Source organism: Indicator indicator, chromosome 9 (genome assembly GCF_027791375.1).
Source record: "Indicator indicator isolate 239-I01 chromosome 9, UM_Iind_1.1, whole genome shotgun sequence".
Taxonomy (NCBI): Eukaryota; Metazoa; Chordata; class Aves; order Piciformes; family Indicatoridae; genus Indicator; species Indicator indicator.
The window spans coordinates 29564190-29689354 of NC_072018.1; the positions used below are offsets into that span (position 1 = coordinate 29564190).

Genomic DNA, 125165 nt, shown 5'->3' on the forward strand with positions numbered 1-125165 from the left:
AATGTCTCCCTGGGGCTGAGCATTTATTCACACATGGAATCCTTTAGGCTGCAAAAGACTTTTAAGATCCCCAAGTCCAGTCATTAACCCAGCACTGCCAGGTCACCACTAAACCATGTCCCACATGCTACACAGCTTTTAAGCCCCTCCAGGGATGGGGATTCCACCACTGCCCTAGAAAGCCTGTCCCAGGGCTTGGCAACCCTTCCAAGAAAGAAATTGTTCCTCGTGTCCAACCTAAACCTTCCCTGGCATAACTTAAGGAAGTTTCCTTGTGTCCTGTTGCTTGTTCCTTGGGAAGAGACTGACCCCCACCTCACTCCAACATCCTTTCAGGGAGTTGTAGAGAGTGAGGTCTCCCCTGGGCAACTCCTCTGAACAACCCCAGTTCCCTGAGCCTCTCCTCACAAGACTTGTGCTCTAGACCCTTCACTAGCTTTGTTGCTCTTCTTTGGACATGCTCCAGCCCCTCAAAGTCCTTCTCGTAGTGAGGGGCCCAAAACTGAAACCAAGATTCAGTGAAGTACAAAGCTAAGGAGAGCTCTGATAAGGGACAGGTGGGGTTTGTGTGGGAGCCTCTTTAGCAACCAAAGCATCCTTCCCTGACCCTTCGAACCCACCTGGGATGTGGTGGGTACAGCTGGCAGGACCTTCTCCAAGCTGGAGAGGAGAAGACTGAGAGGGGATCTAATCAATGTCTGAGGGCTGGGTGTCAGGAAGGAAGGGACAGGGACAGCCTCTGCTCACTTGCACCCTGTGATAGGACAAGGGGCAATGGATGGAAACTACAGCACAGGAGGTTCCACCTCAACATGAGGAGGAACTTCTTTACTGTGAGGGTCACAGAGCACTGGAACAGGCTGCCCAGAGAGGTTGTGGGGTCTCCTTCTCTGGAGACTTCCCAGCTCTGTCTGGATGTGTTCCTGTGTGACCTGTGCTGCATTCTATGGTCCTGCTCTGGCAGGGGGGTTGGACTTGAAAATCTCAACAGCTCCCTTCCAATCCCTAACATCCTGTGGTCCTTGCAGCTATTGGAAGAATATTAATATTAGTGTAGTATTAGTATTATTAGTATATCATCATCATTATTGCTTTTTTTTGTATTATTATCTCTTTTTGTATCATTATGTCACTATTCATTTTCTTCCAGCATCGTTCCTGGCTGCTCCTGCCGAGGTTGGGAGTGCTGGATGGGGAAGGGGGTGTGGATGGAACCGAGCTGAATGCAATGAAGTCCCCCACCCCATCAGGCTATACTGAGCCCACCCTTACCTCACCATCCCCACCTCTCCCCGCCACCGCCCCCCTCCTCCACCCCCCACCCCCCCAACACAATTTAAAGGGACAGACGATCTTTCCGAGCCGCAGGCGGCTTTCCCATTGGCTCGCTGCCCGACGATGATGTCATTTCTGCCCAATCCGTGGGAAGACATCAGCTTTTCCCCACCCCCTTCCCTCCCAACCCCTCCCCTCGGGTACCAGTCGGCGCTGGGTTTGTAGCATTCCAGAGGGATGGGATAGGGGAGGGGCAAATCGGGACACCACCACCCCCCGCCCAACAAAGGAGGTTTCCTAGGCTGTGCCCAGCTCCCGGAGGCAGAGTCCTGGTGATGGATCCTGCACCTGGGTCCTCAGCGCTGGGGCAGGTGGGCTGGGGTCTAAACCTGTGCCCTGGATGGCTGGGATTTGCTGGCTGCTCCTCTGGCTCTTCCCAAGGCCAGAAATCCCCTGGGACACAGAGGATCCAAACCTAAGGGTCTTCTTGCTGGAGCATCTGTGAATATTGAACCTTTTGGAGGAGAGGTTGGAGATGTCCTAGGAGAGGAAACGAGGGAGGGGGAACACAGAACTCCTGCCCATCCCTGCAACCCTCTGTAGCAAGGCTGGAGGATGGGAAAGGGCTCTGGGGGAAACTCTGGGTATGGTCATCCCAGCTCTGTGGGTTCCTTTGGATGGCTGCTCTCAGCTGAGGGCATCCTGGGACCAATGAACCTTCCCACATAGTCTCTGTTGTGATCCAGCTCAGAAGCAGCAGCAAACCCTTTGCTCAGCACTTCTGTGGCCTCCTCTCACTGCTGGGTTCTTTCCCCCTGGCTCCACATCCAACCTCCTCTCTAGCCACCTGTGCTAGAGAAGATCCCTTTTCTTCTACCAAGTACAAGTGATAAGGACAGGGCCTCAGATTGTGCTGGGGGAACTTGGAGTTGGACATGAAGAACAAATTCTTCTCCAAAAGGGTTGTCAAGGCTGGAACAGGCTGCCCAGGGCAATGGTGGATTCCCCATTCCTGGAGGGGTTTGAAAGCTGTGTAGATGTGGTGCTGAGTGACATGGTTTAGTGGTGGCTTGCCAGTGCTGTGTTACTGGTTGGACTTCATGATCTTCAAGGTCTCTCCCATCAAAATGATTCTGTGATTTTAGAGGCTGTGATTCTGCACTGGAGCCAGGAGACTTTGTGGAGTGGAGGGTGACAACCCTTAGGGATGGTGACCACCAAGTTTCTCCAAATCTATAGCCTCATAGATGACCTTCAGGAGCTGAATCATAGAATCATAGATGTCAGTTAGAAAGGGCCTTTAAGATTATCCAGTCAACCCCCATGCAGTGATCAGGGACCCCTTCAACTACAGCAGGTTGCTCAAAGTCCCATCCAGCTTGGTCCTGAATACTTCCAGGGATGGGGCATCCAAAACTTCTCTGGAAACAAGATCCATCCCCTTGAATGCTGTGGAGCTAGGGGACAAGGAGGTGCTTGTGGATGTGACCTTCCCCAGGGCTCCCTGCACCTCCCCAGTTCCAACAACCACAGGCAGCCATGCAGCTGAACTGTGACCATCAAGACAGGTGGCAGGGAGGGGGTTGTGCCCTGAGCCTGGGTCACGAGGAGCTGGAAGCAGCATTTGAGCAGAGTATCCAGACCTCTCAGCCCTGTGGGGTGTCACCCATCCCAGTGCCAGCCACAGCCTGGCCTGGCCCACCTCCCACAGCCACGTGGGGCCCCACAATAGCTGTTTGTCCCCCATGTGGCTGTTACATCTTGACTCTTTCCTCCCCTCTGCCTCAGGGCCATGCTCCATTCCTTCTGCAGCTCCTCACACCTCCCACTGGCACCCTACCCACAGCAGCCACAACTGTGTGGGCACCCACACCCTGCCAAGACAAGGTGGAGGTGCTCCAGCATGGAGCTTGCTCCTCACCTGATCCTTAGGAGATCCTTTTGGAGGGAAGCGATTCACTGCTGAGCTCCAGCATGACATTACAGATGCCCCACCATGAGCTAAATGCTTGAGCTACAGTGTCACCCAAGGGGTGTTACCCCCCATTTCCAGCTGACTCACCCTGTCCTTCTCCATGTCCTTCACCCTACATTTGTCTTCCAGGAGGAAGCACTTTCCCAGAACCACCTTGATGCTCATTGCATAACAGAAGAGAACTAACACGGCTCCCTAGAGGTCTTGGGCTTGTCATCGCTATCAGACATGGCCACCAGTGACAAATAGGCCACAGTGAAGCAGATCTAGGGGAAGGAGAGCTGATTTTAGGAAGGGCAGAACCCTGAAGAGGAGGCCTAGCTCTGCCAGGATTCCTCAGGGACCTCCGCTCGGCCCAGCACCTCCAGCAGCATTGCACCAAAATAGTTTCAGGATCTGGGACTCAGCCTCTTTGAGCTCCTATTGCCTGGTTGGAGGAGGAGAACAAGTCCTCATGTGCCTCTGGGGCTGTGAATGGGTCACACTAGGCTTGTGGCACCTTGGGAGGATAGAGAGGACACCTCTTTGCTTCCCAGCACGTGGAAGACACCCCACAGCCTATGCCACTGTGGGGTTTAGGGGATTGGGGGTGGTTTGACTTAACTGCAGATACCACCAGGGTCCCACAAAACCCTCAGTGTCCCCTTATTTGTCACTTGGTGACTCTCCAGCATTATCCAGCTCTAGTAGAGATCCAAACCTTGGTTTCCACCATGTGCTCAGCCCCTTCATTCCATCACTCCACCTCAGAACCACCCAAAATCCCTGTTCTCAGCTCAAATCCATCCCTTCACCCTTACTCACTATCATCTCCATCCCTCCTCCCCAAAATTTGCTTTTATCATTCCCCCCCTTATTTTAATGTTGGTTTTAATTTCCCACTCCTTTGGGTTTTTTTGCCCTAGGCCTCCCTCCAAACCTCTTCTTCAGCCAGACCCAGCCCTTCACCCCCACCCTTTTTTCCCTCCCTCCTCCCTTTTATCATTTTTCCTTCTTTTAATTTTTTTCTTTTCAGTCTCACCCTTTATTTTTTTCCCAGAACCTACCCAAACCCCCTTTTCCAGCCCAAATCCATTCCCTCCCCCCGTGCTACCCTCTCACCCCTTTTACCGTTTTCTCCCTTTTTTAATGCGAATTTTTGTGGTATTTTTTTCCTTCCCTTTATTTTTTTTTTTTTCCCAGGCCCAGCCCAAAAATAGCTTCTGGGTGTGATGTCACCGGGCTGGTACCCGGTTCGTACAGCCCCTGGCCCAATAGGAGGCGGCGGTAGGGATGAGCCAATGGTTGGCCGGGGAGATGATGTCATGGGGGGGGTCTGGGGGCCCCCCGGGTGGGATGCTCCGCACAGACCCCCGCGGTCGCGTTAAATGAGCCCGGCGAGCGCGGAGCAGCAGCTCAAGCACCGGCGGTGGGGTGAGTGCCTTGGGAGGTGGGGTGGGGGTGGGGGGGGTGGTTTAAATGCGGGGGAGGGGGGTGGGGAGGGCGAGGAGGCTGTTTTTGGGGAGGCGAAGGGTTGAAAAGTTTTTTGGGGAGGGGTTGAGAAGGGTGAGGGGGATTTTCCAGGGGGTACCTGGATGTCCTTTTCTGGCTGTGACACCCCTCTTTGCCCCACTTCCCATCCCTCCAGCATCCTCCTTGCTGAGCTGGGGCACCCCCTAAACCACCTTAAGGCCTCCGGATACTTTTTGGGGTGGTGCCCCCCTAGCCCCCCTCCTACCTTACCACCCACTCGGGCAGGGGTGGACCCTCCCCAGTGCGGGGGATGCAAGAACGAAGCTCAGTATACTCCTCCTCACCCCAACACCCTCAGCATCCTCGGGACCCCCAAGGGGGGTGCAAACCTCGCCTGGACCTCCCCCTCCTCCACCAAAATGTTGGTGCAGGGGTGCAGACCCCGACCCCCCCCACACCCCTCCTGAGTGCAGGACCAGCCTGAATTATTGCTGGTGGAAGGATGCTGGAGGAGGTGATCCACTGAAAGATTCCTTCCAGGGAGGGAAGGAAAAACGAGGGGGAGGAAGGGAGAAGAGGAAAAAGGGAGGGAGGGAGGGGGTGGCTGCCATCCTGCCTCCACCACAGAAACTGGGGGAGGAAAGCCCCCATCCCTTCTCAAGCTTCAAAGGAGGGAGCAGACAGCCCCCAGCATTCCTCCATCCTCTTCCTCCATCACTGGGTGCTTCCTCCAGCAAAGCAGATAGGAGATGTGGGGAGTCTCCATCAGGAAAAGGGATGAGAGACAGGGTGGTCTTCATCAGGAAAGGGGATGGTAGGTGGGAGGGATCCCCGTGGGGTCTCCACCAGGGGAGGGATGGGAGATGGAAGGATCCCCATCAGGGAAGGGAGTGGGAGATGGGGAGGTTCCTACCAGCTCAGAGGCTCTATGGCAGAGATCAGGGTGTGAAACTGGGTTGCAGTTCCTTGGGGTGGGCTCAGCCCCTGCTCCCTGCCACGTGTGCTTTGACAGAAGCAGGATCCTTCCCACAGCTCTCTCCAAACTAGGGATGTGAGTGAGGTTTCAGCCTGGGGGTGACAGATTTTGGCTTGGGGGTGACAGCAGCAGCAGGATTCCGACCACATGCCACTCCCCTGGGGCTGGGTGTGCTGGCTGGGAGGCAGGAGGACAGGGAAGCAGAGAGGGAAGGGAGAGGATTCGCTCTTAGAGGGACCTCTAAGCAGCATCTTCATCCAGCAAGAAGGAGTGGGGCTGGCAGCCCACCACCCATCTTCCCTCGCATCCACAAGGATGAACCTCATCATCCTCCCCATTTTGGGGCATGAATGCCAGGCAGAAAGGCTTCCATAACAGGAAATGCATCCAGGTCCCTCTCAAAATCCCAAGGAAAGTGAGGATTTGGAGTGCTATGCCATGGAGACAGCTTCCAGCCAGGCTGCGGGAGCTCAAGGCACAGCCTCGTGTCAGCACATGAGCCATTGAAGCATCCCCACCTCACCTTGGCAAGAGCTGCCCAGGGCCAGACCCTTCAGCCAGGTGGGGTGGACAGCCCTTAGTGGGGGTACACCCCTGGGGAACCCCCAGATCCAACCAGCTCCCCTCTACTAACAGCTGTGAGCAGATTATCCAAGTGATCCCTGTGTTAGATCCCAGCAGGATGGGGGGGAACAAGGAGCTGGGGCAGGTTATCTGGGTGATCCCTGTGTTAGATCCCAGCAGGATGGGGGGGAACAAGGAGCTGGGGCAGGTTATCTGGGTGATCCCTGTGTCAGATCCCAGCAGGATGGGGGGGAACAAGGAGCTGGGGCAGGTTATCTGGGTGATCCCTGTGTCAGATCCCAGCAGGATGGGGGGAACAAGGAGCTGGGGGAGGTTATCTGGGTGATCCCTGTGTCAGATCCCAGCAGGATGGGGGGGAACAAGGAGCTGGGGCAGGTTATCTGGGTGATCCCTGTGTCAGCTCCCAGCAGGATGGGGGGGAACAAGGAGCTGGGGCAGGTTATCTGGGTGATCCCTGTGTCAGATCCCAGCAGGATGGGGGGGAACAAGGAGCTGGGGCAGGTTATCTGGGTGATCCCTGTGTTAGATCCTAGCAGGATAGGGGGGAACAAGGAGCTGGGGCAGGTTATCTGGGTGATCCCTGTGTTAGATCCTAGCAGGATAGGGGGGAACAAGGAGCTGGGGCAGGTTATCTAGGTGATCCCTGTGTCAGATCCCAGCAGAATGAGGAGGATGAGGGGATAAAGCAGGTTATTTGGGTTATTCCCGTGTCAGAGCCTAGCAGGTTTGGGTGGAAGAAGGGTTGGAAATTCTGGGGACCTCTTGAGGTTGAGCTGGGTCAGGGTATGCTGTGGCTGTGCTGGTATGCAGTGCCCTGGCAGCTCCAGGATGCCCCTATAGGGGTTGCCCCTTCCCTGGGAAGCTGCAAGGAGTTAAGAGGCTCTATTTTGAGGGGGATTTTTTGCCCTTAGAAACAAAAGCTCCCTTAGAAACAAACTCAGCTCCTGCTTTGGGGAGGGGCATTTCCACTGGGAAATCCCTTGGATGGCACCAGCACCCTGCCTGTGTCCTCCAGAAACCCTGGGAAAGGGGAATCCACCTGGCTTATCCCGGTTTTCCTGAGGCTCTGGATGTTGCCACCCCATGACAGGTCCTGCAATTCATCCCAGGGCTGGGTGGGCATTCCCAGGGATGCCCTTGACAGCTATGGAGACCCCCTGAGAGGACCTCAGTGAGATGTGGGAGCAGGTCCCCAGTGCGTGTGGTGTGGGCAGGGCTGAGCTGAGGACTGGGGCTCTGTAGGCAGGAGTGGGGGTGGCAGCAGGAGTGGGCTGGCTGGAAGGTGTGGAGTATGCCTGTGGCTCCTGGCATGTGTGTGGACACGTGTGGGTTGTGTAGACGTTGGGCAGCCCAGAACACAGGGAAGAGCTCGGAGCACTCCGCTGCCTGATGCCATCATTTCGGTGGGTTCCCATCACACCACACCAGAGGGTGCCCACCACACCACACCACACCACACCAGTGGGTGCCCACCACACCACACCACACCACACCAGAGGGTGCCCACCACACCACACCAGAGGGTGCCCATCACACCACACCACACCAGTGTGTGCCCATCACACCACACCACACCAGTGTGTGCCCATCACATCACACCACACCAGTGTGCCCATCACACCACACCACACCAGTGTGTGCCCACCACACCACACCAGTGTGTGCCCATCACACCACACCACACCAGTGTGTGCCCACCACACCACACCACCCACACCACACCACACCAGTGTTGCCCATCACACCACACCACACCAGAGGGTGCCCATCACACCACACCACACCAGAGGGTGCCCACCACACCACACCAGAGGGTGCCCATCACACCACACCACACCAGTGTGTGCCCATCACACCACACCACACCAGAGGGTGCCCATCACACCACACCACACCAGAGGGTGCCCACCACACCACACCAGTGTGTGCCCATCACACCACACCACACCAGTGTGTGCCCATCACACCACACCACACCAGTGTGTGCCCATCACACCACACCACACCAGAGGGTGCCCATCACACCACACCACACCACACCAGTGGGTGCCCATCACACCACACCACACCACACCAGTGTGTGCCCACCACACCACACCACACCAATGTGTGCCCATCACACCACACCACACCACACCAGTGGGTGCCCATCACACCACACCACACCACACCAGTGGGTGCCCATCACACCACACCACACCAATGGGTGCCCATCACACCACACCAGTGTGTGCCCACCACACCACACCACACCACACCAGTGGGTGCCCATCACACCACACCACACCAGTGTGTGCCCACCACACCACACCACACCAGTGTGTGCCCATCACACCACACCACACCACACCAGTGTGTGCCCATCACACCACACCACACCACACCAGTGGGTGCCCATCACACCACACCACACCACACCAGTGTGTGCCCGTCACACCACACCACACCAGTGTGTGCCCATCACACCACACCACACCAGAGGGTGCCCATCCACACCACACCACACCACACCAGTGTGTGCCCCACACCACACCACACCACACCAGTGGGTGCCCACACACACCACACCAGTGTGTGCCCATCCACACCACACCATTCCCACACACCACACCAGTGTGTGCCCACCACACCACACCAGTGTGTGCCCATCACACCACACCACACCAGTGGGTGCCCACCACACCACACCACACCAATGGGTGCCCACCACACCACACCACACCAGTGTGTGCCCATCACACCACACCACACCAGTGTGTGCCCATCACACCACACCATACCAGTGTATGCCCACCACACACCCTGTGTAGGGGACACCAGGGGCTGTGTGATATCCCCAGCCCCTGGGACACCTCACAGTGACCATGACTCTTTCCTCCCCCAGGAACGTTCTTGCTGAAGACACCCAAAGATCTCCACACCATGACTCTGGCTGGTAAGGCACAGTCACGGGGCCACAGGTGGGGATGTGGGACAGCATGGGTATCCCAGACCCATATACCCAACCTCGATACCTTCCCTATGCTGAAACACCCCTAACCTGAGCAGGGTCTTGTCCAAACCACCCTGGGGATGGCTCTGCCTTGCTCTGGGATGTTTAGGGCATCCCACTGGTGACAGGCATGTGGTTAGAGACCAGGATAGACATCACCCATGTGGCCACCAGTAAAGCCACCTCTGCATGCCTCAGTTTCCTCTTTGCCCACCTTGCTCCCCATCCAGCTTATCATGGGCAAACCTTTATGCTGTCCCCATTCTGGCCCTTCCCTGCCACATGGTAGCCCCTTCCACAACTATCTGGCACCCCACACCCTCCTGACCCCATTCCCACCATCTCTTCCCAGCATACAAGGAGAAGATGAAGGAGCTGCCTCTCGTCTCCCTCTTTTGCTCCTGTTTCCTCTCGGACCCCCTGAACAAGCCAGCGTACACATATGAAGGTAGGAGCCTTCTGGCCAGCCGTGGTCTAGGGCTGCAGGAGTGGTGGGTGGGGGCTGTGGAGAGCTGCAGAGCCCCCTTGGGCATGAGCAAGGTCACCTTAAAACCTTCAGAGTCACCTTCAAACTTTCAGGGCAACCTTTATAAAGAGACAGTGCCGCAGTTTGCTGCCCCTGGCTGGAAGCAGGGGGTTGGGTTGGGATCTGAGGGGGCTTAGGCATCCTCCTCCAGCACGACTCTGCTTCATGAAGAGCTGGGTGTGGGCTCAGTATTTTTAGACAGACAGCACAGAGTGATTCAGACTGATTCATAGCAACAGGTCCAGAGGAGACAGTGATGATGGAAGGAGATGGAGCTTGTGGGGGTTCTTCTTGGCTTGTTGTGGGGGGATCTGCAGCTGGAAAAAGGGCTTCATGGTCCTATTCCCAGCCTCTGAATATCATCCCTCAGCTTGTCCAAATATTCCCAGCTCAGTCTCTTTGATGGGTGTCTTGGAGTCCCTACCCCAACTCATAACATTGGAACTGAACTACAGAGATTTGGGTGAAACCCATTGTGGTGGGTTGAAAATTACACACACACACACCCCAACATTACATTTCTAGGCCAGCTCAGTTGGAAGCAAATTAAAGTTGTATTTACAAACAAAACTACAACCTACAATGGAATGCAATGAATATGTGCAAAACAGACAATATTTACAAGATTGACAGAGATTTACAATTAATGAACAGCACCAGGACCCCCCCTGGCCAAAGACCAGGGGAAGCTGCCACAGCTCCTCCCTTCCCTGCCTCCTCCCCTACTCCCCCGTAGAAAAGGGACAAGAGACAGCAGCAGAGGAGTTCACACCAATCATAACAATGCAGCCAAGGTCAAGCAGAAGCAAGTTAGTACCTCACAGCCTGAGGAAAGTGAGAAGAGAGAGAGAGATTGGGGAACCAAATCTTGTCATAGAATCATAGAATCAACCAGGTTGGAAAAGACCTCCAGGATCATCCAGTCCAACCTATCACCCAGCCCTATCCAATCAACCAGATCATGGCACTAAATGCCTCATCCAGTCTTTCCTTGAACATCTCCAGGGACAGCAACTCCACCACCTCCTGGCAGCCCATCCCAATGGGCAATCTCTCTCTCTGTGAAGAACTTCCTCCTACTATCCAGTCTATAATATGGTAGCCTATAATATGGTACCCATCTTATGGTAGATATCTCTCCAATGGGACAGTTTAGAACTATCATGATTTTCCTTTTTTACACCCAATAGTGATTTATTTACAATTTTACCACTTTTCTGTTCAAGATCTGTGAAAAGCTGTAAAGGCATAGCCTAAAACTACCACCCCCGTGGAGATCAGGGAAGGAGGTGACCCATGGCAGGGGCTGCAAGTGTGGGACCATTGGGATGGTTTGTGCCCAGGGGAGGGATGCGCCCGTGCCAGTGGTCAGCTCGTGTCCTTCTGCCAGCAGACACGGTAGACCTGACCTGGTGTGTCATCTCTGACATGGAAGTCATCGAGCTCAACAAGCGTGCCTCAGGGCAGTCATTCGAGGTCATCCTCAAGCCCCCATCGTTCGATGGCATCCCCGAGTTCAACGCCTCCCTGCCCCGGCGGCGGGACCCGTCCCTGGAGGAGATACAGAAGAAGCTGGAGGCAGCAGAGGAGAGGAGGAAGGTAGGTCTGGTGGCTTGTGCAGCATGGGGACTCGCAGCCTTGCGCAGCGAGCTACGCCCACGTTTGGGGACGTCCCCGAGTTTGGAGGGGGTGGGTTTGGGACCCATGGCCATCGTGTGCCCTCTGCTTCTGCAGTACCAAGAGGCTGAGCTGCTGAAGCACCTGGCAGAGAAGCGGGAACATGAGCGGGAGGTCATCCAGAAGGCCATCGAGGAGAACAACAACTTCATTAAAATGGCCAAAGAGAAGCTGGCACAGAAGATGGAGTCCAACAAGGAGAACCGCGAGGCCCACTTAGCAGCCATGCTGGAGCGCTTGCAGGAGAAGGTGAGAGCCTGCTGAGGAGGCAGGGGGGACATGCTGGGACATTAGTCCAGAAAGGTGTCACAGGACACTTGAGCACCCTGCACGGCTCTTGGGGTGGCCTTAGCCCCTTGGGACACCACCAGAGTGGGGGCCTTCCCTTCCCTTCCCTTCCCCCTCCCTCCTCCCTCCTCCCTTCCCTCCTTCCCTCCCTCCCTTCCCTCCCTCCCTTCCCTTCCCTCCTCCCTTCCCTTCCCTTCCCTTCCCTTCCCTTCCCTTCCCTTCCTCCTTCCCTTCCTCCCTTCCCTCCCTTCCCTTCCCTTCCCTTCCCTTCCCTTCCCCTTCCCTTCCCTTCCCTCCTTCCCTTCCCTTCCTTCCTCCCTTCCTTCCACCATGCAGCAATACCCCAAAGCAACATCCAGCCTGGGGCGTGGGCTCCCTCCCGGGGACCAACCAAGCCCAATGTGTCCATAGACGTGGTTGGTGGGTGGAGAGCTGGGACCTGTATCTTGTCCACAGCCAGGCAAAGCCTTTGCCTTCCCCATATCCCACCACAATGGCCTTAACCACCACTTGCCATTTTTGCACCTCCTGGGTGGCAGATCTTCCCTTGGTCCCTTCCCCAGAGGCCATGGAGCCATTAGCTCCGTGGCGGAGCTGGAGGGATCTGTGCTGCCATGCTTAAGAAATGCTTCCACCCTGCCAGCCTGTGCAGACCTCTTCTCTCTCCCTGAAGCAGGTCTGTTCCCAACCTCAGCATGGAAGGTCCCACCCTCACCACCTCCAGCTCCCTCCAAAACATCCCTTCTGCAAGGAGCTCGCCCAGTGCCCTTCACCAAACGCCTCAGCTAGCCTTGGGTCAGAGGCAGAGAGCACCAGATAATGAAGGACAATCCGAGCTAAGCCCAGCTCCTTGGGGCTCCCGCTCCATCCCGTCTGCTTGACGTCTACCTCCTAGCTAGAGGGCAAGGACAATCTGTCCCTGAGTGCCTCCACAGTCCTTAAAAACACCCCAGGGAGGAGAGGACGCTGTTGACCCATCGGTGGTGTCCCTCGAGGGGATGAACCTCGCGAACGCCCTGGTGCCTTCGAACCCCTCCGAAGCCGCTCGCCAGCCCGTGGGGACCCCGAAGCCTGCCGAGCTAACACATGTCCCCCCTCCCTCCCTTCCCCTCCTTCCCTCCCACCCCCTCCTCTCACAGGACAAACACGCGGAAGAAGTGAGGAAAAACAAGGAGCTGAAGGAAGAAGCCTCCAGATAAAGAGGAGATGGTTGGACTGACAGCTCCGGGGAGGTGGCGGAGGCTGCCGCAGCGCGAGGTCCGATGGTGTGGAAGGGTGGAAGTTCCTCTGCTTTCTTTGTTCGTGAATGTAAAGAGTTGACCAGTGAAGCCATCCTATTTGTTTGGGGGAGGGGTGGGGAGGGAGGAGAAAGGAGGGAGGGAGGGTGGGCGGGAGGGTGCCAGCTTCGGGATGTCCACCTCCTTGGTGGGTCTCAGTGCACCGCTGCCCGTCAACCAGGTCTGGAGGAGACAGCCAAGGGCTGGTGAAGCAGAGAAGGTGACCCCCCCTGGCAGGCAAAAGCTGGAGGGGGGGCATATGGAGCAGGTGGGGAGGGAAAAAGGGGGAAGGGGGGGGAGAAATGTGCATTGTGTGTGACTTTAATTTGGTGCTGGGCAGGCAGGGTGGGCAGGTGGGCAGGCAGGGTAGGAAGGTGGGCATCCCTTTGATTTCTTTCTTCTCCTCCATCCCACCCCATCAATGGGCAACAGCATCTCTTGGTGTCCTTCCATCCCTTTGTCCTGCCTGGATTCAGGGCCTCTTGCCCTGAGTGGGTGTTATTTGGCCATAGACCTTAGAGAACCATATTGGGGAAGGGGGGGAAGAGATCCCCTTTCATTGGAGGTGATCATAGAGTGATGCTTGCTTGCTTCAAAGACTTATCCGGCTGATCTTTTTTCAAGGGTGAAATTAAAAACTGACTTCCCCAAAAGCTGCCTTTTTTTTTTTTTTTTTCCCTGGGGTGAGGACTTCCTGAGAGTCATCTTTGTGGTAACTCTTGGATGAAATCCCCTTTTCTGCTGTAGAGCAGCTGGGAAGCCATCAACTTTTAGAGGTGGTGGTTTGAAAGGGGAGATCACCCCCATGGAGAGTGAGAGCAGGAGAGAAAAACAGAGCAGGGCTGTCGTAACCATGATGGAAGGCACAAGGCAAAACAAGAGGGAAGGAGGAGATGGGAGAACAGAGGTTGGAGAGCCAGAGGTGGGGATGAAGAAGCCTCTCTGGAGAGCAGGAGAAGACAATGGCCATAGGGAGCCCCTGGGGACAACAATGGCACCTATTGGTGACACCAGGGCAGGAGGAAGGTCACTTTGGTACCCCACCAACAGCTTATGACCAGCCCAGGAAGTGCCCTGGGAGAGCTGCTGCACAGTCCCCTGGGTGATCTTTGCCACCAGGGAGGATGAGTGAAGCAGAGAGATCTGGGGGGTGGCTATGTCCCCTCCTCTCCCAGCTGCCAGCAGACAGTGCTACAGTGCCCTGGCACCTCATCACCCTCCAGCTCTGATGCTAACAGAGGGTTTGGTCTCCACTATGGCCAGATAAGGCTTTCCAAGCTCTGACTGAACGTCTGGAGGGAGCCATGTCCCTTTCTTTGTGCCATGAGGTGCCCGCTGGGCTCCCAGGGGAGGGGAGCAGGGGAGCGGGCAGTGGGTGAAGGAGCTGGAGGGGGCTGGTCTAGCTGTGGCACCAGCTGGCCTTCTTTTGTACACAACCCTTGTAAATAAACTGCCTTGGCATTTCTTTTGTTTTCTCATCATCTCTGAAGTGTCTTGTGTGTGGGGGGGTGGGGTTTTAGGGAGAGGGAATCCCAGTGTAGCTTACACTGGGAAGGGGAAAAGAACTGGGAGGTGGGATGGTGGAAATTAGGGTAGGAGGCAGCATGTGCATCAAGAGGGTGGGTCTCATTCACTCCAGTGTCCCAAACAACAACATCCTGGTAGAACTGCAGCAGATTTGGGCTCCTTTGGTCCACCAGCACCCAGTTGTGCACCCCAGGCTTACCCCATGCACCCCCCAGGGCACACAGCAGTTATGTTCCCCCCACCTTGGACCTGGAGTAGGGAGCTGGAGCCAAATTTCTCCCTATACTGGGAGATGAGGAGCTGCCCACCATGGTGAGGAAGCATGGAGGCAGGACATGAGTCAGGGTCTACACCTAGGCCAGCTGATCCATCTATCCATGCACCAGGCAACAGCAAAGTGTCTGGTCCTCAGGGTCAGGAGAAGAACCAGGGGATGTTTGCTCCAGCCCTAAGAAGGAAGCAGCATCAATTCCTCACTCACTTTCCTTGATCTGAGATAGTTGATAGCATCAAAATTTAGGATCAGCCTCCCAGGGCAGCCAAATGTCCATTACTTGTGGGCCAAGGACATGATCCAATCCAATCTGGGCCAAGGACATCCTCTCTGACCTGATCTTCTCCGATTTGGGTTAAGGAGGCTCCCTCTGATCCTGTGAAGCCTTTGATCCTCTGAAGCCTTGGAAGCTGAGTGTACAGCCAAGGAACTGGTGGTCTCAGAAGTGTGGGATTTGGTGCCAACATTAAGACAAATCCCAGGAAGGGATCCAGACCTCCCTGTGGACACAGCAGCTGTGCACAGGCATTCCCATCCTGCCCAGGTGTAACAGTAAAGGCGCCATAGCAAAACTGACCGTGCAAAAAAGGGACATGGAACCAAAGTTGAGGTGTCCACCAGGGTCATAAGAATCACAGAATAACAGAACTACTGAGGCTGGAAAAGACCTCTGAGATCATCAAGTCCAGCCTATGACCTAACAACCAGTGGGACATGAGTTAACAAAGCTCAAAAGCCACATGGGAGAGGACCTGAGGAGGGTACATGAGTTTCTTACACCAAAGAAGGGAGGAGAAGCTGCAGAAGGTAAGATGACACAAGCTGAGGGAGCCAGGGTTGTTCAGTCTGGAGAAGAAAAGGCTCTAGGCAGACTTTATTCCAGCCTTCCAGTACCTGAAGGAGCCTTCAAGAAGTCTGGAGAGGGACTTTTCACAAGGGCACATGGGGAGAGGACAAGGGCTGATGGTTTTACATTGAAAAGGGATTTAGATTAGCTGTAAGGAAGAAAGCCTTCACTGTGAGGTTGCCCAGAGAGGTTGTGGGTGCCCCATTGTTGTGGTTTAACATCTGCTTGGTGGCAGAACATGCAAGACTGAAAAATCCTTGACTCAGGATAAGCATGAAGGAAACAACAGCTCAAAGCATCAGTGTGTCATCGGTGTTCTGCTCCCACTGAATCCAAAACACAGCGCTGTGCCAGCTACTAGGAAGAAAGTTTATTCTAACCCAGACAAAACCAGCACACCCTTCCCTAGAAGTGTTCAAGGCCAGGCTGGACAGGGCTTGGAGCAGTCTGATCTAGTGGAAGATGTTCCTGCCCATGGCAGAGGGATTTGACTGTGTGAACTTTAATATCCCTTCTCACCCAAACCATTCTGCGGTGCTATCATTCTGAATCTACTGTTCCCTCTCTCCAGCAGACCTTTTGCAAACTGTCATCTCACTTCTCTCTCCTTCCTGGAAGGACCTCAGGCAGTCTCCAGCTGGATTTGGGACTGGCAGTGATGAGACTCAGGCTACTCTTAGCTTTTCTGGGATAGCCTTGCAGGGCTGCTCTTAGCCATGCAGTGAGCAGGGACATCTTCAACTAGAGCAGGCTGCTCAGAGTCCCATCCAATCTCACCTGGGGAGGCTACCTACAACCCCTCTGGGCAGCTTGGGCCAGTGTCTCACCACACTCAGTGTAAACAATTTTTTCCTTCTCTCTAGGCTGAATTTCTCCTCTTCTCATTTAAACCCATCAGCCCTTGTCCTGTCACAAAAGGCCCTGCTAAAAAGTCTGTCCCCAGCTTTCCTATCACCTGCCCTAAAGCACTGAAAGGCCACAGTAAGGTCTCCCTGGAGCCTTCTTTGCTCCAGCCTGAACAACCCCAACTCTCAGTTTGTCCTTACAGCACAGAGGTTCCAGCCACTGCATCAATTTTGTGTCCTGGACTCTCCATCAGGGCTATGTCTGTAAGAGGTCCCTTCCAAACCCCATTATGCTGGGATTCTGGGATGGCTGGGTTTAACAGTGTGCAAATTCTGATCAGAGCTTAACAAGGTGATCATTCATTAATTAGAGTGGTGCTTCTTCAAGCAATTTATTAGTCTCTTAGTGGGGCATTGCTTAACCAGGAGAACCATCACAGACTTTCAAATGCCTGCAATCCAAAGAGGGAAGGTCAGGTGGTGAATGAATGGTTTTATATCCAAGATGTGGATGCCATGAGGCCAGAAAGCTCTCTTCCTACCACTTATGGTGCCCAGATGTTGGTGACAAGTGATGATCCAACAACAGCACAGATCAGCCCATGACAACTCCTAAACACCACTGGATTCATCCTGGGAGCACCAAGGCTATCAAGGCAAATCTAGCAGAAAGGAAAAACAAAGAATGGTGGTTTATTATCTTGGGGATGTTAGCTTGCAGGATACTTAGAAGGTAACTTCTCCACTTGGTTTGCTCCTGAAAAAAAAAAACGAAGTTCCAAGCAAAACACAGTTCTGAATAGCGTAAAAGCTACAGAAACCATGAGGGAGCCAGCAGAACACCAAGCAGGAGACAAGCAGTTGGGAGGAGCAGTGCTTTGCCTCTAACCCATCTGCCTTTCCCCTCTGCTGAACCCTCTTTGAACTCATCTGCAGTCATGAAGCAGGCAAAAGATCATTTAATTAAACATCCATCATCAGACACAAGCAGGGCTGAGGCCAGGGTCCAGCCTCCATCTCTCGATGCTGGGAGGAGGCAAAGTCAGGAGAAAAGGAAGGTCTCTCACTGTGGCTACAAATGGCAGATGAAAAGACACCAGCAATGAATCTTCTTTATGTGGAGTAAGGCAGTAAAGACAGAGTTCAAAGCATGGCTGATCCTTCCTGCAGACCACTGCTGCAGACCAGACAATTCATCCAAAGTTCTTTGCCAGAGGCGAGATGGAAAAGTGAGAATGGAATGGAAAATGGGAAACCTTTGGCATTTCTTACTTCAAAATCTTTTCATCTGGAGTATTGTTACTACAGCTACCTAATGTCTTACCTGTGTAAGACAATCCCTGGTAGAGAAGGCAAAGACCACTGCAGACCTTCCTCCCCACCTCCCTGTGACACCAACCTTGGGCAATACGTATTGTCTCTCCTGGCTTTCCTCAGGGCCATCTCAGCACCTTGAAGCCACCCCCAGCACACCTCTCAGGTGATGTGAACAGAGAAACTCTGCCAAGATCTGGGAGATGCTCAGCTTACTGCACAAGAACCAGTCCACCACATCCCCTAGGGAAAACTCAGACAGGATTGCTGGTTCTTGGCTTCCCTCTACAGTACCCTTGGGTTGGTAGCCAGAGCACTCAACATCTCCATTCAGCAGAAGGTTCAGCCTCAGTGCCTGGCTGATTCCCATCATGAGCCACTTGGATTTAGTCTCCAGCCTGGGGGATGACCAAGCCTGCCAAGAGCTGCTGCTACATACTTGTCTTTGCAAAGCTCAGAAATCAGCTCCACTTCTTTAGGAGAGCTTTCACCACCCTAACACTCCTTGAAGGTCTTGACACCTCTGCTCTTGGTTCAGTTATCAGGCAGCAATGTGCATGGTGGCTCAGTGCCTTCAGGACCTCCAGCATCAGTTTGTGCTCAGAGCAAGCTATTGCCAGCCCTCTGTTCCCAGGGTTCAAGGTGAGGTGAAAGGAGGAACATCTCAGGCTCCCTCACGGGGAGAGGTGGGGCTGGAAAGTGCGTGGTCGGATCATCATCACCACCTTCCTCAGGGAGTAGTAGTCTGTGTCCTTCCAGGAGTACCACACAACCCCGTCCGGCCCCAGCAGCTTGCGGCTTTTGATGGAGTACCTGCCACCCTGCCAGGCAGAGAAAGGAGGTGGTCAGGGATGATGACCACAGCATCACAGTATAACAGAGGCTGGAAGGGACCTCCGGAGATCATCCAGTCCAACCCCCCTGACAAGCAGCATCACCCAGGGGAGTCTGCACAGGAATGCATCCAGGTGGGGTTGGAATGTGTCTAGAGAAGAAGACCCTACAACCCCCCTGGGCAGCCTGTTCCAGTGCTCTGTCACCCTCACTCCAAAGAAGTTTCTCCTCATGTTGAGGTGAAATCTTCTATGTTCTAGTTTGAACCCATTGTTCCTTGTCCTACCACTGTGAACCACCCAAAAGAGCCTGGCCCCCTCCTCCTGACACCCACCCCTCAGCTATTGATAGACATTGATCAGATCCCCTCTCAGTCTGCTCAAGACTAAACAGCCCCAGGGCTCTCAGTCTCTCTTCACAGGGGAGATGCTCAAGTCCCCTAAGCATCCTTGTGGCTCTCTGCTGGATTCCCTCCAGCAGGTCTCTGTCTCTCTTGAACTGGGGAGCCCAAAACTGGACACAGTATTCCAGGTGTGGTCTCAGCAGGGCAGAGTAGAGAGGTAGAAGAACTTCCCTAGCCCTGCTGGACACAGCTTTCTTGATGCATCCCAGGATCCCATTGGCTCTCTTGGCCACAAGAGCACATTGTTGTCCCATGGAGAACTTGCTGTCCACCAGCACTCCAAGGTCTTTCTCTGTGGAGCTGCTTTCCAGCAGGGCAGCTCCTAACCTGTACTGGTGTGTGTTGTTATTCCTCCTCAGATGTAGGACCTTGCACTTGTCCTTATTACACTTCATGAGGTTTGCCTGCACCCAGCTCTCCAGCCTGTCCAGGCCATGTTGGATGGCAGCACAGCCTGAGGGGTGTCAGCCAACCCCCCCAGTTTTGTATCATCAGTCAAATTGCTGAGGGTGCTCTCAATGCCCTCAGCCAGGTCGTTGATAAAGATGTTGAACAAAACTGGACCCAGTACTGATCCCCAGGGTACACCACTTGCCACAGGCCTCCAAGTTGACGGAAAACACATGGAAGCATCATCTGGGTGGAAGCACCTGAGAACCACTTGCTCTGCAACACCAGAGCAAAGAGCTTGGAGGTGATGTGAAAATAGCACACAAAGCCCAGCATGTATCAGATGGTCCCAGTGGAGCTGGCATCTATCTGACTCGGGCTGTGTGAGTCCACCATGTGGTCCCACACTTCAGCAGGTACAGGTGTCTCAAACACTCATGTCTGGCCCATGGCACTGAATGCTTTGAACTCCCTTGGTGCCCAGCACTTGTTTTTCTCCCTTCTTGGAGAGCAGAGGCTTGTCAAGCCAGGAAGGATTGTTGTGATGTGAGGACCAACAGCCTCCTCCCAGCCCCAGCCTTGTGCGCTATCATCTGCCTCCTCATCCCTCCACCTTTTCTTGCAGCACAACCCATTGAGGTGGGGGAATCCTAGAATCATGGAATCATTTGGGTTGGAAGAGACATCAAGCCCTTCCTTTGGGCTGGAAGATCTGGGGTAGGAGGCTCCAGAGAGATCTAATAGCAACCTTCCTGTACCTGAAGGGGGCCTACAAGAAGGATGGAGAGAGACTGTTTACAAAGCCTGCAGTGACAGGACAAGGGGCAATGGCTTCAGACTAGAGAAGGGCAGATTTAGATTGGGTGTTAGGAACAAGTTCTTTACTATGAGGGTGGTGGAACACTGGAACAGGTTGCCCAGGGAGGTGGTTGGGGCCCCATCCCTGGGGATATTCAAAGTGAGGCTCGACAGGGCTCTGGGCAACCTGATCTGGTTGAGGATGTCCCTGCTGCCTGCAGGGAGGTTGGATGAAATGACTTTCAGGGGCCCCTTCCAACCCAGCCCATTCTGTGATTCTATGAGTCTATGAGTCTATGATCATCAAGTCCAGCTGCTAAGAAAAAGCACTGGCTGGAGACCAGTGGTTACTGTGGTGCCCTGGCAGTGCTGGGTTAATGGTTGGAACAGATGACCTCAAAGGTCTCTTCCAATCAAAACAATTCTATGAGAAGCAGCACCTTGCATCCTTGTCCCTCCACTTTACCTTGTAGTACACCCCATTGAGGTTGGAGAAAAAGCACTGGTGGTACCACCAGCCTCCATGGGAGATCTCAGCACAGATGTTCCCTGAGTCAGGGGTGCTGAAGCTCCTCTTGTTGTGGTACCAGGCAAAGGAATCCTCCACGGTGCCACTGAAGCCATCCACGTGCAGGCGGTAATAGTTCTCCTCGTCCTCAACGCTGCAAGGAACAAAGGCAGGACTATTTAATGGGGAGTGTTTGTGTCTCCTGCCCAACCTGAATTCCTGGGCTGGACACTTCATAATCATCCAGCCACTCTGGCCAGCCTCCTTACTATGATTCATCCTCTCTAGAAGCCAAAGTTGTCTTTTTCTCTTCTGTGGGATGTGCATGATCTTGTCATGACTCAGAGCACTTGTTAGAGGTCTGAACTGGGCAGGCTGTGACTCTCAAACCACAACAAAGGACTCTAAGGACACAACAAAGGACTGTGGCAGCTTTGTCAAGACAGCCTCTCTAATGATACAGCACCACCTCCTCTCTGTGTAACAAGCACCCAGCACTTCACCTAGAATGAGCTAATTAGTCACTTCCTCTGGGCTAGCAAAGGCTGAAGGTCGTTGCCATTGCATGTGGCCTCTGATGAGAAAAGTTGGAGTGACCGCTCAGAGCACACGTAGATGCTTCAAGACACCTTCAGTTTCAGTAGATCTGAGCTCTACCTGAAGCCCTCCAGCTTCAGGTTTCCATGAGGTGTCCCTTGGACATCCTCCCATGATGGATTACTCCACAGTCACCCAGCAGCATTTCCAGTGGGCACAGGGAAGTGTTTCATCTGGGACAGTCTAGCCAGATTTGGTCACCCCTGATTAAGAAAGGATGTGGCTGGTGTGGTGTGGATAAATAGAACAACAGAGGAGGGGAAGAGCTGTAGACACTGAAGGACATTACAGCAGTTCCAATAAGTAAAAGCCATGAGTAGAGAGGGCAAAAATCAAAGCACATCCCTAAGCCAGATGGGTGCTGGAGCTGCCCAGCAAGACCCTGGTTTTCACACAGAGGTCAATAATTCTGGCACAAAAAAAATATCCCCAAGCAGCTGGGGACTGTCCGTTGTGTCCTACAGCTGCCTTCCCCTGGGGCTGTGGGTGTTGGCCATGGTGAGTGACACTACACATTGGCTGGCTTGCACCCAAGCCTCCACCTGGAGCAAAATTTGATGGTGAAATCCAGGTGAGGAAGAAGGGATAGACAACCTGGGCCCCATCTCTAGGCAGAATCACTCTGCCCTCAGTGGAGTTCCCACACCTGAAGATCTCCAGACATTGGTGCTCTGAGGGCTGGAGCACCTTGTCTGTGAGGGCAGGCTGAGAGAGTTGTAGTTGTTCAGCCTGGAGAAGAGAAGGATCCAGGGAGACCTTCTTGTTGCCTTTCAGTACTTAAAGGGGCCAATAAGAAAGCTGAGGACAAACTTTTCTCAGGGCCTGTTGTGACAGGACAGGGGGTGACAGCTTTAAACTAAAAGAGGGGAGATTCAGAGTAGATAGAAGGAAGAAATTGTTTACATTGAGGGTGATGAGACACTGGGCCAGGTTGTCCAGAGAGGTGGTAGATGCCTCATCCTTGGAAACATTCCAGGTCATGTTGGATGGGGCTCTGAGAAATCTGCTCTAGTTGAGGATATCCCTGCTTACCACACATGGGTGGGACTAGATGACCTTTAAAGGTCCCTTCCAAGCTAAAGCATTCTCTGATTCTATAACCAAACCAGTTGTGTCTGTGAGAACCAGGGAAGGACATCCCACTTTCTACCTGAAGACCTGGTAGAAGGCATGCTTATGCTTGCTGTTCCAGTCCTCCAGGTCGATGCGCAGAGAGTAGTCCCCTTGGCTGGTCAGCTTGTGGATGTTCTCATTGCCCAGCCAGAATTCACCATTAAGGTCTCCAAAGCCCTCCTTGTACTCATTCCAGGTCCGGTTGAAGTCAACTGAGCCATCCTGACGCCTCTGGATGACTGTCCAGCCTCCACCTGCCAGGAGAGGGATAAGCAACAGGAGGTTCCATCTGAACGGGAGTGAAGACTTCTTTACTTTGAGGGTGATGGAGCACAGGTCCAGGGTGTCCAGAGAGGTTGTGGAGTCTCCTTCTCTGGAGATATTCCAAACCTGCCTGGACAGGATCCTGGTAACCTGCTGTGAGTGACCCTGCTTTAGTCAAGGGGTTGGACTAGAGGTCCCTTCCAAACCCCACCATGCTGGGATTTTATGGGGATAAAGTGGGAGTATCCAGGGAACATCCAAGCATCCCAGACAGACCCCTTACTGATGTCACCTCTGAGGATCCATCTGCAGCCCAGCAAGGTGTCTCCTTGTCCTGTGTCCTCTCACCATGCAGCAAAGCACAGTGTCCCTTGCTGCATGGGGATAAAACATGATGCCCATCACAGCCCACAGCAAGAGGCCTCCACCTCTTCCATGCTGGCTCATGATGGTGTTCCCTTGCTGGCTGTCAGATGGTCATTCCAGATCCTGAGGTGATTTAAATTGAGGCAGAGATAGTAGTTTTCAGAAGGCAAAACCTCCTGAAAGTTTGGGACTGGAACAAAGCAGAGATCCTGGAGTCTGGAGAGGATTATGTACTGTTCCTGCAGCACCACAGAGGCACAGGAGCTCTCCCAGGATTGTCTCACTGTCCATCTGCTCTCCCATCTGTCCAAATCCCTCTCTCCTCTCTTTTTTTCATCCTAACACGGTCAGCTTGGGGCTGGGATGGGGGGGGGGAAGTTGGGACACAGGGAAGACGGGACCGGGGCCATTGTTCATTCCGTGTTTGTACAGCCTGTCACCAGGCAGTGTCCAAGGGCTGCTGATGGTCATGCAGATAATAGTCATGACATAACAGAGACCACACTGGCTGAACAGCCTGTTTCCTAACAAACACCTGCACCCCAAGGCTGCCATCACCTGTAGATCCTCCAAGAGGTGAGATGCCAACGTGTGAGGAGATGAACTCCTTCCTCCAGTGTGGGACATGTTGATGTAACACATAGAGTAGATCCATGGGGCAAGGAACTCACAATCCATCACCTCATTTCCCTGATGATTTTTTGTTGTTCTTCCAAAAACTCAAATTCTGGAAGCTAATTTTGTTGATAAGGTTGCACCTTGGGATCACAGGACCACAGGATGTTAGGGGCTGGAAGGGACCTCTGGAGATTATTGAGCCCAACCCCCCTGCCGGAGCAGGACTGTAGAATCCAGCACAGGTTGCACAGGAATGCATCCAGATGGGGCTTGAAAGTCTCCAGAGAAGGAGACCCCACAGCCTCTCTGGGCAGCCTGTTCCAGTGCTCTGTGACCCTCACAGTGAAGAAGTTCCTCCTCATGTTGAAGTGGAACCTCCTGTGCTATAGTTTATATCCATTGCCCCTTGTCCTATCCCATGGTGTAACTGAGCAGTGCCTGTCCCCTGTCTCTTGACCCCCAGCCCTCAGATATTTATAAACATTTATTAAATCCCCTCTCAGTCTTCTCCAGTCTAAACAGCCCCAGGGCTCTCAGCCTCTCCTCACAGGGCAGTGCTCCAGTCCCTTAATCATCCTGGTAGCCCTCCATTGGACTCTCTCCAGTAGATCCCTGTCCCTCTTGAACTGGGGAGCCCAAAACTGGATGCAATATTCCAGGTGAGGTCTCACCAGGGCAGAGTAGAGCGGGAGGAGAACCTCCCTTGACCTGGACACACTCCTCTTAATGCACCCCAGTATCCCATTGGCCCTCTTGGCCACCAGGGCACATTGCTGTCCCATGGATGATTTGTTATCCACCAGGACTCCCAGGTCCTTCTCCACAGGGTTGCTCTTTAGCAGATGTCCTCCTCACCTGTACTGGTGCCCTTTATTGTTCCTTCCCAGATGCAGTTTATTATTCCTTCCCAGGATGACAGCAGTGTGCTCCCAATGGATGTTTAGACACTAAGGGAGTGGGAGGCCACCTGCTCATTCATTTACACTTCAAAACATCCATGGGATAGGATCTACCTCCCCCCTCCTTAATCCAGCGCAGCCACCAACTACTGGTCCAGAACAGCTTCTCTTTCCCTAAGCCCTGTGTCATATCCACTAGAGTGTGGCATGAAGACATCTCAAAGAGCACTGAATACCTGTATTTAGGCTACTGAAGTCTTCACCCAAAACATTCCTTTAGTCAGCAGAGAGGACAAGGCCTCTCTGTTCCTGAAGAAGTACCCTTATGGAGATGCTACTCTCATTGACTCTAGCTTAGAAATAGCTCAGATACAAAATACAGCTCTCAGGTGAGACAAATCCCTCCCAAAGCTCTGCTGGAAGGTGCTGTAGGTGGCTTCTTCATGGTACCTTCAGTGTCCATCTCACACAGGACCTCAATAGGCATCCCTCCAACCGAAGGCATGATGCTGTAGATGCCAGAGCGCCGGAGCCCGTTGTAGTAAACAGAAGCACAGTCAATGGGGCAGTTCCTGCCATGCTTCACCTCTGAGAGACAAAGCAGAGAAACCTGGGGTTTGGTGCATGGCCTGGAGAAAGGGACACACAACCAAAGGTGGCAATCGTAACGTGGAGGTGGACATTTGTCCACCTGGAGTCAGACCTTCTTCTGAAGCTGAAGGACAACAAAGGTGGTGAAGTGTCTAGAGCACAAGTCTTGTGGGAAGCAGCTGAGGGAACTGGGGTTGTTCAGCCTGGAGAAAAGGAGGTTCAGGGGAGACCTTCTCACTGTCTACAACTCCCTGAAAGGAGGTTGGAGCCAGGTGGGGGCCAGTCTCTTCTCCCAAGGAGAGGGAAACAGCCTCAAGTTGTGCCAGAAGAAGTTTAATTTGGACACGAGGAACAACTTCTTCCCTGAAAGGATTATCAAGCCCTAGAACAGGCTGCCCAGGGCAGTGGTGGAGTCCCCATCCCTGGAGGGATTGAAAAGCTGTGGAGATGTGGTGCTGAGGGATATGGTTTAGTGGTGACCTGGCAGTGCTGGGTTAATAGTTGGGCTTGATGGCCTTAAAGGTCTCTTCCAACCCAAATGATTCATTGAGTCTATGATTCTAAGCATTGCTTCATCCTTCTCCAATGCTACTCCTGGACATCTCTTGTGGGAACCAAGATTTGGGGCACAGGGACCAGTTGTCTTCTCAAGGGCAACCATCCCCTTGTTATAGACCCAGAGACTCCAACAAGTTGCAAAAGCTCCTCAGCTGTCTTTCCAGCACCTTAAGGCTGAGCTTTATGGATCCTGGCTGTGGTAGAGCCTGGTAAAACTGTGTGCACAGCAGTGGGTTCTTTGGCAGAAAATTGGGGGCGGAAAATTGGGGGTTGTTAGTAGAACTGAACCTCAAATTAAAGAATTCAAGCACTGAAAATTTTCATGTTTGCTAAAATCCAAAGAAAATAGTCCAGGGATTAAGAAGGAAAACAACCAAAATCCTGGGGAAAAAAAAAAAGAAAGAACTAAATGAGTTTATTAAAAATAGAGCATGTGAGAACTAAGAGCATATGGTTGGTTCTCGAAGCTGTAGACTTTCACCAAAGCCCATGCTGTGAAATTTGAAAGAAAAAAAAAATAACCACCTAATTGGTGGTGTTTTGTAAGCTTTTTGTGGTGGGAAACCAGCCCCTGGATCTGGGAGGAAGGCTGGCACAGCTGACTGCTAAGAGCAGTGCCAACCCGGTTGGCAGAGTCTCAGTTGGGCCCTGCCATCATCTCACACCATCCATGAAGTGAAAGAGGAAGCAATGAGGGACAGGATCATTCTCCTAGACAGACTGGGAGCCATCCCAGAGGTGTCCATTCTCTGAGGAGCCCTCTTGGCTGCCTTGGAAAGGCAGGTTGGGGGAGATCATCCTCCTGGCCAATGCAAAGGGCTTTTAAAGCACTTTTCCTGCAGCATTTTCTTTCAACCTCCCCTTGAAAAAAGGCTGTCTAGAGAAATTGTGAAAAACCCTAGATGTGTTCAAGATCAGGTTGGATGGGACTTGGAGCAAACTGGTCTAGTTGAAGATGTCCCTTCCCGTGGCAGGGGTTTGGAACTAGATGATGTTCAAGGTCCCTTCCAACCTAAACCATTCTAGGAATCTAGGAATCTCTGTCCCTTCCCATGGCAAGGGTTTGGAACTAAATGATCTTCAAGGTCCCTTGTAACCTAAACCATTCTAGGAATCTCTGTCCCTTCCCATGGCAGGGGTTTGGAACTAGATGACCTTCAAGGTCCCTTCCAACCTAAACCATTCTAGGAATCTCTATTCCTGCCCATGGCAGGGGTTTGGAACTAGATGACCTTCAAGGTCCCTTCTAACCTAAACCATTCTAGGAATCTCTGTCCCTTCCCATGGCAGGGGTTTGGAACTAGATGACCTTCAAGGTCCCTTCTAACCTAAACCATTCTAGGAATCTCTGTCCCTTCCTATGGCAGGGGTTTGGAACTAGATGACCTTCAAGGTCCCTTCTAACCTAAACCATTCTAGGAATCTCTGTCCCTTCCCATGGCAGGGGTTTGGAACTAGATGACCTTCAAGGTCCCTTGTAACCTAAACCATTCTAGGAATCTCTGTCCCTTCCCATGGCAGGGGTTTGGAACTAGATGACCTTCAAGGTCCCTTCCAACCTAAACCATTCTAGGAATCTCTGTCCCTTCCCATGGCAGGGGTTTGGAACTAGATGACCTTCAAGGTCCCTTCTAACCTAAACCATTCTAGGAATCTCTGTCCCTTCCCATGGCAGGGGTTTGGAACTAGATGACCTTCAAGGTCCCTTCCAACCTAAACCATTCTAGGAATCTCTGTCCCTTCCCATGGCAGGGGTTTGGAACTAGATGACCTTCAAGGTCCCTTGTAACCTAAACCATTCTAGGAATCTCTGTCCCTTCCCATGGCAGGGGTTTGGAACTAGATGACCTTCAAGGTCCCTTCCAACCTAAACCATTCTAGGAATCTCTGTCCCTTCCCATGGCAGGGGTTTGGAACTAGATGACCTTCAAGGTCCCTTCCAACCTAAACCATTCTAGGAATCTCTGTCCCTTCCCATGGCAGGGGTTTGGAACTAGATGACCTTCAAGGTCCCTTCTAACCTAAACCATTCTAGGAATCTCTGTCCCTGCCCATGGCAGGGGGTTGGACGGGATGATTTTTGAGGTCCTTCTAACCCAAAGCACTCTATGCAAGGCTGCAGCATCCCCTCCCAGCCCGCCCCAGCAGCTGCCCATCACCTGGGTGGTGCATCTCCTCTTGCAGCCTCATCTCGGCGGGGCCGAGGCAGGCGGGGTTGCGCCAGGCCCAGTCGGCGAGGACGGAGATGTTGTTGATCTGTGCCTGCATGTCGTAGAGCAGCGTGGCCTGGATGTGCTGCAGGGTGCTGGCCTCGCTGTACCGGTGCTCCAGGTCCTGCACCCGCTGGGCCAAGCTGTGGTTCCGGCCGGCTGCCTCCTCGTGCTGCAGGCAGGGAGGGAGGTGGGCTGAGGGGGGGATGCCTGGGCACCAGCACGGCCCCAAGGACCACCCCCCAGGGACAGGGGAAGCAGGCAGGGAGCAAGAGGGCAGAGGAGCACATGGTGGGTGCAGCAATAGAGACCAAGAAGATCTCCCGCCCTGGAGATATTCAAAACCCACCTAGATGCATGCCTCTGTGATCTGCTCTAGGTGATCCTGCTCTGGCAGGGGGGTTGGACTGCGTGATCCTTCAAGGTCCCTTCCAAGCCCTAACATTCTGTGATTCTGTGAACTCCAAGCATGGTGCCCCAACCTTCACCCTCCCCCTGCAGCCCCATACCATGGGAGCCACAGATAGCAAGGCCTGGACAAGCTAGAGGCTGTTCTGGGTTCTGTACCCAGGGAGGAGTAACCTCCTGCAGCAGTACAGGTTAGGGATTGACCTGCTGGAAAGCAGCTCCACGGAGAAGAACTGGGAGTGCTGGTGGAGAGTAAGTTCCCCATGAGCCAGCAAGGTGCTCTCATGGCCAAGAAGGTCTCATGTCTTCATGGTCGCCTGGGGTGCATTAATAAGAGTGTGACCAGCAGGTTAAAGTCCTTCTGTCCCTCTTACTTTGCCCTAATGAGGTCACATCTGGAGTACTTGGTCCAATTTTGGGTTTCCAGACTCAAGAGACAAGGAACTACTGGAGAGAGTCCAGTGGGGGCTACAAAGATGCAGAGGGGAGTGGAGCATCTCTCTGATGAGGAGGAAAAGCTGAGAGACCTGGAGCTGTTTAACCTGGAGAAGACTGAGAGGAGCTTCTTAATGTTAAAGGGAGGGTGTCAAGAGGATGGGGCCAGACTCATTTCAGTGGTGCCCAGCAACAGGATGAGGGGCAATGGGCACAAACTGGAACCCACGAGGTTCCATCTGAACATGAGGAAAACTTTTTTCCTGTGAGGGTGCCAGAGCTGGGGACCAGGCTGTCCAGAAAGGTTGTGGAGGTTCCTCTGGAGAGATTCCAAACTCATCCTAGGCAACCTGCTCTGAGTGCCCCTGCTTTAGCAGAGGGGTTGGACTAGGTGATCTGCAGAACTCCCTTTCAACCCCCACCATGCTGGGATTCTGTTATTCTGTGATTATTCCCAGGCTTTGGTGCAGGTAGGCAAGGATTCCTCTCCAAACACCCCTCAGTCTGCACCCTGTTGAAAGGTGGATGTGACCTCTATGTATTTGGCAATGCCACTACAGTTGGGTTTTCCTTCCAAAAACACATTCAGTCTCTCTTTGAGCCATATCATGGTTCAGAACATTATAAGGAGCTCCATAGCTTGTCAACATGCAGCACGATGAGCCATCTCCAGCTCGCTGGTCAGCAGCTGGTGTCCTCTAAACTGCAAGGACCACAACCGTGCTAGGCAAGGAGCAAGCATAATACAGGGCCGCAGAGCCCCTTTCCTGACCCTTTTGCTGTTTGTTTTTAGGACAAGCTTTGCACAAGAAAGACAGGGACCTCATGTAATGGGTCCAGAAGGGGCGACACAAATGATGAGAGGACTGGAATGCCTTTGCTGTGAGGACAGGCTGAGAGAGTTTGGGTTGTTCAGCCTGGAGAAGAGAAGGGCCCAGGGAGACCTTCTTGTGGCCTTTCATTACTCCAGGGTGTTGATAAAAAAGATGAGGACAGACTTTTTGGCAGGGTCTCTTGTGACAGGGGTGATGGATTTAAACCAAAAGAGGAGATTTAGACTAGACGGAAAGAAGTAATTGTTTACGCTGAGGGTGGTGAGACACTGTCCCAGGCTATCCAGAGAGCTGGTAGATGTCCCATCCCTGGAAACACTCCAGGTGAGGCTGGACAGGGCTCTGAGCAACCTGGTCTAGCTGAAGATGTCCCTACTCACTGCAGGGGAGTTGAACTGGATGACTTCTGAATGCCCCTTTCAACCCAAACCATTCTGTGGTTCAATGATTCTACGACAACCAGGCTCTGATCCTGTGTAATACTTACACAGGAGCTGGCTGGAGGTGCCCACAGCTGGTATGAGGAGATGGGCACCCTTGGCTCTGGCTGTTCACTGCTCCCTGTCCATTAGATGGCAGAGCAGGCCTTGAGCAGCACTTCCAAACCCTCACATCATCCTGGGAACCCCTACCTCCCTCCTTGGGGCACTGTAACATCTCCACTCCGTGGTCCCCAGTCCCTCCCGAGGATTCGGCAATCCCGAGCCCCTGCCTGTGGTGGAGGGATGCTGGTCTTCCACCAGCACTGCCCTTCCCTGCCCATCTCCTCCACATCATTGTCACTAGCAACACTGAAAGCCTCAAAATAAATGAGTTGCTGTTCTCACCCCCCTGTCTCCAGCATCAGGAGCAAACCTGGATTGTTTAGGTGGGGACAGAGATCTTGACCCATCACTACCTGCAGAACTGCTGCTGAGAGCCATGATTTTCTTCAGCTGGCAGGGGTCTGATGCCCAGAGTATGTTTTCTCCCCTTCCAGCTGCTCCCAGGACCCAGCTCACACCATGGTCCCCATCCCTGCCAGGACAGTTCTCAGGTTACTGTTCCCAGGAGATGCTATCACCACTGCTGGGTTTTGGCAGCTCTATATTCTTCCCAGTGCTGCCTGAGCATTGCATGGCTCTGCTAGAAGCCCACCAAGGCTGCCCATATCCCAAAATCCACATCAGCTGGATAGGCAGAGGGCCAACCAAGTGGAAATTATGGATGCCATGACATGGTGCTTTCCTCCTCAGGACTGCAATGTCTCCATCCCTACTATAAATCAACCTGCTCTGTGAGCTGTGACTGATACAGACTTCTTCCAGCTGCCTTCACCCACGCAGCAGCTCTCCAAGTAAACCCCATGATGCTTCCTCCCAGACAGTCCCCTCCTCCACAGCTGATATTTCCTGCTGCTGATTGAAACCAGCACAGCCTGGCCACCATGAGAGTGCCCTGATGCTGCTCTCTTCACAGAATCCCAGAATCCCAGCATGGTGGGGCTTGAAAGGGACCTCTGGAGATCATCTAGTCCAACCCCCCTGCTAAAGAAGGGTCACTCACAGCAGGTTGCCCAGGATTGTGTCTAGGTGGGTTTGGAATCTCTCCAGAGAAGAAGACTCCACAACTTCTCTGGGCAGATCCTGCATCCCTCTGCATCAGTGGGACCAGGACTGTGTTTTTGGGGTGTCTTGTTCAATGCACACCCAGCTGTGCAAATGTGATAGGGCTGGAAATGCACAGCACAGGCTGGGTGAGGAGATTCCTTTTGGCCTGTACGTTGCACTGGGAGGAGGGAAGCATGGCAGGGATGGGGTCAACCCACCTGATTCAATGAGAGTGCCCAGGCACTGGAACAGATTGCTCAGAGAGGTTGTGGATAGAATCACAGAATCATTTTGGTTGGAAGAGACCTTTAAGATCATTGAGTCCAAACATTAACCCAGCACTGCCAGGTCTCCACTAAACCATGTCCCTCAGCACCACATCTCCACAGTTTTTCAATTCCTCCAGGGATGGGGACTCCACACTGCCCTGGGCAGCCTGTTCCAGGCCTTGACAACAATTTCAGGGAAGAAATTGTTCCTCGTGTCCAACCTAAACCTCCCCTGGTGCATTGAGGCCATTTCCTTACTATGAATGCTCAGGTGGGCATCACTTTTGCTAACAACCACTGAACTCAACCTTCCCAGTTAGCCAAGACTGCTGGCAAATGATTGAAAGTGTGTTGGTGAACACTTCTGCCAGCTCCCTCAGTACCCTTGGGTAGATCCCATGCCCCATCCCTGAAAAAATTCCAGGTCATGTTGGATGGGGCTCTGAACAACCTGATCTAGTGGAAGATGTCCCTGCTCACTGCAGGTGAGCTGCAACTAGATGACTTTTAAAGGTATCTTCCAACCCAAACCATTCTGTGATTCTGTTCTGTGCATTTGGCTGTCCCCAGTAGCTGAAGAAGAGCTGTGACCTGGAAGAGCCTGTTGCTCTCACTCAGCTCAGAGACACATCTCTGCTAGGATAGACAAGCCCACGCTGAGCTCCTGAAGAAATACTGATGGCATAGCCCAGGGAGATCAACCAGCACCAGCAAGAGGCTGATTTGTGAAGATGGATTAAGGGAGCTATACCTCCTTGGTGGGAGGAACAGAGGTGGAGAAGTCCTAACCAGGTTTCTTCCTTCTTCTGGACCTCTCATCTTTTTGTTTTTTATTTTTGGGGGTTTTGTTTGTTTGTTTTTTAGGTTCATGGAAAAAAAAAATTTAAAAGCTGGAAGAAATGGCTGAAGGACTCCAACCCACTCCTCTGCACAAAGCAGGGCTGGATCCAAGCTGGATCCTGTTGCTCAGGGTCTTTCTCAGCCAAAGCCTGAAACTCTACAAATGATGCCAAAATATGTCAGAGGATGTCCCTATTCTGAGTGTGGCAGGATCCTGGTGGCACTGATGTTGCTGGCACTGTTTCTTAGATATAGACCACCTGGAGACACCTAGATAGGACCTGTGACCTGTCTGCTCCAGGACACCTGGATGCATCCTGTGTCCCTCTGCTTTCCTTGTAGGATGAGGAGCCCTGCAGCACCTCAGGGCAGACACATCTGAGCTGCTTGACTGGGCTCCCACTCTCAACTCATCCAATCCAAGAGGTTTTAGCAGTATCTATGTCTGCATTCACTGACCAGTGATCAGCTGGATCCCACAAAGATCCTTGACACTGGCGTCAAGTAGGAGGAATTCCACCCTCTCTTGCTGTTCCAGAAGCATCTCTGTGCAACAGCTTCTCCCTAGAAGCCAGTCATGGGTTGGAGTATGCCAGAGTATGATGTGAAAGCATTCACTCTCTGTCCAAGGATGATTCAGGACAAAGAAATAACAAATAGCAAGGAAAGGGATCATAAACTAAGCAAAAGACACAGAAGGTACCAAGGAAGACAATAAGATGGGCCAGGACATGGCCTGCTGGACATGGCCTTAAAGAGGAACCTAGGAGTCTCTGTCTCTTTCCATGACAGGGGGTTGGAACTAAATGATCCTCAAGGTCCCTTGTAACCTAAACCATTCTAGGAATCTAGTAGTATTGTGTGAAACTAGTTATGGGAGGTTCAGCCTTGAACAGGCTGCCCATGAAAGTGGTGGGGTCCCCATCCCTGGAGGGGTTTACAGGATGTGGAGCTGTGGTGCTGAGGGCCATGGTTTGGTGGTGATCTGGCCACCCAGGCACACAGAGGCTCGTCTGCAGGCAGCTGTCAACCACTATGCCCAGGTCCTTTTCTTCTAGACGGTTTTCGTCCACCATTCCCCAAGCCTGGAGCTTTCATGGGGATGTTCTGACACAACTGCAGGACATCTGCCTGCGCATGTGTGAGGGGTCTAAACACTCCTGGTTGGAAAGACCTGGGAGTGCTTGCATTTCCCCACTGAATTCAGCAGTGTGTACAACTCCCTAACAAACTTGGAGCTGGACCAGCTGGTGAGCAAGAGGAAATCAGCAAGGTAAGAAGGTGCAAGATCTGGACATGGATATTGGACATATGTGTGGCTCATGCTACACATACAATTCCCTTGTCTGAACACCAAGCATCCTCCCTGAGGCCATCAGCTCAGCTCCCTCTACAGCCACCACCAGGCAACCAGCATCTCACAGAATCACTGAATCCCAGCATGGTGGGGCTTGGAAGGGATCCCTGGAGGTCATCTAGTCCAATTCTCCTGCTAAAGCAGGGTCACCTAGACCAGGTTGCCCAGGATCACAGCCAGACAGGTTTGGAATCTCTGCAGAGAAGGAGACTCCACAACCTCTCTTCTCCTCACAGGAAATGAAATTTTCATCATGTTCAGGTGGAACCTGCTATGCTCCAGTTTGTGCCTGTTGCCCCTCAGGCCTGAAGTTGTAGGACACAACACAGACAAAACCCTGAGGGGTTTGGGGCTCTTGTTAAGAAAGATCAGCCCTGGAAGGCTCCTGAGCCATCCCAGTGGGAGCAGCTGGTGTTTAATGGTTATCCCAGCCTATCACCATATGCTTCACTGGGTGTCCTCCCCCTAGAAGCTGCAGGGAGCTGGAAGGGACCACGTGGAAGGCACGGTGGCACCCGCACGGAGGGGCCCTGCAGAGGGCAGCCCTTTACCTGGAGCTCGAGGACTTTGATGCGGTGCCGGTGGTTCCTCAGCTCCTCCTGCAGCTCCGAAATGAGCTCCCGCAGCTCCAGGATCTGCTGCTTCCTCTCCTCGTTCTCGTGGAGCCAGTAGGACACCTCGTCGGTGCAGCGAAACATGTCCGGGCACCTCCGCTCGTCCCCCTGCGGCAGCGTGGCCACGATCTTACAGCGGCCGTTGGGCAGCACCTGGTTGCTGTACTCCCCGCACTGGATCAAGCCTGTGCTCTCCTGGGCACCTTCCTGGGCTCTGTAGGCTGCAGGCAGGGATTTCTGCAGTGAGAGGCTGCTCAGCGTGGCCAGGAGGACGAGGGGCAGCAAACCCACCTCAGCAGAGCCAGTGCTGGGACAAGCCTTCATCAGGCAGGTGAGGATGGGCCCTACGGATGATGCCACCTGTCTCATCATCAGCGGTGGGGAGAAAGGTGGCAAACCCCAGGGCATAACACCAGGTCTCCTCCTGAGAGCTAATGGGTGAGGTTGCAGCTATACAGGGAGAGAGCATCAGTAAGGATCCCAGAGCTCCCACCAAGGGGGTCACTGAAGGCAAGGGACACACCTGTCCCCATAGAGCATCCTCCTTGGTAGCCACCAAGCTGGGAGCAGGTCCAGCAGGAGCTCCTCCGCTCTCCTGGCCAGGCTCCACGATCTTCGTGGACTGTGTTTCACCTCCTGGTTAGCTTGGAGAGAGTTGAGGTCTGATTGGAGATGATCAAGCCCTCAGGCAGGGCGACCATGCAGGGGAAGGAGCTGGCTCATGTAGAGAGGACATCCTGCCACACTGTCACTCCTTGAAATAGGAACCAGAGGAAGAAGACAGATGATGGAGAGGAAGATAAGCAATCAACCCTCCACAACATGCTGTCCACCCACAGCAAACTGAGAGGTCCTCCCACCTTCCCTGTCCTCTTCCAGCCATCCCCATGGCCCAGGCACACAGGGCAAAGGATCTGGGGCTCTCTCCACATCCCCTAGTAGGACATTTTCTTGGTAGATGTGACTACAGATGGAGTTACAGAGCGAATGGTGGCCATCTACATGGGGAGCCCAGACAACCAATCCCCCCTTGCACGGTGTTACACCATGAATCCACCCCTGGGGTAGCCTGAATGGACCCGGACCATAGGCTGATTGCCCCACACGGGTGCAGATCCATGAGGGGATGGAGGGATGGTGTGACAAATCACCATCTCCCCAGCCAGGTGAGACAAATATGTGACTTGGGCCCAGAGAAACTGGGCTCCTCCTGTAGCCAGAGCTATGGTCTGATCCTTGCCCAGCACCAAGGCATCACACTCTGGGTCTGCTCCTACAGTTTCTTCTGCCCAAAAGTCATCCTCATCCCACTCCAGTGAGGATGAAGCACTGGGAGGAATGCCATGGACCCCCATCAGCACCCCAGCTCCTAGCAAGCTGCACCCCAGTTCCTCACATACCTTCAAGAGTCCTGGCCAGGCTCTCCAGCAGCAAGAGCTGAGAGTGGTGAGCAGCAAGTGGCCATGGGGAGCAGGGGATGTGATAGGGGACACGAAATGCTTATTCCCCCTGATCCTATCACTGCACTATAAATAGGGCCGGGAGCAATGCTGGTCTCAGACGACACCGGAGGGAGGAGCATGGGTCCTGGCATGACCTTATCAGTGTACAGGGAATTAAGTTGGTGCCTTGGCAGGAGGGCATGGCTCCTCTTCACCTAGAAACACCCCCACCCCACTGCAGGGATGCTGGCTGGAGAGAGGGCAGGTGGATATGGTGTGACCTGGCATCTACCACCTCTCTGCCCAACCTGGGCCAGTGTCTCACCACCCTCAGCAGAAACAATTTCTTCCTTATCTCTAATCTGAATCTCCCCTCTTTTAGTTTAAAACCACCACCCCTCATCCTGTCACAACAGCCCCTGCTAAAAAGTCTCTCTTCAACTTTCTGACAGGGTCCTTTGAGTACTGAAAGGCCACAATAAGGTCTCTCTGCAGCCTTCTCTTCTTCAGGCTGGCCTCACAGCAAAGGGGTTCCTGATCATTTTTGTGGCCTCCTCTGGATCCTCTCCAGTAGGTCCATGTCTCTCCTGTGCTGAGGATCCCAGGTGTACACAGACATGCAGGTGAGATCTCACCAGAGCAAAGGGGCAGAATCCCCTCCTTGACCTGCTGGCCACGCTGCTTTGTGTGCAGCCCAGGATGCAGTTGGCTTCCAGGCTGTGAGTGCACACTGCCTGCCCCTGTCAACCTAACTTCCACATAGGACAAAGTTATTGGCTGCTGGTTTAACTTCTCTTAATGTAAAGAGTTTCCAGATGATGTTCCCAGGCTGATTACCACAAGGAGATACTCAGAACAGCTCTGGTGTCCTCCAGAAACAGAGGGACTGCCCAGAGAAGGGAAGCTTTGCTAATTAACATCTCCTCATGTGGTTTGATAGACTTTGAACTTCAGCAGTCCTCCAGCTGCTCTCCAAGATGGCCACGTGGAAGTCCTTTGGATGACCTGTCCCCTCCTGCATCTCTGTCCATATCTACCACCCTCTGCCATGAGGTAAAGAAAGAGAATTGCTGTGCAAAGGGACACCATGGACAAGGACAGGAGAATGGACCTTGGGGAAGGGGGGAGCCAGACAAAGAATGATTGCAGAGGAGGAGGGAGGAGTGGTGGTCCATCTGGATGTGATTGCCATGAAGATCTTTCCGTACAGCCACATCTCTTTGGGCTGGATCCCACTGCTGCCCAACCAAATCCCACTCCATCACCACAGAGTTGTTCCCCTGGCCCGATGTAGACACTTAACCCTCCAAACTTGTCCTGAGACACCCCATGGCCAGTGGAGAGAAGAAGGATGCGGTGGTAGACACCAGAATTATGACAAGATGAATTGCGGCCCAGAGACAGCTTTTGATGGGGTGCTACAGGGGGGGCCGGGGGGGTATCAGGACAGGGAACCAAAGGAAACATCTCAGCTTTGAATAGCAGCCAAGAGCTCCTCCAGTGCGATTAGCTAAAGACCAACTTTCTTTTATCGCACAGGAGTGGACAGACATTTAGCGTGCTCGTCTATAATGAAATCCATTATCCTCACCATTCACCACGCTCCTCCAGCTCCGGTTCCCCCTTTTCATGGCCGGAGGTGATGGGGGAAGGGGAGGTGGAGGGAGGGATGGAGCCAGGTACAGCCAGACCCTTTGTGCGGCCACTCAGGAGGCACTCTCCCCATAAATGTTTGGGCTTCTAAATGGATCTGACCTCTCTTCTTCTTCCAGCCCTTTATTTTTTTTTTTTCCCTTTCATTTTCTTTTCCTCATTATTCTTGGGGGAAAAAAAAAAGAAAAATAAAAAGAAAAAAAGAAAAGGAAAAGAAGAAGAGGGGGAAAAAATAAAGGAAAAAAAAAAAGCCCCGACCCCAGCACCCTCGTCCAGATCATTAGCGTCAGAGGCGGAGACGGGCGCCCAAGTGGCGCCGGGAAGAGGCGACCGACCGAACATTGCGTTCAATGCCCCTCGAGTGGTGTTTTGCTCAAGGCTGCTCCCTCACAAAGGCAGACGTGAAAATGGTTCCTGCTGGGGCTCCAGGCAAAGCTGCCTCTTCAGGGAGACAAAGAGCAGACATTGCTGCTGCCTCCCATTGATGGCTGAGTCGTTTGGGGAGCATTTAGTGAGGAAGGGAAGAGAGAAGAAGTGGGGGGGTTGGGGGGGTGGGAGGGTGGAATTCAATGTGAGGAGAGCCTGGGTGATGCTAATAGGGATAACAGCTCTCAATGACTCAAGGTTGAGTGTTCAGCCTTTGGTCTGCTCATCTTGGGCATCATTCCCCAATCAGTTCCATCCTTGTTATGCCCCCCAGAAGCTGCAACCCCATTCAGTGGTCCAGCATTAACTGAAGTGTCCCACATCATCCTCCCGGAGAAAATGGCTGCCCATGGTGTGGATGGGTGGTGGACACTTTGCTGGATAAAAACTCTCTGAATGCTTGGGCCCAAAGAGTGGTGGCGAATGGAGTTAAATCCAGTTGGCAGCTGGTCACAAATTGTGCTCCCCAGAGCTCATTAGGGGGGGTCAGTTCTCTTTTTAACATCTTCATCAATGATTTGGGTGAGGGGATCAAGTGTACCCCCAGTCATTTTCAAGATGACATCAATTTGCATGGGAGTCTTCATCTGCTAGAAGGTAGGTAGGGTCTATAGGGATCTGGACAGGCTAGAATGATGGATAGAGGCCAGAGGGATGAGGTTTAACAAGGACTCCTCACAAGACTTGTGCTTTAGATCCTTCACCAGCTTCAATGCCTTTCTTTGGACATGCTCCAGCACCTCAATGTTGTTCTTGAAGTACAGGGCCCCAAAATGAACCCAGGATTCAAGGTGTGACCTCACCAGTGCTGAGTTCAGGGGGACAATCCCTGCCCTAGTCCTGCTGGCCAGACTATTACTGATCCAAGCCAGGATGCTGTTGGCTTCTTGGCCACCTGAGAACACTGCAGGTTGATAGTGAGCCAGCTGTCAATAAGCACCCCCAGGTCCTTTCCTGCCAGGCAGCTTTACAGCTACTCATCCCCTCAAGGATCACCTAGTTCTTACCCGCCCTGCCATGGGCAGGGACACCTCACACTAGATCAGGTTGCCCAGAGCCACATCCAGCCTGGCCTTAAAACCCTCCAGAGATGAGGCTTCTACCACCTCCCTGGGCAACCTGTGCCAGTGTCTCACCACCCTCATGGTAGAAGGAGGTGAGGTAGGAGGAGATCATGTTGGTCAAGCAGGACCTGCCCTTCATGCATCCATGCTGGCTGGGCCTGATCACCTGTTTGCCCTCCATGTGCTGTGTTAATGGCACTCACGATGATCTGCTGTTTCCATGGGCATGCAGCTCCATCCTTAATTCCACTCATCTGCTCCCCACTGTAGCTCCTGAAGGAGGCAAGGTTCCCACCACCACTGTCCAGATGCTGCAGTGAGCCTGTGGCTAGCTCTTCAAGGGAGAAATGTCAAAAGCCATGGTCCTGTTCCATTTTTTCTTCCTGCCAAAAGGAGTGACAAGACCTCCAGATACCTACAGATAACTCTCTATGGCAGACCCTGCTAAGCCAACTCTACCCACCCCATCTCCTTAGGATTACAATGACCTGAATCAGCTACCAACACCAGCAATCAGTGATTTGCTACAAAATAATCAGCAGCAAGAGGCAAGAATCCCCAAATCAAAATAAACTTCAGTGCTGCTCCACTGTCCTTGGTCATGCTGTATAAAAATCAGGAGCCATGAGCTTCTGGGGCTGATGCTCTCCACCAGCCCCAAGCCCTAGGTGTAAAACTGTCCCAGGATGCCCTGCCCTGGGTAACCCTTGCCCATGGAGGGAAAAACAGGGGCTGGATGCATTGGATGGAAATTTAGGAGCCAGCTGAAGCTGTGGAGCTTCTTGTGCTCAGGAAGGAAATGCAGGTCTTTGGGACACTTTGGGATCTGGCTCTGCCCGGGGGCTTTGCTAAGCTCCTTTGCTCTTAATCCTCCCTGAGAGGTCCAGCCCCAGGAAGAGACATCTTGAAGGGATGAGCAAGGTTGTTTGCACCCCTTGGAGCTGCTCCTCTCTTGGCTTCCTGCAGCCTCACAAATTCCCCTCCCATCCTCTCTCCCCTCCTGCAGTTTCAGTGGGGGATTTAAAGAGAGGTGAAGATGCAGAAAGGAAGACAAGAGACAGCTGAAAGTCATTATACAGACAATATAAAAATAAGAAAGCTGGGGACAGACTTTTTATCAGGGGCTGTTGTGACAGGACAAGGGGTGGTGGTTTGAAACCAAAAGACAGGGGATTTAGACTAGGTAGAAGGAAGGAGTATTTTACTATGAGAGTGGTGAGACACCACCCAGGTTGCCCAGAGAAGTGGTAGATGCCCCATCTGGAACCATTCCAGGTCAGGTTGGATGGGGCTCTGAGTAGCCTGCTCTAGTTGAAGATGTCCCTGCTCAGTGCAGGGGTGTTGGACTCCATGAACTTTAACAATCCCTTCCCATCCAAACCTTTCTGTGAGTCTATGATTCCCTGGAGCTGGGGAAGGAGTTGGAGTTTAGTTCTCCTCCCACGGGACCCTGAAACACAGTGTGAGCTCTGACTTGCAGGAATGAAGTACCTGCTGAGCTCCTAAACCCCACTGAAAGCCAGCTCCCACCCTAAGAAGCTGTAATCCCTCTTATGGGCACAGGCAGTAATCAGGGATTTGGCTCTGGGAGTGCAAAGAGGCCTGTGAGCAGCATCTGCCTGGAGGCAACTGTCTCAAAAATGGGAAACTCAGCGTGAATGAGGAAAGAAAATGGTAAATTGGACTATGTGGGGTTCCTGATCCCACCCAGGGATGGCCATGCCCTGCCATAAATCCCAGAGCTGGTGCACGCTCATGCTGGGCAGGAGGTGATCTTGTCCTGATCCTGGTGGGAGGACAGGATTTATCCCTGGCACTTCTAGCCAGCTGAAAGTCAGGCAGCTCTTCCCAGCCCATGGGGAACCTCCCTGGGTGGCCTGCTGTGTTCTCAGATGGGTGGCAGGGACACAAAGAGCTGCTCCTTATCCCTCTGCAGGGACAGGACAGGCTCTTAGAGGGTCAGAGTTGTGTTCCTGCCCTGGCCAGGAATCTGCAGGACGATTTCCAAACCCAGGAGCTGAAATGAGATTAATTCAGTCCAAAAGCAAGGGACAGTATTTACTTACAGGGGTTTGCTTGTTACCTGCAGCTGGAACTGAGCAAGAAGTGCACCTCAGGGAGGCTATCCCATGTTGTCCCACCTCCAGCATCCACTTGCATCCCTTTTCCTACCCTCCCCGGCTGCTCTGTGTGATTTCAAAGCAGTCCACAGCGGAGAGCTGAACCTTCACTGACAAAATGAACTTTAGATCTCTGTGCTTGCAGGAATGCTGAATGGGGGATTGAAGTGGGTTGTGAGTCTTGGTGATGCCTTGGTGATGCCTCAGTGATTGCTGGTGGTGCTAGGTGATGTCTGGTGGTGCCTTAGTGATGCCTTGATGATTCCTGATGATGCCTGGTGATGCCCTGATGTTACCTGCCTGGAACTGCACTGTTACAGGCCCTGATAAAAAGTGTGTCCCCAGCTTTCTTCTAGGCCCCCTGCATGTACTGAAAGGCCACAATAAGTTCTCCCTGGAGCCTCCTCCTTTCCAGGCTGAATAACTCCCCCTCTCTCAGGCTATCTTCACAGCAGAGGGATTCCAGCCCTCACATCATGTTTGTGTTGGTTGACTCTCTGGTGCAAAACCAGCTCCCAGCCAAGGGACATTGTAGGTGCTGAAAGTCCATTGGCTTGAAGGGAATGAGAAAGAGAGCCATGAAGGGCTACTAAACACTGTGACCCACAGATAGCTCTGAGCAGCCTCTCCTCCTAACCAGCACAAGTGGCTGCTGTGAATCATAGAATCATAGAATGGTCCAGGCCAGAAGGGACCTCCAAAGGTCATCAGACACTGGAGTGTTCTGCCCAGGGCACTGTGGAGTCACCATCCCGGGAGGTGTTTAAGCAGGGTGTGGACCTGGAGCTTAGGGACATGGTTTAGTGCTGACCCTTCAGTGCTGGGCTGAGGGTTGGACTGGATGATCTCTTCCAGCTGGATGTTTTCTGTGATTCTGTGATTTTCATCTGCCACACAGCCATTAAGAGCATCCATTTTAGGTCTTGCCTTTATTAAAGGCAGGAGGAAAATCACTTGACCCCAGTAGAATGGAAAAAGGCTACCCTGGCCACCCAGGGTAGACTACTCTGGTTACCCAGAGAAGTGGTAGATGCCCCATGCCTGGAAACATTCCTGGTCAGGTCAGATGGGGTTCTAAACAGCCTGATCAAGTTGAAGATGTCCCTGCTCACTGCAAGGGGGTTGGACTAGATGATCCCTTTAAAGATCCCTTCCCACCAAAACCATTCTATTATTAGATGATTCTGTGATTCAGAGCTGCTCTTGCTCCTACAGTGAAGCTACAACAGAGCAAGCATCAGCGTTTTCCTCCAAGAACAAGGTGCACACCTTGTAATTCACCACCCACCACAGACTCAGGGCAAGTACAAGGGAAGGGATCACAGATGGAAACCACAGCTCTAGGTGTGCACATATGTGATCATCTCTGTCTATGCACCCAAAAAGGCCTTAACCCTATGGGTGATCTGCCAGCTGCTGGCTCTCAGGCTCAAATTTGCCATCTCTAAGTGCCCTCTGGCTCCAAAGCCTTCAAACAATGGAGACAGGTAGCTTTGTGGTGGTGATCCAGCCATCTACTCACCTGGATGTCTCTTGAGTCCCTGCTTGTCACACCCTGCACATTTGACCAGGCACGAGATGAAGGTGGTCTGGATGGAGCAGGATCCTCAGCACTACTCCCCACTCCACCAGCTGCACCTGGGCAGGAGTAGAAGTGGGTAATGAGCACAGAGACCTGCTCAGAGGACAAGTCAACTGTCTGCAAAGCACTGCCAGAAACCTGCCCTGAGATAAAAGGGAAGAGGATTGTCTTGGCAGTAGTCCCACCATGACCTCTGCGGCCATCACAAGGCTTTTGCAAGCCCCAGGGTACTTCTCACCCCTGTTTACAGCCCAGTGGGCTGTCTGCCCCCATCCCATAGGATTTGAGCACAGCTGTGACATTCACACCTGGCCCTGGAGCTCATTCACACCAAAGTGTGACCTTGTTCTCCAAATTAAAACAGAAAGGCCAGAAATTATGTGGCTAAGGAGCTCAATCAGCCATGGACATCTCACCCCTACACCCATCCCTGCCAGGAAAGAGCTGCATGTCCTGAGCTGTGCCTTATGGGGACAAGGTCATGACAAAGCCACCAGATACGATAGGACAAGAGAAAACTGCCTCAAGTTATACCAGAACAGGTTCTGGTAGGACATAAAGAAAAATTTCTTCTCCAAGAGGGTTGCCAAGCCCTGGAACAGGCTGCCCAGGGAGTCCCCATCCCTGGAAGGACTGAAAAGTCCTGTAGATAGATGTGGTGCTGAGGGACACAGCTCAGCTGTGACCTGCCACTGCTGGGTTAATGGTTTGGTTTGATAATCTTGAAGATATTTCCAACCAAAATGGTTCTGACCCTGTCTCATTCAAGTTATCCCTAAAGGGGGGTCTCCAGAGCTGGGCAGCTTGCTGAAGCAGAGCCCGGGGCCATGCCTTGCTGATGGCTATGCTCAGAGCAGGGGGGGGATGATGCCCCTCTTCCAGTGTGATTGCATGGTCCTGGATGGTCTTCAGAAGTCCCCAGCTCAGGGAGAAGGAAGAATCAGCTGCACCCACCAATCATTTATGCACTGCACTCTCTTTGGAGTGAAAAAAAAAGATAAATGAGCTCTGTAATGAAATCTACTGAGTGTCCTGCTCATATACTGGGAGCAGCTCTGCATGGGGAGCAGGACCCAGCCATTGCATAGAATCACAGAATTCTTTTGGTTGGAAGACACCTTTAAGATCATCAAGTCCAGACATTAACCCAGCACTGCCAGGTCACCACTAAACCATCTCCCTTGGCACCACATTTACACAGCTCTTCAACCCTCCCCAGAGATGGGGAATTCACCACTGCCCTGGGCAGCCTGTCCCAGGGCTTGACAGCCCTTTCAGAGAAGAAAGTGTTCCTCTGGTCCTCCAACCTAAACTTCCCCTGGGGCAACTTGAGGCCAGTTCCTCTTCTACAATTGTTTATTCCTTGGGGGAAGTCACCAACCCCCACTTCACTCCAACCTCCTTTCAGGGAGTTGTAGAGAGAGGTCTCCCCTGAGCCTCCTTTTCTCTAGGCTGACCAACATGCAGTTCCCTCAGCCACTGCTCACAAGACTTGCTCTCTAGAGCCTTCATCAGCTTCACTGTCCTTCTCTGGACACACACCAGCACCTCAATGGAGCAAGGGGCCCCAAACTGAACCTAGTATCCAAAGCAGCCTCACCAGTACCAAACTGGGGGGTAATCACTGCCCTGCTCTTGCTGGCCACACTCAAGCATGCTATAGAGATGCCAAGGCACTAACATCTCCAAGAGATGCCATGCTCTCTGATACCAGGAGTGGGGAGCTGAGCTCCAGCTGCAGTTGTCTCCAGGAGGGAGGTCTGAAAGCATCATTTGTGAGGCTGGCAAGCAACACAGAGACCCAGCACAGGCTGCCAAAGCCATGGCAGAAGATGCTTCATCTCAGCCCCTCACCTGCAGCCGCTCAACTCAATGAGCTTTCCTAAATAGATTTCACATCTTCCTTATAAACATGAATGGCTCAGATTGGCCTAATGAAGATGAAAGAGCCTTTAAAGTGGGAATCATAGCTCCAGTTTGGGCCATAAAGTGCCTCAGAATAGCTCTTTGTCACAGGAAAATATTGCAGAGAGGGGGATCTGTCAGCAAGGATGGAGGCAGCTGACGCAGTTGTGGGCACTGCAGAGAGGTGTGTATGGTTCAGAGGTGGATTTGGGGAGGGTGAGGGTCCAGAGAAGGTGTGAAGCAAACTGAAGTGCTGCAGAGGCTGTTCCTTGAATTTCTGGTGCTTTGCCCCTTTAGTTACCTTCAGTGGAGGGTTTCCTCCAGTCCTGGGGTGCTCAGGTGAAGTTGTTGCTCCCCACTATCCTTTGGCAAGGAACAACCCACCTAATTTTTGTTCATTCTCAGCCTCTCCTCTGGCTGTTGGAAAGAGGAGACGATCTCCAGAGGAGACCTCTCCAGGATGGAACACCTCCACCCTGAGGCAGATGTCTGGATGAAAATGCTCCACCACACTCCCGGGTCCCTCTAACCCCAGTGTCCTGCTTATGGGTTGTTTTCCCCCCAGGAGGTTGCCTTTGGGGTAGTTTCCTTCACTACAGAGGACCATGTCGAGTAGAATAGGAACAAATCCTTCACCCACCCAAGAGGAGACCACATCTGCTGGCAAGATTGCAGGTGAACCTCCACGTGTGTCTTCTCATAAAAGCTAAAATCAACAACTGAGCTTCACATGGGCTAGTGGGATGGATACTCACAGCCCATATCTAGCTCTTGCATGAGCCCAGACCCAACAAAAATCACTCTTAGGTGTTATGGGTGAGGATGGTACTTCAAGGGCCACCTTGCCATTACATCCTAGAGACAGAAAATCCCCATGCAGATGTGTTTCTTTGCCTGAATAAGCCCAGAACTAGAAAAAAGACCTAAAAAACATCCTCTGATCCTGATGGACAGCTGAGGACTGGTACCATCACCCTGGAATGCTTGTGGAGAGCAGTCAGGCGATGAGCAAGGTCAGAGGCAAATCTACCTCAAGCACAGGAGACAGGGTGTAAATGCCCATGCAAAACCTGGTAAACCAGCTCTGAACATCACCCTGTTAAGGCTCCTACATGAGGCCTGATGAGGTTCTGGGACACGGGACAGGGGTGGTTGGTTTGCATGTCACCACCCTCTTTTGGGTGGAAAAAGAATTTGAGTCCTTGAGAAACCAAGACAGCTGCCTGGTAAGGGCTGGAAACTTGGCACCAGATGAGTTTCACCATCTCTCCAACCCTTTTGTTCTTCCCATCACCCCCAGCTCCTTTTCAAGGTGCCATCCTGCACCAAACACACCGTAGAGGACAGAGCATCCCTCATGATTACTGGTGCAAGGCTTGGCCAAGGGGTACAAAGGAGCTTCCTGGAAGCCACCACAGCTTTACCTGTAGAGTAGCCAGGGTCAACCCTATAGAAAATGTGAGTCCTGCTGGGCTTTGGGATTCTCTGCCATAGGCAAAGCATCCACAGCCCAAAGCTAGTCCAGCTAGAGTGGAATCTGTGTGGTTCTATGTGAGTAGGGAAGCTGGGATCTGATGGGTGCAGACAGGAACTGTGAGCCTGGCCAAGCCAGGTGAGCCTGGCCAAGCCCCATAAACCTGTCAGTGCTCTGGAAAATGCTTTCCTGCTGGTTTTGCACCCAAAGCTGGTGGCTATAGGACTCCCTGACACATCAGGCAGAGATGCTTGCTGCCTGCACTCACCCTAACCTGGGCTGAGGAGCCCAAGAGCTTTATTTTTAACCAAATCCCCTTTCATCTCACCAAAATACAACCCCAAATCCTCAGCACCCACCGGAGCACGAAATTCTCCCACGCCTGAGCCCAAGGAGTGACAGATGCTCCTGTCCTGTGCGTCAGTGACAAACAACCCATGCCAAACCCACCACTGGCACCTGATGAAGGACTTTCCATTCCCCCTCTCCCCCCCTCCACCCCGCTTTCCCAGCTCCAAACTCAATTAGCAGCATCGCCCAGAAAACTTTGCCGGCTGTGTTTCACCGAGAGATGCTAATCCCCACCCCACCACCATCCGCCACGGGGTCGGATCTGGAGAGAGCTTGTGGCTTGCTCATCTTTTGTTTCATACCTGGAATGGTCCCTCTTGTCCCCCCTTCCAGCCCCCCCCCCCCCCCCCCCCCTTTCCCTCCAGCAGATGCGACGGCCGCGATGGTGGGGGGGGTATAAAAGCTGCCAGGACCAGCGGCCGAGTGGCAGAAGCTGGCTGGGAGTGCACAGGAGAAGGGGACGGAGGAGCTGCGGTGCCTGGGCTCCAACCCGGCCACAGGTAAGCACCAAACCCCGGCCACTCAAGCCCTGTGGGGCTTCCCTGGGTGTTCTAGAGGGTGTGGGGTGTTGGGGGGGGGGGCGCAAAGAAAGTTGCAAAAATCTGGGTTTGATGGATGTTAGGAACCAGTTGCCACAGGGGAGTGACACACTGTGATGGATGGATGGATGTCAGGCAGGGGATTCCCAGCAAGGGATGGGCAATAAAACATCCTTCCCTCCTTGTCTGCAGTTTATAGCCCTCTCAGCTCTGTTTATTGTGGGGTTTATTTGCTTTATTGGGTGTTAAGGTGTCACAGGGTTGCTGCTGTGCTGGGGGATCCCCAGGTGGTGACACCCTCAAACTGAAGCAAAAGATAGAAAGACCTTTTATGTTTAAATTCGATGTCTTGCTCTTTTAACCCTTTTTCTGAAACATTACTTACTGTCATAACCATCAGGTTCTTTTATTCCACTGCTCAAGAAGGTTCCCCTCCAGGCAGGCTCCCCAGAATCACAGGAGAGGGTCAGCTCTTCCCCCCAGCCACACATCGGGGGCAAAAAATTAGTTTTTCCTACTACAGGGGACAAGGGTTTCCTTCTAAATAGCTCACATAGCGTGGGGGAAGGTGAGGCCATGCTGAGTTCAATACGGCTTCTTGGGAAAGACTTGGAAGTCTGCAGAGGGAATTCAGCCCCTGGACTACAGAGTCAGGTCCCACGGGTGTCCAGGAATCCACTACAGCTTCACCTCGATGACAAAGCAGCAAGGGCTGCTTCCCTCCCCAGGTTTCATCTGAATGCTGCCTTAATTTGGACAGTCCCCGGGGTCACACCACATCCCAGACAGCACCACCACTTCCTATAGCCCTTCCCACAAGCCAAGTAGCCAACTTCAGTACTATCTGAAGTCCCATGAGACTCTGAAAGAGGTTCCTCAGCTAGGCTGTGGATGACCTCATCCCTGGAGACACCCCAGGTGAGGTGGCGCAGGGCTCTGTGCAACCTCATCTGGTTGAAGTCGTCCCTGCTGACTGCGGGAGGGTCTGGCTAGATGACCTTTAAAGGTCCCTTCCCCACCCACAGCCTCCTGTGATGCTCTGATTAATGTAAGATATTCATGGCTTACCCTTCCAATCCTAATTCATCATGATTTACACTCCTGTCTCCCACCACGCAGCAGTTTTGTGGCCACTTGAGGACAGATTAGGAGGGAGCACATCGTTTGATTTTGTTTTTGTGAGGAATCGGCTTGCAAGTCGTGAGTGGTCGACAAAGGCTGAACCCTGATGGAGCTTCCTCACGCTGCCTCCTGGCAGCATCACTCATCTTGATGGGGTTCTTAGGAGGCGGCAGCAATCCCTGCCGACAGCGGCTGTCACCTGCGGTAGCAGTGACAAAGGACCTGAGCTCCAGTGAGATGCCTTTCACTTCAGAAGGAAAAAGGAAGAGCCGGGGGAAGAGGGGGGGAGGGGGGAAGGGGAATGCTGTTCGTTTTTCAGAGCAGAGGGATGAGTGTGCAGACAGGGATGTACCTTTGGGTGTTGTCTTTCCTTTGCCGTGCCTCAGTTTTCCCCCTGGCAAAATCCACTCCATGCTCCTGGGGTCTTGGAGGGAAAAAAAACCCCACATAAGTGGGTTTCTTTTTTTTGTTGTTCTCCATAGTTCCTGCATATTTCCTGGGCTCAGAGCCCCTTGAATCCCTCCTGTGAGCCCAACTTCCTGCCCCTGGCCAGGATGTCAAGCACGCTGTGGAGCATCCTGCCCGTGGTGCTGTGGCTGCTGCTCTGGCACCCCACCAGTGCCAGTGGCCCATGCTGGGAGAGTGGCAAATGCCAGGACCTCACCAACGAGGCGGGTATTCTGGTAAGCCTGGGGATGAGGACTGACCTTCAGTGGCTTTTGTGGCTATGGGCTGGGAGAAGAGATGATGGGGATGCCAACATCGTGGGGGTGATCTGCATCAGTGTAGGGGAACAGGCTCAGAGAGGCTGTGGAACCTCCTTCTCTGGAAAGATTCCCCCACCCACCTGGAGGTGATCTCAGGCAAACTGCTCTGCAGGACTCTGCTAACCTGCTTTAGCGAGGAGCTTGGGCTAGATGATTTCCAGAGGTCACTTTCAACCCCTAAGATTCTGCGACTCTGTGATCTCCAGAGGTCCCTTCCAACCACTACCATGCTGGGACCAAATAACTTCAGGTTTCAGTGGGCTCCTGTCACCTGTCTGATGGCTGATGCTAGAATAAGGTTTTGAGCTTACATGTGGGAAGAATGAGCAATTTGGATGTTGGCTTCACCCTGAGCCCAAGAGTGCTTGCAGAGGGTGGTGGTGACACAATGGCACAGCCACTCACCTTGTGCAGGTGATGAATTTGCTACAGGGACCTCGTAATGGAGCTATGTCCCCATCCAGCACTGTTTCCAGTCACCCAGGGCTGGTTTGGTACCCAGGCATGAGAGAGGTGATTCTGCCCCTCTGTTCTGTTAAGATACCACCTGCAGTGCTGTGTCCATCTCTCGGGTTGTAGGCATTTCAGAGACATGGACCTGTTGGAGTGGGTGCAGAGGAGGCCACAAAAAAGGGTCCAAGGACTGGAACCCTTCTGCTGCGAGGACAGGCTGAGAGTTAGGGTTGCTCAGCCTGAAGAAGGCTTCAGGGAGAATTTATCATGGCCTTTCAGTACTTAAAGGGGTCTGTAAGAGATGAAGACAGACTTTTCATCAGGGCCTGTTGTGACAGGACAAGGGGGGGATGGTTTTAAAGTAATAGAGGGGAGATTCAGACTGGATAGAAGAAATTATTTCTGCTGAGGGTGGTGAGACACTGGCCCAGGTTGCCCAGAGAGGTGGCAGATGTCCCATCCCTGGAATCATTCCAGGTCAGCTTGGATGGGGCTCTGAGAAACCTGATCCAGTTGAAGATGTCCCTGCTCAGTGCTGAGGTGTTGGATTAATCATAGAATCATAGAATGGTCCAGGCTGGAAGGGACCTCCGAAGGTCATCCAGTCTGACCTCCCTGCAGTCAGCAGGGACACCCCCAGCTGGATCAGGCTGCCCAGAGCCTCGTCAAGCCTCACCTTGAGTATCTCCATGGAAGAGACCTCAACTACCTCCCTGGGCAACCTGTTAGACAACTGTTTAAAGCCCACTCCCACTCAAACCATTGCATGATTCAATACATCACCCTGCTGTGCAAGCAGACCCCTGCCAACCCCCCTGGGCCAGGATTGTCCCTCCTGGTGCTGACGCTTAAAAGTCCACCCCCAGCCAAACCATTTTGCTGTGCAAGCAGACCCCTGCCAACCCCCTTGGGCCAGGATTGTCCCTCCTGGTGCTGACGCTTAAAAGTCCACTCCCAGGCAAACCACTTTGCTGTGCAAGCAGCCCCCTGCCAACCCGCCCTGGGCTCGTCCCCCTCTGGTGCTGACGCTGCCCGCACCCCCCGCAGGCGTGTGCCAGCGTGTGCCGGTCGGAGCTGTCGGCCGAGGCTCCTGTGTACCCTGGGAACGGGCACCTGCAGCCCCTCTCCGAGAGCATCCGCAGGTACGTCATGAGCCACTTCCGCTGGAACAAGTTCGGCTGGAGGAACAGCAGCGGCGGGGCGCGCAAACGGGAAGGGCCGGAGGGGGACAGCCCACCCTCCGCAGCGCCGCCTGCTGGCCCACCGGCGCACCGCCAGCAGGAGGAGGGGGCCGGCCCGCAGCGGGAGGAAGGCAAACGTTCCTACTCCATGGAGCACTTCCGCTGGGGCAAGCCGGTGGGGCGCAAGAGGAGACCCATCAAAGTCTACCCCAACGGGGTGGAGGAGGAGTCAGCCGAGAGCTACCCTTTGGAGTTCAGGAGGGAGCTGGTGCTTGGCACTGGGGCACCACCTGAGGAGGAAGAGGAGGAGGAGGAGGAGGAGGAGGAAGGCCAGGAAGAGAAGAAGAAGGCAGCGTTGGGCAGCTCCTACCGCATGGGTCATTTCCGCTGGCACATGCCCTTGAAGGACAAGCGCTACGGGGGCTTCATGACCTCGGAGCACAACCAGACCCCTCTAGTGACTCTCTTCAAAAATGCCATCCTCAAAAGCGCCTACAAGAAGGGGCAGTGATGGGGGGGGAGAGCCTGAGGGGTGTCCCACCCTCGCTACCAACCACCACCACCCCCCCCTCTAGCTTTAGTGTCCCCCTGGCATTGTGTTTCACTTAGAGGTTACTTGTTCTGTTGTTCTGTATTAGTGCTCCAGAGGGATCTGCTCCCAACTTAAGGATGAAGAAAGACATCAACCACTTCCCCACACCCACTGGACATACTCTGGGAGCAGGGATGTCACCACTTTGGAGCACACCGGGTGATTCCCACCTTTTCACTGAGCTGTACAATACTGTAAATGAGAGAGTAAAAGAATTCTAAACAAACAAAAAAATTAATAAAAATAAACCAATATTTATTTCTTTCTTTTTCTTTCTTTCTTTCCTTCCTTCCTTCCTTCCTCCCTCCCTCCCTCCCTTCCTTTCTTTGTTTTTGCAAGCTACCCAGGTATCAGAAGAGTCCCGGGGGGTGGTTGGTGCTTGTCAAGGGAAAGAATAAAGAATTGCAAAGTGAAATGGATCTGCTGGAACATGTCCAGAGAAGGGCCACAAGGATGATCATAGGGCTGGAGCTTCCCCTCTACTCAGCTCTGGTGAGACCCCACCTGGAGTACTGTGTCCAGTTCTGGAGCCCCTATTACAAGAGGGATATGGACATGCTGGAATGTGTCCAGAGAAGGGCCACCAGGATGAGCAGAGGGCTGGAGCTCCTCTCCTATGAGGACAGACTGAAAGAGTTGGGGCTGTTCAGTCTGGAGAAGAGAAGGCTCCGAGGTGACCTTATTGTGGCCTTTCAATATCTGAAGGGGGCTACAAGAAAGCTGGGGAGGGACTTTTTAGGATATCAGGTAGTGATAGGAGTAGGGGGAATGGAATAAAGCTGGAAGTGGGGAGATTCAGGCTGGACGTGAGGAAGAAGTTCTTCACCATGAGAGTGGTGAGAGCCTGGAATGGGTTGTGCAGGGAGGTGGTTGAGGCCCCATCCCTGGAGGTGTTTAAGGCCAGGCTGGATGAGGCTCTGGCCAGCCTGATCTAGTGTGAGGTGTCCCTGCCCATGGCAGGGGGGTTGGAACTGGCTGATCCTTGTGGTCCCTTCCAAGCCTGACTGATTCTATGACTCCATGATCTTATAGGGCTTTTCCAACCACACCTGAGTGAAGGAAGATTGCTCTCACCTGAGACCATCCTCCTCCTCCTCTTCTCCATCCCAGCCTCAACCACCTGTTTTTTTCTCTCCTGGGGTGCCTGGCTGCTGTGAACACACCAAGACAATGCCTCTAAAGTGGCAACATCAACATTTATTGGACACGGGCATTGAGACAGTGCACTGGAGAACATCAGCAGCTTCTCGGCCCCTTTAACCCCCCGCTCCCCTCCCTGCCCTCAGCCAGCCCCGCAGCACAGCCATGGGAACGCAGACATGCACCTAAAGGTCTCTGTTTGATAGAAATAGACTTGGTCACCTCTACCTACACGAGGATCTACACTAGACGTGGTGAGAATTTACAGGTGGAGTTTGGGTCCCAGAACGCAGTGAGAGGTGCTGGGGGTGCAGCAGTGACAGTCTCAGCCCCACTGCTGGGCCCCATGGAGCAGAGCAAGGGACAGGAAGGACAGCAGTGTGTTGGGACAGGAGGGACCAGCAAGCTGCTCTGTGAGGATAATTCCAGTTCAGCTCCCTGGAGCAGAGGCTAGGGGTATTTTCTGCCCCAAAAAAGGGATGATGAGCACTCCAAGATGTGTTCTGTGATGTGTGAGGAAACCTGGTGCTCCTCTTCCTACCTTTATTGTGGTTTTGAAGAGGTTTAGAGGTGGTGTTCCCATGGGGGTTAATGTGGGGAGGGGCTTTTTGTTTTTCCCATGGGGGTTAATTCTGGGAGGTGTTTTTTTTTTGGCTTTCCCATGGGGGTTAACTTGGGAAGGTGTTTTTTGGTTTTCCCATTGGGGTGAAATCGTGTCTCCAGGTGTTTTTAACCTGGACATGCAATTTGGGGGTTAATCACTTTTCCTGCTGCATTTTGTTAAAGATTGTCATTAGAAAAGCCAGGGGAACAAACCCTCCTTCCTTGAGCAGCAGCTTGCTTCCCGTTCCCCCTGCCAACCCCAAAATCCATCCCAAACCCAACGTTCAGCAGGAGCAGGGGAGCAAAAAGCGCTCAGAGACGGGATGCGGGACGCTGAGGAAAGGCAGTAGGAAGGGAAGAGCCTCTGGCAGGGCTGGCACAGGCAGAGCCACACTGCTAGCAGGGCAGTGCCACGATCCAGCCCAGGGACCAAAATAAACCCTTGTTTGTCCTCTTAAAACAGACCATTCCCTAAGCCCCTATTAGAGCACAAACCAGCGGTGATCTCGGGGCAGTCATGAACTGTATCCGCTAGTGAGGATCAAGCACAGCGGTGGGAACTTGTAATTACAGCCTGAAATTACTGCCTGGAGAGCTGCAGCGAGAGGGGGCCCACAAACAGGGAAACAGGGCGTGGCTGAAACAAACCCAGAGCTGGCTGCCTTCACCTCCTGTCCCTCCAACATGTGCAAGGGCTCTCACACCTCCAGCTTTAGGCCCTCCTGTGCCTCTTCAGGTGGCAAAGACCGAAGCAGCAGAGGGGAAGGGGCTCCCCAAGCTCACAGGAGAGACCTCCCAGGCCCCCCCAGGCTGCTCAGAGAAGCTGCACTGTGCCTGTCCGACTGTGAAGAGTGCCCAAGCTCACCTTAGCACACCAATGCTTAAAAGACATTTGGGAGCAAGAGAGACCCCGTGAACACCTGAATACCCTCCAAGAAATCTTTCCTTCCCATTCCTACCATCTTTATGTTGCAGTTTGGGTTTGGTAGGACCCAGAATTTCCTACCATGTATGTCTAAAGCAAAAACCTTGATAGCTTCATCTCCCCCCTGCCCCAGATCCAGTTTTATCCTACTGCACAAGAAGAGGCTCAATCCATGGTCCACCAGATGTAGGGTCTGCAGGTGGAAACATTCCAGGTCAGGATGGAGGAAGCTCTGAGTAAACTGTTCTAGTTGAAGATGTTGTGTGTCCCTGCTCACTGCAGGGGGTTGGACTAGATGACCTTTGAAGGTCTCTTCCATCTCAAAGCATTCTCTGACCCTGTCACAGCCATTTCCTGCAGTACTCGGGGGTTTCTTTGTGGTTATGGCTCAGTTGATTTAAAATTGGACTTTGTCGAAGTGATTCTGCTACAAATAAATAAATAATCAAACAATCCTCTCTTTGAGGCAAGAACCCAGAGAAGGTGACAACCCAGACCCAATATCATGAAAAGAGTGAGTCAATATTGCCCAGCATGGTGGTTGCTCATGCCTCGTGTCACTGCCCCAGATGTCCCACTGCATGCCCAGGTGTACCGTCATGCCAGCTCCTCTCAAGCAGCCTGCCTGTGACCCAGGTGAGATGCACAGCTCATGGGGGGTTTATCCTCCACCAAAAAGGGGCTTTCCCAAAGAAATCTTGTTTTTCAAGTGACCTGGCGCCAGCCAGCCTGCTGTGTGCCCCCACACTGAGATGGGATGATCCATTTCAGCCAGGATCTTCCTTCTAGGGCGCTGGGGCACCGTGAAGCACCCAGAGGAACTGGCCATTAGCCAAAGGAGCTACAGGAAGATGAAAGCCCACAGGCCAGGAGCTGGATGTAGGGAGCTCAAGCACCAGCTTGAGCAGGCTTTGGTTTGTGGCTGCCCCACGCTCCAGCACACTCCAGATCCCCCCTTACAGTTTCAGCCCTGCCCAGTGCCAGGGGCTCTCAAGATGGCCAACAGACAATGCAGGGAAGAGGTTTGCTTTATGCTGGGAAGATGTACATGGCCCAACGTGCTCTGCCCAGAGCTAGAGCATCTCCTCTTCCCAAAAGATGAAACCAGAGAGAGAGGTCCCAGCAAATACCACCTCCCGCACCACCACCCGCTGCAAAACGTGGCTGCAGAGGCAGAAGGTCCCAACAGAAAGCACAGGAGACACGGTTGTGGTGTCAGTGAGTCTTGGGGTGGCCTCTGTGTCCGTGTCCCTGTGAGGATGTGTTCCCCCTAGGGTCAGCAGTCTCTGCCCAAGGGGTCCTCCTTTGGTGTGGGTGGTGGCTCTGTCCTACCAGCACAGCCACCTTCAGTACACGCACAGGTCTGGGAACTTCATCTCATACACTGGGATGGAGTGGTTTTGGGGCTGGCCATAAGCAGCTGTGATGGTACCAGAGGGGCTTGGAGGTGGTCTGAAACACAAGAAGTGGAAGGAGGTGGATTACAGAGAGGTTTGCTGATGAAGCAGTTTGTTAGAGTGAGTCCAGAGGAGGCCACAAAAATAATCCAATGGCTCGGACCCCACCGCTCTGAGGACAGGTTGTTCAGCCTGGAGAAGAGAAGGCTCCAGGGCACCTTCTTGTGGCCTTTCAGTACTTAAAGGGGTGATAAAAAAGAAAGCTGGGGACAGAGTTTTTAGCAGGGCCTGTTGTGACAGGACAAAAGGTGATGGATTTAAACTAAAAGAGGATGGATTCACCCAGAGAGTTGGGGGCTTGTATTAGATGACCTTTAAAAGTCCCTTCCCGTTCAAACCATTCTGTGATCCTGTGAAGTGAAGCCTGGTGCAGAAAATGTGTTCCTGCGCTATTGCAGGTCTCCCCAGTGCCACCACAGCAGAGAACTGGGGCAAACAAACCAGAACCTGAACCTGCTCCCAACAATCTTTGTGTCCGCTCTTGACATTATGAAGACTCCAACCCCAGGCTGGCCCCCATCCCCAGCTTGTGCGAGCCTCCTTGGTGGGAAACATACATTGGCCCCATTGCCCCTAGCACCCCAGACTCCAGCAGCAGGTTTCTGGGGAGTTCAAAAGGCACAGGGTGCTTGGCTGTCCCTCAACTCACCGTATGGTGATCTCAAAGATCTGGTTGAGCTTGCTCTGCAGCAGCGTCGCCTGTAAGAGACACAGAGGCTCTACAGCAGGGCTGTACTCAGGACACACCCCCCAGCCACCACAGCAGTGAGAGGGTGGCCTGGCAAAATTCAGAGCTACATTGTCCCATTGTCATTGGAGCGTTTTGAGTGACACAGGCTCGACTCACCCGGGCTCCACAGTGGGCAGCGATCTCCTCGAAAGGAGCCTTCTGGAACTTCTCCACCACTTGTCGCCTCCGCTCCCGCTCCTGCTCCTCCACAGCCACGCTGTCTACTGGAGCAGAGAGGAGATCACAGCATCACACAGGCACGGAATGGGGGCGGTTGGATGGGACCTCTGGAGACACCTAGTCCAGTCCCTCCGCTAAAGCAGAGTCACCCAGAGCAGGCTGCCCAGGGTCGTCTCCAGGAGGATTTGGAATCTCTCCAGAGAAGGAGACTCCACAACATCTCTGGGCAGCCTCTTCTAGGGCTCCCTCCAGCAGCCTCACAGGAAAGAAGTTTCTCTTCATCTTCAGATGGAACCTCCTGGGTTCCAATTTGTTCTCTTGCTCCTCGTCCTGTACCTGGGCACCCCTGAAAAGAGGCTGGCCCCATCCTCTTGACATCCACCCTTTAGATCTTTATGAGCACTGAGAAGATCCCCTCTTGTACAGGCCAAATAGCCCCAGGTCTCTCAGCCTTTCCTTATCAGAGAGATGCTCCAATCCCTTCAGCCTCCACTGGATTCTCTCCAGTCTCTTGAACTGGGCAGGCCAGAACGTGGACACAGTAATCCAGATGTGGTCTCAGCTCACTCTCTGCCCAGGTGGCTCTCAGCTGCTCCCCACCCTCACAGACCACCACCTCCCTACCTTCCCAGTATGGATTTGGGCACCCCTAGAAGGCTAAGGAGCACATCTCCAGTGGGGCTCTGGGACCAGACCCATCAGAACATGAAATGCTGCCATGGCAATGGGGAACTCGACCATCCATGGTGTGCACACACAGATACGGGGTGACAGCAAGCATCACCACAGTAGCCTCCACCTCTCTGCAAAGGCCATCTCCCTCTCTTACCTATTGCCTTCTTCAGTGTCTCGTACGTGATCTCCTCTGCTGGTGCTCTCTAAAGGAAGGAGAAAAGGAGATGAGGCTCAGCACATAGCACAGGACATTGGTCTTGGATCACAACAACTCAGAACTAGTGTCCCAACCTGCATTCTTGCACCAAAACCTGGTCCTTAAAGACCAGGGATATTGATTCCGTGCACTGAATTGCAGGCTGGTACACGAAGGTCCCATCAGGGGAAGTTTGGGTCTGTTTGACCCTACTTGCTGCAAGACATGGTGGGTCTGAGTTATGGGCCCCTGTGCTTGCAGCCAGAGGAGCAATTACGGGTGAAGCCAAATGGAGAGTGAAGGAGCAGGCTGCTCTGAGGGCACGGTGTAGCAGGGGTGAGGCAGCCCCCATGCCTGTGGTACCTGCTCCCGCTCAGGGCTGTTCCTCGACTCCACCTCGACCTGCAGAGAAATGGTCTCACCGATGCTCTTCCTCTTGGACAAACGATCTTCATCTGGGGAGGAAGAGGAAGGGCTGAAGAGCTAATTGAAGCTATCCTGGGGGCAGCAGGGTGAGCGCAGGCAGCTCCCAGCCTCACATCCTGCTCTCACAGCAGTCCTTCTAAGCCCAAAGCCATCCAAAACAGCAGAAGTGAGGACTGAGCCAAGCCTTTCATGGCCGTCCAGCCACGCATGTGGTAACCCCAGGAAGTTTCCACTTTGTGCCTCAGTATCCCCAAGGCTGCACCTCCAACAGAGAGCAGGAAAACAACCAGCCCATGTAGAGGACAAGAACTGCACACTCTCCTAACTTTGCAGTGCAAGGGCCTAGTTTCCTCTCCTCCCAGTTCCCCAGGAGGCCCTGGAGTGGTACATACCTGTCAGCTGGGGGATGTAGGGTGTGCTGAGGCGGTCTGAGTTGTAGCCACTGCCACCCAGCACCTCGCTGATCTTGCTCTGCCAGAAGAAGACCTCTGGGCCCAGGTGGTCAAGGCTCTTGCTCAACCTACAGAGGTGGAGAAAAATCAATGGAGATGGCAGCATTAATCCTGCTAAGAGAACCACACCAGAATGGTTTCCAGTCCCTTTGAGTCAGAAACAGAACATTCTTGTGGCTTGGGATGCATCACAGTGTTAGTGTGCTCAGGTGGCCATGAAGGCCAACAATATTTTGGCTTCATCAGCAATGGTGTGGCCAGCAGCACGAGGGCAAAGATCATCAGCCCCATGTACTCAGCACTGCTGAGGCTGCACCTTGACTCCTGGGATCAGCTTTGAGCTCCTCACACTAAGAAGGACATTGAGGTGCTGAAGGGTATCCAAAGAAGGGCAACAAAGCTGATGAAGGGTCTAGAGCACCAGCCTTGTGAGAAGCAGATGAGGGAACTGGGGTTGTTTAGTCTGGAGAAGAAGAGGTTCTTGCTCTCTACAACTCCTTGAAAGGAGGTTGGTGTGAGATGGGGGTTGGTCCTATCCAAGTGATAGGACAAGAGGACATGGCCTTCAAGTTGTTCCAGGGGAGGTTCAGGTCAGACATGAAGAACAATTTCTTCCCCAGAAGGGTTGTCAAGGCCTGGAACAGGCTGCCCAGGGCAGTGGTAGAGTTTCTAGCCCTGATGTGGTGTAGATGTAGATGTGGTGCTGAGGGACCTAGTTTAGTGGTGACCTAGCAATGCTGAGTTAACAGTTGAAGTTGATCTTAAAGGTCTCTTTCAAGCAAAGCAACTCTATGATTCTATGATCTCATGAGTGCCAGTCCCTCAAGGAACAGGCAGTGGGGAAGAAGGTATTCTCAGGCTCTTACGTGGGTTTCTCCACAAACACATCTTCAGGGAGCAGATAGGGAGCTTCCTTCTGTCGCTTCTGGATGACCTGTGGAAGACATGCAAGAAGCCAAGCTCAAACCCCATGGGTGGCCAGGAGGGCTGATGTCTGAGCTGCTATGGACAAAAGCTTCAGCCCTGTCCCCAGCCACTCCCTCACACCTCATGGATGTGCTGGCAGAAGGTGGGCACGGTGGTGAGCTGGCTGATGAGGTTCAGGTAAGCTGCACCGAGGGCAAAGAGTGCACAGCGGTTGTATGCCGTCAGGTTGTCCTCATTGATCTGGGCAATCTCCTGCAAGAGAGATACAGCTCCATCAGAAAAGGATGGACAAGGCCCCATCCATCTTCTGGCATCCTCTGCCTTCCAAACATCCTAGCTTTTGGAATCTGGCTTTGCAGTAGTTCCTACAAGGCAGCTAGGATCTCTTCCTAGGCTGTTGGGTTGATCCTACTGTGGTGGGAGAAGCTGAGAGCAGGCAAAGCATGTGATCCCCCTTCCTCCAAAGAGGACCAGCTCCAAAACATTCCCCCTTCCAGACGCTCCTTCCCATCTAAAGAAGACTTTTTTACATTGAGGCTGGTAAGACACTGGCCCAGGTTGCCCAGAGAAGTGGTAGATGCCTCATCCCTGGAGCCATTCCAAGTCAAGTTAGACAGGTCTCTCAGCAATGTGATCTAACTGAAGATCATAGAATCATAGAATCATAGAATCAACCAGGTTGGAAGAGACCTCCAAGATCATCCAGTCCAACCTATCACCCAGCCCTAAGCAATCAACCAGACCATGGCACCAAGTGCCTCATCCAGTCTCCTCTTGAACCTCTCCAGCGATGGCGACTCCACCACCTCCCTGGGCAGCCCATTCCAATGGGCAATCACTCTCTCTGTGAAGAACTTCTTCCTAACATCCAGCCTGTACCTCCCCTGGCACAACTTGAGACTGTGTCCTCTTGTTCTGCTGCTGGTTGCCTGGGAGAAGAGACCAACCCCCACCAGGGTTCAACCCCCCTTCAGGTAGTTGTAGACAGCAATGAGGTCACCCCTGAGCCTTCTCTTCTCCAGGCTAAACACCCCCAGCTCCCTCAGCTGCTCCTCATAGGGTTTGTGTTCCAGGCCCCTCACCAGCTTCGTTGCCCTTCTCTGGACACATTCCAGTACCTCAACATCTCTCTTAAATTGAGGAGCCCAGAACTGGACACAGTACTTAAGATGTCCCTGCTCACTACAGGATGTTTGGACTAGATGATCTTTAAAGGGCCCTTCCACCCCAAAAAGATTGTAAGATTCTATGATTCTTTGATCACATCCCAGTCCACCCACCCCACGGTGTTGAGCTCCAGCAGCCCTCCCAGCTCCCCCACTGCCTACCTGCACTGCCAACACGAGGCGGATGAGGTCCACCACGACCTCCTCATTAGCCAGCTCAATGCTGATGAGCATCAGGAGGCTGAAGAGAGCCTCATAGTGAGCCTGCACATTACTCTCCTCCTTGCATATCAGATAGATGTGTCGGTAGAGCTGCTGGCCATGCTGTTGGGACACAGAGAGATGTCTGTCACTTCCTTAGCATCTGCCATCAACAGAGAAAGAAAAGCAGCAAGGCCCAGCAAAGGTGCCTCCATCTATGTGGGAAAGAGCAGAACCCCAGCAGTCACCAAGCAAATGAAGAAAGCCCCAGGGAGAAGGAGCTGTGACTATCAATATGAATAAATAACATGAGACAACTTTGAAAGCCATTTGATAAAAAGCTTTTGGGGTACCAGCACATCCTGGGGTTCTCATTCCTTGTAGCAAACAGCAGGGAAAGGACAGGGCTCTGAGCAACCTGCTCTAGTTGATGATGGCCCTGCTGACTGCAGAAGGGTTGGACTAGATGACCTTTTATAGGTCCCTTCCAGCCCAAACCATTCTGTGATGTAGGAGTCTAAAAGGCCCATACATAGGAAGCACTGATGCAGACTGAATCCCACCAGCTTTCCCAAAGGACATCTCCAGGTGTAGAGGCATCTAAACTACAAAGGTACTACAAAACTCAGTGTGACCTGGGGACACAGTGGCACAGTCCATACACTGGTCTGCACAAGGACAGTCTGGCCCAGATCCTGACACTACCTTCTTCATGAAGACAGTATCTTGACGTGAGCATTTGTCCACTTTCAGCTTCAGGACCGAGATGTCGCTGATGGTGCTGCAAGGAAAGGCCAAGGAAAGGGAAAACTCAGACATGGGAGGGAGGAAGTGTGATTGCCACATGCCTGCAGAACTCCACTTCAGGAATGAGCCATCTAGGACGAAGCTAAAGGTGGCTTTTAAAACCCACCTGAGCAACTGAGATGTTCAAGAGCACTGAGGGAAACCACTACAGGATCTCAAGGCAGTGTGCTCATGAACACCAAGGCAAGCTGACATAGAAATGTCCAAGCAAGATTGTGTAAATCCAACGGAGATGCTCCCACCTGGGATTACAGTCACCTTCTACCAAAGCAATGCAGCAAGTGCCCAGCAATGCAGTCAATGGAGCCACTTAGGAGGTTACTGCTCCTGTGCATCCCCCTGGGACCACTGCCTAACCACAGTTACATTCAGCAGCGTGATCCCACACCCAAAGAGACCTCCCACCTGTGTGGCTCCTCACAGACCACTCACCTGCAGCATTAAACTACCCCAGAAACTGGTACCAAGTTTAACAACTATTCTTCCAGTGCTTCAAGCCCAGCAGGTCTCCCTCCCAAGCTTCCTCTGCAGCATCTGCAGGTCCCAGCCCTTTTGAGGGGCCCCAGGGACATACCTGATGGTGGAGAACTTCTGTCGGTTCCCGTGGCGATCGATGAAGCTGATGAGGATCTCCAGGACAAAGAGGCGGATCTCAGCATCTTCCATAAGGGCTGATGAGAGCAGCCTGTCCAGGAAGGCACTGGGAAGTGCTGTCAGCATGTTACTGCACTGGAAGCCCACAGAGACCTTCAAGCATCAAAGAAAACAAGAGGCAGCATGACAATGTCAGCAAGAAAGAGAAGGTGCAAGCAAAGAAGACCAAGTACAGCTTCAGTGCTTCCTAAATCACCCCAGGAGAGAGGATCCCCAAGCTCAGCTCTACCATGCCAGCAGCTGGGAACCTCAGAAGGGGTTGGATGTTCCTGTGGGGATGGTGCCACGTTCATACCTGGAGGAGGGACTTCAGGAGCATTATCTGTGTCAGCCGATTACGGTTCTCCCTGCCGTGGAGAGAGGAAACACGTGGTAAAATCCAAGTGGAAACAAGACAGCCTTCCTTCCACACCCAAAGGATGGAAAAGCCTTGGAAAAGGCAGGACCAGTTTCCCCAGAGTAACCACCACAGACAGCCATGGTGTAAAGGTCTCCAGCAAACGAGCTTCATCCTTAACAGCCAGGTAAAAGGCTGCTAAAGGAATGCTTAACAGTGGGATGATGAAGGAATGATGATTATCCAAGCGCATAGCCTGCCACAGGTGCTGGAAACAAGGCAGCATTTGCACCTCCAAGGCAGCTGCAAGCTGAGCTCAGGATGATGAACCAATCTCTGGACATCCCTCTCCCACGGGGACTCTCAAGGGACACCAAGCACTCTTTCTGAACAGGGTCCTCACTTTTTAAGAGCTGATAATTGAAGGGACAAAGCCCAAGCCCACCTGCTCGTGGAGGCACCTCTGCTCCTTGTTCCCATCACACTTCCTGCAGAGCCGCTATGAACCAAACTTCCACTTCAGCAGTGTGGTGAGGTTTAATGCAAAAAAAGAGGGAATCCAGAATTCTCTACTGTCTGAACTCAGTCTTTCCTAGTTTTGGGAGGACACAGGGATTTCCAGGCTTTCCATGACATACTGCTTGTGCTGCCTACCTATGCCCAGAAGAGAAGGCTCTGGGGAGACCTTATTGCTGGAGAAAGCTCATGAGCTCATAAAGGAGCAGTAACAAACAGCCTGGCACAGCCAGTCTAGCACTGAGAAGACATGGACCTGCTGGAGTGGGTCCAGAGAAGGCCACAAAAATGATCATGAGGCTGGAACCTCCCTGCTATGAGGAGAGGTTGAGGGAGCTGGGATTGTTCATCCTTTAGAAGAGAAGGCTCCAGGGAAAATTTCTTGTGGCCTTTCAATACTTAATGGCGGCCGAGGTGAAAGCTGGGGACAGACTTTTTAGCAGGGCCTGTTATGACAGGACAAGGGGTGATGGATTTAAACTAAAAGAGAGGAGATTCAGACTGGATAGAAGGAAGAAATTGTTTCTCCTGAGGGTGGTGAGACACTTGCCCAGGTTGCCCAGAGAGGTGGTAGATGCCCCATCCCTGGAAACATTCCAGGTCATGTTGGACATGGCTCTGAGTCTAGTTGCAGATGTCCCTGCTGCCTGCAGGGTTGGTTGGACTAGAAGACCTTTCTAGGTCCCTTCCCACCCAAACCACTGTGTGATGCTATGCTTCTACGACAGCAGAGACATCCTGGGGCTAGCAGCCCAATTATGCTCCTGCAGTAAGGAAAGCTGCCCTGGCTGAATGGCACCCAGCACACCTCCCACCACATGAACCAGGACTGAGGGCAGGCATCAGGAATCACCCCTGTGTGAGCAAGGAGCAGAGCACCTCCCATCAGCCAGCAAAGCCTCTTCTCCCACCACAGACAAGTGGGAAGAGCCTGACCGTACAGCCAAGGTAAATATAGCATCAAGAGCTGTTTGCTCCTTACCTACACGTTTCAGAGCTGATACCCTCAAATAGCTCTCATGGTCTGTTCCCACACTTCTCAAGCAATTATCTTGTTTGGGTGTTTTCCCTTCCTCCTCTTCCTCCACTGCTGGGTATAAATATCATCTCCTGCTCAGTGTTAATAAAAGCTCAGAGGCAGCTCAGAGTGGGGAGGCAGCAATGTGCAAGCCAGTCCCATGAAGTAATACAAAAGCTTCTCAAAAGCCATGGGCAGCTCTTGCTCACCAGTGGCCACCTCACTGCCCTCAGACAGCTGAAATATGGACACTTGACAGCACAAGAGGAAATGGCCTCAAGTTGCACCGGGAGAGGTTAGACATGAGGAACCATTTCTTCCACAAAAGGGCTGTCAAGGCCTGGAACAGGCTGCCCAGGGCAGTGGTGGAGTCACTATCCCCAGAGGGATTGAAAAGCTGTGGAGATGTGGTGCTGATGGACATGTTTCAGTGGTGACCTGGCAGTGCTTGGTTAATGGTTGGGCTTGATGATCTTAATGGCCTGTTCTAACCAAAACAATTCTACCATTCAAAGTCACACCCTTGAATATTATTTTTAGTTCCTGGCTAATCCTTGGAGGACACCCCAGGACTCAGCTCTTCTCTCAGCAGGTACCTGCAGCACCACTTCCTGTAAACATTTTTGCCCCTTGCTGCTCTGGTGTTCCAATGCTCCTTGTCATCACGTTTGCAGCAGACAGCAAAATACTTTAACCATGAATCAGATGTTGCTCAGCTTCCCCTGCTCTTAAGAAGAAGCTCTCCATGCTCAGCCTTTCTGATAGTGTGCCCATGTCCCACTCTGTCCCCAAATATCACCTTAAACTGGTGGCTTGAGGACCTCCCCAGCACTTCCAGCACTGGCTTCAAAGCCTTACACATGGGATAGCAGGAGGGAGAGCAGGTCAGGGGGAGGATGAGGAGTGAGGAAGGCATCAGGTCTCACCCGGCTTTGCCGTCCTCGATGGAATGCTGTGAGGAGGGCAGCGGCACCTTGTTCATGATGAACACCATCACCTCAGACTGCTGGTAGGTGGGCAGTGTGCTGGCAAAGGACCCTGTGGGGACAAGAGTCAGCTAGCTGTGTGCAGGGCACAACCCAGTGTGATGGGGTCTGCTCATGTGCCCCGTTCCAAGCTGGCAGCAGGACCCTCACAGCAAGACTGGAAAAGGACAAGGCCTGCTAAGATCCAGCACCCACAGGCAGCTTTATCTTCAGGGTGATTCAAGAGGCATCAAAATTCCTCCTGGGTCAGGCACTCCCAGGCCCAGGCAGGGTGAGGCTGAGATGCCAACACCTTCCTCTGCCCTTTCTTTTCTTGGGGCTGGTGCATCATCATCCTCAGCAGCTGCAGCATTCACATTCCCCACTCTCCTTCCTTTCCTCAGGGTCTCCTACCCAGGGAGAAATCTGGGGCAGCTGGTCAACAGCCAGCTGAAGACGAATAAGCCAATGTGTGCCCAGAAGGCCAACAGCATCCTGGCTTGGATCAGCAATAGTGTGGCCAACAATAATGACTATGGCAGGGATTGTCCCCCTGGGGACTGGTGAGACTACGATTTTATACTATGTTCAGTTTGGGGTCCCTCACTCCAAGAACGACATTGAGGGGCTGGAGGACATCCAAAGAAGAACAGCAAAGCTGGTGAAGGGTCTAGAGCACAAGTCTTGTGAGGAGTGGCCAAGGGAATTGGGGTTGTTCAGCCTGCAGAAAAGGAGGCTCACGGGAGATCTTCTCACTCTCCACAAAGCCCTGAAAGGAGGTTGGAGCAAGGTGGGTGTCAGTCTCTTCTCCCAAGGAAAAAGCAATATAACAAGGGGAAATGGCCTTAAGTTGTGCCAGGGGTTGGGCATGAGGAACAACTTCTTCCCTGGAACGGTTTTCAAGGCCTGGAACAGGCTGCTTAGAGCAGCCCCCATCCCTAGAGCAATTTAAAAGCTGTGTAGATGTGGTGTGGAGGGTAATGGTTTAGTGGTGATGTGGCAGTTGCTGGGTTGGACTTGAGGATTTTAAAGGCCTTTTCCAACCAAAACGACTCCACAATTCTATGCCTCTAACGACTCCCTGTGCTCAGCAGCCCTGCTGGGGATGCCTGGGGTTGCAATGCCACCTGCTGATAGCCAGTGGCAGCAGACAGAAATCCCCTCCCATCACCACTGCTAAAATGAGGGTGACTTTGTTTCACCCCAGATAATCCTGCAGATAAACCCACCCACCAACACAAGCTCATGCCCACTCCAGGCACTGCAGGGCACCCCACCTATGGTTTTAATGACAGCCTCCTGGAACATCCTCTCCTCATGCTCCTTGATGATCTTGGTGCTGATGCCGGCGGCAGAGTCATAGCTCCCTGTCAGCGCGTAGTCGATGCTGAGTCGCAGCTGCCTAAGCAGGGTGTTGAACACCTCCAGTACTGTAGGGCCTGGAGTGGTGAGAGGTGAGAGATGGTGGAGCATGGTGAGAAGAGAGCCACAGTTTTCCACATGGAGAGGGAAGCTGTATTTTTGCAAAGGACAGTGTGGTTTATGCATCACACCACTCCATAAAGAGACTGAAAAACTGTTTGGCCAGACAACAGAAGAGCAGCGTCCTTCCAGGAGCATCATGAGGGCTGAAAATGAGCCAGCAGCATGCCCAGGTGGCCAAGAAAGCAAACAGCATCCTGGCTTGGACCACCGACAGTGTGGCCAGCACGACCAGGGTAGTGATCATCCCCCTGTACTCAGCACTGGTGAGGCCACACCTTGAATACTGAGCTCACTTTTGCACCCCCCACTCCAAGAAGGATCAAAACTATTCTATGAAATGGCACAGAACAGATCCCCAGCACCTCTGCATGCTCCAGACTGGATCCTCCATCACCAGCTCACATACCAGAGCCCAGTCCAAACATCCAGCACTGCTCCCACCACAACAAAAGGGTGAAAGGATGGATCGAGAGGATCGGTTTGTCCACTTACCAACAGACCCAGAGGCTGCAATCACAGCTGCCTCTGAGAGGACCTCCACAATGCCTGCTCGCACCGTGGCTGCACTCTTGCTGTTGGCATCCAGGTGCCCCAGGAGCTGCTGGATCACGAGATGGGAGTGCTGTGGCTAGAAGGAGTGCATGAACATCAGAGAATCACAGAATCACAGAATTGCTTAAGCTGGAAAAGACCTTTTTAACTATTGAGTCCAACTGTTGACCCAGCACAGCAAAGACCACCACTAAAGCAGGTCCCACAGCACAGTGGGTGCTGCATGCACAAGGTGGCAGCCCATTTCTATAACCCACATGGCTACCAGGGACAAATCCTGCACTGAGTCCCTGCTCAGCTCTGCTCAGCTGTGGTGCTGAGGGACTTGGAAGTGCTGGGTTAACAGCTGGGCTCATTGGTCTTAAAGGTCTCTTCCAAGTAAAACAGCTCTGTGATTCCAGGAATCACTCCTGAGACTGAGACAGAAGCTGCACGAGCAGCATCCTAAAACATGCAGGGCTGGCACACAGCCAGGCTAACGCCCACCAGCCCACTCCCACCCAGCCAGCCCAGCCCACACTGCCACACACCCACCCCCTGCGTGTCTCCAGCCCATCGTGGTGGCCAAGATCGTTGGGAGCGCTTGGGCTCGGCGCCGCCGGGATGCGGCAATGCAGCGGTGGTGGCTCTGACTCAGCCCAGGCATGGAAGCAGAAGCTGGAGCTTCCAAGCATGCACGTGTGTCCCCAGCCAGTGCCACCAGGCAGAGTCCCACCAGCTCCTCACCTGGATCGAGTACATGATGATCCTGAAGCAGCAAGTGGCAAAGATCTTCGGCTCCCAGAGCGAGTGGTTATCCAGGTGGCTGAGGAGGAAATGCAAACAGAGGGGAAAGTAAACTGTCAGTCCCTTGGATCCTGCAGGACCAGGGACGGCCAGAAGCAGCAGGGAAGAAACCCTGCAGGCAAGGGCAGGGACGCAAGCTGACTTTTCTCCACGACTGCTATCTATCCCATGCCACTGCATCCAAAGACAAGAGCTAAGCCTGAAACCCAGTGCCCATCTCCAGCAGCATGCTGAGGGACCCTTCACCCAGCCCTGCCCCTCACTAGCTGTTTCCCTGTGCCTCAGTTTCCCTTGGGAGGCCTGACTTACATGAGGACAGGCTTGATGGCGTTCTTGATGTTGCCGTAGGCTGCTCGGCCCAGCAGCTCCCGCAGACACCTCTCAGCCAGCTCTGCAGGACTCTCCTTCTCCTTCTCAGCGGCTTGCAGCGGCGAGGGGGAGCGGCTGTGAAAGCAGAGGAGGGCGGTGAGAGTGGTGCTGAGCGTGTGGCAGCGGGAGAGGCACAGAAGCCAGCTGGGGAGGGCTGGAGCAAAACCGTCATGGCACCTGCCTGCACCTCCTAGGTTACCCCTCACAGAGCCCAGAGCCACCCTGCAGCACATTGATGTCACCTTGCCAGACAGACAGGGTAGCTCTGTCCCAGCAGTGCCCAGTGATAAAGCACTGCTGGACTGGAGCCAGCCCAGAAAGCAGCACGTGTGCATGGATGGCAGAGCAGGGAGACGTGCCAGGCTGGCCCTGCTTGTGGTGCCAGGTTGTGCCAGGCAGCAGCGACAGTCCCTGCATCCCTGGGGCTGTGGGAATGATCACAGTGTGCAGTGCTGCAGGAGGAAGGATGTTATGGCGGGGGGAGTGAGGACATAGGACATTACATTCCCCCCGGGGTGGACACAGCTGCCCAGGGGAGAGAAAGTAAAGCAGTCATGACTGGGCACAAATCACCCTGAATATCAACACCCCAGAGGAGATCCATCTTATAGATAGATAGATAGATAGATAAATAGGTTGGACTCGATGATCTCGAAGGCCTTTTCCAACCTGGTTAATTCTGGGATTCTGTGATCTATCCTCTTTTCCTACACTTGGGCTTGTTTGGCATCACATAAACACCATAAATGCTTTTATCACCTTGATGCTTCCGTTTAGAAGAACAAAATGAAAAGTCATCAGGCCAGAAGCCCACTTCCCAAGTCTGAAAGATCCCTCTTAACCTTGAGAACAAAAACCTCAGGAGGAATTCACGCCTGTTTTGCGGCTCTCTGCTTCTCAGTTAAGCACCTCCCCATCAAACACCCAGCTGGTGGCAAGCATGCAGCTGGTGAGAAGCCAGACCAAGAGAATGGAAGGTCAGCAAGTAAAGCCATATTTCAGTTCCTGAGATTCCTTGCCTGGCTTTAAAACAGCTTCTGTAGCATTTAAGCAGGAATCTCTCACAGAACAGGCAGCTCAGAACCTTTTCAAACTGCGAAGGGATGGTGCAGAGAGCTCTCTGGATCACAGGAGCTATGGTGCCCTACTGCAATAACCTTCACTGCACCGGGGGCACAGAGTTCCTGTCACATGCAGCATCCTTCACAGAATCCCAGAATTCCAGCATGGTGGAGGTTGGAAGGGATCTCTGGGGATCATCTAATCTAACCCCTCTGCTAAAAATCAGGGTCACCTAGAGCAGGTTGCCCAGGCAGGTTTGGAATCTCTCCAGAGAAGGAGACTCCACAACCTCTCTGGATAACCTGTTCCAGTGCTTCAGCACCCTCACAGGGAAGAATTTTTTCCTCCTGTTCAGATTGAACGTCCTGCATCCCAGTTTGTGCCCACTGCTTCTTGGCCTGTCCCTGGGCACCACTGAAAGGAGTCTGGCCCCATCCTCTTGACCCTGCTCTTTAGCTATTGATCAGCATTGAGAAGATCCTCTCTGTCTACTCTTCTCCAGGCTAAATAGCCCCAGTTCTCTCAGCCCTTCCTCCTCACAGAGATGCTTCAGTCACCTCAACATCTTTGTAGCCTCTGCTGGACTTTCTCCAGTAATTTTTTTGTCACTCTTGAACTGGAGAGCCCAGAATTGGACCCAAACTGCAGATGTGGCCTCACTATGGGCAGACTAGAGGGGGAGGAGAACCTCCCTCGACCTGCTGGCCACACTCTTCTGAATGCACCCTAGGAGACCATTGGTCTTCCTGGCCACAAGGGCACATTGCTGGCTCATGAGGAACCTGATGTTTACCAACAGTCCCAGGTTCAGTTCTCCACAAAGGTGCTTTCCAGCAGGTCAACCCTAACCTGTATAGGTGCATGAGGTTTTTCCTCCCCAGCTGCAGGACCCCACACTTGCTCTTGTTAAACTTCATGAAGCTCCCCTCCACCCAACTCTCCAGCCGGTACAGGTCTTGCTGAATGACACCACGGCCTGACAGGGTGTCAGCCACTGCTCCCAGCTTTGCATCCTTCAGTGGAGTACTCACAGGGTCTCCCCTCACCACATTTTTCGTGAGCTGCAGACACAAATCATCCTCCTGCAACGCTTCTGCCCTGCAAAACCTTGCCAAAAGCCACTCCAGGACCCCAAAGCTTCTGTCAGAGTAGGCGGCTCATGGCAGCAGCATCCAACTCACCTTTCAGCCTCCTCTACATTCTGCAAGTTGAAGAGCAGTGAGGGCACAATTTTGTCCATGTGCTGTGGGTCCCAGATGTTGGCTTGGAGTTCATCATTCACTGTCTTCCTCACCACTCCTTGCAGGCCTTTAATGCCAGACATCCGGATCCTAGGGAACAAAATGACACCAAAATGCTTCCTATCTCTACAGCAAATGGAATATGTTTACATTCTCATATACCCAGGGATTGAACTGGGCAAGACTTTGGACAGAAGACACTCATTTCTGGGCTGCTGGAGGGGTTCATGCAGGCAATGCTCCAATTCCTATTTCCAGACCACAGGGAAAGCCTCCTGCCCTGAGAGTAAGCTGGAACAAGGTGGGGCTCAATCTCTCCTCCAAAGGACAAGAGGAAATGGCCTCCAGTTGTGCCAAGAGAGGTTTAGGTTGGCTACAATGAACAATTGCTTCAAGAAAGAGTTGTCAAGGCCTAGAATAGGCTTCCCAGGGCAGTGGTGGAGTCACCACCCCTGGAGGACATTACAAGACATGTACATGTAGATGTGGTGCTGAGGGGCATGTTTCAGTGGTGACCTGGCAGTGCTGGGTTAATGGTTGGAGTTGGTGGTATTAAAGGTCTCTTCCAATCTAAACAAATTCTATGATTCCTTGATTCTGTGATTCTATCCCTGAGAGATGTGGCTTCCTACAGCCTGACAGATATGAGTGGAAAAGACTCTGAACCACTAAACCCATCCTAGCAGCAGCAGCTGGCCCCATCCATCATCCTTCCTGGTAGCTGCTCAGGGCAAGCAGCAGCCACACATCTCCACAGCATGCACCACTCAAGATGGAGAGGTGGCACCAGCAAGCCTGGCCTCTCTGAAGGACTGGATTTGCACATGGGAAGTCTCTGTTCTCCAGCATGCTTGCAGGGTGTTCCCATTTCCCCCTCTCCAAGCAGCCACAGAGCTGAGATGCACCCATGGAATGCTGGGTGCCATGGAAACTGAGGTGCTTTTGGACATTTGGGTCCAGAAATCTTTACCCTGCTCTAGTCAATAGGGTCATGAATAAAAATTTCCCTATCCAGCAGGATTCCCAGCTCTGAGACCAACCCCTCAACACACTCTGCTAATGCCTGAGAGAGATGCCACGTGCTTGTCAGCAGAAATGAAGGCATTAAATAACCTGCTCTGAGGGCTCCCAAAGCATTTAGCAGATCTAATCAAGGCAATAATCAGACCGAGCCACAGTTCTTGAGGAAGGAGCTTTGAGCAGGACCAAGGGCTCAGAAAAGCAGCCTGCTCCTCCTTAATTACAGGAGCTGCAAAATTCCTCTCTCCCAGCCTCCAGAGCAAATTGGCCAGCAGCACCCAGTGCCCTGAAGCTGAAATGAAAATAATGAGTCCTCTGCATTATTTCCTTATTAAGGAAAGAAAACTACCCTATGAGTCTGCAGTGTTACAAGGAGGCGAGCTTGGTCTGGGGAGACAAACCTCCCTGAGGTGTAATGAAGGAAGCTAAATGCAGGGGGTCATAAAGTGATACTCCCCAAGGCATACTGCTGGGGCCAGTTCTCTTTAATATCTTTATCAATGATCTAAGGATGAGGGGATCAAAGGAACCCTCAGTAAGTTGGGTGGGAGGGTTGATCTGCTGGAGGTTCAGGAGGCTCTACAGAGGGATCAGACCAGGCTGGATCAATGGGCCAAGGCCAATGGGATGAGGTTCAACAAGACCAAGTGCCAGGTCTTGCACTTGGATCACATCAACACTCCAGGCTTGAGGAAGAGTGGCTGGAACCTGCCTGGTGGAAAAGGACCTGGGGGTGTTTGTCGAGGGCCAGCTCAAGATTAGACAGCAGTGTGCCCAGGTAGCCAAGATGACCAACAGCATCCTGGCTTGGATCAGCAATAGTGTGGCCACTGTCCCCCTGTATTCAGCATTGCTGAGGCTGCACCTGCAATACTGGTTTCAGTTTGGAGCCCCTCACTCCAAGGACATTGAGATGCTGGAGTACGTCCAGAGAAAGGCAACAAAGCTGATGATGGGTCTAGAGTCTTGTGAGGAGTAGCTGAGGGAAGTGGGGTTGTATAGCCCGGAGAAAAGGAGGCTGAGGGCAGACCTTCTTGCTCTCTAGAACTCCCTGAAAGGCAGGGATTGGTCTCTTCTCCAAGGAACAAGTGATAGAACAAGATTAAAAGGCCTTAAACTGTGCAAGGGGAGATTTAGGTTGGACACAAGGAACAGTTTCTTCTCTGAAAGGGTTGCAAATCCTCAGACCAGGATACCCAGGGCAGTGGTGGAGTTCCACCACCGGAACGAGACTGTGACTGTCAATATCAGTTATTAGAATCATTTAAGTGCCACTCACTGTGGCAGTCCCCTGGAGGGACTGAAAAGCTGTGTAGCTGTGGTCCCAAGGGACAAGGATTAGTGGTGACCTGGCAGCACGGGATTAATGGTTGGACTTGATGATCTGAAAGGTCTGTTCCAACCATAACTATTCTTTGAGTGTATGAACCTCAAGGCTTCACCTCCCTGCAAGGTAACCAATCCCTGCTGACAGCTCTGGGAACAGCACCCACACGATGTGCTCAAACACCACCTGACATCTGGGCTCTACTCAAACCTTGTCTCTGGCAGCAGTGGCCTCATGCCCAGGGCTTCACAGTGCCAGCCACAGGTGCCATGCCATCCTCACAGAGCAGCTTCTCTTTAACTCCCACACTGCCTGGCCTGGCCTTGGCAGCAGTAAACAACATGAATTTGGCTGCTTTACACTGTAATTAACCCCCTGGGGTACATTTCCCATCACAGCAAAGTGAGTCCTCAACACAGTCTAGAGAGATGTAACCACCTTTAGAGGTGGAAAATAACAGACCACAAGACTTCAGGAGGCAGTTTTTGAGTCAATATTCACGCTGTCAAGAGTGGAGGACATTTTCCCATCATCATCATTGTTCCCTTTGGGGACAGAATAATGTTTTTAGCTCCTGCTCTGAGCTCCAGATGATAAATGCTTAAAGAGGCACTGAAACAGCCCTGTGATGGGGCAGACTCCAGGCATTACCTGCTCATATTTTGCCCAAAGAAAAGAAGTTGGAAGGCTGAGGGCACATTTGGCCTTTGTCCTGCTAACAGCCATGGTGAGATTGAGCATGGCTGCCCTTCTCTCAGGACAACAAATGCAGATCATCTTTTCTAACACACATGTAACGCTGCAACAGAGGCTGGATATGGACTACACTGTGTTTTCTAGGCTCCCTTTCCATCTGCCCATATAGTCAGTGAGGTTTAATACTTGGAAAATAAGCACTTGGAGATCCCTGTGCACTGAGGTGCTGTAGCATGTCCAAAGTAGGGCAATGAAGCTGCTGGTGAAGGGTTTAGAGAACAAGTCTTGTGAGAATCAGCTGAGGAAACTGGGGTTGTTGAGCCTGGAGAGAAGGAGGCTCTCACTCTTTAGTACTCCCTGAAAGGAGATGGGAGTGAGGTGGGAGTTGGTCTGTTCTCCCAAGGAACAAGCAATAGGACAAGAGGAAACTGCCTCAAGTTACACCAGGGGAGGTTTAGATTGGACATGAGGAACAATCTCTTCCCCAAAAGGGTTGTCAAGGCCTGGAACAGGCTGCCCGGGGCAGTTGTGGAGCCACATCCAGCCTGGCCATAAAAACCTCCAGGGATGAGGCTTCTACCACCTTCAGATAATGGAAGGCCACAACAAGGTCTCCTCAGAGCCTTCAGTTCTCCAGTCTGAACAGCCCCAACTCTCTCAGTCTGTCTCCATAGGAGAGGTGCTCCAGCCCTCTGCTCATCCTCGTGGCCCTTCTCTGGACACATTCCAGCACATCCAGATCCTTCCTGTAATAGGGGCTCCAGAACTGGATGCAGTCAATTCATGCTGCCTGCATGCAACCTGTCCCCAAAAGCAGGCACTTGTGCAGGAAAGGCAGAGGCTGGGGGGCACGGGGAAGCCCCCCCAGGACACATTCACAGAGGCAGCAGGGCCAGGGGTGCCCTGCTGAGAGCACTCACTTTGTCCGGATGTCCAGGTCGTCGTGGCTGGAGTGGCACATCTCGCTGAAGCGGGACACAAAGAAGTCGTAGCTGCGGTGGTAAGAGGGGGTGTCCTCCTCGATGTTGGCAAACTTCACAAACTGGGAGAGAAGAAAGAAGGGCTCAGCCCAGCATGGCAACACAAAGAGTCTTAAAATTCCTCTCCAAAGCGGCAAACATTGAGCAGTGCGACACGAGCTTGGCCTGTGCTCTGGGAGGCTCTCCTCCCCAGCCGCTCTGTCCTGGTGAGGCCTCACCTGGAGTGCTGTGTCCAGCTCCGAGCAATCCAGCTCAAGGAGGACAAAGAACTACTGGAGAGAGTCCAGCACAGGGCCACTAAGATGAGAAGGGGACTGGAACATCTATCACACGAGGAAAGGCTGAGAGAGCTAGGGCTGTTTAGCTTAGAGAAAAGGAGGCTGAGAGGGATCTTATTCATGCTTAGAAATATCTAAGGGGTGGGTGTCAGAAGATGTGGCCAGACTCTTCTCAGTGGTCCCCAGTGACAGAACACGAGATAATGGACATAACCTTGAATATAGGAAGTTCCATCTAAATGTGAGAAGAAACTTCTCTACTTTGAGGGTGGCAGAGCACTGGAACAGGCTGGCCAGAGGTGGTGGAGTCTCCATCTGTGGAGACTTTTAAGGTCTGCCTGGATGTGTTGCTATGTGATCTGCTTTAGGTGATCCTGCTCTGGCAGGGGGGCTGGACTTGACGATCTTCAGAGGTCCCTTTCAACCCCTAGCATTCTGTGATTCTGTGATTCTCTGTGACTGAGCTCCAGCAGTACCCAAGACATGGAGTCATCACACAGGGATGTGCCACCACACAGCCCAGACAAGCTCCAGCAGCACCTAGGACCCAGGATCCAGGTGCTGCAAACCTCATTGCAAGCCCCAGAGTTCCCTGTTAAGGGTATTTAGGAGTGCAATGAGGCTCTGAGAGATCCCTAATACACAACACACACTAGTAAGAGGAGATAAATTTCCCCCAGCTTCTTTTCATCCTCCTGGATGGCACAAACCTTGGTCAAAGTTTCTCATACACTGCTGCAGGGGTAAAACAGCTTTGGAAATGTCTATGGAGAAACCAACTGTGAGCAGGTTCTAAAGCACATCCTAGATCTTGCTTGCAGGATGCCACAGCATGAGATCCCATGAGCTCACCAGAAATGACAGCTTTCATGGAGAGAATTAAGGAGGGAGAAAGGATAAACAACTTCCCAAGCTTTCCTCTGAATGTCAAAACTTATTCATGATGAGATGGGAACAAAGGGTTGGGTAGGAAGGAGGAACCTCCACCTTCATCCAGTCCTGTTGACAGGGGTAGCTTTGGAAAAAAAAGGAAAATAAATGAAACCTCAAAAGCACAACAGCTGCCACAGAATCCAAGGGATCAGCTCCTGGCTGGAACACATGAAGCATTCAGCCTGCACCCCAACAGCATCTGGTGCTGTGAACAGACAAGTTTCATCCTTGGCTTGGGACAAGCATCATCCCTCTGCTTCATCCTCCCACTCAGAGTAAGGACATAAGCAGCTGCTTGCCAATATTCTGGGCAGAGAAATTTGCCAGCTCCTTTTGTGCTCCTGTGCTGCACCCTCTGCAGCACGCTGGGAAAGGTGAGGCTGCTTGCATGGGTATGGGATGAGAGGAGAGGATGGTCCAAGTCCACAAAACCAACCCAGCAACATCACAAGAGCAACACAGCAGTGCTGATAGAGAGGATTCTGCCCTTCTGCTCTGCTCTGGTGAGACCCCACCTGCAGTGCTGGGTCCAGCTCTGTGGTCCTCAGCACAGGAGAGATATGGACCCTTCTGGACCCTCTCAGAATGGGCCACAAAGGTGATGTAAGGACTGGAACCCTGTGCTGAGAAGACAGGCTGAGGGAGTTGGGATTGCTCAGCCTGGAGAAGAGAAGGCTCCAGGGAGACCTTCTTGCAGCCTTACAGTACTCAAAAGAGCCTGTAAGGGAGATGGGGACAGACTTTTTAGCAGGGCCTGTTGTGACTAAAAGAGAAGAGATTTAGACCAGCTAGAGGAAGAAATTCTTTACACTGAGGGTGGTGAGATGGTGGCCCAGGTTACCTACAGGGGTGGCAGGTGCCCCATCTCTGTCAATGTTCCAGGTCAGGTTGGATGGGGCTCTGAGCAACCTGATCCAGTTGAAGATGTTCCCACTCACTGCAGGAGCATTGTATGAGATGACCTTTACAGGTCCTCTGTGATTTTGTGGTGCTGGTGCAGCCTTACTGCTTCCAAGAGTATGGCACAAAGCTCTGTGGTTGCACTGAGCCATCCCACGTCGTGCAGACAAGCTGTTATGTAGCAAGGCACCAGGACTGCTGGCTTCCTCTTCTAGCTGGGAGGACCTAACCTACCTCCAAGGGGTTACCTGTCCATGAGGCATTTCTTAAGGTGCTCAGCAGCCTCTGAAGATGCTATGCTGCACAGCAGCTCCTTCTTTACCCCAACCCTATCCATGGGCTTTGCTCACTTCTTGCTTTCTGCATTTGGTGGAATGTGGCTGTGGAATCTCCTTCTCCGAAGAGATTCCAAACACATCTGCACACAATCCTGGGCAACCTTCTCTGGGTGACCCTGCTTTAGATGACCTCCAGAGGTCCTTTCCAAGCCCCAGCATGCTGGGATTCTGGGATTAATATGAACTCTCTGTGCTGGGCTATTAATACCATCAGCTGCAAAAGCTGGCTCTGAGCTGGCAAAGGAGCTGGCTCAGCCCTGCCCGGAACCATTCCCAGCATACAAGGACCAGCTCCAACTGATAAACTCCTCACCAGAAACGTGCAGGGCTGTTATGTAAGAAACCTCTGTACCAGGCAGTGCACAAAAGTGAGTTTTTTAAGCTCATGGCACCTCCACATGCAACTGGAAGTGAGGGCAGGATGCAGAGTGAGGAGCAGTAACAGGGTTCCCCCAGGCAGCACCAGGAGAAGTTGTCCCAAGTGTCCCCACGGCCAAGAAACATCATGAAATAAATGGTCCTCTGCAGCCAGTATCCGTAGGTATCAACCTCACAGCCATGTGAAGGATGGGAGCTCATTTTGTACCATCAGGTCATCAGCACTCCTTATTCTAAAGCTCTTGAGATGCTGAGGATTCCACCCATCCACCACAACAGCACCCATTCCCGACTCAGCTCCCTGTTCTGAGGGCAGCTTCCCTTGATGGCTCTCCTGGAGAGGTGTGGTGGAGCTCCGAGGGACAGCTGGCACAGGAAGTGTTCCCACCCCATCACTCAGGAGCTGCATTTCAAGGGACATAACCCGGGCTGACCAAAGCCCAAAGGCCTTTCTCTGAAGGGTGCTGGCTGGAGGGGCAGTGGGCAGAGCCCCATCACTGTGACAACACAGGGACACCTCCTGGCAACGGCACCCACCTGCCCAGGACAGTGTAAAAGGGAGCAGCCTCCTGTGCCTGCTGCCACACCTGACCCAGGGGCAGCCCAGAGACATCCCAGAGGAGGTCCTCGAGGAGCTGGTGGGATTAATTGGTGAAGAGCTGAGAGAGGAAGACCAGAGGCTAGACCAGGCTGCTCAAGATGAGAACAACCACCAGTTCCTGGAGGTTTCTGAAGCTCTTTCAGCTGGATGGCCATGGTAAGATCAAGGGAATGTGTTCTTCAGGAGCACTGCAGAGCTCACCAGGTAGTGGCAGCAGCAGCAGCCATAAGAAATAAGAAGCAAAGATGTTGCCAGCACCCACTGGTGTCCTGCCTGGCATGGGAAGGATTCTTGCCCTCAAGGTCTATCAGGCCATGGGTATTTGTCTCCTCTGGGAAGCCACTGAGATAATAGCTCCAGGCTGAGGGAGAACAGGGCTTGGGCATCTCCTGGGAGGCATGGCCAGCCTGTGGGAGGAGGCAGCAGGTCTTGCTCACATGCTCAGGGTCGCCAGCTGGGGTCAAGAAGGAACTTTTCCCCCAGGGCAGATTGGCACTGGCCCCCAGGGTTTTTTGCCTTCCTCTGCAGCATTGAGCCCAGCCCCTTGGCAGGCCTCCTCTGCTCCACCTTGGCTAGGTCACTGCCTGCTGCTCATGCACCACAGAGATGGCCTCTCTGTGCCCTGCAGCTGGGAGGAGGAGGAGGCTTTTTTTTTCCCTAAGGGAGCTAGGAAGTGTCCTCAGGGGTTTTTTGCCTTCCTTGCAGCATTGAGCATGGCCCCCCTGGCAGGCCTCCTTTGGGCCCTTCTAGCCAGGTGCCTGCTGCTCGTGCCTCACAAAGGTGTCCTCTCATGCCCTGTATCCAGGGGAGGAAGCTTTCTAGACTCCCAGGATGGGGAAGCTCCTTGGGTTCCCTGGGAGTGTTTCTTTTCCTCTGTGTCATTGAGCACAGCCTCTTGTCAGGGCTTCTCCAGGCCCTTTTAGCTTGGTTCTTGCTGTTGCTCATGCTCCATGCAGGTGACCTTCATGCCTTGCATCCAGGGGGAGGAAGCTGTCTAGACTCCTAGGACAAGGAAACTCCTTGGGTTCCCCAGGAGCATTTCCTTTCCTCTGTCATTGAGCACAGCCTCTTGTCAGGGCTTCTCTGGGCCCTTGTGGCTCAGTTCTTGCTGCTGCTCTGGCACCTCCAAGAGCTCTGCTCTTGCCTTGCCTGGCCACTGTGTTAGAGTTTCTGTGACCACTGGCTCTCAAAGAGGTTTAAAAAAATAGCATAAAATAAATAGCACAAAATAAATAACGTAAAATAAACAACATAAAATAAAGTCCTGATTCCACTCATACCCTTTGTGTTTGGTGTCCTTCCAAGTGGTTTTGGAGCTGGGAACCCCTTGGCATCTCAGGCCAGGGACAGGCTCGTGGTTCTTGGCCTCATGGTGAGTGCAGAGAACAGAAAAGCTCAGCTCTGCTGTGTGATGCTGAGCTCTGCCCTACCAGCTCTGACACAAGGCTGAGGGCTCCATCCAGGAGAGCAGTTCCCTGCAGAGCAGCTCCCAGCCCCATCCAGCAGATAGGGGCAGGGATGGGCACACCTACAACATGTCTCAGGCAAGGACTGGAGGCCCCAGGCTAGGCTGAGACACATTCCCTGGGCCCCTGGCAGGAGATGGTGGGGGTGGGAGTCCCAGGGAAGGCTGGTCCCAGACATTGAGACCTATGAGTACCCCAGGAGCCTGACAGAAGTAGACTTGGTGGTTGGCCACTTTGGGGACAGAGTGCTGGGCCAGATGGACTTCCTCTGTGATGGAATACTGTTGTTCTCAGGCTCTTGTGCTTCAGTGTGTTTGGCCAAGGGAAGCAGCTCTATCCAACATGGGGGAAGCTTCTGGCAGCTGGATGAGGCCTTGAATCATAGAATCAATAAGGTTGGAAAATACCCTTGAAGTCATCAGGTGCACTCTTTAATCCTACTCTACCAAGTTCACCACTGACCCATCTCCCCAGGCACCACATCTAAACAACCTTTAAACACCTCCAGGGATGGTGACTCCACTACCTCCCTGGGCAGCCTGTGCCAATGCCTGACCACTCTTGCAGTGAAGCATTTTTCCTAATGCCTAGCCCAAACCTCCCCTGGTGCAGCTTGAGGCCACCAGCAGCCTGCTCTAGTGGAAGGTATCCCTGCCCATGGCAGGGGTTGGAACTAGATGATCTTTAAGGTCCCTTCCAACCCAAAACACTCTATGAATCTTCTCACAGAAGGTTCCTTCCAATCAAAATGATTCCATGATGCTATGGTTCTATGACACACGGAAACACCCAGCAAAAGCTGGGCCAGCAAGGCAGGAGCCCTCAGAGAAAACAACTTATCCTCACTAATGGGCATCACATCCCAGCTGAGAAGCTGCTCTGTAGCTTCATACCATATTTCCAGTGGAAAACCAGTCCAAAAAACTGAGCTGAGAAACTGTTTCTGCTGTGGTTTGAAGAGGCATGGGACTGGGCAGCTTGGGGCTCCTGTGGTTGAAGCTGATAAGCTCCACGTGAAACATGGCTGGGCCGAGCAGGGAGCAAGTGCAGGGAAAACGTGAGTGCAGCTGCCTTGGAGAAGCAAAACCAGGGCTGGGAAGGGACAAGGCTGCCACCTATAAATACCTCAGACATAAATGCATCAGGAGAGGAACATCAAGGAGGGGGAAGAGCTGTTTGAATGAGAGATCAATGTCTGTTAGAGGGAAAATAAAAAGGGAATGACACTGAGCTGGAAATTAGATCGTTTCTGCCCAAAGCAGGGAGGGAGGTTGTCCAGCAGCCTCCTAATGAGGATGAGGATCCAAAGTGGATTTAAGCCACAGCTCCATATGTTCACCCAGGGGATTACCAGATGGGGTTGTAGCCATCATGGGACACTGGATTTTCACTGCCACCTCCAGCTCTGTGACCATGGAGCCTAGGTGGGTTGGTCAGAGGGATCAGCCCCTCCACAGTGTGACACCTGGGCTCCATGTGAGACGTGTTCCAGGCGAGACTTCACGCCCCAGAGGATGACTCACTTGGAGCAGGCTTCTATAAACAACCTCCTCACGCCATTGCCATCAGCTGCCTTATTGTGAAGATGGCCTGAGACAGCACCCTCTAATTAAGCACAAGCCTGAGGCATGTTGCTCCTTAGCAGAGAGAGGAAGAAGTGCCTGGTTATCACTCCTCACTTTTCTCTAAAAGCCCACAAGATTTTGGTGTTATTTGCCCTCTGAACGCCACCATGCTTGAGAAGGAAAAAAAAAAAAGTCATCATTAAACCTTCATTCCTGATGTGGACTCCTCATTAAGACACTCATTCCTGATTCCTGACCACAGCACTCACCACTCTGCTCTGGTGAGACCCCACCTGGAATACTGCATCCAGTTCTGGAACCTCTAGAAGGGCCACAAGGATGAGCAAAGGGCTGGAGCACCTCTCCTATGGAGACAGACTGAGAGAGTTGGGGCTGTTCAGTATGGAGAAGAGAAGGCTCCAAGGAGACCTTATTGTGGCTTTCCAGTATCTGAACGGGGCTACAAGAAAGCTGGGGAGGGACTTTTTAGGGTGTCAGGTAGTGATAGGACTGGGCGCAATGGAGCAAAACTAGAAGTGCATAGATTCAGATTGGATGTTAGGAAGAAATTCTTCCCCATGAGGGTGGTGAGAGACTGGAAGAGCTTGCCCAGGGAGGTGGTGGAAGCCTCATCCCTGGAGGTTTTTATGGCCAGGCTGGATGTGGCTCTGAGCAACCTGATCTAGTGTGAGGTGTCCCTGCCCATGGCAGGGGGGTTGGAACTGGATGATCCTTGAGGTCCCTTCCAACCCTAACAATTCTACGATAAGAAAACATCTATCCATGGTTCAGGACCATCTCTCCTCTCCAAAAATGCCTGAAGTTGGGAAGTTTGATTTGCACAGACAGGAAGCATAAGGCAGGGCTCTGTCTTGCCTTGACCAAATGCCTCCTGCTCGAGGATGTGTGTGCCACGGGATTGTGAGCCCCTGCAGTAAGGGCTGTCCCCCTTGCCAGCTCCACGCCAGTAACTCCCATTGAGGCCACAACATGAATGCTGGGGTCAGTTTTGGGCCCCTTGCTCCAAGAAGGGCATTGAGGGGCTGGAGCATGTCTAAAGAAGGGCAATGAAGCTGGTGAAAGGTCTAGAGCACAAGTGTTGTGAAAGGTGGCTAGGGAAACTGGGGTTATTTATCCTGGAGAAAACGAGATTCAGGGGAAACCTTCTCACTGTCTGTAATTCCCTGAAAGGAGATTGGAGCAGAGCGGGGTTCAGTCTGCTCTCTCAAGGAACAAGCGGAAAAGGCCTCAAGTTGTGCCAGGGGAGGTTTAGGTTGGACATGAGGAACAACTTCTTCTTGGAGAGAGCTGCCCAGGGCAGTGGTGCAGCCCCCATCCCTGGAGGGACAGAAACGCTGTGTAAATGTGGTGCTGAGGGACATGGTTTGGTGGTGACTGAGCAGTGCTGGGTTAATGGCTGGACACGATCTCAAAGGTCTCTTCCAACCAAAACAATTTTATGGTTCTGTAATTCTCCAGCCTCCCATGGAGCTTTGGGCAGAGGGAAGTGGGTGATGCCTGGAGACCCTGCTCCCACTGCAGGAAGCTTTTACAGGCAGCTTATGGCAGCACACCACACGAAAATGCCATAGTAAAATGATGTCAGCAGTAGGCTTCAACCAAGAGATCAACCTTCCCAGGGCTGGGGATTGAGAGGTTTGCTGATGGGCAGCTCACATCACTGGGAGCAATTAGCTGCAAAGAAGAACAAGATGTGAAGATCCCTGTTCAGCTGCCCATGCCTCAGTGGAGACATTCACAGCCTTGTGTCTGGGACCTTGCCAGCTCCTGGGGGAGAGAGCATTGCAGGATGAAGAGCTACCCTGTCCAGGAGGTGTCAGGAGAGACACTAACACTGTTCCTCTCCCTGTCCCACACAGCAGAGAATTAAAGCTGAGGGCAGAGCTGCCTGCGCATTGCTCAGGCACTCAAGACATGATCTACCAAGTCCACCCTCCAGTCCAAAAATCATAGAATCACAATATGGTTAGAGTGGGAAGGAACCTTTAAAGGTCATCTAGTCCAACACCCCTGCAGTGAGCAGGGACATCTGCAACTACAGCAGGTTGCCCTGAGCAACACCCAATCTGGCCTGGAATGTTGGCATCAAACACCTCTCAGCAGCCTGGGCCAGGATCTCACCACCCTCAGTGTAAATAATTTCTTCTATCTAGTCTAAATCTCTTCTCTTTTAGTTTAAAACCACCACCCCTTGTCCTGTCACAACAGGCCCTGATACAAAGTCTGCTCCCACCTTTATTATCAGTCCAGGTCTTATTAACAGGTCCATGTCTCTCCTGAGGACCCCAGAGCTGGGCACAGCACTGCAGGACGAGGGTCTCACCAGGTCAGAGCAGAGGAGCAGAATCCCCTCCCTTGACCTGCTGGATGCAATCCAGGATGCAGTTGGCTTCTGTGCTGTGAGTGCACATTGCCAGCTCCTATCCAGCTTTTCACCCACCAGCCCCCAACCAGCAGAAAGGCCATGCACAAGGGGCTGCTCCCAGTAAAACCAGCAGAAAGGCCATGCACAAGGGGCTGCTCCCAGTAAAACCAGCAGAAAGGCCATGCACAAGTGGGCTGCTCCCAGTAAAACCAGCAGAAAGGCCATGCACAAGGGGCTGCTCCCAGTAAAACCAGCAGAAAGGCCATGCACAAGTGGGTTGCTCAGCTGGGATCAGCAGTTTGGGTGCTGGGAGGATGTCATCTGTGTTCATCTGTGCTCCTCATTCTACATCTGTGACTGGCACATCCCTACTCCAGCTAAGCCATTTATTACAGCCAGCAGCTCTGTTTAATCTAACCCTTTTCTGAGTACAAAGACCTCCCAAAATCCATGGGGATCACCTCCTAAGTTGGTCTGTTGTCCAAAATTGCTGACAGCCCCCATGCCCTCGAGATTGTTTGAAGAATTCAACGAGAATAGAGGCATGGAAACAGAGATCAGAGACCAGTGACCGGTCCCAGGCAGCATATGGCAGGACACACAAGAGTGGACCCATAAACCCTCCCTTTCAGCCCCTCCTTGTTCTTTCACAAGAAGATTTCCTGCCCTGGCACCATGCAGAGATGTGGGGGCATCATCAGTGTCAAGGTCAGCAGGGTGCTGTCACCTCCCACTGCACTCCTACTCACCGAGTTGGTCCCCAGGATCTGCAGATTGGGCTTCTCTGACTCCAGCAGCTTTGCAACCATCTTCAGGAAGCTCTCCACGAAGAGGTTGATGCTCTGGCAGTGGCAGGCCATGAGGAGCTGATCCAGGGCCTCCATGGCAATACACACATACCTGGAAGTGAGCAGAGACCAGCATCACTCCCTGACAGCAGCATGGGCTTGTAGCCATCCCTCCTTCTTCCCTCTCCCATACCTCCAGCAAAACACTAACCTCTTGTCCTGGTCAATGAAAGAAGACAACTTTTGATCATCAAGTCCAATCATTAATTCAGCACTGCCAGGTCACCACTAAATCATGTCCCTCTGCAACACATCTCCACAACTTTTAAACCCCTCCAGCAACAGTGATTCCTCCACTGCCCTGGGCAGCCTATTCCAGGCCTTGACAATCCTTTGGGGGAAGAAATTGTTCCTCAAGTCCAAGCTAAACTTCCTCTGGCACAACTTGAAGCTGTTTCCTCTTGTCATATCATTTGTTCCTTGGAAAAAAAGACCACCCCCCACCTTTTTCCAACCTCCTTTCAGGGGAGAGTGAGAAGGTCTCCCCTGAGCCTCCTATTCTCCAGGCTAACCAACCCCAAGACCTCTTGTACAACCTCTGAGGTATCTGGTAGTAGGACACTGGAAATAAACCAAACTTTACATCTCCTTACCACCTCCCTTTGACTCCTGCTCTCCATGCAGCTGTGAATCTTTGTGCCACAGCAGCTCCCATTGAACCCAGACCTCCTGATGTGGTTGAAAGCAGGAGGTGGCAAACCCAGATTTGTTGATATTGAGCACAACTCCTTTAACTTCCATTTTTCAAGGGAGCTTCTACAACAGGTAGATTCATAGCCTGGGTAGAAAGCAGCAGCCAACAGCTGTGCTACAAGAGGGAAACCTGGAAGCACCAGTCTCAACAGTGGTAAGGTGGGCAGGAGCTGATCCCTTCCAACCCAAAATATTCTCTCATTCTATGATCTGCTTGCATCAGTCCCACCTGCACATTAAAGGAGGTGCCCAACAAATACCAGACTTCCAGGTTCCAGCTGGCAAATCACAGTAAAACTAATCCCTCCCCTCCTGAGGACCCAGAACTGCTGAAATCTGGCTCCAGTCTTGAGTAGATTCTCCTGTGTTCTGTAATGTGGTTGAGCTCACACTGCAGCCTGTCCTTTAGATACCATTACAGCTCTTCCATGTGCTGTGAAAATAAGCAGCAAACTACTCCTGAGCTATAAAACTCCAACCCATCTGTCAAACTGGGTTAAAACTGGCCCAGGAGTGAAAAAAGGCATGAAGTGATGACTGATGACCAGCATGAAGCATCAAGCTTGTAGGAAAAGACTGATAAGACATTCTGTGCCAAATATCACTGCAACAGGATGGCTTCTCTTTTGGGGACAATTACACAAAGGCCACCAAGAGGGAAAAGGGAGCCTTGTGGAGTTGTAACCTTTGCCCTACCCCAACCATCTTCTTACAGATCAGAGAATCACAGAATTATTTTGGTTGGAAAAGACCTTTAAGATCATCCAGTCCAACCGTTAACCCAGCACTGCCAGGTCACCACAGGTCCCTTGGCACCACAGCTATGTGGCTCTGAAAGCCTTCCAGGATGGGGGCTCCACCACCACCCTGGGCAGCCTATTCCAGGTCTTGACAACCCTTCCGGAGAGGAAATTCTTCTCCATGTCCAACCTAAACTTTCCATGGTGCAACTTTAGGCTGTTCCCTCTTGTGCTGTTGCTTTATTACCTGGGAGAAGAGACTGAACCCCACCTTGCTCCAGCCTCCTCTCAGGGAGTTGTAGAGAGGGAGAAGGTGTCCCCTTAGCCTCCTTATCTCCAGCTAAACAACCCCAGTTCCCTCAGCTACTCCTCACAAGCCTTGTGCTCTAGATTCTTGACCAGTTTCATTGTTCTTCTTTGGACATGCTCCAGTCCCTCAATGTCCCTCTTGGAGAGAAAGGCCCCACACTGAACCCAGTATCCAAGGTACAGCCAAGTCAAGGCTACCTTACACCCAGGAGCCAGGTACCTAAGTGCTCAGCTGCTCCTGCAAAGCCTGGCTGTGGTATCTGCAGCCACACTGCTCCAGCCAGCACCTATCTACAAACTGAAGGCTGATCCAAACCCATTTCAGACCTTTCAAAGCTAGAGTTTGATTCAACCAGCTAGTGCTCCAACCCAATTACATATCTACATGCACCAGTGGTGGAGAAAGGAATCTATTCCCCTCCTCCTCCCGCTGAGGCTTGTCATCAGATGTCAGAAGTGCTTGGAAGCCTTTTCTTTTCCCAACATAGCAAGCAGAGCCTGTTAACAGCTGCTGAACATGAGGCAGAGCTTTGAATGTCCTGTCACTCCCAGTGATGGGTGATGTGGATGAGGCTTTGAAGGCTTTCCAACTTTTAACACTTCTTAGACAGGCTGCTGCCTTCTCTTCCCCCAGGATAAAAGGCAGGCTGAAGTTCACAGCACGAAGCAGAGCCGTGTTTGGCTGCCATGGCTTTGTTCAGGAGACAACAAGAATCAATCCAGGAGCTATTTCAAAGGGAAGGAGCCCTCCTGTGCTCCCCCCAGCGTGTCTAATCAGGGCAGTCAGCTATTCCCTTGCAGTAAACACGGCAAAACCATGCTGGAAGTGATGTGAGGAGGAAAGAAGAAGGGTTGGAAGCCAGACAGGACCAGGCAGGTAGGTCAGACAGAGCAAACACAGCAATCCTCATTTAGCTCAGTGCACCCCCATCACTTCTCTGAAAAGCATCACCACACTGCTCCTTCTTCTCACTCATGCTTGTGTCACATCCCCATAGCTCCAAAGAGATGTACACAGGGTGCAACATGCCTAGGCCTGTCCTAATTCTCAGCAAGCTGCAGCCATTGACATCTTGTTTACCTGCTTGCCCACACCTAGCCAGGCTTCCAGGAGGCTCTGAAAGAGCCACTGTGGGCTTTTAGAGGTCAGAAGGTCATAGACATCTGATCCTATTACTCCCAGCATGGTGAGGGTTCGAGGGGACCTCTGGAGATCATCTAGTCCAGTCCCCTGCTGAATCAGGCTCACCCAGAGCCCACCCTCTTGCCCCTGTCCTTTGGACACTGATCAACACTGAGAAGATTCCCTCCCAGACTGCTCTTCTCCAGGCTAAACAGCCCCAGGTCTTTCAGCTTTTCCTCCTCACAGAGATGCTCCAGGCCCCTCAACATCTTTGTGGCCTCCACTGGCCTCTCCCAAGGTTCCCTGTCCCTCTTGAATCAGGGAGGCCAGAACTGGACCCAGGAGTCCAGATGTAGCTTCTCTAGGGGAGTAGAGGGGCAGAAGAACCTCCCTTGACCTGCTGGTCACATTCTTCTGAATGCACCCCAGGAGACCATTGGCCTTCTTGGCTATGAGAGCACATTACTGGCTCACGGTGAACTTGTCCACCAGCACTTCCAGGTCCTTCCCACAGAGCTGCTTTCCAGCAGGTCAACCCCTAACCTGCACTGATGCAGGACCCTACACTTGCTCTTCTTGAGCTTCATGTGGTTCCTCTCCACTCAACTCCCCAGCCTGCCCAGGTCCAGCCTATCCTGTCCTCCTGACAGGGACAAACACCATCCATGTGCAAACTCTTCAAGCACAGTAGGGGATCCACTACATGGCTCCCAGCTTGCTTGGTCCCTTGCAACTTTGTAAGGTGTTTGCAGATCCCTGCATGCTCTTGTGTTTCACCTTTGGAGGCAGGGCATGCTTTGTGGTCTCTGCAGCGTGTTTGTAGCTTCAGGACACCTTGGAGCAGACAGGTCCTCCCCCCTGCCTGAGCTGCCTCTACTAATGAGTGGTCCATCCTCAAGCCAGCCCCTGGGGCAGCTGAGGCAGTCTGCAGGCCTTACCCATATCGGTGCCGGCTCACGTCTCGGATAAGCCGCTCGGAGAGGTAGGCACCGATGCGATCCAGCTTCTCCGGGGCAGACAGGGCATAAAACGTCAGCTTCTCCATGTTGGTCTTTACCAGCCCATCCTGTAAAAGAGCAGCACAGGGCCTTATGGCCTCAGCCAGAGCTGGCAAACATCAGGAGCACCTCTGCAGAAAGCCTTGGCAGGCTTAGTTGGAAGACCTTTAGGATTATTGAGTCCAACCATTAACCCAGCACTGAAAGGCCACCACTAAACCATGGCTCTCAGCACCACATCTCCACACCTCTCCAAGCCCTGCAGGGATGGGGACTTGACCACTGCCCTGGGTAGCTTGTTCCAGGCCTTAACAACCCCTTCAGGGAAGAAACTGTTCCTTGTGTCCAACCTAAATCTCCTCTGGCACAACTCAAACCCATTTCCTCATCTTATCAACCCCTTTGCTGCCCTTGTTTGGACAGACTCCAGCCCCTCAATGTCCTTCATGGAGTGAGGGGCCCAAAACTGAACCCAGGATTTAAGGTGTGGCCTCACCAGTGCCCAGCAAAGCAGGATGATCCTTGTCCCAGTCCTTCTGGGCACATTATTGCTGATTCAAGTCATGATGTTGGTGGCCATCTTGGCCACCTGGGCACAGTACTGGTTCAACCTCAGCCAGCTGTCCATGACCCCAAGTCCTTTTCCCCTGGAAACAGATGAACTTTAAAGGTCCCTTCCCACCTAAACCATTGTATCCTTCTATTTCTGACGAAAAACAGGCTTTAAGGGAAAATCCAACCCTCCAGGCATCATCTTACAGAATGACAGCATCACCTGCCTCCCAGGAGCTGTTTCTGGGCAGGTTACACCACAACCCAAGCAGCAGAGCTTTGGTGTGTGAAGCAGGGGAGCTTCAGCACATGAAGCAGAGCTTCATTTACCTCTGGGTCCTCAGGGAAGATATTGTCAACGAGTCTTTTGTAACGAGGCCGCAGGGCACCACAGCAGCCACACACACCTGGAAGAGACGAGACAGAGTCGGTCAGCAGGGAGAAAACCCTTAGCTCCTGGGCAATCCCCTGCATGGAGGTGTCCTTGGTGGAAAATGTATCCCTGGATTCACTGGGAAAGCCTGGGTTTCACAGACAAAAACAGTAAGGGAGGAAAACTGCAACTGTGAGGCAGGGAATTGGCTGGTGACCAACATCATCTGATATTGAACTGCTCTTCTCACCCAAGACAGCAGCCTCCAGGGAGCACTATGTCCAATGTTTCCCTAAATCTGTGCCTCTGTAACTTGCAAAAATCCTCTTTTGAAGGTCCTCAGACCAAGAACGCTTTCCTCCAACCATTTGCCCAAGGAGACACTACTCACACCCTGCCCCATGCAGCTGGCAGTGATGAAAAGAGCCCAGGCTGCTGGAGACAGCCAGAGAGATAAAGGGGAGAGAGCACCTTATGAAGGCTACAAAAGGAAAGTGCACTTTTCTGTTTACAACTCCAAAGCTGAGCTCATGACAAAGAGCAAAAAGTCCAAAGGCTGCAGGACCATCGTTCTTCTCCCCAAAAGGGGACACCAAGCAACCTGGTGTTTCGCAGGACACCCACACCACCACACTCAGCTCTTCATTCTGAGGAGCCTTAGATGTGACAGCAGCTTGTCTCTGATGCACAAGCTGTGCAGCCTCTCCAAAGGTCAAAACACCTCACAGCAGCTACTCGACTTCACAAGCCAACAAATGATAAGCATCAACCTCATCCCAACTCATCTCAGAGCAATTAGTCCCCAGCCACCAAATATCCTGAAGATCTGCTTTCAGGAGGGATCATTTGCAACCTGGATATTTCTCCTTGGGCCAGATTCTGTTTCTCAAGGCCACAGCACACCCTCCACAGCAAGCAGGGATCCCTCCATCTGCAGCTTGAGGTCCAGATGGGCTCTCAAGCATCAAGCATGAGAATAGTACCACCAGTGAGTTCAGCATCTGTAGGCCTCTCCACTGTCATACATCCTCCTATATAAGGCTGTACCAGCTCTGTCCTGCCTTCTGGCCACTGATAAATACCTGCAGAGTTCATGTCAAGAAAGAATCACAGAATGTTAGGTGTTGGAAGAGACCTCAAAAGATCATCTAGTCCAACCCCCCTGCCAGAGCAGGCTCACCTCCAGGGGAAAAAAGGATTTCTGGACACATTACCCTCCCCAGCACTGCCCAAAGGGCTTTCCATGCCAGGATCCCTCCTCTCCAGTACAATGCATTTTTCCCTGGGAGCCTGGTGTTACTGGGATGCTGTACCCCATGGAGAAGACATCCCAAAGTGCTGGTCTTTGGGAGCCCAGGGAAGCGTGAGTAATTCAAGGCTGCCTTTTGGCAACCACTGTCAAGCAGCAGAAGCTGAGGGGACAAAGGGTGCTCTGGTGGGAGCCAGCGACCGCTCCGTTGGAGCACATGAGCTCATGCCAGCTCGTGCCAGTTCCTGGCGCTGGCCCCGCAAGCTTCCTGTGATGTGCTAGCTCGCTTCCCAAGCAAGCTGTGCTGCTCCTGCTGGGGAGGCAGCCTGCACCCACCTGTACCCTGCTGCTTGCTTTGGGGTCCAGCACTCCCAGCAATGCTGCACTAGCAGAATTCCTTCCATCTCTAATGCTCTACCTGTAAACTCCTCCACATCTTAGAACCACAGAATCACAGAATCAACCGTGATCTCGGAAGAGACCTCCAAGATCATCAAGTCCAACCAATCACCCAACCATAACCAATCAACTAGACCATGGCACTAAAGTGCCTCATTCAGTCTTTTCTTAAACACCAACATCCCTGGGTGGCCCATTCCAACAGGCAATCTCTCTTTCTGGGAAGAACTTCTAAGATCAAGCTTAAACTTCCCCCTGCGCAGTTTGAGACTGTGTCCTCTAGTTCTGGTTTAGGTTGGAAGAGGCTTTTAAGACCACCAAGTCCAACCATTATTCCAGCACTGAAAGGTCATCACTAAACCATGTCCCTCAGCACCACATCTTCACATCTTCTAAGCTCCTCCAGGGATGGGGACTCCACCACTGCCCTGGGCAGCCTGGTCCAGGTCTCATCAATCCTTTCAGGAAAGAAATTGTTCCTCATGCCCAACCTAAACCTCCCCCGAAATAACTTGAGACTATTTCTTCTTGTCCTATTGTTTGTTCCTTAAGAGACTGACCTCCACCTCACTCCCACCTCCTTTCAGTGAACTGTAGAGAATGAGAAGGTCTCCACTAAGCCTCCTTTTCTCCAGGCTGAACAACCCCAATTCCCTCAGCTGCACCTCACAAGACTTGTGCTCTAGACCTTTCACCAGCTTTGTTGCACTTCTCTGAATATGCTGCAGCACTCCAGTCTCCTTCTGGCATGAAGAGCCCAAACTGAACCCAGGATTCAAGGCACAGCCTCACTGGTGCCAAATAAAGGGGGATGATCTCTACCCCAGTCCTGATGTCCATGCTATTGCTGCTACAATCCCAGTATCCAATATTCCATTTCCAAGTCTGGGATCTGCTACTCTCCCTCCTCCCACTTCTCTTCTCAGCCCCCTTCAATCGATTTTGCTCTTTTTTTTTTTTTGGTCTCTTAATAAATCCTCATTTGCCATTCACCCAGATGAGTGTCTGAGGAGCTCCTGAATCCTCTCAATAAATTCCCCTTGGCTGCATGTTGGGTCATGCATCTCGGCCAGCATTTGGGCAGGAGCTCTCCTCACAACACACCTGGAGATTTTCCCTGTGAGCCATCCCATTAGCCAAGAAGCCAGGTCCCCTCCACCTCCTGCAGCTTCCTCAGTAATTATCTCACCTCCACAAATGAGATTTCAGAGTATTTTCAGGACTAATGCACATTTCTAGCCCTGGGAAGGAGCAAAGAGCCCAGCACTGTTCCCAGCCCACCACCCTCACTCTAATGAATGAAGATGAAGAGCAGACACAGCAGGGATCCCATCAATAATAACAGTGTAATTAAATCCAATGCCTTCCCCCTCACCTAACTTAACCTCTTCTTTCAGAGCTAGGAAGTTCTGAAGGCCTCATCTAAAGAACACAGCAGCAGGAGACAGGTGAAGACCCAAAGAAGCTCCCAGGAGGGGAGTGTCTCACCATTCCCACAGGTCTACAGGGGGAAGGCAGGAATGCTGCTCAGTCCAAAGCCACATCAGGCTACCAGTGGGAAGGATCCCACCCCAGATCAGCAGGACACAGGACTTCCTACAGAGCAGTGCCTTCAAGTGAGACTCTGATGTCTACTATGAGCTCCCTGTAGCAGGGCACTGAAAGGGTCTTACTCTGCTTGCATGAAACCAAGAGAAACTTTCCTGCCCCAAAACCCTTCCTTCTCTTGGTTGTGCCCACCATGGGCATACACAGGCAGAATGAGGGAGACCATAAACCCTTTTTAAGCACAGTAAAAATGACAGAGCTTGAGGAAAGAGGAATATTTCACCCTATTTTACTTCCCCTGGTCTAAGAGCTCTCCAGAGAGAAACAAACTCAAGTGTAGTTCTGATGTCAAGGCTGAAATCAGCCCACCAGGGAGTCCTATATGGGACTCCCCAGATCCTCCCAGCACCAAACCCTAATGTTGGGGCTCGGAAAAAAGCCACCCCCACCCCCAACAAGCCAGATTACCCAACAATGGTCTCAGACAGATATTTCTTCTCCCAGTCACTCATTTGCCTTTAGCTTTCACCATAGTGACCCCAGGAACCTTGGGCCACAAGCCCCAATCCTGAGAGCAAGGCACTGACCAGCAGCATCCACCCCACACAAGAACAGAACCCTGCAGCCACATTAGAATCCTCCATCCCAGACTGGCATGAGGCTGAAGGTCACCGGTAGCCGCAGCAGCTCCCGCATCCCATGAGATCCAACCCAGCACCCCCGGGAAACGCCAGGCAGGGTGAAGGTACCTGCTCCAGCCACGTGCAGCATCTCCAAGGAGCAGGCAGGGCCCGTGGCACAGATCCGCAGTGTGGGGCTAAGAGCCCAGGTAGTCAAAGCCATCGTGTCCGGGGCAAACCGGGGGGCTCGGGGTGCCGGGTATGTCTCTCCTCCTGGCCAAGCAGCAGCCGGGGCCGGCCCAGCGGCAGCATCGCTGCTGGAGATGCTCAGCCGAGCGGGAGCAGCCGTTTAAATAAATAAGGGAGCTTTCAGCGCCGCTGCTGAGTCACCCAGGCGGCTCCGCTGGCAGCTGGGAACGGCGCTGGCTTTGCTCTGAACGGGGGCGCGGGGGTGGCCGAGGGGAGCTGGGCATTTTCGGAGAGCCCTGCAGGGTGGGGCCAGGGGGGGCTTTTGCAAGGTCCTTTTGAGCTCACAGCTCTCGCGTTCCCTACATAGACGAAACATTATCGCTCGTTTGAGGGCAGGGCTAACGAGGGGGGAGGCTCCCGCAGGTCAGAGCTGACCCCAAAACAGCATCCAGGGATGCGACAGACAAACCAGCATGGACCTGCACAGTGCGTCATGCCCTCCTCCTGCTGGCAGCCTGCCGGGACGTGGATTTTCTTAATGATGAGGTAAATGGAGGCACGGAGAAATGTCACTTGAGCCTCTCCCTATGGAAGGAATATGGTGGGAAGCCAAGGAGCAGCATCACCTCCCATAGCAACCCAGGAGCTGGGCTGTTCTACCAAGCAACAAGCAGCAGGACAAGAGGAAAAAGGCCTCAGGTTGTGCCAGGGGAGGCTTAGGTTGGATATAAGGAACAATTTCTTCCCTGAAAGGCTTGTCAAGCCCTGAAACAGGCTGCCCAGGGAAGTGATGGAGGAGCTAAAAGACATGGAGTTATGGTGCTGAGGGACTCGGTTTAGTGGTGACCTGGCAGTAACGGTTAACAGTTGGACTCAATGGTCTTACAGGTCTCCTTCAACCAAAGCAACTCTATGACTGTGATTTGAGGGACAGGACACCCTGGATATGACACGGTAGGAAGGTTAACCTGTCTGAAGACCAGCAAAACTGGCCTGAAGCCCACCATAGGGACTCATCTCGTGGGATGGGTGCAGCCTCATCTCAGTGCAGGATTTGGTTTGTCCCCCAGCACATGGTTTAGTGGTGACCTGGCAGTGCAGGACCTGACAGGTCTTAAAGGTCTTTTCTAACCTAAGCCACTCTGATTCTACCTATGACTCATGTGTCCCCTACTTCCACACCTGCCTGGGGCACCCTGGCAGCATTTACTGAGCTCTTCAGGCTGTGGCAGGCCACATCTACACTGTCACTAGGGTGGGGGCAAAGCAAGCCAGAAAGGCCTTTTGCTTTGATAGCTCTGCTCTGAGAAAGTCGATCTAATTGGGGATAATTACAACCTTTCAGTCTCATCGACTACAGCTGGGTAGCATCACCCCCACTTAGCTGCTCTGACAGTCATGAGCCCTAAGGCTCTGGGATAAACTCATTGCATGGGAGCTGGGGTCACTGGTACCAGCTGTAACTGGAGTTCTTGGGCTCAAGGACAGGACACAGGCTCAGCTCACCTCCCAAAACAACCACACACTCTCCCATCAGAGCTCTGACCTCAGAGCCTTTCCTTGTTAATCCCCTCTCCCCATTTTAATGGCATCCTGGCAATCAGGATGGCTGGAAAACCTTATGGCCATACAATTTAAGGTGTGGAATCTATTTAATGAGGGCACTCCAATTGATTGCAAGTAAATCTTAATTAAATCACACAAAATCCCTCATGAAACTTAATATTCCATGAAGGTCACTCTGTCAACCCTGAATAAAAACCCCAACCCAAAGTCAGGGGTTGTGGTAGCTCTTTCTCCAAGCCCCACAACGATCCATAGACCTTTCCTTAATCAGTTTAGCAAAATCTCCTTTATACAGCCAATGTGAGTCCCACCCATACCCAGCTCCCTCAGCCCCTTGGCACCCACGGGGTGAGCCTGCCTGGGGAAAAGGATGAAACCTCCTTGCTCCCTTCCACATTAGAAATGTCACTGAGCAATACTCAGCTTGGCTCCAAGACACATTAGTCCTATTTTCCATCCACCCTGGGGTGGGTAGAGGGATGAAATGAGGAACCCCAGCCCATGGGGAAGGGGCAAAATTATTAGTGAAGGCCAGAAACAAGTGATGTTGGCAGAGAGAAGGGGCAGACTCTGGCACTGAAAGAGATGTAGAGCACAGCTCACAGAGCCCCTCCTCCCCAAAAGCCATTCCCAGGGGAAAGCCTGCAGCTATAAACATGGTTGTGAGCTCTCCTGAGGGAAAGGCTTGCTCAGGCACTCCTCAGCTTCTGACACTGATTTAACAAACAGGAAAATCTACACTAAAAATCCAGCTTCTGCACCAGCCAGCTCCCATTTGTACCCCTCCAGAGGCAGGGCAGATCTCGATGTAAATCAGCATGAACCCATGGGCAGGCAGAGCTGTAAAGCAAGCCAGTAAATCTCTCTCTAATCGTATTTAAGAGAGCCAAACACACTGGGCACTGATTAAAACTGTGGCCCAACGCCCTCCTTGAGTGTGCTGAGCTGGGAATGCGGTGAGGACAGCAAAATGCCCTGGCAGGGTGATGCAACAATAGCCCCCAAACTGGGAGAAGAGCTGGATTGAGCAGCTCAGTGCAAAAAAGAGCTGTGGGAAAAGAGCAGCTATGAAAAGATGGGGGGCATTGGGTTGTTGCATTGTGCCTGGAAAGATGTTCAACAGAGAAAGACCTGGGGGTGATGGTCAACAGCCAGCTGAAGATGAGCCAGACAGTGCCCAGGTCGTCAAGAAGGCCAAAGGCATCCTGCCTTGGATCAGGAATAGTGTGGCCAGCACAACCAGAGAAGTGATTGTCCTGTATTCAGCACTGGTGAGGCTGCACCTCAAACACTGGGTTCAGTTTTGGGGCCCTCACTACAAGAAGGACATTGAGCGGCTGGAGTGTGACCAGAGAAGGGCAACCAAGCTGGTGAATTGTCTGGAGAACAAATCTTCTGAGGAGCAGCTGAGTAAACTGGGGTGGCTTCTTCTAGGGAAAAGGAGACTCAGAGGAGACCTTCTTGCTCTCTACAACTTCCTGAGAGAAGGTTGGAGTGAGGTGGGTGTCAGCCTCTTCTCCCTAATAACAAGTGATAGGATGAGAGGAAATGACCTCATCAGCGAAGGTTTAGGTTGGATATTAGAAGAAACTTCTTCACTAAAAGGGTTATCCAACACTGCAATGGGCTACCCAGGGAGGTGGTTGAATCACCATCTCTGGAGGTGTTTAAAAGACACATATTTGCAGTGCTGGGGGACATGGTTTAGCACCAGGGTTGGCAGAGTTAGGTAACAGTTGGACGCAATGATCTTGAAAGTCTTTTCCAACCATTTATGATTCCATTAGTCCTCTATCACCTTCAGTAGGGGAGGAAGAACTGGGGAGGTGGCCAAATCCAGCTTGTCCTGGCAGCTCTGTAATTCAGAGCAATGTCCTGATGGTAATTAATAGTTCCTAACCTTTCTGAACAGTTTGGGCCACACAGCCACTGCTGCTCCTTAATCACTGCTCATCCAAGTGTCCCTCAGTAAGAGTGAGCATCTGAACAGGAGTTGTTCTAAAACCTGACAGCTCATCTGTGAGCAGAAATGCTTCTGAGGACATTGCAGAAGACCCAAACCTCCAAGGACAGCACAAGCCAGCACTGCTCACAGGGAGCTGTGTCTCTTGACATCGGCAAAAACAGACAGCAAAATATTGAGGCGCTGACAGCAAAGGGAGAGCAGATGCTGGGGACTGGCGAGCCAGGGCTGCTGCTGCCAGGAGGTATTTCTCACGTGGCTGAGTGGGATGGACAGGAGCATGCTGGAGAGGGAAATGCTCTCTTCGAGCCCTGGGCACAAAGCCTTTTAGCTCAGCAATTAAATTCGCAGCTTCCCCCTGGCACTCCTCCATGTGCTGCTTGTCTCGCTTCCACCAACGCAGCCAGGGCAGACCGGGGAAGATACAGAAGACACTGGGGCAGATACTGGGGCAGATAGCAAGGGAGATACTAAGGGTGAAGTGGCTCCACACCTGTGCAGAGACCTCCCAGATGCTTGAGGCTAAATCCATGCTGGTACCATGCCTGAATCCCACCTGGATTTGCCCAAACACTCTCCCTCCCATCTCTCCTGTTCCAAATGCCAGCAGATTAAGGGATGCAGGCATCAGTTCTAGCTCCACCAGCTGCAATGGTGAGCAGTAGGACATAAATCAATCCCGCTGCCAGCTTACACCAGCGAAGGATTCAGCCCTCCACGATTTACACTTCACCACTCAGCCAAGTCTGCCACTCTGACACCGCAGCACACCACACAAAGCTTCAGCAGTGGCCAGATTAATTAATATTTCACAGCAGTGATCAGACTTGGGCATTAAAACCACACCAGCCCTTTTGCATGCAGGAGGAAACCACCCATTAAGGACAGAGCTGTGTGTTGGGAGGTTTGTGTTGCGTACCTGGCACGGTGGCAACGCTGCTTCAAGGGGAGAAGGGGAGTTAAGCATCTTAATGGGTGCCTGGTTTCATTAGCCAGCACAAGGAAGAAGGAAAGAGCTTAGGGATGGAGGAAAGGGCTGAAATAGTGGGAAATTATAGAATCATAGAAACGTTTTGGTTGAAAGAGGCCTTAAGATCACTGAGTCCAACCATTAACACATTACCACTAAGTCCACCATGAAATCACGTCCCTCAGCACCCCATCTCCACATCTTTTCAATCCCTCCAGTGATGGAGACTTCACCACTGCCCTGGACAGCCTGTTACAGGCCTTGACAATCATTTCCATGAAGAAACTGTTCCTCAATTCCAACCTAAACTTCCCCTGGTGCAAACCAAGGCTGTGTCCTGTTAGCTTGCTCCTTGGGAGAAGAGACCAACCCCCACCTCACTCCAACCTCCTTTAAGGGAGTTGTAGAGAGCCAAAAGGTCTCCCCTGACCCTCCTTCAGTTCCCTCAGTGGCACCTCAGAAGACTTGTGCTCTATTCAAACTCTGGCCTCAACATGGCTGCTTGAGACATTCACTCCATAACCTGCTTAATTGAGAGCCAGGTTCATTTTATAACCCCAGGGTCTAGCCCTATGCAGTGCAGCAGAATGACCAAGGATACAGGAAGGCTTATGAGTTTGAAAGGGTTTTAAAGAAAAAAACCAACATGCAACACCCCCCTCTTCCCCCACCCCCACCACCGTGTTCTGCACATTCAACAAAAAACACAATGAGAACCTTTGTGAGGTGCTGACCACACACAGCTCCGTGGTTTCCTATTTCCCCACGATATGCTATAATAAAGGTCACAGAGAGATTCAGCTTTTGGCAGAAAACCTGACTGGACACCCCTCATGTACAGAGCCAGAACCATGATGGGATCAGCCACATTTTCTCTCCAGCCTTTCTAGGCTGTTTGCAGTTCCTGAGAAGGGGGAGCAACACCAGTCCCCAAGGCAGAGAGACCTGCAACAGGGCTACAGTGCTGCAAAGGGTTCAACATCTCTGGAAGCACATTTTCTTCTGAAATTACTGATTGTGCAAGTGATTAGCAGAGCCTTTAAGTGGTCAGGCTTGATGAGGTTAGAGGTGACCAATGCCAGCTGCTGGTCTAACACACTTCTCATCTAGCATTTGCTCTGGGCAGAGGAGTTCCCACCCTCAGCAATTTCCACTGCACCCAAACATACCAAATTGTGGAGGTACCTCCTGCTCTAGTGAACCTGCTCTGGCAGGGCAGTTGGTCTAGATGATCTGCAGACGTTCCTTCCAAACCCTATCACTCTGTGATTCTGTGATTCACTGCACAGATCAAATCCTGCCCAGACATGACAATCCTGTCTGGAAATGGACCAGGAAAAAGGCCCTGGTCTTGGCCACAGCCACCGAGGGCATCAAAAGCATCAGCCTATGATGGCAGCCAGCAGCACAGCCAGCAGGTCAGCTGAAGGAATTCTGCCCCTGTACTCCACTCTGTGATGAGACCACACCTGTGGTGCTGGGTCCAGATCTGGGATCCTCAGCACAGGAGAGACATGGACCTGTTGGAGATCATAAAGAGGAGGCCACAAGAGTGATCTGAGGACTCAAACCCTGTGCTATGAGGACAGGCTGAGAAAGTTGGGGTTGTTCAGCCTGGAGAAGAAAAGGCTCCATGGAGACCTTGCAGCCTTTCACTACTTAAAGCTGGAGAGGGAAGCATTGCACGTCAGGTTAGACAGTGCTCTGAGCAACCTGTTTTAGTTGAAGATGACCCTGCTCACTGCGGGAGGGTTGAACTACATGAACTTTAAAGGTCTCCTCCCACCCACAACAGCCTGTGATTGGATGATTTAACACAAACCTGCAGAAGAGCCATGGCTGGGTGGCTCAGAGAAGCCCCCAGCACTGCCAGCACCACACAAATAGCCTCTTTCCCTCTATGGGCACTGAATTAATTTGCAGATCGTTTAGTTTAAAAGCACAGAAGAGAAAAAAAAAAAAGAAGGGGGGAAAAAATAGAGGAAGAGCTTCATTGCATTCCCCATTCCCCTGCTGAGCCATCCAGTCCCACCGAGTGCTATTTATTTAGCACAAAACCCATCAGCTCGTGTGTGGCTGCTGGCTGTGACTCAGTGGCACGCTGGCAGCCCCAGACGGCTCGCAGGGACCTTGCTGCCGACACCGCCTCTTCTCTGGGTAGCTGAAAAAACCTCATTTCCCCTGCTCCAGCTGCTGCTGAAACAAACGAAAAAAAAAAAAAAAAAAAAAGGAGAACCTTCCTATTTCCAGCTCCGTTGGCACGGGAGGAGACAGCTCTGTGCTGGGTGACCAGAAAGCAACGGGAGGGAGCATGGAGGAAACAAACTGTGGTGAGCCCGACGGTGGGGATATGACTCCTGAAGCTCCAACATTCACTGCCTCCCTAAAAGTATGGGTGGGACTCACACTGGGAAGCCTCCATGGAAATGGGGAGCCCATCCTGTCTCCACAGCTCCCTTGCTTCCCACTCTAACCCTGTGCTCGCCCCACAGCCGTGTTCCCGGACCGTTTTTCACTGCTTTTTGCATGTATTTGTAAGTTAAAGCCCAGCCTCCTGCAGATAGCAGGGAGGCAGAAGGTTGCTGGCAGCTGGGTACACAAAGCACTGGGCTCCTCCTGCAGCTGAGGCCATTGCTCAGCCCCCTGTACTCTCTACCAGCTGAAGACTGATGGCGAAATCTCCTGCCGAGCAGCTAATCCTCAAGCCTAGCTCAAGACAGCGAGTTCTCACTGGTGACAGTGACATCAACCTGAAAGCTCAGCTCATAAAATTGTAGTTTGCTCCACTCTAGTTACCCAGACCAGCTGAGAGAAATGGGGTGGTTCAGCCTGGAGAAAAGGTGGCTCAGGGGAGACTTTCTGGCTTTCTGCAACTTCCTGAAAGAGGTTGGAGCAAGCTGGTCACTTCTCCCTGGGAACAAGTAACAGGCTAGGAGGAAACAGCCTCAAGCTGCACCAGGCAAGGCTTAGGCTGAACATGAGGAACAATTTCTTCTCCAAAGGGGTTGTCAAGATCTGGACCAGGCTGCCCAGAACAGTGGTGGGAGTCATCATGCCTGGAGGGATTGAAAAGCCATGTAGATGTGGTGCTGATGAACATGGTTTAGTGGTGACCTGCGCTGCTGTGTTAACCAATCAACTCAATGACCTTAAAGGTCTTTTCCAACTAAAACACTTCTATGATTTTCACTGGTGACTGCAAAAGGAGTCTGAACCCAGGCTGAAAACAGGGGCAGATCACCAGCAGCCCTGCTCCATGTTCATGACCACCACCACAGCTCCATAAGCCACAGATGCCAGGTAGAGCCATTCCAAGTATGTCATTCTTGTCTCACATGCACGAATACCATCCTGGCGCTGTGGGCTTACAGAGAACACAAAGGATGGCCCCTGCTCCCCATGCTGCCTCTCTCACTACCTCTCAGGGAGGCAGGAGGTCTTCCCTATCATGGAACAAGCATCCTGCACCGCTTTGTCCTGTCCACGGAGAAAAAAAAAAACAACCTCAGTCACTCCTCTAATCCTTCCCCCGGGCCAAGAGACAGTTAAAAGAGAGATTAAAAAGATACAAATAATCCTGCGCATTCCTAATGCACCTTTCATCCAAAGGATCCCACAGAGCTTTCCAGCTCCTGGATGCTTTCCAGGACCATGAGCTGCAGCAATGCCTGGCCGTGAGCGCTACCAGGGAAGGGACCAGCCTGGTCTTCGTCCTCAAAGTCACATTCAGGTCCCCAGAGATGCTCTGCCCTTCCCTACCCTAAGGAAAGACCAGAAATTTTGGAGCAAGAGCTTCTCCAAGATGCTGACAGAAATGTGAGGAGTTATAGCCTGATGTGGCATTGCCATTCCAGGCTGGCCATTGAGCCAGAATCCCAGGGGACAACCAGAGCATGTCACATCCCTCAGGACAGATCATTAAAGTGACACCAGGAGGAACTGGCAGGGTTCTTGGGGACCTGCAGCTCAGCTCTCCCCCAGGTCTGGGGGACTGCAGGAGACCCCAGCCCCAAGGATTACACGCTCCAGACTGCTGCATACCACTTGGATGATGCCAACAGCTCCCTACAAATTGCAGCAGCACAAATTTCCAACAGAAAACCCTCAAAAAAATCAACCCAGGCAAAAGCCTTGAGCAAGGCAAGGAGCTCAGAGCAGAGCACAAGTGGGAGCATTTGGGCACTGGGGTTAGCTTGTCCTGCAACAAGAGCACCACTGCCATCCTACACCAGACAGACAGCTCCTGTGGTGGGAGTGGGTAAGAGAGCATAGAGGGGACAAAGAAGGGTCTTGTCCTGGGGGCATGCAGCAGCCATCACTGTCACCACAGGCTGCCACAGCCAAGGCAGGAAAGGAAGCATCCCCCTCATTTTTGTGGGTGGAAAAATACCAGCTGGAAGACCTGGATGAGTCAATGGAAGCCACGGAGGAGTCAGCACCATGACAAGGAGGACAGGAAAGGAACCTGGGTGTCCTGCCTCAGTTTCCCTCCCCTTGGCCCCGCCAGGTAGAAACCTGCTCCCCAAGCCCATCACCTCTGCTCCTTTCCCAGCAGGAGGTAGGTGCTGCACCCCAAGGCATCTGTGACCTCCCTGTATGCACCTCATTGAGTCCCAAAACAGGCACCCCATCATCCATGGAGGATCAGTATCCTGCCCACCTGCACCCCCCCCCCAATATACCCTGCCATGCACTCACCCCTGGCACCCCAGCACCTTGCAGAGACAGTGCTTGTCCAGCAGCACCCAAGTGACCCTACAGCCCTTCAGGTAGGCTGCAAGCCACTAAGGAAGGGCAGCAGTCACAGGGTCCCTCACCCTGTGCTGACAGCCCAGGGAAGGATGCTCAGGCAGCGGGCAACGAGGATTTAAGAGCCACCCAGCCACCCCCAGCCCCTCCCAACAGCTCCCAGCAGCTTAGTGTGGCCGGCTGCCCCGGACGGGGGGGCACTGCCAGCTGCTCTGCCAGCTGCTCCCCATTACGTACGCAGCATCATCCCACTGCGCTTCCTGGATGGGGACACAGGACCCCATATGCCACACACACACAGAGGGGTGACAACAGTGACAACATGGGAGTTGGAAGGGGACTGCAGACCTCAGGGTGGGGGCTTATAATGAATTGAGGTCTGCCTTGTGCCAAGGATGGGGTATCACAAAGGGGTGGTCATACACAGGACGAAGATTGGCCCCTGCCAAAGAACCAGGTAAGCCCTATAGAGCACCCAAGTCTTCCCCACCACACGGGGTGATCCCCCAACAACACAGGGGTCTCTGGTCCTATAAAGAAGACAAGTCCTGCCCGACCTGAGGAACAGGCAACCCCAGGAAGTCAGGCTGGGGGTCAGCTAACAGATCTCTGTCCCCTAGGAAGGGTGCAGTGCCCCAGTGATACTTACAGCACTTCATGGGACTACGGTGCATGGCCAAACCCCAAAGAGGGGACACAGTCCAGAAACTTGGGGGGATGCATAGCTTTGCAAGAAATCAATATCCTCCTCAAACTCAAATAGGGGTCACCCCAGTAACTAAGGAGATACACAGCTCTACGCAGGACCAAGGTCCCCGTCAAACCCAATAAAAGGATGACTCCCAAGTAATTTAGGGGGTGTACTTCTCTGTAAAAGATTAAGGTTCCCAAAACCCTAAAGAGGGGTGAACCCCTAGTGAATCGGGGGTGCACAGCTTTATATGGGATCTAGGTCCTCCCCCACCCCAAAGAGGGTATAGCCCATACGAAATGGGGGACACACAGCTCTATATAAGATAAAGATGACCCCCCACCTCAAAGAGGGGTCACACCCTGGCAAATGGGGGATGCACAGCTCTACGAAGGACCGAGGTTCCCCACCTCAAAGAGAGGTCACCCCACAGTAAATGGGGGGGTGTACAAACCTCTAAAGAACGAGGTCTCGGCCCTGGAAGGGATGAACCCCAAACTGGGCCCCGGGGGATGCCCAGCCCTGCCCCGGGGCGGGGACAAACCCAAGTCCCCAGGAAGAGGGGGGACACGCACGGCCCCAACTGGCCCCGTTGCTGGACCCGCTACCGGACACGTTACCAGCCCAGCCCCGTCAGTCCCCTTCCCCCGCGGGCACTCACCGTACATGGCCGTTGCCGTCGGCCCGGCCCGGCTTGGTGCGGCTGCAGGCGGCGGTGCCCGGCCCGGCTCTGCCCCACCGAGCGGCGCCGGCCGGGGGCGGCACTGGGGGCGGCACCGCAGCGGCGGCTCCTCCCGCCGGCACGGCCGCAGCGCCCGCCGGTGGCACGGCTCGGCTCGACACCGCAAGGCACGGTGGGGACCCAACGGCACCGGATCCCCTGCCCCACCTCGGCATCCTTCCCGGTGCGCCACCCCTGCCTTCCCAAGCCGAGCATTCCGCCCCGTGCTGCACCAACCCCCGGGGCACCCCGCCCGGGCTTTGCCTCACACCCGGCAGCACAAACCTGGCAGGGGCAAAGCCACGGAGGGGACGTAAGGGGTCTACCCTGAGCGTTTGGGGTCTCCCAGTGAGCTGGTATCTGCTCGGTCCCCACCTCGTAACAGACCAGCGAGCTCCCGATCATCTTTCCTCCATGGGTCAGATGGGGACCCAAAATCAGAGAATCACAGACCCACAGAACAGTTTGGGCAGGAAGGGACCTATAAAGGCCATCTAGTCCAACTCTCTGCAGTCAGCAGGGACATCTTCAACTACAGCAGACTGCTCAAAGCCCAGTCCAAACTGACCTGGAATGGTTCCAGGGATGGGGCATCTACCACCTCTCTGGGCAACTGAGCCCAGCGTCTCACTCCTCAGCACAATTTCTTCCTCCTGTCTAGTTCCCTCTTTTAGTCTAAAACCATCACCCCTTGTCCTGTCACAACAGGCCCTGCTAAAAAGTCTGACCCCAGCCTTCTTACAGGCCACTTTAAGTACTGAAAGGCCACAAGAAGATCCCTGGAGCCTTCTCCAGGCTGAACAACCCCAACTCTCTCAGCCTGTCCTCATAGCAGAGGGACTTCAGCCCTCACATGGTTACAGCCTCTGCTTTATCTGCTCCAACAGGTCGATGTCTCTGCTGCGATGAGGACCGCAGAGCTGCACACAGCACTGCATGTAGGGTCTGATCAGAGCAGAGCACAGGGGCAGAACACCCTCCCTCAACCTGCTGCCCACACTGCTTTGGATGCAACCCAGGATGCAGTTGGCTTCTGTGCTGTGAGTGCACACTGCCAGCCCCTGTCCAGCTTTTCATTCACCAGCACCTCCAAGCCTTTCTCCGCAGCGCAGCCCTCCATCCGTTCATCCCCTAGAATGGATTAGAGTTACCCCAACCTAGGCACAGAACCTTGCACTCGGCCTTGTTAAACCTCAAGAAGTTCACATGAACACGCTTCACTGAGTTACACCCAGCTGCTTTCCCCTACCCCACTGCCAGCCCCACAGAGCACTGTGCCTTGGCATCTGCAGCCATCTGAATGGTAACCATGAAGACTTGCCCTGCTCCAGTTGCTGCCAGCCTGGACAGGTGGGAGCTGCAGCAGGCTCCCTAAATACGGAGGTGTGTTGCTGACAGCAGTAAGAGATGCAAGGAGACAGCACAGGAAATGCAGACAGATCCAGGTCGGCTCCACTGCTTCTAGAAACTCCTGGAGAATGAGATATGGGGAGGCTCAGAATGCCCTGGAGAGACAGGGATGCCAGGGAAAGGGCTGAGAGCACTTGGAGGGGATGAGGAATACAGAAGATACCTCCCTGAGGCACATTTACTTGGTGTTAGGGCTAAGTGATGTGGCAAAGGAGAAACTGAGGCAAGATGTCAGCCCATCCAGGTTCCGGCATCACTGGCACATTACACTAATGCTCCCAACAAGTCCTGGATGTGTCACCATCCTGCAGGTGAGCACTGATCGTCCCCCACACTTCATCCAGCTGTAAAGCTGTCACCTCCCAAGACTCCACCTCAGCACCACAACCAGGAATGTGGAATCCTGGCTTTCACAACATCCCAGGCAGGGAGGACAGAGACAGAGCCTCAAGCCAGAGTACAGAGACTGCAGTGTTCCCACCTTGGCCTCTGCTGCAGACCCCAGGCTGGGGGGCTCCAGTCAAGGATGTGCAGAGCAGGGTGGAATGAAAGGGTATAGAAGCACCCAGTATGCCAGGCAGGGCCAGGACATGAGAAGGTGTCATAGAATGGTTTAGGCTGAAAAAGACCTTTAAGATGACTGACTCCAACCATTAACCTAACACTACCAAGTCTGCTGCTAAGCCATGTTCCTTAGCACTACAGCTACACAGCTGTTAAACCCCTCCAGGGACAGGGACTTCACTGCCCTGGGCAGCCTGTTCCAAGCCTTAACAACCCTTTCCATGAAGAAATTGTTCCTTATGTCCAGCCTAAACCTCCCCTGATGCAACGTGAGGCTTTTCCCCCTTATTCTATTGATTGTTCCTTGAGAGAAGAGACCAACCCTCACCTCACTCCAGCCTCCTTTCAGGGAATTGCAGAGAGTAAGAAGGTCTCCCCGACCCTCCTTTTCTCCAGGCTAAACAACCCCAGTTCCCTTTGCCTCTCCTTACAAGACTTGTGCTCTAGACCCTTCAACAGCTTTGTTGCCCTTCTCTGGACATGCTCCAGCACCTCAATGTCCTTTTGGGAGTGAGGGGCTCCAACTGAAACCTACCATCAAAGCATGGCCTTACCAGTACAGGGGGACAATCCTTGCCCTGGTCCTGCTGGCCACACTATTGCTGATCCAAGCCAGGATGCTGTTGTTCTTGGCCAGCTGGGCACATGCTGGCTCACCTTCAGCAGGCTGTTCACCAACACCCCTCAAGTCCTTTTTTCCAGGCAGTTTCCAGCCACTCTTCCCCAAGCCTGCTGCATTCATAGGGTTGTTATGACCCAAGGGCAGGACCTGGTACTTGGCCTTGTTGAACCGCACCCCATGGGCCTTGGCCCATTGACTCAGCCTGGTCAGATCACTCTGTTAGAGCCCCCTTACCCTCCAGACTTTCAGTTTGGTGTCTTCCGCCCTTGATGCCCTCATCTAAGTCATTAGGTCATCACAATACTACACAGCAATGCCCGACAGCACAACATCACAAGGGCATGGCACAACACAGCACCACCTCTTCTTTGCATCTACCTTTTTCCCACTGTTTGAACCCCTTCTGCCTCTTTTCCCAGCTGGCCAGGCCCACATAGGGTACTTTGATGCCTGGGGCCCTAGACACCTCCCACAATCACTCCATGTCCTACACATGGCAAGGTCAACACATCAGCAAAGCCAAAGCCCTCCCTGTGCCAAGCCCTGTCACGGGCACAAGTGACCCAGCAAAGCAAAAATGCTGCTGGGGACAAGGACAAGGCTTGAAGTGACAAGACACTTTGGCCAGGGAGGATGAGGGGACCAAGGAGGTGCTTCCCCTGATCTCCCTGCTCTCCCTGAGCTTTTTAGGTGCATCTCCTCCCACACTGCAAAGCCCCCGGGTAGGATTATCTAATTAGGCAATAGCTGTGCCTCACGATTCTCCTCGTGGGGAAACGATGCTTTAATTAAAACATTTTGGGAGTTCATCTGTGTTGCTGATTCCCTGGGTGGAAGCAGCTGCACCAAGAGTCATGTTCCCGGGCTGTTGTGGGGGACATGGCAGCAGTCTCAAGCCAAAGGACAGGGCTTCTGAGCTTCTGTAACCAGCTCCAGCCCCAGAAGCAGTCAAAAAGTCCTTTTTATGGTGAAGTAAAAGCCTCAGTGTAAAATCTCATGACGAGGGATGAGCCTGAAGCAGATGTGGCAACCCCCACCCCCTGCTCGGGGGACACGGCGGTCATTGGGATGGTTCTGCAGGGTGGCCAAGGAAACAAGTCCCTTACAGCCAATTTGGAGACTTGATGACATGCCTTGAAGCCCCCCCTCAGCCCACACCCAAACTAAACAGGGATGGTTTGAGCTCCAAAAGCTGGTGTCAATGGAAAAGCATAGCAGAATCTCTGCCCTCAAAGAGGAAGAATGGACATGAACGTCTGGCCAGGGCCAGAATGGATCCATGGACTTTAGGGTAGGGTTCCAGGCCAGCTCTGGCATGTGTTTAATCCTGCCTGCCACCATTGGTGTCACACAGTTCCTACCTATCCTCACCACAAAACCCCCCAACACACTCCAGCTTTGCCCAGAAGGATCCAAACTCATGTCTCCATCATGACCCAGACCCCTCATCCTTCTGGCAGTAAAGGGGAGGATGACAACTCACCGGGGGACTGGAATGCTCTCAGGACATGTGGCTGGATACCTGTCTAGGGCTCAGAAAGGCTGGACAGAGCTCAGCACCTCAGGCAGAGTGGGCATCAGGGGCACAGGATGCATCACTGCACTCTGGGATCCTTCTCTGGGATAAACTCAGAGGGATTTGGGGGGGAAAGGCAGTGACCCAGAGGCAGCTGGAACTGCAAGAGTCATGTCAGGAGGACAGCAAGCAGCTGTTCATCCTGGGCACCTCCTTCGTTGGGCACATCCATCCCTTGTCCGTCTGCTTCCTCCTTCCTCACATCCCCTGGCAGCTGTTTCCATGGCCACGGAGCTGCTGCAGCAAGCACAGCAGGGCCGTCTGCACCGAGCTGTGCATCCCTTCCCTGGCCACACACTCAGGACAGACCCAGGACACAGGCCCATGGGCCAGCTCCTGACAGCTGCTCCCACACACCAACACTTGGCCATGCACCAGCTCTCATGCACCCCTGTCCATGCTGGCACCAGCACTGACCACGTTGTTCGCACACTGCCTGGGGATGGGCTCTTCCCCAGCTCTGATGGTTCTCACATGCAGTGAGTGTGTTGGTGTGAGCTGAAATTCCCCCCCCACCAACAAGTAACCAGGCTAGCTCAGTCTGGAAGCAAATGAAGGCTGTATTTACAAGCAGATGAAATGCAATGAATATATACAAATATACAAAATTCACAACATTCACAAATATATACAATCAACAGAAAAAGCACAACCGATCTCCCTTTGCTTCCCCCCAAGGGGACCCTCCCAAAGGGGTCTCTCTCACTCCCAGGAGCTTCTCCCCAGACCCCCCTGGACAGAGAAGCAGAGTTTGTTAATCAGAAAGTTGTTAACTTAGCTGCCAAGGTCAGTACGTGTTATCTTCAGCCAGAAGAGAAGAAGAAACAGCAGCCAGACAGCCCAGCAACTGCCCCCACTGCCAAACGCAGAATGTGCAGAGTGCCTACTTTGTTTTGGGTAATAGTTCTTAAACATTTCTATCTATCCAATGGAAGTGTTTAGAACAATCGTTATTTTGCTTTCTTACACCCAATAGTGACTTATTTACATTCTTTCACTTTCTCTGTTCTGAACTTTGCAAGGAAAAATTAAAAAGACAGTTTCAAACCACCACAGTGAGCCACATGGTTTGGTGGTGACCTCGCAATGCTGGGTTAATGGTTGGACTCAATGATCTTAAAGGTCAAGTCTAAATGATTCTGTAATTCTGATAATGGAAGACTTTTTGCAGATGCAGCCTTGCATGAACTGTTGAAGCAGAGGAGAAAGCAAGTAAAACAAATACAAATACCTGCCCTGCCCAGGCCACACAAGTCCTGCAACATGCTCAAAACATACCCAGACATAGCTGGTGAGAATCCCTTTAGGGTGGTCTCCCACCATTATGTAGATATCATAGAACCAAAATACGGTTTGGGTGGGAAGGGACCCTTAAAGTTCATCAAGTCCAAGCCTGCTGCAGTCAGCAGGGACATCAACTAAAGCAGGTTGCTCGGAGTCCTCTCCAACCTGACCAGTACCTTTCTTCATCCCACAGTTGTTATCCTTATTTTGAGCCATTTCTTCCTTGTTTGAATCCCTTCTTTACATCCCAGTACTTGTTTTTTTGGCCTGCTGATGGTCTCTCAGTGCACCATCATATTAACTCAACACAGCCGTGCCTTCATCACTCCATGAGCAAACTCCCCTCTGTGCCTGACTGCACCAGAGATGGAGCTGGGAAGTGTTGCCATCAACCCTCCCCTTACACCAGTACAAGGAGATGACCACCCTACCAAACAAGGGGTGAAATGCAAGGTAGCATTGCCTCACACATCATTCCCAAGCCTCTGTGCATGCTAAGGATGAAAGTGGCACAGAAAAGGAGCAGAGGCAGCATGTGATGATGGGTTAACAAAACCAAATGTTGCTTCTGGATTGCATTCCTGTGCAGATTACCCTAGGTGATCTTTTGGCAGGGAGGCTGGACTCAATGATCTCTGGAGGTCCCTTCCAACCTCTAACATTCTGTGATTCTGCAACACAACTATTAGAAAAGCCAATCCCATGAGGGAACCTGAGATTCCCCAAACCTGGTGGGCTGGTCTAGGTCGCTCGTCAGGAGAAGATGCCATGCCCTGCTCCCTGCCTGATTGATGTCCTGTAAGTCTCTGCACACCAGGATACCAAATCTATCCCCATCTGAGTGAATTACTGGATTTGCTGTCATGATGACCTGGATAATTGCACCACTGATCTGTGTTTATTACTGCACCACTGGTTAGAGATAAATTGGTTATCCCTAGAGCTGCTGCTCTGGTGTCTCTTACCATACCCCGAACCTGTAAATCAGTAGGGCTGCCCTAAGTCCTGGGCACAGAATAATTTTGGTTGGAAAAGACCTTTAAGACCATCAAGTCCAAAATCAACCCAGCACTGCTAGGACATCACTAAATCATGTCCCTCAACACCGCATCTAGGTGGCTTTTCAGTACCTCCAGAGATAGAGAGTCCACCACTTGACAGGCTTGAAAACCCTGTCAGTGAAGAAACTGTTCCTCACGTCCAACCCAAACCTCGCACAACTCAAGGACATTTCCTCTTGTCCTGTTGCTTGTTCCTCGGGAGAACAGACCAACCCCGCTCCTTGCTCAAATCTCCTTTCAGGGAGCTGTACAGAGCCAGGTCTCCCAGGATCCTTTTTTCCCAGGCTAAACAACCCCAGTTCCCTCAGCTGCTCCCCACAAGAGTTGCGCTCTAGACCCTTCACCAGCTTTGTAGCACATCTTTGGACACATTCCAGCACCTAAACGACTTTAGAGCACCAAAACTCAGTGGAGATGTTGGCACAGTGCTGAGCTATGCTCCTCATCCTCTTATCCAAGCAGAGAGGTTCTGTTCCTCTCAACCCAGAGAAAACCCCACAGAGGGCTTTATATTTGGTAGCAAAACAGAAAGGGAGGCAGTGCCCCAGGCCAAAGCAGATCCCCAGAGACATCCCCGCCAGCATCTGAATTCACCAAAATAGTTGTCAGAAAGATTTGTAAGAAATAGTATCAGCCATGTGACCAGAAAAGTCTCCACACGGATGCACAGGACCCGCAGACAAAGGGTTAAAGGCATCAGCTTAAATCGGCACAGAGATATGTGCCTGGTGTCATCAAACAGACAGCAGGAAGATGAAGAACAAACTGAAGATAACATAGGAGAACAAAGCTGAAGATAAGGTGACGCGAAGACGAAGAACAGAGCTGGAGCCATAAAGCACACAGAGATGGATAGTGGCAGAACTCTTCTGGCCAAGATTTATGAGACCAGATAATGAGGCAAAAGATCCCAACCAGCCCCTATCAAATCTGTCAAAAAGCTACTTCTCATTGCCAGCCAGAAGGGAGCCAGAAGAGATGTTGAGGACTTGACAGCCATTGTCCCTAGTCCACAGCATACACCAGTGACTCCTGTCACCCCTACTTCCAAACTGGGCCTCTCAACAGCCAGTAACATGCTCTCAGCATGATGTGGTGGTGGGATCTCAGTATCTCACAGGGAAGAGCTCACCTAGTCAGACTCTGTGGGCCCCGTCCCAGGGTGCAGTGGGACTACTGCAAGCTTTGGCATCACCTAAGGCCACCTGTCTCAGCATCCACCAACGTCCTCCACTCAAAAATAGGTTTCACGAGTAGTCTACCCTCAGAAAAGGCTCATTCCCCCCCCCACCCCAGAACTGATTCCATGCTGACCCAAATAGCTCCTAACCATAGAATCAGAGAATCATTTTGGTTGGAATAGACATACAAGATCATCAAGTCCAACCATGAACCCAACACTGCCAGGTCACCACTAAACCATGTCCCTCAGCACCACATCTACACAGCTTTTCAATCCTTCAGGGGATGGAGACTCCACCACTGCCCTGATCAGCTTGTTCCAGGCCTTGACAGCCCTTTTAGGGAAGAAATTGCTCCTGGTGTCCAACCTAAACCTCTTGAGGCACACCTTGAGGCCACTTCCTCTTGTCCTATCACTTGTTATCTGTAAAAGACTGACTCCTACCTCATTCCAACCTCCTCTCAGGGAGTTGTAGAGAGCAAGGTCTACCCTGAGCCTCCTTTTGTCCAGGCTAAACAACCCCAATTCCTTCAGCTGCTCCTCACAGAAGACTTGAGCTCACAGGATCCTTCACCAGCCTCATTACTCTTCTTTGGACATTCTCCAGCACCTCAATTCCCAACTATCCTCCCTCTCTTCATGACATTTGGAAGCTATTATACAGATGACTAAAAATAACTGTACATCATCAAAGTAAGGAGGTATTCATTCAACAACTCCTGAGGAATTTTAAACCAATACTAAACGCATCTTTGCATCCAAACCTACACAGAAAGGATGTGAGCTGTATCTGGGGAGACCTCATTGTGGCCTTTCAGTACTTAAAGGGGGCCAAGATGAAAACTGGGGACAGACTAGACTTTTTAGCTGGGCCTGTTATGACAGGATAAGGGGTGATGTTTTTAAACTTAAAGAGGGAAAATTTAGAATAACTGTAAGGAAGACAATTTTTACACTGAGGGTGGTGAGACCCTGTCTCAGGTCGCCCAGAGAGGTGGTAGATTCTGGATCCCTGGAATCCTTCCAGGTCAGGTTGGATGAAGCTCTGCTCTAGTTGCAGATGTCCATGCTCACTGCAGTGGGAATTTGACTAGATGACCTTTAAAGATCTCTTCTAACCTAATCAAGTCTGTGATTTTCTGTTTCTATGATATTTCAACTAGATAGGAGTAAATTGTTTATGCTGAGGGTGTTGATCCACTGGCCCACGTTGGCCAGAGATGTGATAAAAGCCCCATCTCTGGAATTATTCCAGATCAGGTTGGACAGGGCTCTAAGCAACCTGGTCCAGTTAAAGATGTTCCTGCTCACTGCAGAGGAGTGGGATTAGATGATCTTTAAAGCTCCCTTCCCAGCCAAACCATTCTGTAAGTCTGTGATTGGATTCAACATTCCCAGCCCATTCTCACTCCTATAGGGACCTAGCTGAACCAAGAAGAAGCAAAACATCTCCCTAAAAGCATGAAGCACTGTTACGTGGGACAGGAGATGTAACTCCCAATCGCTTTGCTCTACCTGGAGCTCTCTAAGGCCACAAGCCGAGTCCTGGAGCTCAGCCACAGCGCAGCTCTCCAGGGCCACACAAACTCCTCACACGGAAAGCAGGACGGTCTGGGAGCACACAGGACGGAGCAGGACGATACAGTCTCCGCTTCCTCCTGGAGATTCTCGGACAAGGCAAGGTACATTCTACTGAAAGCAGGAATGCAGGGCACGGTTGCGCCAGAGGTGAGCGCGACTGGGCTCTAGGTCCGTCCCCTCGCTGCGGCATCTTAACCCAAACACTTAGGGCGTACAGGACGTGCAGGCGGGGCAAGGTAAGCAGGCAGGGCAGCACCGCAGTAGCCGGGCCCATCCCTGTCCCCTCACGACCGCCCCGCGTCGTTGTTCCCCCCAGACCGGCGCCCGCCAATGCTCTTGCCAAATCTCGCGAGAACATGCGGGCGAGGCGGGCGTAGCGGAAGTCTCGCGCAAGCGGAGACGCAGGGCGGTAAGGTGGCCCCAGGCCCGCCTCGCTTCCGCGCTCCTCTCCTTTCTTTTCTCCCTCTCGCCTTTCTTCCTTCCTTCCGTCGCCTCAACCGGGCCCTCCCCGGCCCCCGCCGCCCCAGCCCCCGGTGCCTGCCGTCCCGGTTTGGCGCCTGCTGCCCCGGCCCACAATGGAGACGAATCCGCCGAAGCGGAAGGAAACGCGCAAATCGCTGCGGATTAAAGTCATCTCCATGGGCAACGCGGAGGTGGGCAAGGTGAGGCTCTACGATTGGCGGGCGGGTGGTGGCGGGCAAGCAAGTTAGCCAATAGGGAGTCGGGTCTGACCGCGTTGCTAGTGAGGCCGCGGACGGGGTGGTTGTGCCGGCGGGAGCCAATCAGGGGCAGGCCGCGCAGTGCGGTGCGAGGCGGGAGGCTGGGGCGAAAGTGACAGTGTTGGTGGCGGGGCCGCGCTTCGCCGCCGAGTTTCATTGGCTGCGTGGCATGGGAGGAGGTGGCGCTTTGTGGCGGCGTCTCGCCGGCCGTGGGTGTCGTGGTTTCAGTTGCGTGTGGGGGGCTGTTCCTGTGCGTCTTCTCACCTTTGCGCCCCGGCACGAGTGGGCTGTGTGCAGCGCCCGGCTTGCGATTCCGCTTGGAACCTGCCCTGCGGGCCCCAGAATGTGCCTCTCTGTGGGGCGGGTTCCTTCGTTATCCGCTACTCGGAAACCCCAGGTTCCGGTGTCCCCTCATGGAAGCTTGCAGGACCGTGCTCCAGGGTGCTGTAGTGCAGCGCCTGAAGCAGACAGTGTGGCTCCAGCCGTTAGTGTGCCTTCCTCCAGGACACGCGAGGTTGCTGGGGGAATTCTGCCCGTCCTCGGTTTTTCTTCTGTCAGGGATTCCTCAGGAGCCTTCCATCTTCCTGCTGTGGCGAGTGACCCAGCTTTTCTCTGAGGTGTTATTCCTTTTCCCAGGCATGTTCTGTTCTGAAGTACTGCCTTTCTTTTAATAGAATCATAAAATGGTTTGGTTAGGAAAGGACCTTTAAAGGTCACCTGCTCCAAACCCCCTGCAGTCAGCAAGGACATCTTCAACTAGGGCAGGTTACTCAGAGCCGTTGTCCAACCTGACCTGGAATGCTGCCAGGGACGGGGCATCTACTTTTCTGGGCAACCTTGGGGAGCATCACTCTGACCTCACAGTGGAGAATCTCTTCCTTACATTTAATCTTTCAGTTTAAAGACATCATCTCTTGTAAAAAGTTGCTCTTCAGCTTTATTCTAGACCCTTTTTAAGCACCAAAAGGCTGCAAGAAGGTCTCCCCAGAGAATTCTCCAGGCTGAACAACCCCAGCTCTCTCAGCCTGCAAAGGAGTTTCTCTCTCAACGGCAAAGGGGTTCCAGCTGTCGCATCATGTTTGTGGCCTGCTCTGGACCTGCTCCAACAGGTCCATGTCTCTCCAGTGCTGAGGACTCCAGAGCAGGTTCACTGCAGGTGGGATCTCATCAGTGTGGAGTAGATGGGCAGAATCACCTCCCTTGACCTGCTGCTCACACTACTGGGGATGCAGCCCAGGATATGGTTGACATCTGGGCTACAAGCCAATTTTTTTTTTCTGAATAAATGTAGTCCTGTTAAACTGCTGACAGCACAAGGACTCCCTTGGGGCAGACAAATGTCTCACTGATGGCAAGAAAATCCAGCAGGATCTTGCAGAATAGAGTGACTGGGCAAAGAGGTGGCAGGTGATATTTTTCTTTATGGCCTTTCTCTCTCAACAGCTGATAGCAAACTCCTCTACTCTCCGCAAACAGATTTCTCTGCCAGTCAGAGGCAGAAATGGGTCAGGAAGGACCTGGTGTGACCCTTAATGTGCTTCTCAGGCTGCCAAAATGTTTTTCATGGCTTTTGGGGAGCAGACTGCCCACAAATCTCTGAGCATGCAGCTCCTTCAGGCTGGGTATTTTGTGTAGGGGAATAAAAGTTTCTTGGCAGTCCTGTCTCCGAACAGATGAGGAATAACTGACTCTAAGGGGCCGGGATGTGACTTAATTTAGGGACTCGGGGCAGAGTTGGTGTCTCTGTAGCCGTGTAGCTGGTTGAAGGTTTATTATTGAGCTCCTTGTTAATGAGAATATGATGCTGTATGGTGCCACCCTGCTGAGATTCCCTTCTCCTTTCTGCCAGAGCTGCATTATAAAGCGTTACTGTGAGAAGAGGTTTGTGCCCAAGTACCTGGCTACCATTGGCATCGACTACGGTGTCACAAAGTAAGTACCTTGATTGAGGAGCTGCAAGTACCAGGAGGGTGGGATGGGTGACATGGCTGCAGACATCAGGCATGGATCTGCCAGGACCTTGGAAAAGTGTCTGCCATGCTGGCCACTGATTTCTACAGGGGAGGAGGGAAGAGGTGCAGTGGGGCTGTCCCACTGCTCCTGAATGACCACACTGAGCCAAGTGTGCATGGCTCTGCTAAGGCTGCTCAGTTTCCATGGCATAATGTGTGCTTTAATAAGTTAATCTGCATAATTAATGGATGAGTCCCTGTCCCTGGAGAGGTTGAAGAGCTGTGTGGATGTGGTGCTGAGGGACATGGTTTAGCAGTGACCTGTCAGTGCTAAGTTAATGGTTGGACTTGATGATCTTAAAGGTCTTTTCCAAATGAAACATTTCTATGATAATTAGCCTATCATGTTACATCCAGAGCTGATGATATCTGTCCTTCTTGTCTTACTGGCTCCAGGGGCACTTTTCTGGCCATTAAACCCTGACACTCAGAACTTCCATCTGATTTTTTTGTCCCTGATCAGGCTCTGGAGAAGGCAGGGGTTTTCCTGCAGGTACACAGCCAGTGTGAGGGCTGAGGAAGAGCCTTCTCAAGCACAGAATCAGAATCATAGAATGCTTCATGCTGGAAGGGACCTTTAATGGTTATCTAGTCCAAAGCCCATGCAGTCAGGGGCATCTTCAACTAGATCAGGTTGTTCAGAACCCCTGACTTGCAATGGTTCCAGGGATGGAGCTCCTACCACCTCTCTGGGAAACCTGTGGCAAGGTCTCACCACCCTCATTGTAAAAAAGTGTTCCTCGTATCTAGTCTAAATCTCTCCTCTTTTAGTTTAAAACTATCACCCCCTGTCCTGTCACTAGAAGCTAAAAGGATTGTCACCTTCAAGCATTTCCATCTTCTCTTTCAGAGTGCAGGTCAGAGACCGAGAGATCAAGGTGAACATTTTTGACATGGCAGGGCACCCATACTTCTACGAGGTAAGGCAGACCCACACCACAGCCAGCCCTTCTCAAAAGCATTTGGCTCCCATCAGCACTGCATGAAATAGAGTTTAGGGTGGAAAAGTTGAAAATACATTTCTTAAGAGTCTCCTCTGCTGCCATCCATCCCCTCCTTCCCTATCATGGACAACTAATGCAGACCAGCACTGGGAACCCCCACTGCATCTCTATCAGTAGTGACTCCCTGCTGCTAAGGGCTGCCAAATCCAGGAGCGTGATGGAGGTGAGGCTGCCAAAGCTCCAGCCAAGGTGCAACCTTTAGCAAGGCTGAGTATATATTTTTAGTAGGCTACACTTTGAATACTGAGTTCAGCTTTGGGCCCCTCACTTCACGAAGGACATTGAGGGTCTGGAGCATATGGAAAGAAGAGCAGTGAAGCTGGTGAAGGGTCTAGAGCACAAGTCTTGGGAGGAGCAATTGAGGAAACTGGGGTTTTTAGCCTGGAGAAAGAGAGGCTGAGGGGAGATCTTCTTGCTCTGTTTAACTCCCTGAAAGGAGGTTGGAGAGAGGTGGAGCTCATTCGCTTCTCCCAAGGAACAAGCAATAGTGCAAAATGTTTCAAGTTGCACCAGGGGAGGTTTAGACTAGATCTGAGGAAGTTTCTTCCTCAGAAGGTTTATCAAAGCCTAGAACAGGCTGCCCAGAGCAGTGGTGGAGTCCCCATCCCTGGAGGAATTTAAAAGCTGTGGAGATGTGGTGCTGAGGGACGTGGTTTAGTGGTGACCTGGCAGTGTTGGGTTAATGGTTAGACTCAATGATCTTAAAGGTCTTTTGCAACCAAAATGATTCTGTGATTCTAGGCACACCTACATAGACACACACAGCACATGGCTCGCTGCATCGACTGACACAGAAGCAGCCAGCACTGGTACAGACAGCAGCAGGGGTTTCATCCGGGTCTCTCTGGCTGATCAGGAGAAAAGCAAAGTTATTAGAACTGGAACCTGTAAAGCCACAAACAACTCAGAAACACCAGTTCAAGAGAGGCAAAGAACTGCTGGAAAGCCCAGAGGAGGCTATGCAGGTGCTGAAGGGACTGGAGCATCTTTCTGATGAGGAAAGGCTCAGAGACCTGGGGCTGTTTAGCCTGAAGAAGAGCAGACTGAGAGGGGATCTAAAGAGTGGGTGTCCAGGTCATATGGCCAGACTCTCTTCAGTGGTGCTCAGTGACAAGACAAAATCACAAAAGCTAATAGGTGCCAGCTAAATGGTGATTTCCCCCAGACCTCCCAGGATATGTGCTCTGGGCCTGGCTGTCACTGATGGCAGTGCCCTGCCTTTGTCCCCACAGGTGAGGAATGAATTTTACAAGGACACACAGGGGGTCATCCTGGTCTATGATGTTGGACAAAAGGAGTCTTTTGACGCACTGGATGCATGGCTGGCTGAGATGAAGCAGGAGCTGGGCCCACACGGGAACATGGAGAACATTGTCTTTGTTGTCTGTGCAAACAAGGTGAGCTGTGAAGGAATCTCATCTCCAGCCCTCAGGGCCCGTTGTGTTCCCAGCATTGTGTGCCTCAGCTGTTGAGCTTTAGCTGCAGCAAGGGAAACTGTGGTGCTGGAACATGTCTGAAGTAGAGCAAGAAAGCTGGTGAAGGGTCTAGAGCAGAAGACTTGTGAGGAGCAGCTGAGGGACCTGGGGTTGTTTAGCCTGGAGAAAAGGAGGCTCAGGGGAGACCTGCACACTCTCTACAACTTCCTGAAAGGAGGCTAGAACAAGGTGGGGATTGGTCTCCCAAGGAGCAAGCATCAGGACAAGAGGAAATGGTCTCAACTTGTATCAGGAGAGGTTTAGGTTGGAACAGGCTGCCCAGGGCAGTGATGGAGTCCCCATCCCTGGAGGGATTTAAAAGCTGTGTAGATGTGGTGCTGAGGGTCGTGGTTTAGCAGTGACTTGGCAGCGCTGGGTTATTAATCAGACTTGATAATCTTAAAGGTCTTTTCCAAGCCAAACTCTTCTGTGAATTGCTATTAGGTTGTAGGGAAGGCTTTCTAAGATGCAGATCTGTGCCCTGGCTGGGCTCTGAGCTCTGCCATTTCTGCCTGTCCAGATTGACTGCAGCAAGCACCGCAGCGTGGACGAGAGCGAGGGCCGGCTCTGGGCGGAGAGCCGCGGCTTCCTGTACTTCGAGACGTCAGCACAGACAGGAGAAGGGATCAACGAGATGTTCCAGGTGAGCTGTGCCATGAGGGGGGTCAGGCACAAACAGGATTTGATGCTAGGGCATCCCCTGAACTGCCTGCATCCCAAAAAACCTGTTGGTCCTATACCCAGTGAGACCTTGCCCTGAGAAAGCTGTAGGTGTTTGGCTCAGAGTCTCTATTGGTCCTCCCAGTCCTAAGCTGGCCCATTGTGTTGCTCAGAGCTGATGAGCACTGGGAATGTAAAACAAAGAGGCCCCTGTCAGGGCACTGGAGCACCTCTACTACAAAGACAGGCTCAGGGAGCTGGGGTTGTTCAACCTGGAAAAGAGTAGGCTCTGGTGAGACGTAATAGCAGCCTTCCAGTACCTGAGGGGGCTTACAAGAAGGATGGAGAGAGACTGTTTGCAAAGGCCTGCAGTGACAGGACAAGGGGCAATGGCTTCAAACTAGAAAAGAGGAGATTTAGATTGGATGTTAGGAACAAGTTTTTTACCACGAGGATGGTGGAACACTGGACCAGGTTGCTCAGGGAGGTGGTTGGGGCCCCATCCCTGGAGATATTCAAGGTAAGGCTCAACAAGGCTCTGGACAACCTGATCTAGTTGAAGATGCTCCTGCTGACTGCAGAGGAGGTTGGACTACATGACCTTCAGAGGTCCCTGCCAACCCAAACCATTCTATGATTCTGTGATCTATGGAGGTGTAGCACTTAGCTGAAGTAGGTTTGAGATAAATATGGGGCCTAACTTCCTCTTCAGTCTATCCCATGGTCCTTGCAGGGCCTGGGTCTCCCCAGACTGGGGTATCTCAGCCCCCGCCCAGTCCTGGCAGAGGGAGGTGAACATTCAAGCAGCTGTCCAAATGCTTCCCTGAGCTTGGAGGATGAGCACGCAGCCAGTGAGGGCAGTGTGGTGTCCTCTGCACTGCCACTGCCTTTGGGGACCATTCCTTCCTGCTAACTCCTCCCTGTGTCCACAGACTTTCTACTCTGCCATCATTGACCTGTGTGACAACGGTGGGAAGCGCCCTCCCTCCAGCATGGGCGTTGGCTTCACCAAAGAGCAGGCAGATGCCATCCGCAGGATCCGCAACAGCAAGGACAGCTGGGACATGCTGGGGGTCAAACCCGGAGCCACGAGGTGAGGGAAATGTCAGTGCTTCCTTGGGTGGGAAGGAATCTTTAAAGGTCATCTTGCTGCAGTCAGCAGGGACATCTTCAAATAGAGCAATGTGCTCAGAGCCCTATCCAACCTGACCTGGAATAGTTCCATGGAGGGAGCACCTCTCTGGGCAGCCTGGGCCAGAATCTCACCACTCTCAGCATACAAAAAATGTATTCCTTCTATCTAGGCTAAATCTCCCCTCTTTAAGTTTAAAATCATCACCCCCTGTCCTGGACGTTATTCTTGTTCTTACTTCTCCAGGATGAATGACCCCAACTCTCTCAGCCTGTCTTCACAACAGAGGGGAGGGGTTTTAGCCCTCTAGAACTTCATGAGACCTTCAGCCTTGCCCAGCCTTGCATCCTGCCTCCAGGCCGATCCATTTCTAGTCACTCACTTGCCGGGTGTGTTTAAAGCAGCTCCACTTTTCTTTTCCTTGCTCTTCACACCTGGAGAAGCTTTTAGGCTGCTGTATGGCTGCTGCCTGTGTTGCCAAAAAGGGATTGATATTACAGCTCTTCCAGCTGGAACCAGTGCTCCTACAAGACAAGCTTTCTCTTGTCTTCATCAGAGGACCTCTAGCCAGGTAGAATTGCTCACTGCCCATCTAAGAGGTTAGTTATTGAATCACCCAGCTCTGCTGTGACATGGGCAGCTAAAACAAGCTCATAGAGCTATGCCTTGCTTTCTTCTCTCCAAAACACAAGGACCACCCTTCTGTGCTCTCATGGAGGGGCTGGAGAGTGGATTTTTGGATAACATATGTCATTTAGGACTCATACATCCTCCTGTTGGCTCTCTGAAGTGTAGGTGTTGAGCTTAACCCCTCCTCCAGCCCCCTCTCATCCATGGGGGAGAGATCTGGAGCACTGCCCTATGAGGAGAGGCTGAGAGACCTGGGGCTTTTTAGTCTGGAGAAGACTGAGAGGAGATTTAATAAATATTTATAAATATCTGAGGACTGGGTGTCAAGAGGGAGGGGACAGTTGCACCCTGTGATAGGACAAGGGGTAATGGATATAAACTACAGCACAGGAGGTTCCACCTCAACATGAAGAGGAACTTCTTCACTGTGAGGGTCACAGAGCTCTGGAACAGGTTCCCCAGAGAGGTTGTGGGGTCTCCTTCTCTGGAGACTTTCAAGCCCCATCTGGATGTGTTCCTGTGTGACCTGTGCTGGATTCTGTGGTCCTGCTCTGGCAGGGGGTTGGACTTGATGATCTCCAGAGGTCCCTTCCAACCCCTAACATCCTGTGATCCTGTGATCAACAGCTCTGCAGAGCAGTTCGTGCTGTGATCATCAACATGAACCCTCAGAAAGTGCCACCCTCTCTCCATGGCCTGCAGCAGGAGCCATGATGTCTCTCCTGGACCAGACACCCAAGGCTTAAAGGGCTGCAGCAGTGTGCAGTGCCTTCTCCTGGGGTGTGTGGGTGGCTTGATGCAAAGCTGAGTCAGGGTGTGTGTGCCCCCACGCTGGCTCCCTGGTGCCACAGGCTCAGCACACCACAGCACATTGCACAGGCACGTGGATAACACGATGGGAACAAACTGAAGATGAGCCAGCAGTGTGCCCAAGTGGCCAAGAAGTCCAATAGCATCCTGGCATGGATCAGCAATAGTGTGGCCAGCAGGACTAGGGCAGGGATTGTCCCCATGTACTAGGCACTGGTGAGGCTGCACTTTGATACTAGGTTCAGTTTGGGGCCCCTCACTCCAAGAAGGACATTGAGGTGCTAGAGCATGTGCAAAGAAGAGCAACAAAGCTGGTAAAGGGTCTAGAGCACAAGTCTTGTGAGGAGTGGCTGAGAGAACTGGGATTGTTTAGTCTGGAGAAAATAAAGCCCAGGGGAGACCTTCTGGCTCTCTACAGTGCCCTGAAAAGAGGTTGGAGCCAGGTGGAGGTTGGTCTCTTCTCCCAAGAAAGAAACAACAGGACACCAGGAAATGGCCTCAAGTTGCACCAGGGGAGGTTTAAGTTGCACATGGGGAACCATTTCTTCACTGAAAAGGTTGTCAAGCCCTGTGACAGGCTACCCAGGGCAGTGATGAAATCACCATCCCTTGAGGGATCGCAAGGCTGGGTAGATGTGGTGCTGAGGGACATGGTTTAGTGGTGACCTGGCAGTGCTGGGTTAATGGCTGGACTTTACAATCCTAAATGTCTTTTCCAGCCAAAACTCTTCTTTGATTCTAAGGTTCTATGAAATGTCAGCACAGTACTGTGGTGGGGAGGGTCTGTCTGCCCCAGGAGAGATGCTCTCCCCCTCCTCAGTTCATGCTGCACCTCCCAGCATAGCAGGAGTTGGAAGGGACTTCTAGAGATCATCTAGTCCAAACCCTCTGCTAAAGTAGGCTCACCCAGGGCAGGTTCCCCAGGATCACATCCAGGTAGGTTTGGAATCTCTCCAGAGAAGAAGATGCCACAGCCTCTCTGTGCAGCCTGGTCCAGGGTTCTGGCATCCTTACAACAAAGAAGTTTCTCCTGTGTGCTACTCCTCAGCTCTTTCACAGCATCACCTCCAAAGCCTGGAGGATCGTTAGCACTGGTGAGGGAAGAGTTCAGAAGTGTCTGCGTAGGGCTGTGGACCACAGGGGGAGCTCTTGGTCCTGCTGTGCTGTGCCACAGGGCTGAGCCGGGCCATGTGTCACCTGAGTCCCCTCCCTCTCTTGCTGTCTCCTAGGGACGAAGTGAACAAAGCCTATCGGAAGCTGGCGGTGCTGCTCCACCCGGATAAGTGCGTGGCTCCCGGCAGCGAGGACGCCTTCAAAGCTGTCGTGAACGCCCGGACTGCACTTCTCAAGAACATCAAGTAGGAACAGAGCCACTCGGAGCTGGAAGCCTTCCCCTCTTCCCAGCTTGCTCCCTCTCCTCCTCACACAGGCACAGACACCACAGGAGCAGAACTACGTCTGACCTCATGCATTTGGGATGTGCTGAAAAGAGGGCAAGAGTGCTGAGGAGGAGAGGGGAACCCTAGGACCTTCCCTACATCCTTGGTCCTGGGTCAGTGGTTGGTGTAAGTTCTGAAAGCAGCGAGGTCCTCACCTGTCCTGGCTGTGTTACACCTCCTGGGAATTACCAGGGAGGAACTTGCTCCAGTGGTAACTGGAATTACCACTGCAGGGAGAAACTGCTCCAAGAGTGTCCTTCTCTTTGTCCCCAAGCTGTTGTGGTACCAGGATCAGGCTCTTTGACAGGATTAGGGCTCTCTTCCAGCACCCTTGTTCTCATCACAGTCTCCTACCACCACCTCCTAAAGCTGCAGTTCTTCAAGCCAGGTGTTCACTCCCTCCTATCCCTCTCCTCATGCTGCACAGCTGAGCTTTGGGTAGGTGCCACTGCTCCACTCTCCTTGGGTGTGGGTGGCCCTGGCTATCTGCAGGCAGGAGGAAGGTGCTTACCCAAGGAGGAGGCAATTCTTGACTGGCTGTCAGCTCTGCTCTTCCTCCCCATGGCCAGCCTCATCTCCTGAGCTTCACTTGTACCACAGCGTTGTGTGGATGCCTGCTATCACCCTGCTCACCTGGCCCCACCATGCTCTTGGATGGCAGAGGGGGCACATTCTCTTCAAACCATCTCCTCTCACTGCAGCAACATGCCACTGCTGTTGCTGGTTGTGTCATGGATTGCTCCCTTCTAGTCCTAGCTGCTCTTGTTTTTGAATACTTTTGTTGATTTAGAGGGGAGCATTTCTGGTCACCCCAACCCTTGCAGAGGCTTCAGATCTGGCCATCATGTTCATGAAGGAGAGCAGAGTCATGATGGCTGCTCCTAAGAGGAGAGCAAACAGGAGGTTCCTTGGGTTCCGTGGTTTGGTCAGGACTCAGTTTTCGTTCCTTGCTGCTGTGTGACCTTGGCAGGGAAGATCAAGACTATGAAATGAAAGTGTGAATGTGTGTACTTACCCTACCCCACGGGTATCCTGTCCCAAACTATTCTCCTACGGTCAGTGCAATATGATTTTTATTTATTTTTTCCACTTTGCTTTGTTTATCTTTCAAAATACATCATAAGTCAACAGTAGATCCCCCTCTGCCCTCATTTTTGGCAGCAAGCATGAAGGGACTTTAAGGCCAGTATCATTTTACTATGGTTTCTGGTTCTGGGTTGCTAGAAAGAAGACAAAAGCTGCTCTGCTCAGAAGCAGGTTTTTGTGCTCCTCCAGTGCAGAAATAACCAAGGGGAGATGCTGCTACAAGACTTTAATGTTTAAAACAGCTCCAATTTTTCCTCTCCTGGGTGTATAAGAAGCTGGGCTGGGGGAGATCAGGCACTGAAGCTGTGGCAAGTTGCACTGAAGCTGTGGCAAGTTGCACTGAGGGGGTCTTGTTCCACATGCTCTATAACACTATGGAGTTCACTGGGACTTTCCCTACTTGTCTGGTGGAGGAAACCACTTCTGGCTTCAAACATCTTTCTCTGTATGTTTGGTGGGTTTTTTTTGTTTTTTTTTTCCATCAAGGAGGGTAAATAATCCTGAAACGTTGCTGAATGGTGCACTTCACTTTGAGGGCCAGATCTCAGTGCCTGGAGCTGTTGAAAGGCTTCCCTGGTTCCTGCTGCTCAGGGGCTCTTCAGGTCTGTTGCGTCCCTCCTGTTTGCTGCTCGGGTTGACTCTGGCCTGGTCTTGGGGATTTCTCCCTGTCTGTTTACAGAGCTGCCCAGATGTTTGGAGATGATTACCCATGCATGTCACGTCTAAGGATGCTGGTGACCTTCTAAGTTGTGTTCTTTTTGTAATTAAACCCCCCCCCTTTGGAACAAAGGAGGCCCTGTGAGCTGTCCTCCCACGACGACCGCCTGCTGTTAATGTTTAATTGCCCTTTGACTCATTTCTCTCCTCCCAGGCTGGGTCTGGCTGAGGCTGGTGGTGAAGAGCTGCCCTCCAGTGTGATGATGGAGGTAGTGAATCAGCTCCTCAGGAATGAGCGCAGGGTAAGGGGTCAAGGGAACAGTGGAGATGTGATGTGATCAGGGGACACAGAGAGGTAGCTCCAGCCTTACACCACACACCTCCACACCAACAGCCCTGGTCGTGTGCTTCCTCCATGCCATTGCCACCAGGCCCCCAAGCTCCAGATCCCTCCAGCAAGGCTGCCACTACCCAGGCTTTGTCTCTGGCAGGTGAGCCCCATACCCTCTTGCCTTGTGTGAAGAGTCCTGCTGCTGACGGCACATTCCAAACAAAGGGACATGCCCTTCAGCAACCAGAAACACAGACAGGTGCCACATCTGAAGGTCTATGGGAAGGGAGAGCCTCCCTTGATGTACCCTGAGGCACTGCCCTGCCTGCCAGCATTCAGTGGAGCTGGTAGGTGGGGAGGACAGGAAGATTTCTGGTCTGGCCCTGTGCCTGACAGCTGCTGTCTGCTCCAGGCTTGTACAACCCATAACATGCCCAGGGAATGAACCAAACCCTCCCCTACTTCACAAACCAGTGCTAGCTCCTCTTGCTGGTCTCAGGCCAGGTTTGCTGGCCTTCAGACCAGCTAACCTTACCAGCAAGGGCCCATCCAGTGTGCCCTGTCCATAGAATCATAGAATCGTTTAGGTTGCAAAAGACCTTTAAGATCCTCAAGACCCAGCACTGCCAGCTCACCACTCAACCATATCCCTCTGCACCACATCTATATGGCTTTGCAGTCTCTCCAGGCATGGTGACTCCACCACTTCCCTGGGCAGCCTTGTTCCAGGGCATGACAACCCTTTCAGGGAAGAAATTGTTCCTCATGTCCAATCTAAACCTCCCTTAGCACAACTTGAGGCTCTTTTCTCTTGTCCTGTCACTTGGGTTGACCCAAGCTGCCCCTGCCAGGCTCGGACCCATGCTGTGGGTGACCAGGACTCATGTCTGTTGGC

At 52.5% G+C, this 125165-nt stretch overlaps 5 protein-coding genes across 9 annotated transcripts; 3 read left to right on the top strand and 2 right to left on the bottom strand.

The window, feature by feature from the left end:
• Nucleotides 1-9185: 9185 nt before the first annotated feature.
• On the top strand, nucleotides 9186-12945 carry STMN4 (stathmin 4). 4 transcript variants are annotated; one of them, XM_054383449.1, is made up of 5 exons: nucleotides 9186-9198; nucleotides 9608-9703; nucleotides 11172-11380; nucleotides 11516-11707; nucleotides 12886-12945. In XM_054383449.1, the coding sequence occupies exons 1-5, from the start codon at nucleotides 9186-9188 to the stop codon at nucleotides 12943-12945; spliced, it is 570 nt and encodes a 189-aa protein (XP_054239424.1). The 4 variants fall into 4 exon arrangements, with proteins under 4 accessions (XP_054239424.1, XP_054239425.1, XP_054239421.1 ...); XM_054383450.1 differs by having other exon boundaries at nucleotides 11175-11380; XM_054383446.1 differs by lacking the exon at nucleotides 12886-12945 and adding an exon at nucleotides 12420-12566.
• A 5559-nt stretch (nucleotides 12946-18504) lies between these two features.
• Nucleotides 18505-34696, bottom strand: LOC128968794 (angiopoietin-related protein 7-like). Its single transcript, XM_054383376.1, has 6 exons — nucleotides 34262-34696; nucleotides 27929-28151; nucleotides 25071-25208; nucleotides 22511-22727; nucleotides 20722-20917; nucleotides 18505-18651 (listed from the first exon to the last, which is right to left on the bottom strand). The coding sequence occupies exons 1-6, from the start codon at nucleotides 34694-34696 to the stop codon at nucleotides 18505-18507; spliced, it is 1356 nt and encodes a 451-aa protein (XP_054239351.1).
• Nucleotides 34697-48556: 13860 nt separating this feature from the next.
• POMC (proopiomelanocortin) lies at nucleotides 48557-50914 on the top strand. Its single transcript, XM_054383881.1, has 2 exons — nucleotides 48557-48685; nucleotides 50270-50914. The coding sequence occupies exons 1-2, from the start codon at nucleotides 48557-48559 to the stop codon at nucleotides 50912-50914; spliced, it is 774 nt and encodes a 257-aa protein (XP_054239856.1).
• A 4095-nt stretch (nucleotides 50915-55009) lies between these two features.
• EFR3B (EFR3 homolog B) lies at nucleotides 55010-92336 on the bottom strand. Of its 2 annotated transcripts, XM_054383588.1 has the most exons (23): nucleotides 92315-92336; nucleotides 88327-88403; nucleotides 87385-87512; nucleotides 83483-83633; nucleotides 73829-73950; nucleotides 69806-69955; nucleotides 67503-67637; nucleotides 67134-67212; nucleotides 66348-66483; nucleotides 65648-65809; nucleotides 64332-64443; nucleotides 61830-61881; nucleotides 61455-61627; nucleotides 60779-60854; nucleotides 60035-60196; nucleotides 58827-58958; nucleotides 58646-58713; nucleotides 57720-57847; nucleotides 57265-57356; nucleotides 56860-56908; nucleotides 55968-56074; nucleotides 55770-55819; nucleotides 55010-55115 (listed from the first exon to the last, which is right to left on the bottom strand). In XM_054383588.1, exons 1-23 carry the CDS (start codon nucleotides 92334-92336, stop codon nucleotides 55010-55012), a joined length of 2469 nt encoding a protein of 822 aa, XP_054239563.1. The 2 variants fall into 2 exon arrangements, with proteins under 2 accessions (XP_054239563.1, XP_054239564.1); XM_054383589.1 differs by lacking the exon at nucleotides 92315-92336 and having other exon boundaries at nucleotides 55968-56071; nucleotides 88327-88395.
• Nucleotides 92337-112890: 20554 nt separating this feature from the next.
• On the top strand, nucleotides 112891-122119 carry DNAJC27 (DnaJ heat shock protein family (Hsp40) member C27). Its single transcript, XM_054383661.1, has 7 exons — nucleotides 112891-112977; nucleotides 114884-114966; nucleotides 115897-115966; nucleotides 117283-117447; nucleotides 118046-118168; nucleotides 119118-119278; nucleotides 121987-122119. The coding sequence occupies exons 1-7, from the start codon at nucleotides 112891-112893 to the stop codon at nucleotides 122117-122119; spliced, it is 822 nt and encodes a 273-aa protein (XP_054239636.1).
• The last annotated feature ends 3046 nt before the right edge of the window (nucleotides 122120-125165 follow it).

What these genes read in the sequence shown, in the direction of transcription:
- STMN4 (XM_054383446.1), top strand. An exon ending in GCCAGCGTACACATATGAAG is followed by an intron (nt 9,704 to 11,171) that starts GTAGGAGCCTTC and finishes TCCTTCTGCCAG; the next exon opens with CAGACACGGTAGACCTGACC. An exon ending in CAGCAGAGGAGAGGAGGAAG is followed by an intron (nt 11,381 to 11,515) that starts GTAGGTCTGGTG and finishes CTGCTTCTGCAG; the next exon opens with TACCAAGAGGCTGAGCTGCT.
- LOC128968794 (XM_054383376.1), bottom strand. Translation starts at nt 34,696, where the DNA reads ATGATGAGACAGGTGGCATCATCCGTAGGGCCCATCCTCACCTGCCTG. An exon ending in AGAGGAGATGCACCACCCAG is followed by an intron (nt 25,209 to 27,928) that starts GTGATGGGCAGC and finishes TTTGTCTCTCAG; the next exon opens with AGGTGAAGCATGGCAGGAAC. An exon ending in GCCTTCTACCAGGTCTTCAG is followed by an intron (nt 20,918 to 22,510) that starts GTAGAAAGTGGG and finishes TGTTCCTTGCAG; the next exon opens with CGTTGAGGACGAGGAGAACT.
- POMC (XM_054383881.1), top strand. Translation starts at nt 48,557, where the DNA reads ATGTCAAGCACGCTGTGGAGCATCCTGCCCGTGGTGCTGTGGCTGCTG. An exon ending in CCAACGAGGCGGGTATTCTG is followed by an intron (nt 48,686 to 50,269) that starts GTAAGCCTGGGG and finishes CACCCCCCGCAG; the next exon opens with GCGTGTGCCAGCGTGTGCCG.
- EFR3B (XM_054383588.1), bottom strand. Translation starts at nt 92,336, where the DNA reads ATGCTGCACGTGGCTGGAGCAG. An exon ending in GCCATCAAGCCTGTCCTCAT is followed by an intron (nt 67,213 to 67,502) that starts GTAAGTCAGGCC and finishes TTTCCTCCTCAG; the next exon opens with CCACCTGGATAACCACTCGC. An exon ending in TCTGCCAGCACATCCATGAG is followed by an intron (nt 58,714 to 58,826) that starts GTGTGAGGGAGT and finishes TGTCTTCCACAG; the next exon opens with GTCATCCAGAAGCGACAGAA.
- DNAJC27 (XM_054383661.1), top strand. Translation starts at nt 112,891, where the DNA reads ATGGAGACGAATCCGCCGAAGCGGAAGGAAACGCGCAAATCGCTGCGG. An exon ending in TTGTTGTCTGTGCAAACAAG is followed by an intron (nt 117,448 to 118,045) that starts GTGAGCTGTGAA and finishes CTGCCTGTCCAG; the next exon opens with ATTGACTGCAGCAAGCACCG. An exon ending in GTCAAACCCGGAGCCACGAG is followed by an intron (nt 119,279 to 121,986) that starts GTGAGGGAAATG and finishes GCTGTCTCCTAG; the next exon opens with GGACGAAGTGAACAAAGCCT.